This window comes from Equus przewalskii, chromosome 9, assembly GCF_037783145.1.
Source record: "Equus przewalskii isolate Varuska chromosome 9, EquPr2, whole genome shotgun sequence".
In the NCBI taxonomy this organism is placed as follows: Eukaryota; Metazoa; Chordata; class Mammalia; order Perissodactyla; family Equidae; genus Equus; species Equus przewalskii.
The window spans coordinates 17,135,279-17,272,805 of NC_091839.1; the positions used below are offsets into that span (position 1 = coordinate 17,135,279).

At 57.9% G+C, this 137,527-nt stretch overlaps 3 protein-coding genes, 1 long non-coding RNA gene and 1 other non-coding gene across 12 annotated transcripts; 4 read left to right on the forward strand and 1 right to left on the reverse strand.

Annotated features, from left to right (window-relative positions):
- Window positions 1–747: 747 nt before the first annotated feature.
- Window positions 748–13,312, reverse strand: LOC139085508 (uncharacterized). Its single transcript, XR_011543845.1, has 4 exons — window positions 13,181–13,312; window positions 11,887–12,044; window positions 2,861–3,454; window positions 748–957 (listed from the first exon to the last, which is right to left on the reverse strand). It is a non-coding gene; the product is annotated as an uncharacterized lncRNA (long non-coding RNA).
- A 4,830-nt stretch (window positions 13,313–18,142) lies between these two features.
- Window positions 18,143–95,902, forward strand: BICRA (BRD4 interacting chromatin remodeling complex associated protein). Of its 4 annotated transcripts, none has more exons than XM_070558065.1 (15): window positions 18,143–18,276; window positions 71,537–71,637; window positions 73,329–73,374; window positions 73,458–73,500; window positions 75,456–75,521; window positions 77,864–79,828; window positions 80,486–80,662; window positions 88,392–89,024; window positions 89,194–89,374; window positions 89,678–89,787; window positions 90,741–90,802; window positions 92,527–92,675; window positions 92,863–92,957; window positions 93,158–93,260; window positions 93,820–95,902. In XM_070558065.1, the coding sequence occupies exons 3-15, from the start codon at window positions 73,334–73,336 to the stop codon at window positions 94,950–94,952; spliced, it is 4,758 nt and encodes a 1,585-aa protein (XP_070414166.1). In that variant the 5' UTR covers window positions 18,143–18,276; window positions 71,537–71,637; window positions 73,329–73,333; the 3' UTR covers window positions 94,953–95,902. The 4 variants fall into 4 exon arrangements, with proteins under 4 accessions (XP_070414166.1, XP_070414165.1, XP_070414168.1 ...); XM_070558064.1 differs by lacking the exon at window positions 18,143–18,276 and adding an exon at window positions 19,051–19,190; XM_070558067.1 differs by lacking the exon at window positions 18,143–18,276 and adding an exon at window positions 19,051–19,190 and having other exon boundaries at window positions 88,962–89,024.
- A 6,078-nt stretch (window positions 95,903–101,980) lies between these two features.
- On the forward strand, window positions 101,981–121,340 carry EHD2 (EH domain containing 2). Of its 2 annotated transcripts, none has more exons than XM_070558071.1 (6): window positions 101,981–102,308; window positions 104,239–104,699; window positions 105,232–105,329; window positions 109,097–109,509; window positions 116,718–116,882; window positions 119,545–121,340. In XM_070558071.1, the coding sequence occupies exons 2-6, from the start codon at window positions 104,296–104,298 to the stop codon at window positions 120,094–120,096; spliced, it is 1,632 nt and encodes a 543-aa protein (XP_070414172.1). In that variant the 5' UTR covers window positions 101,981–102,308; window positions 104,239–104,295; the 3' UTR covers window positions 120,097–121,340. The 2 variants fall into 2 exon arrangements, with proteins under 2 accessions (XP_070414172.1, XP_070414173.1); XM_070558072.1 differs by having other exon boundaries at window positions 102,198–102,308; window positions 104,057–104,699.
- A 1,502-nt stretch (window positions 121,341–122,842) lies between these two features.
- On the forward strand, window positions 122,843–130,487 carry NOP53 (NOP53 ribosome biogenesis factor). 4 transcript variants are annotated; one of them, XM_070558073.1, is made up of 13 exons: window positions 122,843–123,125; window positions 123,553–123,617; window positions 125,078–125,186; window positions 125,851–126,050; window positions 126,460–126,530; window positions 127,402–127,497; window positions 128,212–128,316; window positions 128,391–128,594; window positions 128,977–129,152; window positions 129,256–129,322; window positions 129,949–130,025; window positions 130,122–130,178; window positions 130,428–130,487. In XM_070558073.1, the coding sequence occupies exons 1-13, from the start codon at window positions 122,848–122,850 to the stop codon at window positions 130,432–130,434; spliced, it is 1,512 nt and encodes a 503-aa protein (XP_070414174.1). In that variant the 5' UTR covers window positions 122,843–122,847; the 3' UTR covers window positions 130,435–130,487. The 4 variants fall into 4 exon arrangements, 3 of the variants coding, with proteins under 3 accessions (XP_070414174.1, XP_070414175.1, XP_070414177.1); XR_011522350.1 differs by lacking the exon at window positions 129,256–129,322 and having other exon boundaries at window positions 122,878–123,125; XM_070558074.1 differs by lacking the exon at window positions 130,428–130,487 and having other exon boundaries at window positions 122,878–123,125; window positions 130,122–130,295.
- Window positions 129,368–129,476, forward strand: LOC139073767 (small nucleolar RNA SNORD23). The gene has a single exon (XR_011522755.1). It is a non-coding gene; the product is annotated as a small nucleolar RNA SNORD23 (small nucleolar RNA).
- Window positions 130,488–137,527: the final 7,040 nt, after the last annotated feature.

Below are 137,527 nucleotides of genomic sequence, written 5' to 3' on the forward strand. Positions count from 1 at the left end.
GCACGAGCAGGAAACGCTCACTCTTATCCTCCACCAAGGTTCGGTGGTTGCGTCTTACACAGCATTCCTGTGGCAGGAGATAATTGACTGACTTTCTTCAGAAATCCTCCAAGCAGTCTTGGCTGGAGCAGGGACGTGGCGGGTGGGTGGGGGGTGTCACATAGCCAAACAAGCGTGTAACTGACAAGAGGGATGGGACAGATCAATTGGCTTGGGCAATTATGATCAGTGCCCCAGGATGGGCCATGTCACCACCCGAAACCAAACTGGGGATCTATTAGCCAAGGCAAGGTGAGGGGAGGGGAGGTGATGACCATTGGGTGGGCAGCCAGCAGTATCTGTCACCATGACGACTGAAGATGCTCTTCACGGTCTGGGCTGGGGGGTGGGGGCGGATGGGGGGGAAGGAGTTGGGGGGCAGGAGATGCATGCACATGGGGACCTGGATGATGGCAGTTCCTTCTGGGGAGGGGGCTGGCATGGGTGATGGCTCCAGGAGGCCTTCGGCGTCCTCAGGGAGGGTTTTAATTTTCTACAAAATTTAAAAATTTATATGAAAACATATTCATTAAAATTTAAACTTACTCACTAAAATGACATGGAAACACTAATTAAATGAAAACATTAAAATGTATTGATAAAAACTATAAAGTTACGAATTTAAATGTATTGATTAAAGTTAAATTAAAATGATTGATTAAAACGACATTAAAATTTGTTCTTTCAATTAAACTTCAAATTGAGTGATTCAGTTAAAAATCTCAAGAAATTTTAATTAGAATTTAGTAATTAAAAATTAAAATTAGGGCTTGGGTCCATGACCAAGTGGTTAAGTCCAGGCACTCCACTTCAGCGGCCCAGGGTTTCGCCGGTTCGGATCCTGGGCGCGGACACGGCACCGCTCATCAGGCCATGTTGAGGCGGTGTCCCACATGCCACAACTAGAAGGACCTGCAACTAAAAATACAACTATGTACCGGGGGGCTTTGGGGAGAAAACAAAAAAAAAGAGGAAGCCTGGAAACAGATGTTAGCTCAGGGCCAATCTTCCTCACCAAAAAAAAAAAAGATTTTAAATTAGGAAATTAAATAAGGTTTCCTATAGCTTGTGTTCTGCAGTTATAATTCCACAGTGAAAGGCGTTCATGGAACACGTATGTGAAGGTGCCGCATGCAGCTCCTGGGGCCCGGGAGGGACTCACACGGGTGAGTTCCGAGTGGGACTTGAGCTCAGGCCCGGAGGGTGGGGGAGGACGGCAGCAGCACAGAATCACCCCCACTGTGTGCTGGACGCTATGTGAAGCTCTTTACATATATGACCTCATTGAATCCACATGGACGCCCCGAGAGGCAGATACGATTATGAATCCCCATTTTCCAGATGAGTAAACTGAGGCAGAGAGAGACAAACCTGGTAAATGGAGGAATCAGAATCCAAAGACCTGGATTTGAACCCAGGTCCCCGAACCACAAGCTGTCTGACCTCGGTTTCTGCCCCACGGGTTGTGGACAGTGAACCACGGGACCGGGAGTCACAACAAGAACACGGGAAGACTTTCAAGAAAGGCCTGGCTGCGTCGTGACCTGCTGGGCTCGGGTTAACGGTTAAGCGGCCGGGAGGGAGGCCGGTGCGAGCAAAGGCCCTGGGGCCTCGCTGTGCGGGGTGTTGCTGGAGGAGACAGGAGGTGCCCCGCGTCTGCGCCCGGAGGCCCGGATGCCTCCCGGGACAGCCAGTGCCTTCTGGTGCTTCATGAATGGGCCACAACTGGGTGGCCCCAGGGCAGGGCTCTCCTCTGTGGCGCCGGCTCACCCGGGTGGGGACAGAGTGACTCTGGGGGGTCAGCCCCATGGGTCAGGGCTTCCCACCCTAAGGACACGTCCCGTTATCTCTAGTAGAGCCTCAGAATTCTCCCAAAGCCCCCAAAGAAAACTCACCTCAATTTAGGAAAGAATGGAACAGGATGTAGGACTGGAAAGGCCCAGAGACGTCCTCCAGTCCAATCCTCTCAATGTGCGTAGATCTGGAAATTGAGGCCCAGAGAGGGCCAGGGGCTTGCCCAAAGTCACACAGCAAGTCAGTGGCAGAAACAGGGCCAGATGCAGCTCTCCTGACTCCTGGGCCTGTGCTTTCTTCTCCCTCCCAGGGCTGGTACGGGGGGGTATCTGGGAGCTCGCATCAATTAGACAAATGGGGACAGAGGAGACGGGGCTGCCAGGCATATTGCACTAGAAGGAGATCACGTGCTGCTTGCCTTGACAAGGAACACCACCACCATGCTGTTAAAAATGTTTACAGGGGCCAGCTTGGTGGCAGAGTGGTTAAGTTTGCACGTTTTCCTTCGGCGGCCCAGGGTTTATGGGTTCAGATCCCAGTGTGGTCCTGCTCCCCTCATCAGCCATGCTTTGGCAGCGTCCCACATACAAAGTAGAGGAAGATGGGCACAGATGTTAGCTCAGCAACAATCTTCCTCGAGCAAAAAAAGAGGAGGATTGGCAACAGATGTTAGCTCAGGGCCAATCTTCCTCAGCAAAAAAAAAAAAAAAAGAGAGAGAGAGAGAGACCCTCCCCGTCCCCCTGCCATGTGAGATTATCTTGCAAAAACAACTGTCTGTGAGGAAGCAGGCCCTCACCAGACACCGAGCCTGCCCGCACCCTGATCTCGGACCTCCCGTCCTCCAGAACTGTGAGAAATATGTGTTTACTGTTTACAAGCCGCTCAGTTTATGGTATTTTTGCTGCAGCAGCTGGAACAGACTAAGAAGCCCTAAACTGACTTCACGATCGTTGGAGAGATTAAAAAAAGACATAAAATAACAGAGAACAAAGACTCAGGCTGAGACTGGCCTCCCTGGACACTCACACGTCTGGGTCGGCCTCGTCCTCCTGTTGCAGGACGGGCGCACCTCCCGCCAGCATCCTCCGGAAGGCCCGTCTCTTCCAACTCGGAGGCTCCTGCAGGCAGAGGGTTACCGCGGGCAGAATGCCTGCTCCGAGCCAGGATGCCTGCTGAGGGGCCTCGAGGAGGGGACGTCCTCGTGCGGGAGACGCACCAGAAAAGGAGGGAAATGTTCCAGAGGGAGGCAGGGCCGTGGAGGCCGAGGCCTGGAACGGGGACCCCAGGCCGAGGGCGCTGAAGTCCAAGGGCCAGGGTGCCCCGTGGAGGCCTGAGGAGCTCGAGGAGGAGCAGTGCAGCCGGGACGGGCGAGGGGGTCCTGGCTGAGGTCAGGGAGCAGACATCGCAGAGCCCGGTGCCCCAGGAGGGAGCTCGAGGCTCGTGAAGTCACTGGACCCCACTGAGGGCCACACGCGGGGCAGGGCCGCCATCTGATGGACAAAGACGTCCCTCTGCGCCCGCGATGGCTGCATCTTGTGACAACGTAGCTGAGGCAGGGCCTTGTGTCTCGGAGCGCCCTTCCATCCGTGGTTCCGGGTTAGGCTTGGCCAGAAGAGAAACCTGCACGACATTAAGATCCATCCCGTGATTTTGGGGGCCGGCCTGGTGGCATAGTGGTTAAGTTCCCAAGCTCTGCTTCCCGGCCCGGGGTTGGCAGATTTAGGACCCCAGGATGGACCCACACACTGCTCATCGGCCACCCTGTGCTGGCGTCCCTCATACAAAAGAGAGGAAGATGGGCACAGGTGTTAGCTTGGGGCCACTCTTCCTCAGCAAAGAAAAAGAAAAGAAAAGAAAAATTCATTCAGTGATTTTTATGTAATATACAGTTCATATTCAGATCTCCCCGATTGTCCCCCAAATGTCAATAATATTAATATTAACAATTATTTATATAATTATATAATAATTATTTCTTATATATTTCTTATATATTAATAACTATTTCTTTATATATTAATATATAATCAGTTAATTCTTTTTATATTTTATATTAACATATTTTAATTAATATATTATAACATATAATTATAATATAAATATAACTAATATATAATAATATAATGTATTAAACAATGTATTTTGATATATTATATATAATTAAATATTAAATATAATATAATAATACTATATTAATATAATATAATATGTTACACTGTTATATTAAAATGATATCTTAAGATAAGATTATCTTAATAATATCTTAATTATATTATTATATTATTATCATTACATTATTAATTATTTCACTATATATTATTATTATATTATATTATTATATTATATTATAATATATCATAATTATATATTAAATATATTTTATAATATAACATAACAATTAATATACTATTATATTATTAATATAATTAATTATATACATAATATTTTATAATAATTAATATGATAATTAATATATTAATGCAATGTAACTAATTATAAAATATCTTGTGTAATTAATTATATACCTGTTAATTGTATAATTAATATTATATATTAATTAATATATATCTTATTCTATATTAATATAGGTTAGGGCCAATCTTCCTCACCAAAATATGTAGTATACAGTTATTGTATTAACAGAATGATTAACGTAAATAAGTAATTAGTCGGTGGTATTGATGGGAGTCGTTCGTGTGGGTGCCCTCCGGGTGGCCGAGCCGTCCCGAGGTTGATGACACCTGACGGCGCAGAGGGAGACTCTCCCGGGGGTGGGAAACCTCGTCCTCCGGAAGCCGCCCCCTCGTGTGGCCGAACTTGTGCCGGGCGGGCGTGTGGCCCGGGCCGGTTTGATTGACAGCCCCCGGCCATCAGGGGCGCGGGCGGCTCGGGGAGCGCGTCTGTGGCCACAGGAAGGCCTGCCCGCTCAGGGGGCCCCAGGCCACGCGGCCGGCGAGGGCCGATCACCCCACCTGCCTGCAGACCACCCGGTCTTCTCAACAGAGGGGGACAGTGCTTCTCACACTGGGACCAAGGTTGTCTGTGGTCCCCGAACCCTTGGCCGGTGCGAGAGTGTTTGGGAAAACCCCGCAGAAAAGGAGAGGCCAACGGGACCCAAATCTGCCCCCGGAGAAGCACAGGCATTTGAGGAGAAGTCAATCAGTGGAGACACTGCGAAGGAGGAACCAGGGAAGTGGAAGGAAAACCCTGAAAAAGAGAAGCCCCAGGGAAGCGGAGGCAAAAGACGCCCTCCAGAGGGAGTCAGGGGTCCACCCTGACCCCCGGCTTCTCCTCTCCACCGCTCTTTCCTGTCGTCTTCGCTTCCTGAGTCATCTTTTGAGCCGCTTCCTCCAAGCACCCTCCAACTCCTTGCCCCGCTCGTCCTGCAGAGGCCGCACCAGGCCAGCCTCCAGCCATCTGTCCCCTCCATGCCCGCGGAACGCAGCGGGAGGGCAGCACCCAGCCAGCCCGACGGGTTTTACCTGAATCGGAGACATCACAGACCTCAGGCGGGCACAGGGCCTTCTCCCTGCATCTCTGGCGCTGGCTTTTCTGCTGGTTCACACGAGGGACATCTCCTTCCAGGCCTCCCCCCACCCCCGCCTGACCCCTGCCCGCCAGCGGATGACCTTGTCCCATGCTTCCCTGTGCAAACCAGCCACCAGATGGGCACCCCCTCATGGCCCATCCCCAGCGCACTGGCACCCTCACCACCTCCCCTTTCATCGCCCACTCCCCACTGACACCCTTTCGGTCCCCCAGCCCCTGGGCGCCATCCCGCTCTCCAGGACTGAAGTCGTCTCCTTGCTTTCCTTCCTTCCCTCCCCACTTCCTCCTCTGTTGCTGCTGCTTCTCCTCCCCTTTCTCCTTCCTCCTCCCCCTCCTTCCCCTCCTCCTCCCCCCTGTACCATCTGGCCCCACATCAGCTGCTGTTGTCCTTCCTGAAAGGCAGATGAGGGGTGCCGGCCCTGTGGCATAAGTTTGTGCCCTCCGCTTCAGCGCCCAGGGTTCATGGGTTCAGATCCCAGGCGTGCACCTACACCACTCGTCAGCCATGCTGAGGTGGCGACCCCCATATAAAGTGGAGGAAGATGGGCACAGATGTTAGCTCGGGGCTAATCTTCCTCAGCAAAAAAAAAAAAAAAAAAAAGGAGGAAGATTGGTAACAGATGTTAGCTCGGGGGCCAATCTTCCTCAGCAAAAAAAAAAAAAAAAAAAGGCAAATGAGAGCCCTCCAGCTCTTGCTCGGAAGAGGGATGGATTTCAGCAACCCCAGGGGTGACAGATCTCTCGTGATAAAGGAACCTCTTCCCCTCTGCGTCCAGCAGTCTGAGACGCGATGCTCTGAGATTGGTGAGGGTCCTGCTCCCCACCACCTGTCCCCAGTCACTCTGATGTCCCCTACTGACCCCTGCCTGGAATGACCTTTCACGGCAGTTGACCGCATCTGAGGTGACGGCGGCCTGGACTCCAGCGGTGGGACCAGAGGTGGTGAAAGGCGCTCGGGTTCTGGCTTCCGCTGTAATGAAATCACTTGCTCTGTGTAACGAATGTTGAACTACGTGTCTCCTCTGCTTGTTCCGTGAGGACAGGGGCCATGCTCGTCCTGGTCACTGTGTCCCCAGGACCCGACAGGGCCCTCCAGTAACAACAGAAAAGCACCAGGTACTGATGGGAGCCCTTCACATTACCCACCTCAGGGAGGGAGGCAGATCCTGCTATGCCCACTGTACCCATGAGGAAACTGAGGCATGGAGAGGTGCCCGGCCTGCCCAAGGCACACAGCCAGGAGGTGGCAGAGCCGGGATGCAGACTGGAGTCCCCATTCCAGGGCCTGCGCTCTTCAGCACGACACTCCCCTGGCCTCAGCAAGACGCTGCCATAAATATCTTTTGAATGAGTTAATGTCAGGGGTGGGAGTCGGGGAACGTGTTCCGGGTCATTTCAGCTCCATCTGCTTAAAATCCTTTTGGAGCCGGCCCAGTGGCGTAGTGGTTAAGTTCACTGCTGTGGTGGTATCCCACATAAAACAGAGGGAGATTGGCATGGATGTTAGCTTGGGGCCAGTTTTCCTCAGCAAAAAAAAAAAAAAAAGGAAGGTTGGCACAGATGTTAGCTCAGGGCCAGTCTTCCTCAGCCAAAAAAAAAAAAAAAAAGGAAGATGGGCACAGATGTTAGGTCAGGGCCAATCTCCTTCACATGCACACACACAAAAATCCTTTTGTGGGGGATTTTGTTTTGTTTAATGATGGTGAATGTCCAGCCCAAAAAAAACGGGTTTACTGAGCCCAAGCAGCACCAGCACGGGCCTGGCAGATGGCCTCCCGCCGTGCCACACAGGCCACATCGGTTTAGGACCCAGGCTCGGAGGTCACAAAGTACAGCTCCTTCCACGAAGAAAATGAAATCCTGTGTGTCCTGTGTCTGAGGACACCCAGGACGTTCATTTTCGACAGAAACATCCGGGTTCACGGACACCATCCCTTCCTGACCAAGATCCTGGTGGTGCCCTGCACACGGTCCAGAGAAGAAGCAAGGGTGCCACAAAGGTGATGTGGGTCAGAGCCGACTTTGGCGCCGGTGACGTGGGGGCTGAGGTCGGCGCTCCCCTCCTCCCACCAGAACCTGTCACCTCATTTCCTGAAATTCGCCAGATCACCAATTCCTCCAGAATTAAGACCACCGTTCCTTTATTTAAACGATAATAACAGCTATCAGCTAGCAAGTGGCACGAGCTCTGAAGCTCTTATTCTTTGACCATGCCCGACTCCCTTTTTTTTTTTTTTTTTTTTGGTGAGGAAGATTGGCCGTGAGCTAACACTTCTTGCCAATCTTCCTCTTTCTGCTTGAGGAAGATTGGCACTGAGCTAACATCTATGCTGATCTTCCTCTATTTTATGTGGGTCACCGCCACAGCGTGGCTTGACGAGTGGTGCTAGGTCCACGCCCAGGATCCGAACTGGCAAACCCCCAGCTGCCAAAGCAGAGTGTGCAAACCTAACCCCTCTGCTGCCAGGCTGGCCCCCGACCATTTATTTTTTTCTCATGTCTCTTTGGGTCCTCTGGACAGTTCTGCTAATCCGGGCCAGGCTCTGTGGACCCCGGCGGAGCTCGCTCATGAAGCTGCCGTCGTCTGGCGGGCCCTCGAGAGGCCGGCTGGTCGAGGATGACTCCAGCCGGGATGACTCAGTTCTTCTCGACCTTTCCCTCGCATCCCGCACCCCGCCGCGGGCCGGCCCGGGCATGTTCTTGCGGAGGAGGCAGAGAAGCCAGAGCGAGAAGAGAAACCCTCAGAGGCCCTGAAGGCGTCGTCTGGGAACCCGGACACGCTCGCCTGGCTGCGTTCGACCGGCCACCGCGAGCTGCGGGGTCCAGTTCGGGGGCTGGGGAAGCAGATTCCATCTCTCGACGGGAGGAGCTGCACGGTGACACGGCCCAGGGAGGGGCAGGGCCACCCGGAGGCAGGGGACGGGGATGCTCGCTGTTCCCGCCTCCCCGGGAGCCGCAGAGCCTGCGTCCCGTCACCCACGGCCGCCTCCCCGGCTCGACATTCCCGTCCCCTGACTTCAACCTTCGCTTCTGTCTGCGGGTCCCTTTGGTGCTCTGGGGGGAATCGATCACATCCCTCACTCTCCAGGCCCCCATCCCGTCCCCGCTCATCGTCAGGGGCCGGTCCCTCGGCCTCGCCTTGGTTCCCACCATTGCCTGCAAGAAAGTGCTGCTTCTTAAGCGCTCACGAGGGGTTCAGCCTGGGTGCCCCCCACTTTCTCAGCCCCCTTCCCAGTCGGTCACCGTTCTACCTCCCTGGGGGTCAGTGCCCTCGTCTCCCCCCTGGTCCAGGCCACCAGCATCTCTTGCCTAGACTGACAACAACCGTATGGACAGGCCAGCGACGGAGGACTGAGTTTTCATTTTGGTTCTGTTGTTTCCAGAGCTGGGTGGCCTCAGGGGAGAGACTCTACCTCTCTGTGCCTCAGTTTCCTCCTGCTATAGACTGAATGTTTGTCTGTCCCCCCCCCCCAAATTCATATGTTGAAAGCCAAGCCCCAAGGCGATGGTGTTAGGAGGTGGGGCCCTGGGAGGGGAGTAGGTCACGAGGGTGGAGCCCTCCGCATGGGATTTGTGCCCTGAGAAGAGACCCCAGAGAGCTCCCTCGCCCCTCCCACCCATGAGGACACTGAGAGGACGGCCGTCTAGGAACCAGGAAGGGAGCCTTCACCTGACGCCTGATGGGCCGGCCCCTTGATCTCGGACTCTCAGCCTGCACAACTGGGAGAAATAAATTTCTCTTGCTCATAAGCCGCTTACCCTAAGGCATTCTGTTATAACAACTCAAAGGGACCAAGACACCTCCTCTATAAAGTAGGGATGAGCCTGGCCGGGGGGCACAGTGGTTAAGGTCAGGCACTACGCTTCAGTGGCCCAGGGTTCACTGGTTCAGATCCTGGGTGCAGACGCACACACCACTCATCAAGCCATGCTGTGGTGGCGTCCCACATAGCAGAGCTAGAATGACCTACAACTAGAATATACAACTACGTACTGCGGCTTTGGGGAGGAAAGAAAAAAAAAAAGAGGAAGATTGGCAACAGATGTTAGCTCAGGGCCAATCTTCCTCACCAAAAAAAAAAAATAATAATAAAGTAAAAAATAAATAAATAAAGTGGGGATGATAGTATCTGCTGATAGGTGTTTTTTTTTTTGTTGGGAGGATCCAAAAAGCAACCCCACCTGAAGATCAGAGCACTTGGGGCTGTTCCAGCTCCTGGTGATTGACGGGAATAAACGGTGATGATGGGACGGTGTGGGGAATTGATTCCTTCCGACCTGCTGGGTCTGTGCTCAGCATGTCACTGGGCCTCACAGTGAGCCTGGGGGTGAATCCCATCTTTCTGATGGAACAACTGAGGCTCAGTGAGGTCCAGTCTCTCGCCTGCAGCCACAGTTATTGAATAATTGGACCACGATTTGAACAGGGGCCTGTCTGATTCCTAAGTTCCTTTTCTGACTATGGGCGCTAGCTTCTCACTGGTTGGTCCCCCTGCTCCAGTCTCTTCTCGTGTCAGCCAGAGGGAGGCCAGCAAGGGGTGCACCTGATCAGGGCCCCCTTTCCTAAGGTCCTGCAGCCACGTGACTCATTACGGCGTGTGATCCAGGATGGCACCCTGGCCTGGGGGAAACACTGCTATCAAGGACCTAAATTTGGGCGCTTCCCGCTTCAGTGGCCCGAGTTCAGTTCCCGGCCGTGGAACCCCATCACCCGTCTGTCAGTAGCCATGCTGTGGCAGCAGCTCGCATTGAACTAGAAGGACTTACAACGATGTCCTGGGGCTTTGGGGAGGAAAAAACAAAGACATTATTGAGATGAATGGAGAGATCTGAATTTGTGGATCAAACAGTATTATTGTATCCATGTTACATTTCCTGATTTTATGTTATTTAATTTTTAATTTTTTTTTTTTTTTGAGGAAGATTGGCCCTGAGCTAACATCCGTGCCCATCTTCCTCTACTTTATACATGGGACGCCTACCACAGCATGGCGTGCCAAGTGGTGCCATGTCCACACCCGGGATCCGAACCGGTGAACCCTGGGCTGCCGAGAAGCGGAACCTGAGCACTTAACCGCTGCGCCTCAAGTCTTAGCTGACAATTGACTTCCTTTGGGCAGATGTCCCCTCATCCTCAGAGTCTAGATCACAGGTTCCCAAAGTAGCATTTGAGCCGATTTCCAGGTGACCTCTTATAATTGTCATGCATTTATTTTAATGCATTTGGGGAGAAAAAGTTAACTAGCTCATTAGACCCGTGATTTCACGACTATTGTTGCTTAGGAGGAGCCCCGAGGTAGCCCCCTGGGGACCCATTAAAGGAGGACAAAGAACGTAGGCGGAAAGAGCAAATTTAAGGTACAAACAGGAGAAGGCTGCACTTTGCCAAAATTGTGAAAGGGTCCTTTAGGGAGAAGGGGAGTGGGGACGCCCCCAGGGGCCAGGATGACTCCGCGTGACCTCCCAGAGCGGCCACCAGGCTCATCTCTAGGATTCCGTGGAAATGGGTCGCGCTGTGTGTGTCGCCCCCGCTGGGGTGTGAGCCCCGTGCGGGCAGGGCTGGGCCTGTCTCCCTGCCGGCTGTGTCCCCTGCGTTGCCGGCCCAGGGCGGGGCCTGGAGCGGGTGCTCAGGGAGTGTGTGTGGACTGAACCGATGCCAAGCGATGGAATGTGGACTTTCCCCCTATGGTGCCAGGGAGTGTCAAGGTCGATGTGTGCTTTGAAACTATAGGCTCCCCAACTCCTCTGGGCCCAGAAAACCACCCCTCCTCCCTACCCAAGCTCTTCCTATCAAACTCCTCATGATCCTTCTCCTCCAGGAAGCCTTCCTGATTGCCAGGCTGGGTCAGGTGTCTGCTCTGGGCTCCCACAGTCCCCGGCCTCCCCAGTCCCAACCCTGTCTACCCTGGGGGGTGGCTCTGTATCCCCCTAGACCTGTGACAGCTCCACAAGCTCAGCGCCCTCGGGCTCCTCCATTCAGTGACGGGAACTCACTCCACTGCCACTCCCCAGACCTCCCCATTCTTTCCTCCACCATCCCTTCCCAGCTATTTTTGACTCCCTCCCTTGTATGCACGGCCCTATGTATTATTATTATTTTTTTTTTTTTTGAGGAAGATTAGACCTGAGCTAACATCTACTGCCAATCCTCCTCTTTTTGCTGAGGAAGACTGGCCCTGAGCTAACATCCATGCCCATCTTCCTCTACTTTATATGTGGGACGCCTACCTCAGCATGGTTTGCCAAAAGGTGCCATGTCAGCACCCGGGATCCGAACCGGTGAATCCTGGGCCGCCAAGCAGAACATGCGCACTTAACCGCTGCGCCGCCAGGCTGGCCCCATCCTGGTGGTTTTGATTTGCGTTTCCCTTGACTAATGATTGGAGCATCTTTTCACGAGCTGGTTGGCCATTTTCTCACCTCCTTCTGCGGGCTCACCACAGCCCCCACCCCGCCACCTCCCTGGAGCCGATTTCTCCATGCTCACCAGTCCAGCGGTTTACCTGAATCCCCATTCTCTTATCTCCGTCAGCAACTTCGGACCCCGTCTCCCTCTCCAGCCGTGACCTGCCCATGCTCCGTCTTCCTCTTCCTTTTCTGGAGAGAGATGTGGGGCACTGAGCCAATGATTTCACTCCTCTGTGCCTCAGTTTCTTCATCTCTGAAATGAGAAGGACAATTTTGATGTCAGGGTTGTTGGAGCGACCCAATGAGCTGATGTATACAAAAGGCTTAGAAATGTGCCTGGTGCACAGTAAGCATCAGATAAGCGTTTCATGGTGAGAGGGTAGGAGGGCCAAGGAGCCCCTCCAAAACTTTTCCTCTGTGGAAGGTGCTAGAAAAAAATGAAAAAGTTTGCTCTGGTATAGAATCTTAGGAAAAACCATCAGAAATTCTATTTAAAAAACCTCTCTACTGCATAAACTAGATACAAAAAATGATTCACCTTCATTAAGAATCTACATTGGGGGGGCTGGCTCCGTGGCCGAGTGATTAAGTTCGCGCGCTCCGCTGCGGTGGCCCAGGGTTTGGATTCTGGGCACGGACATGGCACCGCTCGTCAGGCCACGTTGAGGCGGCGTCCCACATCCCACAACTAGAAGGACGTGCAACTAAGATATACAACTGTGTACAGGGAGGGTTGGGGGAGATAAAGCAGAAAAAAAAAAAAAAAGATTGGCAACAGTTGGGGAAAAGAAAAAGAATCTACATTAGGGGCTGGACCGATGGCGCAGTGGTTAAGTTCGCACGTTCTGCCTCTCGGTGGCCCGGGGCTCGCCGGTTGGGATCCCGGGTGCGGACACGGCACCGCTTGGCAAGCCATGCTGTGGTAGGCGTCCCACATATAAAGTAGAGGAAGATGGGCACGGATGTGAGCTCAGGGCCAGTCTTCCTCAGCAAAAAGAGGAGGGTTGGCAGCAGATGTCAGTTCAGGGCTAATCTTCCTCAAAAAAAAAAAAAAAACCTACATTAAGCTTCTCATGGCTTTTAAAAGAATGCATCCAAAGAAACGTTTTTAGGGGCCCGTGGAATGTGGTTGAAAGGAGCAACTTTGGAGCAGGGCTGCCCGAGTCTGACCCCTGCGGCGCCTGCTCTGGCCACTTCTGTAACCTCTGTGCCTCGGTTTCCACATCTGTAAAGCGGGGACGATATGAGAACCTCCCCGGCCAGGATGGTTGGGCCGTTCACGGACCTCGTCCGTGGATCTGGGCCAGCAGTGCCAGCTCCCCGAAGCGCTCCCGGTACCCCCTCATCTCTAGCCCGGCTTCCCCAGCCATCTAAACAGAGTTCACACACCCTGCCCTGAATTTATGCAAACGAGGTCTTTACAAGGAAGATCCCTAACAGGCCCAAACGCAGCAGCTTCAGGAAGTCGTTCTCATCCTCCGCTCCGGATCCCGGAACAGAGAAGAATTGAAAAAAAAAAAAAAAAAAAAAAGTCAAAATCCGGACAACCCTCCCCTTCTGCCCATCAACTTCGTTTTCCCGCGGAGGCCGGCTTCCCTGCTTAAAGGGGCCTCTCCCAGTTTTGACTTTCTCTCCCCTTGCCTAAGAAGGACAGGCTGGTTCCTCCTCTTCCTCCTCCTCCATCGCCCAGGAAGCAGTGCTCCCACCCCCACGCCCCCGCGCAGCTGGGATGTTAAATCCGGCAGCGACGACAAAATCACTTAAAGCAGCAAATCAATAAAGCCACTCTTTGTTGGGTCTGGATGTGTGGTGGTGCAGGAGTGGGTGAAGAAGCGTGTCCCCACCCCCAATACCATTGCGGGGTGCAAGGGGCGCGGGTCAAAGGTCCAGGGCCTCTGTAGCCCAGTCAACAGTTTTCCCAGCGGCAGCTGCAGCGAGGAACGTGGACACAAAGAGAGACTTCTCACAACTTAATATTTTGATCTTGTATGTATTTTTTTGAATAGGGGATACAAGGTTCAGACTTGACAAAGGTACTAAAAGACCCACCCTCCACCCACACCCGTCTCCCTCCCACAGGCCACTGCTGTTACCAGTTTGTTTCTGCTTGGGAAGATATTCTGTGCATGGAACAAGCAGAAGCTTATATTCACACCCCCCCCCCCTTTTTAAATGATTATACACTCTTGTCCCTTCTTTGCTCTTTTGCACTGATCGGATACATAGCTCATTCCGTGTCGGGTCGTTCATTGCTTCCCCATATTGGGCGTACTTCGTGCCCCACGGTGGGTCGGACCACAACTATTTAATGCCTCCCCCATAGATGGACAGCTAGGTTGTTTCCGGGTTGGTTTCTCCTTAGGCATTTTTAGGAAAACAAGACCGGTGTTCCCCATCCCTTGGTTAGTATTTATCAAGAAACGGGCGGGAGCCTCCACCTGCCCGCTCCCTCTTTGCCCGCATCCGCCAAGGGCACCCCCTTGGACCTCTGGACCGGGGTCGCAGAGCTCCGCCCGGGCATCCTGCGCCGGCCCCGCCTCCCGGGAGCTGTCAGGCGCGGGCTGGGGGGCCCCCCGAAGCCCCGCCCCGCGGCTGGCCCGCGATTCAAATCCAGCCAATGGCAGCGTGTAAACAAACCCAGGCCCCGCCCCTCGATGAATAATTACCGGGGGGGCCGGCGCTCGGCCCATTAACCCGGCAGGGGCTGTGGGCGTGGCCAGGCCGTGGCCCCGCCCCTGAGCGTGAGCCAATGGGCGGCCAGGCCCCGCCCCTCGCACTTGCCGCGCTGAGGACCCGAGGCCGGGCTGGGCTTGCAGCTGCCTGATTTCCTCGGCGCTGGCGGCTCGGGCTCCGCGCGGGCGGGCAGGGCCGGGAGTTCGGGATGCGCACTCTCGCCGGACGAGCCATGTTTAAAAGGGCGCGGTCAGAGGGCGGAGGTCGCCGCGGCGTCCGTGCTTTCTGATTCCCCTTTCCTTCCCCTGCCTGGCGGCTAAACAGATCCTGGACGGGTCTTTTGATGGAAACTTGGAGGAGCCCAGGGCTGTTTTGGGATGGGGCAAGGCTCTTTCGTGTTATGTCCCGTCTTGTTCTCGAAGTGTCGCCTACACCCAGAAGAGTGCACGGATCGTAAGGGGGCTGCTTGGCGGCAGACCCGCGGCGCCGGCATCCCCCCAGAACGAGAAACAGAACTTGGGTTGGCGGAGTTTTAAGCTTTGCAGCCGCCAGGGCAAGAAAGGAGCCGCCATGGGTGTTGTTTTGATTTTCAGAGGCACAAACCACTTAGTAGAAAAAAGAAAGAAAGAGAAAAGGAAAACCCTCTCTCTGCAGAGAGATGGCAGTCAGGCCTGCCATTGATCAGGGTCCCTTTGGGTAGGAGAGGGGGGTTGCTGGGCGGGCCCGAGGTGCAGGGCTCAAGTTAGCGGTGGAGGGGGTTAGCATCCGGTTGGGAGAGCTGGGGAAGCATTAAAATGAGTGGGTGAGATAGAAAACGCCATGGTGCTTGGTGGAGAGGGGGCCTCTCCGGGCTGGAAGGTTGGGTGGGGAATGGGGGTCTTGGAGCCCACGTGCTGGATGTGGAGAGGGCATCCGGCCCCCTGGGACAGGGCAGGTCAGTTTTTCACCATCCAGATCGTTCCAGGGCAAATAGGGGCTTTCCTGCAGTTCCTTTTCCAGTTGCTTGGGTATAATTAAAACCATGGACTAAAGGTTGAGATGAGGGGCCCAGAAATCCAGGCTCGTGTCGAGGTCGCGGGGTTTTTATCACCCCAGGTCCCGTGTCTGGGGTTACGTTGGGTGTGGAGTGGCTGCGGGGGCCTTTAGGAGAAGCCATTTGTCTCACAAGGAAGCAAACTTTTTGGGGGGCCCTTTATTCATTCAGCAAACATTTGTGAGTTGTCTGGCACCTTCCCAGCCTTATGTTAGGAGAGGAAAGACTGTGACCCATAGGGGATTAAGTCCCAAATAATTGGCGGGCAAAGGACCCTGTGTCACGAGCCCAGCTGAACACAGGGGTGCAGCATATTTGCTGGTTGAGGAAGGTGGGTGCATTTTCCCTGGTCTGGCTTCTCACATCTGTATGCTGCTTTGTCCTTGTCCCCAGAGATCTTCCATGTCCATTGTCCCATTGCATGCTCTCCATAGTCCCCATAAAGTCTGGACTCTGCGGACAGACAGCTGGGTTTGGATTCTTGGCTGTGTGGCCTTGATCTGGTTTCTTACCCTCTCTGAACCTGTTTCTCCTTCACAAAAAAAGGCTAGTGTTGAGATTTAAATGAGAGGCGGCACCTTCCCCAGGGGGTTGTTATTATGGTTATCAGACTGGGGAGTTAGATAGGATTACCTTGAACAGATATCCACAATGCATCGAAAAATAAGATGGATTTGATGGATGGATAGATGCACAGATGTGTGATAAGCAAGGAGAGTGACCTGCTGATGGGCGAACCTAGGGGTTGGGGATTTAGGTGTTCCCTGTAATATTTCTTCTGCTTTTCCATGTTTGAAAATTTTCATAATAAAACGTTTGTGGGGGCAGATTTCAGTGCCTGACTATGCACCCCCATTGGACAGATGAGAAAACGCAGGAGCTGGAGAAGGGACGTGCCCCAGGTCCGTCTGGTGACTCAGAGACAAAATTGGTGACAGAAGACCTGGGTGTACTGAGTTAGTCCTCACCCTGGCTCAGGAGCCCCGGGCCAGTCGCTGAACCGATCCAGGTTTCACTGCCAGCTCGCTTCTTACCCTGGAACTCACCACTTGCATCAGATTCTCAAAAGGAAGGGGTGTGTCACCCCCAAAGGCCAGCAGGTCTCTTTCCACGTGGGTCCTAACTGACCCCTACACTGGCCTTGGACGTCGGGTCCTCCGGGGCTGTGCCAGCCGTGGCTGGGTTTGGGGCCGGCCTTTTGTTGGCTCCCTTCACACTCGGCGAGGCCGGTTCCCAGTGGCATGGCCTCATGACCACCTCTCCAGGTCAGGTGTGCCTATGGGAGGGTGGGTACGGCTCATCTCTGTTCAGCAGAACTTTCTGGAGCACTAAGTGCCAGGCACCATTCTCGAGGGGCAGCAGAGCAAGCTGGCACCTGCCAGGGAGGGCTGGTGGAGGGGGGAAACTGAGGCTCCGTGACTTATTCGCTTCCTTGCTTATTGTCTGTGTTCCCTAACAGAGCTGTGTGCGTGTGCCGGTGGGGAGGGGTCTGGTCACTACGAGACCCCTGGCACTCACCAGATCCGGGAACAGTATCTCCTGTATGAATGAATAAACGTGGACAGTCGCCCCCCCCCCCCCAAGTGCTTCAAGTCTGCTCACTTTGAGCCACTCAGTCCTCGGGGGCTGGCAGCTACGACAGAGACACCAGTGCCACCGGGCTCAGCTCAGGCCCCACTTCTTGGTTGCGTGACCTTGGGCCAAACCCTCCCCTCTCGGAGCCAGTTTGGTTTTCTACGTGGTAAGATGGGAGTAACTAAGAGTTTCTAGAGGGTTCTCTTCCTGGTGGGCAGGACTGAGGACCGGAAACACCGTGCTCAGCCCTCAGTTAATGCGCACTCCCTGCGTCTTGTCCAATGGGCTCAGATGTAGCAAACGGGACAAGCCACACAAAAATAAACCTGCATATTGCTGTTTCCTGAAGGGTCACATACCTCCAGCGGGCCTCAGAGGACCACCGTGTAGGTTACAGATGGGCCGCTGTCTTGCGTTCGTTCAGGGCAACCCATAATGTGTCCACTTCTGGCATTGATCACGTTTCCTTTGTATGGAACAGTCAATAATAACAGAGAGCGCTCATCTGGCACTTCCTGTCAGGCTCTGCTCTCCGTCATAGCTCATTTCCTCCTAATGACCCTATGAGGTGAGGCCTGTTATTTAGAGAGGAGGAAATGGAGGCCCGGAGAGGTGAAGTAACTTGCCCAAGGTCACACAGCACGGAAGTGGCCAAGGCAGGATGTGAACTAGGGGCTCACGGGTTTGAGTCAGACCTCTTCACCTCTGAGGTTTCTTAAATAATACGGGTAGCACCACCAAGATACCAGGATAAGTGTTAAAGCTTAAAACAGAGAAATGTCTCAATCACGCATTTATTGAATACACATTTATTGAGCGGCTTCTGTATGCACGAAGCCTTTCTAGGGCACTGGGGAGACACAGGATATTAAGACACCAGACTATAAGTCCCCCTGGCCTGTGCGCCCGGGGAGGGCAGGTCTGGGCTGTCTGGGTCCCCGCTAGGCCCCCAGCACGGCGCGGGGCACACAGTAGGCGCTCACCCAGCGTTCCCTGAATGAAAGCATGAATCTAAGCGTCCCCCCCGCCAGGCGTTCACGGCCTGGTGGGGCGGAAACGGACCCAACACCACCGAGACGTCCCGGGGCTTCTGGGAATCTCTTGGGCGCGGTCCGAGAGGCCTCGAGGAGCCTCAGAGGCAGGAGGGACCTGCGTCCCCGGCGCCCTCCCCGGGGCCGGGGCAGCTCGGCCACGATCGAGGCGGGTGAGTGATCCAGCCACGCCCGGGGGGCCTGGCCAGTCGCCCCAAAGCCTCCGCCACCTTCCACCCTTTTTGGCTCCGACTCCCAGGTCCTTCGCGGTTCCACCCGCGCGGCCTCCCCTCCTTCTCCATCCTCGACCCCCGCTACCTTTTCGAACCTTCGGCGCTCGCCCTGGGCGCGTCTCTCCCGCCCAGCGATCGTCCCCCTGCGCCGGGGGGGCGCGCCCAGGGCGCACGGCGCCCCCTCCCCAGCCGGGCCGGGCTCCGGGGATCTGGGTGCGCCCATCCCTTTCGCCTTCCCCCTCCAACCCGGAGCATCACTCGAGCCAGCCGGCCGCCTCCACCGGAGCCTGGGAAGGCGCGCCCCCGAACCCCGGGGACCTGCGCTGGGGAGGTGGGGGCGGCGCCGGCACGGAGGGCACCCTCCCGGAGGCCTCCGCAGCCTCCCATTCGCTCCAGTGCCCGCCGCTCGGCGCCGGCAGCCGGGGCTGGTTTGCGGAGCCTCGGGGCGGAGCCTCCCGCAAGCCCGTCCCCCGGCGAGGGCGGAGGGAGGGAGGGAGGGAGGGAGGAGGAGGAGGAGGAGGAGGCGGTGGAGGAAGGGGGGGGGCGGAACACAAAACCTGCAAGGGTTTTTTTTTTTTTGCTTTTGCATTTAATTAAAAAAAAAATTTTTTTTTTTTTTTTTTTTTTTTTTGCAAACCCGAGGGGTCCTCCCCGGAGCGCGCGCGCGGGGTCCGGGACGCCCGGGCCGCGGCGCGGGGCGGCGGCAGGGGCCCGGCGGAGGCTGCCGGGCGGCCGCCATGCGATCAGGCAGTGCGCTGACCGGCCCGGCCGGTCGGCCCCTTCTGGGTCCTCCCTTTGCAGCCCGTGCGGGGCCGTCTCGGAGACCCCGCGCCGACGGCTGCTCAAACATCAGGGTGAGTTTCTCACAATGTAGCAATTTCTCTTTAAATCTCTTAACTCTCTCTACCTGCGAGTCGGGGCTGTGACAGGGCGCAAAAGCGAGGGGGGGAGTGGGGGTTGGCGGCGAGGGTGTATGTGGGGGGAGCCGGAGCCGGGGCCGAACCCACCCCCCCGACACTCGCACACGCAGCCCCCCAACCGGGGCGCAGCGCCCGCTGCCTCCTTTTTTTCTTTCTTTTTTTTTTTTTCTGGGCTGCGCGCACCCCCCCCCACCCCCGGCCGCCCCCCCCCACCCCCTGCATCCTCTCCCACCATCACCGCCGCCCCGATCCTGCGGGGACCCCCCCCCCCACGGGGCTCCCTTGCCCAAACCCGGCGCCCGGTGCCTCCCCGGCCCTCCCGCCGGCTGCCGGGGATACAATGGAGCGTCGGAAAAACGAGACCGAACGTGCCACGGGGGGGAGGGGCGCGGAGACCCCCTCCCCCCGCCCGGGGCCCCCCCTCCCCTCTCGCCCGGCTCCCCGCCTTTCGGGGAAGCGGAGGGCCGTGGGGGGCAGCGGATGGCGGTTTCCCGGCCAGACGCCCCGAGCCTCCGTGTCCCCGGCCCGTGCGCCCCCTCCCCACATCCCTCTCGGGGGGCGCCGGGGAGAAACGGGGCCTCGGGCGAGCTGGGGAGGGGGGGATGCGGAAGGAGGCCCCTGGGTCTCCCCCCTCCTCGCCGCCCCGACACAATGAAAGGGGTTGCCTTGGTCCCCCACCCCCCAGCCGTGGAAGGAGGGGACCCCCCGCCCCCGCTGGCGGGCTGGTCCCGGAGGGGGGCCGTTCCGGGGTGGTGGTGGGGGGGTGGTGGTGGAGGTGGAGGGAGGGGAGCCTTACCCCTGTCACCTCCCGAGATTTGGGGCGGCCCCCGGTTCCACCCCCTCGGCTGGGAATGGGAGCAGCAGGCCCGGCCCCGGGCACCGCGCTCGGGTGGTGTGACCTTTAGACAAAGGCAGCCGTTCCCCGGGGTGCGCCCGGGCGAGCCGGGCCCCTGCGGAGCGCGGCCGGGCCGCGGGCACCGAGGCAGGGATGGAGGGGAGGGGGCAGGGATGCAGCCATCTGGCTCCCCCATCCCCGGCTGCCCCTCGCCTGCGTCCCCGGGGCTCCTGTCACGGGGCGGCCGCGGGGCGACAGGAGCCCGCCCGGGGGCAGCGGGCCTTGGTCGGCGGCCAGCGGCGAGCCGGGCGCGCGGGCGGGCGGGCGCGGCTGGGATTGGAGGACACCGAGGCCCCTTCCTCTCCGCGCCCCTTTGTTTTGCTTTGTGGTTGTGAGCAGCTGAACTGCCCGGGAGGTGGGGTCAGAGGCCGCCCTGTCAGCTCTCCCGGGGCGGCCGGGGTGACAGGTCGCAGCCCTCTTGGGGTCCCCCAGGCCCCGGGGGGGGGGGTGCTGCAGCCCGTGCCGCGCGCTCCTGTGCGCACAGTCAGCCCCTTTTGGCACCCAGCCCTCCCCTCCTTTCCCGGGGGCGCTTGGCGGGGACGCGTGGTGTACCCTGGGGTTTAGGATAAGTTGTCTGCACTTTTCAGTCTCTCCCTGGGGTGACGTTGGGGGGGGGCTCGGTCAACTCTGACCTCTGGAGGGAGGGGTGGGGAGAACAGGGGAGGTGGACAGCTCAGGAACCACCCCCTTCCCCTGGCCTGTGTCCCTGGGGACTTAAGGGCCTGTTTACCTACCCCACCCTCCCCCATAGCTCCCCCACTCCTCGATGCCGGAAATAACAACATCTCCCTACTCAGGGAGCCTTATGGATCGCCTCCTGCTGAGTGCTTTTCCGTCGGGCCACAACCCCCCACAACCCCCGGGGAGGAAGTGGGGACAGTTAGGATCCCCATTTTGCAGACAGGCTAATGGAGGCTCAGAGAGGTGAAGTGGTTTGCTCAAGGTCACACAGCCTGGACTGGTAACCGTCTCAAGTTTCTCCAGCTCAGCTCAAAGCTGTTAGGTTCTCCTGCACCCCTCTTTGGCGCTGTGTCCCTTTGACTTCGGTCACCCTGGATTTCAAATATAGATTATACCCTGGAAGGAGCCGTTGGGTTTTTTCCCCCCCGAGTACTGGTTGGCGGAAGGGGTGGGGGCGCCTGGAAGCTGGGCTGAGGGCAGGATTTCAGCTGTGGCTGGAGCAGGTGAGAGTGGGAGGTGTGTGAGTCAGGGGAAGGGGGGCCCCAGGCCTGGCTGGGTAGGGGTCGGGGGGGCACCTGCGAGCCGGCCCCGCTTTCATCCTCCTCCTGCTCCCCCTGAGCTGGGGCTCAGCCTGCTGCGCGCGAAGCTGAGCCCATGGGGACCTTCCTGGTCACTCTGCACCGTGACCTTCCTTGGCGCCCGCAGGCAGCTGGGCCTTCTCCCCTCGCCTGGGTGTCACACCCCGTGTCCCACCTTGGGCAGCTCATTGAACTCACTGGTCCTCAGTTTCCTCATCTGTAGAGGGGATGATTATAGTTCCCTTAGTGACCTCGAGGTGGGAGAAAGGGTTACCCGGCGTGTTATTTCTGTTTCTCATTCAGCGGACGGGGTCTCGTGTGCCCTGCAGGGGTGGGGAGGAATGTGGGGTGCTGGCTGGACATTTTGGGGTGAGTAGGAGCAGGTGTCCACCCCGGAGGAATCCTCTGGGGTGGGCGATGGGCGAGGGCTGGCTGTGAATAATCCTGCTTGGGGGGGGACAGTCCCCCTTCCAGCTCTCTGGACTGGGACCCTCCCCCTGCAGCACTTCCTGGTCCTGAACAAACATTTGGGGGGTGGGCTGAGGCAGAGGGGCTGTGGAGGACCCCGCTGACCTGGTGAGGGAGGTCATACAGCTGATCTTCCCCTTTTACAGATGGGGACAGTGGAGTTCAGGGCAAGCTTGTTCCAGGGGCTGAGAGAGGCCTCCAGCCCAGGCGGCTGAGGCTGCTGCTGGCTGGGAGAGGGGCTCCATATTTGTCAGGAGGACTGGGGAGACAGCATTTTGAGGGAGCCCCTGCCCCCGCCCCCCACTGTTGTCCTCTGCTTGATGTGCACATATCTTCCTTCCTAAGATGACAGGCGTAAGTCATAATTCCTGGTGGGCAGCGGGAGAGGGGCTGTGGGGAGACAGGTCTCTCGAGGCTGTTTCCGGAAAGTAGAAACTGATTTTTTTTTGGGGGGGGGGAGTATGAATAAGGCCCAAGAGGGTCAGGCCTGTGCCCTGCCCCCATTCCTGCTGACTTCCTTCCCAGAGGCCTCTGGGGCCTTCTCCAACCTTCCCTTAGGATGTGGGCTCTTCCCCCTACCACCTCCAAGAGGCTGTGAAAGGGCCGAGGGGTCAGTGCCGAGCCCTGGAGCTTGGCGGGTGGGGTCCTGGGGTCTCAGGGAGGGTCCCCCAGGTTCCTGGGGGCCACCTTTTAACTCCAGGGCCTGCCACCAGCGGAGTTCCCGCCAGGCCCCCCCCAGCCCTCCCCCGTGGCCGTCTTGACTCCTGGTCTCAAGAATGTGGAGGGCTGCTGGTGGGGGGAAGTTAATTGGAAACAGGAAGACATGGCATTCCTTTCCAGCCGGCCCAGGCCTGGAAAGCGGTGAGGGGGGCTGCCTTTCTCCCTCTGCCGCCCCGCAGGGGAGACGGCTGGGGGGCATGGCTGTGTGGCCCTCGTCCCCGGGGGGCCTTCCCCGCCCTGGGCACCCTCCCTGGACAGCAAGTTGCCTGAGCTGCTGGCCACCATGTAAACCACCCGCCCCGCCCCCCCATGAGAATGGGTTGCCTGCCACTGACTCCCGGTTCTCGGCTGAGCTCAGGGCACAGGGCCTGCCTGGCTTGGCTCCCCGGAGTAGGGTGTGTCACACCAGAGGCACATGGGAAAGAGTGGGTTGACTTGTCCCCAAGGACGCCCTCCTCATTCTTCCCCTAGAACTCCCCCTGCCCGGAATACCACCCTTAGACTTATGTCCCCATTCACTGGAGCCTTTGTGTCTCGGTGACATGCACGTTTACCCCACCAATGGAAGGAGAGAGTTTTCGAAGACATTACCAGGGTGGGGACAATTGTGTTTGTGTGTTCACGGTGCTGGGGATCTGTTGGCAGGAGAAGCGAGAGAGAGTGGCTTCGTTTCTTTAATTGTTCCCAGTGAAACTTCCTGCAGGCCTACTGTGTGCCGGGGCCCTGGGACCTGGTCCGGGAGGAGGCTCCAGAGAAGTGTTGTCTTCAGGGCTGGATTCGCTGCTCTGGGGTTTCCTGAATTCTGGGTGGTCTGGGAAGGATCCGGGGGAGAAGCAACTTCCTTCTCTCTGTCTCTTTGTTCCTAAGTGACACATGCAGGGGACAAATTGAAAATGCTGACCATAGTGCGTCTCCCCCTCCATCTTCTCCGGCATCACTGGTCCCCCAGCTCACCTTCCCAGAGGCAGCACCTTGTCCCATTGTTCTGTGCACACACGTTTATGTGCATGTGTATATCTTCCAGAATATTTCTTGTACACAGGTACGGAGGTAGCACGCTCTTCCCATTGTTCTGCATGTTGCTTCTGCCCTCCATTTCCCTGGGAGACCCTATGACACGGTCCTCGGAGGGTTGCCTCCATCTTTTTCTTGGCTGCGTGGTATTCCGCCGTGTGGGTGAATCCTCGTCAACTTAACACCAACGTGGGGGTGTTTCCAAACCCACACAGAGCCGGGAGGCATGCATCCACTTGTCCTACTGGGAAATGGGGATGCCAGTGGGATAAGCTGGAAGTGGGATTGCTGGGTCCAGGGCCTGCCACTTGGAAGGAAGGAAGGAAGGAAGGAAGGACGGAAGTCGTGCCCCCTGCTGTTCACTTCATCCATCTGTCTATCCCGGGGTCTTTGCTTGTTCCTCCTGCCCATAGCCTGCATCGTGTGCGTGCCACATGGTGTGGAGGTCAAGACCGTGGGTTCTGGAAGCTGCCTGTCTGTTGGTTCGAATCCTGGCTCTGCCACTTGCTGGCTGAATGACTACAGGCAAGGAACCCCCTCATTCTGGGCTGTGTACACCGTATTGGCAGGCGTGGGAGGGAATGCTGGCTTTTCCACTCACTTGCAGCCTCACCCTGGGCAACGGATCCCTTGTCTGGGTCTGGGTTTCCTCGTGTGTAAAATGGGCCCGTGGTGGCTCCCTCGTGAGGTCTGCTGTGAGGGCCAAGTGGACCGGCACCCTCCCAGGCCAGGCGTGGGGTCAGCTCTCAGGAACTGGCAAGTGACGTTGCTGTGATCTTCACTATGATTCCTGCTTTCTCGTGGGTCCCAGACTCCACTCTGAAAGGTCCCCGTTGTCTTCCCGAAGGACACATGGGGACAGCACTGGCCTAAAGCACACGGGAGCAACAGGCACAGAGCAGGTGCGGGGGCATCAGGCACGGTGGAGGTCCCTGCTCTGGGCCTCAGGTTCCTCAACTGGAACAGTGGGAATGGCAGGAGGCCCACCATCCATGTGCTCACGGATGTCCAATGTGTGACACAAGGCCTGGCTTAGAACAGGTGCCCAGACAGCGTTAGTGGCTGCGATGATGATGATGACGATGACGATGATGGAGAGAAGTGGCAGAGTCTCCCAGGGGGTCAGGCACCCAAGTCCTTATTACCTTCTCCTAAACCCTAGGCAATCGATGTTGGCACCTTTTTTTGTTTTTTGAGGAAGATTAGCCCTGAGCTAACTGCTACCAATCCTCCTCTTTTTGCTGAGGAAGACTGGCCCTGAGCTAACATCCGTGCCCATCTTCCTCTACTGTATATGTGTCACGCCTGCCACAGCATGGCGTCCCAAGCGGTGCTATGTCCGCACCCGGGATCCGAACCGGCGAACCCCAGGCCACCAAAGCGGAACGTGTGAACTTAACCGCTGAGCCACCGGGCCGGCCCCCAATGTTGGCATCTTAAACGGAAGCCAAGGTCCAAGTCAATCTTATCCCCTTTGAGCCTCAGTTTCCTCGTCTGTAACAGAACTCCCTCCTGGGGTCGTCGTGGGCTTCCATGAGCGAAGAGGCGGAAAGCTTTGGTGGCGGGTCCGGCTCGAAGGAGTGTCGGGGAAGTTCGCTTTGCTCGTTCTTGTTATTTTAACTTTTTCTCGTGGAAATGTTCAAGCGCCCGGGAGGACTTGGGAGGATGGCGTAAGCAGCCCCTGTGTCCCCCTCGCCAGCTTCAGCCATTTTCTGATCATCTTTTTTGATCTGGGACCCCACCCCCTTCCCCAAATTCCAGACCTCACATCCTTTCAGCTGTGTTGTTATTGTCACTGATGGTGTTGTTATCTCCGGGGTCCAGAATCTGTTTCACTACCTCCAGCATCCGGCCTGTTCTGTGAGGGGGGGTGGCATCAAGCCCATTTCCCAGATTGGGGAAACCAAGGCAACAGAGAGTGGGCTTTCTGTGCGCTCCCTTCTGTGGGACCTTGGTGAGGTCCCTGTCTTGGCCGCCCCAGGCCTCGCACCCTGGGGCCTGTTTCTCATCCCACGGGCTTGGGGATTTACGCCCGGATGTGTGCCGCGTCAGCACCAGTCCTGATGTTTTCCGCAGACATCATCCCTGGAAAGGGCGAGTCGGAGGAGTTGGGCCGGTGACAGGGGGATGTTTAGGATGACCCCGGAGCTGAGGGGTGATGGGGTCAGCCACCTGAGTTCAAGTCCTCTTTCTGCCTTTTCTAACCTTGTGATGTGGGGGCAGGTGACTTCCCTTCTCTAATCTCAGGTCAGAGAACCGGAAGGACGAGAATAATAGTCAGTGCTTCTTTCGAGAGCCTTTGCTCCAATTAAATAAGGTCCCACGTGGAAAAGTGTTTCGCAAGTGCCTGGCTCAGAGTAAGCGCTCAGCAGGAGGTCGCGGTCATTATTGTGGTCCCTGTTAGTTATTATTTCTGTGTGTACTCTGAGGGGGGCGTAACCAGCTGCTATTTTCAAGGTAAAGAGGGTCAGGGGAGGGGGCCAGCCTGGTGGCACAGCGGTTAAGTTCACGCACTCCACTTCAGCAGCCTGGGGTTCTCTGGTTGGGATCCCGGGTGCAGACATGGCACCGCTTGGCAAGCCATGCTGTGGTAGGCGTCCCACATATAAAGTAGAGGAAGATGGGCACGGATGTTAGCTCAGGGCCAGTCTTCCTCAGCAAAAAGAGGATGATTGGTGGCAGATGTTAGCTCAGGGCCAATCTTCCTCAAAAAGGAAAAAAAAAAAAAAGAGGGTCAGAGGAAGGGCTGATGTCCCTGGAGCTCCCCAGCCAGGCTTGGTGGCCTTCGTCCCCTCCTCTTGCCCAGTCCATCCCTCTGCACTTCCCCTTTGAGGTGCTTCTCATGCTTGGAGGGGCCGGAAGGGGCTGTTGACTTCTGGATGACGCCCCTCCCCCGTTGCACCAGCCTCCTATGTCCCCTGCGTCCCAGCCTGGCAGCCTTGAAGCAGAATGAGGAGGGACGTCTGTCTGTGGCTGTGGGACCCTCATTAATGACCTCGGGGCCCTGGAGGGAGTCCCTGGTGGGCTCCACAGCCTGGGGGTGAAGGGTGACCCCGTCCCCCGGGACACCCGCAGGTCGAAGCCCCCTGGAGCCCCCTTTGCAGAACCCGGGTGCTGCCACTTGTGCACCGTGTGGTGCTGGGGTGGCTGTGACCTCTTGCCCTTCCCTGGTGTGCACGATGCCGAGCCCCCCCGGCCAGGAGGGCGCCCTGGAGGAGCTCTCAGCTCTTAGCTCTCAGCCTCTCATGCCCGGCTCCCCTGGGCTTGGCCTCGCTTCTCTCTCCAGAATGTGCCCAGCGACCTCCCGCTCGTGTGTCCACGCATGTCTGTGTCCCCCCAGCCCTTGCTCACCAAAGTGTAATTTACAAGCAGCAAAATACGCAGTTTGAGTGCCCATCTTAGCAAACGTGGCCACCGTGTAACCCACATCCCTATCAAGATCCAGGACATACACATCGTGGCCACAGTGTCTCCTTCCTAGTTGACACCCCCTCCCAGAAGCGCCCCTGGCCCGCTCCGTCTTCTGGGTCCGCGTCACCTCTTTTCGCATTTCGCAGACTCGGGCTCCCACAGCGTGTGGTCCTTTGGGTTCACGTCTCTGGCCCAGCATTGTCGCTTGGAGTCCTGTTGCTGTGGCCGTCAGGAGGGCCTGCCTTTTTCCCCCTGAGCAGGATTCCAGGCAGGGTTTTACCTCTTTTCTCTCAGGAGAGAGAGGATCCCCCGCCGCCGCCTGGGCCACAAGGTCTTATCATCCAATGCCCGTCCGTCCCCTGGATGCCCATCCCAGCCCCCAGCCCCCTGGTCTAGGGACCCCCCCCCCCACTTTACTGTAGCCCCATTAGGATGTTGTAGGTCACCCCTGAGCTTTTCTTCAGGTCTGGCTTTCTCACTAGATGCTAAACAGCAGAAGGAGAGAAACGACATGCCCCATGTTCTCAGTAGGAGCCCCATAGGTGTTTGTTGACTGACTGATGGACCAAATGGAATGATGGATGCGTCACATGGGTGGAGAAAGAGGAGTAGGGAGCTCCGTGTTTGGAGTCCTTCTTCTGTTTCTCAGAAGGCGACCACCTGATTCCAAATCGCCAGAGATGTTTGTTAAAAATGCCAGTCCCAGGGCCCCACCCGGTCCGATCTCCTGGGAGGCCCCCAGCCACACTTGACCCTTGTTCCGAGGACGTCGCCCGACCTGCCCTCGCCTGCCCCCTGGTGCCCCGTGCGTGCTCCCTGGGAGCTCTCCAGAGAGGGGATGAATCGGAGCCCGTGGGGCAGCTCAGGACTGTGGCCCGCCCCCTGCTCAGCTGGGAAACTGAGGCTCGGTGGGGCTCAGGTGCTGCTGGGAGTGGAAGCCAGACGTATTATAATCCCGTCGAATCCGCACAGCCATCGGTTGTAAGAGTGCCTGCCTTTTCAGAGACGGTGAAGAGTTGAGAAAAATGCGGGAAGAGCCCTCATCCGTCCTGGCCTTCTGGTTTTGAGGCCCTTCCAGGCTGTGCCCCCGAGGTCTCAGGCGGTTTCGTGGGGGGCTTGTTCTCTGTCAGAGCTCTGTCTCCCAGCGGGATGAGCAGAGCCCCCTGCGTCTGCCAGCCCCTTGCCCTCCCTAAGCACGTCCCCCTTCCAGGGTCCCGGGTTTTCATTTAGACCTTTAAGAAGCTGGGCGCCGTATCTCCATTTATCACAGGGGCCACTGAGCCAAATTCTGGGCCTAACGAGCCCCTGGCCAGAGTCTGTAGCAGAATTGGGAGTTTATTTAACTGAGTTCCTAACATAAGTTTGCTTTAAACAAACATATACACACATGTGCACGTGTGCGTATATATATAATATATTATATGTTATATAATAGTTTAATATTACACTTAACAATATAATAAAAATATGATAAATCTATATGTTATAAATAAATAAATACAAGTATATGCTTTTATATATATAAAATCCCTTTATTCTCATTCATACCCCCCGCCCCCTCCTCGCGCATCTCACGCGCGTCTCTGTTCTCCTGAACATCCTTCTCTCTGTGTGGTGGATTTTTACCTTCTGTACCGGATCCTGCCGTTTTTCTCCTTCGGGGTCTTTTTCCGCCCAGCACCCACTTTCAGGCCCCCGTGTTGCTGCTCGTCCATCTGGTCTGTTGCTTCTCCCAGCTGGGGTGCACCCTGGGGTGCCGTCATCATGGTTTGCTTAAAATTCTCCCCGGGACCCCCCCCCTCCACTGCCCCCCTCCCCCCCCCCCCCCCCCCGTGGCCACCGTCTCCCTCTCACAGAGGCAGCAAAGGTGAAGAGACTCGCCCAAGGTCAGGCAGCTCACCCGAGGTCACGCAGCCGGCTGCCGGCAGAGCTGGGGTTGAATCCTGGAGCATCCTGCTGGTTCCTTCGGACCCGCACAGCAAACGCACCCCTCCTCCCTGAGAGGTGGGAGCGGCATTTCAGGAGTGCCGGCTGGGCTGGGAGGTTAGGAGGAGGCGTTGCTTCTGGGGTGGGTTGTGGTATCAGGGCAGGCTTCCCGGAGGAGGGGGTTTCTGGGGACAGGTTTTGGGCTCAGGGCCATTCTCAGCAGAGAGAAGAAGCCTGGGATGCTTTGCAGAAAGGCTAATTGAAGCTTCATGGGGAAGGGGGGCCCGGGACACTGGCGCTGGGACACGGGGTGCCTCGTTTTTGTTGATGGGAGGTAAGAGAAAGAGGGAGTCCAGGAGGACCCAAGGTCGTGGGCCCAAGCAGCTGGGTAAAGGCAGGTGCCCTTTCTTGAGATGACGGGGAAGTGTCTGCAGTTTGGGGAGCTCAAATCGAGGGAGGAAGCTCTGCCACCCCCTCGGCTGGTGGAGAGATGCAGAGAGGAGAGAGATGGAGAATGAATGAATGGGCTGTGGGGTCCTGAGGGAGGACGGTGACTCTGAGTGATAACTGAGGTCCCAGGGAGAGGACGGGAGAGGGTCAAGAATCAACTGGGGTGGCTGCCCACGAGTAGGGGCAGAAGCTTCTTTGGCTGAAACAGAGAAAGAGGGAGGAGTGTCAGGATCAGGCACGGTCAGCATCTCAGGAGCAAAGGAAGGGAGTTTCCAGAATGTCTTAGCTTGGGTGGACTTGAGGTCGGGCTCCCTGGGCTGGATGCAGCTGTTCTGGAAGCAAGGATTTCCTGGGTTGATGGGTAGGTGGGGGCCGGAGGAGGACTGGAGTGTGGTGAGGGGAAGGATGGCTGCACGGATGGATGGAAGGAAGGAAGGAAGGTGAGGTCTCACGGATGGGTGGAAGGAAGGAGAGATCTCGTGGATGAGTGGATGGATGGATGGAAGGAAGGAAGGAAGGAAGCTGAGGTCTCATGGATGGATGGACGGGAAGAAGGAAGACAGATGAGAGCTCTTGTGGTCCAGAGAGTAAATAAAAGCTTGCTGCCCTCTATGGCTCCCCACTCCCTCCTGCCACAAAGCTCCTCCGGTCTGGTGGCCTGGGCCCGTCTCCTGAGCTCACCTCTGACCTTCCCCTTGCCTTGGTCACGCACCAAGCTCGTCCTGCCCCCGCCTTTGCCCCTGCCGTGCCCTCTGCGGGCAGTGGTCTCCCAAAGTCCTTCCTTCCTCCGGGCTCCTCCTCTTACAGGCCTCTGCTTAAGTGCCTCCTCCTCCGGGAAGCCTTCCTTGACGACCCATCCGACTTCCTTCACGTCACTTGGTTTATTTCCGTGTTAGGATTCATCCCCAGGACCAGACTCCGAATAAGCCCATAATCGGTGTTTATTGAATGGATGCGGGACCAGGTGACCTTCACACAGATCGTGAGGGGAGAAGCACGTTGGATTGCTTTTTTTTAGGATCCGAGCGGGCTTAGAGGCTCAGGTGAGGAACCTAAAGGGAACGAAGGAAGGTTCTAGAAGAGGCAGGAGAGAGTGGTACCAGGTTGAGCTCAGGAGGCAAGGAGGAGAGGGGTGTGAAGGCAGAAGAAAGATGTTCGTGCGGTTGGGGAGTTCAGGAGGCGGCGTGCACCTGCTTGGAGACGGGGAGAGAGAGGGTGGGGGGCTTGGCAATCCTCTTCCTGCTGGGCGAGGGCCCTTTTATCTTTTTTGGGCATGTGCTGGTTCCTAATTTGGGGGAAGGAGGTCTCAGGTCCTTTTGGGGTCTGCTCACTGGCCACTGACCTTTCCCCTGGAGAAACGCATCCTTGGCTTTCCCACCATTTGGTGAAGAATTTTGATGGGGGGGCGTTGGGGGGGGGATCTAGTTAAAAGCTTTACACGGATCGTGACCGTAGCAACAATCATAATAGCCAGCACTGCCCCGGCCACCGGTCTAGACCATTTACAAGTACTGAGTTGCTGGCTCACAGACGGGCCTTAGGATGTAGGCACGCTGAGCATCTCTGTGTTACAGATGAGGAAACTGAGGCACAGAGCCGTTAAGTGACTTGCTCAGAGTCACCAGCTGCTCAGTGGCAGAGTGGGGATCCCCAGCGCCCGGGCTTTTGAGCCATAAAAGCTTCTCTTCTTCCTGGTTTCAGGGACCGAGACCGGGAAGCCCACAGTCCGTAGTCTGGAAGCTGCCCCACCCCCCTGCCCCCCCTTCTGCCTAGGGTCCAGCCTGGATCTCTCAGCTGAGCCATCCCAGGCCCGGGCTCAGCAGGGCGCCCTCCCTCCCTCCCTCCTCCGCTGTGTCTTCATTAACATAACCGTGCCCCCCCCCCAGCTTCCTCCAGACAGCGGATGTGTTTGTGAGCTCGTGAGAGGCCTGGGTGGGTGAGGAGCGGGTGTGAGTCAGCAAGACCCGGGGAGGCTGGAAGGTGGGGGCTCCGAGCCCGCTGTGGGACCTGGCACCAGGCCCCCCCCCCCAGCCTCAGTTTCCCCATCAGCCAGAGGGGCCTGCCTCTTGGAGGTTAAGTAGATGACGTCTCGTGACAACAGAAGGGCTGTGTTTATGGCAGTAACCTGCGTCGTAGGGGTTTCGAAATTCAGGATATTTTAGACCAGAGCTTACCCTGGATGGTGGAACGCCCCCAGCCAGGCGGGCCCCCCCACCCCCCGCCCGCCCCGTCCCCGTCCCCCAGTGTGCTAAGATTTCTGCAGCCAAAGATATTTCTGCTGCTAACATATCTGTGGCTGTGACGCTCAGAGGGACACATAAAGACAGTCATTGCAGTTGGCTCTGCCCCTGAGTGAGTCAGGAAGAAAAAGAGTGGTTTTTAGAGATTTGGGAGGTTGGCGTTGCAGATATGGGGTCGTAGATATCTACCTAAAGTATCCACCTGGTGGGGTTGTTGTGGTGCTTTATTGAGACAACATATTGTCAAGTGGGCGGCCCGTCATAAATGCCCCTTGGTGTTCCCATCACGGTTGTTGCTACTGTCATTGCTAACCAGCCTTTTCTGCACCTGCTGATGCAGGCAGACGGCGCTGGGCCCTAGATCAGCAGTTTCGCGAACTTGAATGTGCCCGTGAATTCCTTGGGAATCCTGTTAAAAGGCGGGTTCTGGTCCAGTGGGTCTGGGACCGGCCCGAGATGCTGCGTTTCTCACAAGCTTCCGGGCCACGCGTTTGAGTCTCCAGGTATAGAGTGGCTGTTGGATGGTTTCTGAGTTGCTTCAAGCATTCTGCAAATGCAGTGGAGACATCAGATGTCGAGGCTGAAACAAGATTCCTTAACTCTTGGCTTTGGGGTTGGCAATTTAAGGGCAAGTCTACATTAATTATTAAGGAATTATTATTAGTTGTTAAGGAAAAAAGTCACGTAACCGAGGAAAGTCTTTTCACCGTACTGCCTTCCTCCACTCCCCAGAGGGGACCCCTGTGAGAAGATTGGGGTTCATTCTTTCAATCCCCTCCCCCCCTTCTTTTTTTTTGGTAAGGAAGATTGGCCCTGAGTTAACATCTGTTGCCAATCTTCCTCTTTTTGCTTGAGGGGTGCTGCCTCAGCATGGCTTGGTGAGCCGTGTGTAGGTCTGTGTGCACGATCTGAACCTGCAAACCCTGGGCCACCAAAGCAGAGCACGTGAGCTTAACCACTGTGCCACCGGGCTGGCCCCTCAGGCCATTTTTCTATGCATATGTTTTTCCTGTGATCACACGTATTGTCTGAATTTTTCCACACCTAGTTTTGTAAATTGAGCAATTTAGCATTGTTTCCATGTCAGCAATATAGATCCCCATTCTTTTAGCAGCCTAGGAGTAGTCCATAAATTATTATTATTATTATTATTTTTTAAAGATTTTATTTTTTCTTTTTCTCCTCAAAGCCCCCCGGTACATAGTTGTGTATTTTTAGTTGTGGGTCCTTCTAGTTGTGGCATGTGGGACGCCGCCTCAGCGTGGCCTGATGAGCAGCGCCATGTCCGCGCTCAGGATTCGAACCGACGAAACCCTGGGCCGCTGAAGCAGAACGCGCGAACGTAACCACTGGGCCATGGGGCCGGCCCCGTCCATAAATTATTGGACCTCCACCCTATGGATGTTTTTTCAGTTTAGTTCCAGTTTTTTCTATAAGCTTCTATGCATCCGTATATTTAAAGTGTATCTCTTGCAGATAGCGTATAGTTAGATAATCATCTGATAATTGGAACATTAAGACCACTGCTGTCCAATGGAAATAAAATGCTAACCACTTACACATTATTTTAAATATTCTAGTCACCACGTAGAAAGAAACAAGGAAGATTAATGTGAATATATTTTATGTAACCTAATATATATCCAAAATACTATCATTTCGACACGTGATCAATATAGAAATCATTAATGAGATATTTTACAGTCTTTTGATTGTGGTAAAATACACATAATATAAAATTTACCATTTTAGCCATTGTTAAGTGTACAATTCAGTGATGAGAATATTTGCAATGTTGGGTAGCTGTCGCCACTATCCGTTTCCAGAACTTTTTCAACATTCCAAATGGAAACTCTGTGCCCATCAAGCATGCCCTCTCCCCACGTGCTAGAAACTTCTATTCTGCTTTCTCTCCCTCTGAATTTCCTTCTCTAGGTGCCACGTAAGTGGAATCACACAGAATTCATCCTTCTGTGTCTGGCCTATTTCACGTAGCGTGATGTCCTTGAGGCTCATCCACGTTGTAGCATGTGTCTGCTCTTTGCTCTTTTTCATGGCTGAATAATATTCCACTGTTTGGAGATACCACATTTTGTTTATCCATTCCTCTGCGGATGGACATTTGGGTTGTTTTCCCCTTTTGGCTATTCCGTTTCGGTCAACAATGATCCACCTACACGATGGTGGTCCCATAAGATCAGCACTGTAGAGCCGAGGTGTGGGGGAGGCTGTCCCATCTCGGTTCACGTAAGTAACTCTGTGATGTTCGCACAATAGTGAAGTTGCCTAACGACGCCATTCTCGGAACGTGCCCCTCATCGCGTGACTGTTTCACTGCTGTGAATGTTGGCGCGCAAGCCTCTGTGTGAGTCCGTGCTTTTTCACTTCTTGTGGATGCCTCCCTCTGAGTGGAATCGCTGGGTCGTGTCATTCTGAGTCACTTTTACCCCAGGCTTCCAACTTCTCCCCATACTTGCCATTGCTTGTTAGACGGTCTTTCTTACTTTTCCACGCTAAGTTTTCGAAATCCGGCATGTATTTCTCATTCATGGCACACCTCGCTCAGGATCAGCTGTATTTCCAAGGCTTGGTGGTTGAAACCTGCGGGGGCCGGCCCTCGGTGACACCGTGTGTGTTTACTGTCATTATCGAGGCAGCTGGATTTAACCCTCCCATCTTGCCATTTGTTTTCTGTTTATCTCCTGTGTTCTTTGTTCCTTTCTTTCCTCGTTTCTTGCGTCCTTTAGATTAATGAGTATTTTCGTGTTGCATCTTATCTCCACTGTTAGCTGATTCACGGTACCCGTGGTTGCCCTGGAATTTCCATTCTGCGTCTCTGCCTAGGACTTCAGCTTCCATTCTTAGTGAGATGGGAGCCGCAGGGGGCTTTAGAGCTGGGGGGAGGGGTGCCCCGACGTGACATTTTTGCATCCACGCCTTCAGCCCCTTGTGCAAGAGCATTTCTACTGGCCAGATCCCTTCAAGAGGACTTGCCTGGGCTAGAGGCAGCGTGTGTGTAGATTTGGGTCGGCCCTGCCCAATTGCTCCAGGCGGGCTCCACCATCCTTGCCTCTTGCAAACAGCAGCCTGGGTTTGTTGAGTGGCTGCTCGGTGCCAGGCTTGAGCTGGACCCTCGGGACACCGTCGAGAATCAGCCTGGGTCCTGATGCTTGAATGGCTCTCAGTCCTCGAGGCCTGGGGTGCCCTCTGGTGCTGTCTCTGAGCGCAGAGGAAGGCAAAGGTTCCAGAGGAACCGAAAAAGGAGAGGCAAGAGGATGTTCTAGATGGTGGCAGCAGGTTGGCACATCCCGGGTGGCGTGAGAGCCGGCCGGGTCGGGAGGTGGATGGCAGTGGTCTGGAGGCCGCATGTGTGGGCTCCCCATTGAGGCGGGACATGTCGGGGCGCACTTGGGGAGTGAAATAATGGCACCTCCCTCGTGGGGCTTGTTTAGGAGGCTTCGATGAGAAGACGGACAGCATGGGGCTGGCCTGGTGGTGCAGCGGTTAAGTGCCCACGTTCCGCTGCCGTGGCCTGGGGTTCACTGGTTCAGATCCCATGTGCGGACACGGCGCCGCTTGGCACGCCATGCTGTGGCAGGCGTCCCACATAGAAAGTAGAGGAAGATGGGCACGGATGTTAGCTCAGGGCCAGTCTTCCTCAAAAAAAACAAAAAAGAAGAAAAAGAAGAAGACAGACAGCACACCCCAGGGTTAGGGTTGATGTTTGACTAAATCCTCCCCGTGGTGGGAGGGGCTCAGCATCAGGGACGGGTCGACCTGACCTGGGGGCAGGCTGGACCCGAGTTGTGGACGCTGTTTCAGGCCTGTGTCAGATAAACTTGGGCTTGGTGCTCCGGCTCGCTCCTTCCCGAGGCCTCTGTTAAAAGAGCATCAGTAACAGCTGGGCTGCCTCCCGGGCGTGTGACAAGGGTTCCATCAACGAGACGACAGCCCTGCAGAGCTCAGTACCTTCCTGGACCCTAGAGGGCTCAACAAAGGTTAGTTCCTATTATTATTACTGCTGTCATCATTATTGTTCATTTAAGGCCTATAGGCAACAACCAGAGCCTTCCTTATCCCCCGGGACTGAGACCCGGAGAAACGAGGTCAGTTGCTCGAGGTCAGAAAATTGCCGAGCTGGGATGTGAAGCCGGATCAGAGGCACAGGCTTCCCCCTTCTGGGCCTTTGGGGAGCCTCCGGCTTCAGCACATAAAAACTTCCCCTCTTAGAACAGCCCGCCAGCAGGACGCTATCCAAATAACACTGCCGGCATCAGTAATAGTACCAGCCGTCACCCGCCGTGACTCGTTGGAGGGGGGCGCTCCAAGAGCTGACCTGAAGCCAGGCTATTTATAGGCGTCTTTATCGCGCTCCACGTGGATGTTCATACGTTTGGCAGCAGAAATGTTAGCGCTTGGTTCCAGGGCGCCGCCTGGGAGCCTGCGTGGATGTTCTGTGACAGACACGCACCTCCCAGCAGTCTTTTTAAAAACCTGCATTTCGGAGCCCATCACACTCCAGGGTTTTGAGTAAGGAATCGGGACGTCTGCGAATATGAATCCTGTCTTCCCCATTCATGCCCCCCAGGTTGCATGTCACGCACACCAGGGGACATCTCCCAGTGCCCCGTCGCATCGTCGCATTGCGGTTGCCTCTGCCCCCCCCTCCTTGCTGACGATTCCAAATGAGCAGCGGCATCGAGCCGTGATGGCCAGGGAGCAGGGCGGGTGGTGCGGGTGGGCAGAGGCTTCTGGAAACCTGTCCTCCGAAAGCTGGGGGCGTGCAGTCTGTGTTGGGCTGTGGCTGGTGGTGAGAGGGGAGGGGACAGTGTGAGGGTGGGCCGAGGCGGTCTCGTGGGAACCAAGAGAGAGGCCGGGCCCTGCATGTGGTCGGGTGGAGGAATTAAGGACGAGCTGGCTGGGGAGGAGCGTTTATTTGCTTTTGCCCCTGTGGTGGCTAGCACGCGGTCTCCAGCCTGTACCCTGTTGAACTCTCCACCAGGGTGTCTATGGGTCCCTCAAACTTAATGTGCCCGACACTGAGCTGCCCCCACCCTGGTCCAGCCGCTGTCACCTCCCGCCTGGACCACTGCAGTCTCCTCCTCCTGGGCGCCCTCTACCCTGTGCCCCCCAGTCTGTTCCTCCCACACAGCCAGAGGGACCCTAATGTGACCTGAGCCCGCTCGCGTCCGTCCTCTGCTTGGAGCCCTCGCGTGGCTCCCGTCACTCAGAGGAAAAGCCCGGGTCCTTATTCGGGGGCTATAACTTAAACACATGGAAATTAACTGTTTGTAAATACTCGGTAAGGTATGTTCTATCTTTGCTCTTTTTTTGTCTCCATTTTCCCCTCCTCAAAAATGTAGGCTCTGAGCGAGCAAGCCTCTTTGTTTTCCTCATGGCCGTCTCCCCAGTTTCTAGAACAGAGCCTGGCACACAGCACGTGTCTCAGTCCTCAGTTGCTGAGCGGGTGAATGTTTAGTGAATGAAGGACCCAGGAAACTGCGAATGAACCAAAAGCAACTGTGCTGGGATGGCGGTTGAGAGGAAGTTGGGAACAGCAGAACAAAGGCCCCGAGGCTTTGAGCCGATGTGATCAGGCCGTGGGTGGGAGTGAGGGGCACTGGGAACAGCCGGGAGAGTGGGCAAGGTGGTGCCTGGGGGTCCGATCTTGACCTGACCTTCCCTTCTTTGCTGGGTGACCTTGAGTCAGTGACGTGCCCTCTCTGAGCCTCATTGCCTCATCTGTAAAAAGGGAAAAGAGCAGCAGTTGGTTGATTTATTCAGCACATATCTCATGCCTGCCTGCCCTGTGCCAGGCACTGGGGTAGATGAGGAGGCAACGTCCCTGCCCTTGTTGACCTTCTGGTCCAGGCTCCCACCTCCTGGGCCCATGTGTGAATTAAGCACTTACACGCCACAGGCCTGTGGTGAACCCCGCTTCCTGTTGTCAGGTTAGCTGTAGGCTAACCTCATCTGTAAGGGGGAGCGGGTAAAGGTCCCTTCTGCACCTCATTTATGGCAATGGTGACTTATAAATGGGGCTCTTATTATTATTATTTTTTGCCGAGGAAGATTGGCCCTGAGCTAACATCTGTGCCAGTCTTCCTCTATTTTGTGTGTGGGATGCCACCACAGCGTGGCTTGATGAGCGTGTGTAGGCCCACCCCTGGGATCCAAACCTGTGAACCCCAGGCCACCGAAGCAGAGTGCGCAAACTTCACCACTGTGCCACCGGGCCAGCCTCATGGGGGCTCTTATTCTTGGTGTGGTTTTGGGCTGGCGATGCAGGCTGGGGCTTCATCACGGAGCTTGCTTTTTTTGCAAAATAGAATTTTCACGAGCTGGACTTGGCTTCCAGCACCTTCTGCGGACCCTGCGTCTCTGGCCTCGGCTGTGGCCCTGACCCTTTGCTGCGGGCTCTTCCGCGTGGGGCGCGCCCTCGGTCTCCGGGGCGTGCAGACTCAGTTTCCTCCCCTCGCTCCTCCTTCTGGAGCTCGAGCAGCAGGCTGTGTGTCCGGCCGGCTGCTGGCTGCCCGGCCTTCGTGGGGTGGGTGGTTGTGAGTCAGCACCGCCCCGCGAGCCGCTGTGACAAACAGCCCTTTGTTCTCCACGGCTTAACACGATGAAAGCAGTTTGCTGGCACAGGGCATAGACCAGCGAGGGTGTGTCCAGCTGGGTGGCCTGGTGTGAACTCCTTCCCTTGTGTGGCTCTGTCCTCCCCTAGCTCGGTGGGGCCCACCATGAGTGAGGAATGACTGCCAGGCCTGGGAGAAGCGTCGGTCATCTTCACTTGCATCCTATTGGCCAGAATCCAGTCACGTGGCCACACCCGGCCGCAGGGGATGCTGGGAAATGTAGTCCAGCAGTGTGGCTGGGAAGCCAAGAAAATAGGGATGGGGGACCACACAGTCGTCTTCACCGGCGTGGGCATGTATCCGTGGATGCCCGCTCGGCCGGTGGAGTGGGTGGGAAAGACTCAGTTCTATGGGAGGGGGCGTCTGGATTAGCTGTTTCCTTGACTTTTATTTGTAATCGCCACTGAGGCATATATTTTACACGTGACCCAGGATGATGGACACGCGTGTGCGCGCTCACACACACCTATCTGAAACAAAAGTTTGGTGAGCACGTGGCCTGACCACCTTGGAGCCGTTCAGCAGTACGTTTTTCAAATTTTATTCTGTTCTTCTTCCTTCCTCTGTTTGAGTGATGGTTGAGACCCACTGAATTGATTTCGTTACTCCTCAAATATTGCAGCCCACAATAGGAAAAGCTCTGAAGATGGAAATAGGAGAAAATTTGAACTGGACGGGAAGCTTCTGGGCTCCGGACAGTACCCCTTCAATTCCCCACATGTCCCAAACCCGGTTTGAGAAGGGTGTGGAGGCATCGGGGCAATACCGAGGGTTGGAACACTTGGAATAGAATCTGCTTGCCTTCCACGCCCCCTGCTGCCTCCCTCCACCTGCTCACAAGGATCTAGTTGTTCTTGGAGCCAGCCTGGTACCTTCCTGCCTCAGGGCCTTTGCACTTGCTGTTCCCTTGGCACAGGGTGCTTTTCTCCCACATATTTGCCTGATTCTTGCTTCACTTCATTCCAGTCTCTGCTTCGATGTCACTTCTATTGACCACTCTATTTTAAAATTGAAACTTCTCCTTCTCCATCACTCCCTTATTAGGCATTATGATCTCCTAGCCACTTACCCCTAGCCAAAATTGCTTTCTTTTTTGTTGTTGTTGCTGAGGAAGATTGGCCCTGAGCTAAAATCTGTGCCCATCTTCCTCTGTTTTATGTGGGTCGCTGCTGCAGCATGGCTTGATGAGTGATCCTAGGTCAGTGCCCGGGATCCACACCTGTGAACCCCGGGCCGCCGAAGCAGAGCACGTGAACTTAACCACTATGCCACTGGGCCAGCCCTCAAAATTACATTCTTTTAAAAAATTAATTTGTTTCTTCATTTATGGTCTGCTCCTTCTATGAGAATTTAGCTCCATGAGGGGTCTCCCAGGACCTGGGGCACATAGATGCTCACTGAGTGTTTGTTGAGTGAATGAATCAAAATTTGTCGGTTTTGTTTTCCTCCCTGCCTAGCGGGAAGGCAGTTTGCTTGGCTCGGCATTTTGGGCAGGTGAGTTGTGCACAGAGTGTTGAGGGGGTCGGGGGGAGGGAAAGAAACTGGAGCCGGGAAAGCCATTCCCAGGAATTCTATAGAATCAATAACTTGGTTGCATTATCACAGTCGTATGTCGCCTCACGACGGGGACACGTTCTGAGAATTGCGTCGTTAGGCGATCTCGCGGTCCTGCGAACGTCACAGACTGTGCTGACGCAAACCTGGATGGCAGAGCCCGCTACACGCCCAGGCTGCGTGGCGCTGATCCTAGGGGACCCCGCCGTATACGCCGTCCGTCATTGACTGAAATGTCGTTATGTGGCTGGTGCGTGACTGTGTTTCATAAGAGAATGGCTTAGAAATAACAAGGGTTTTCTCTCCTTCCTGCTTAAAAACGGTCCTAAGTGTCACCTCTTAATCATTTTACCCTCCCGAGACCCCGCAGGCACGGAGCGGGGGTCCCCTCTGGTCCTTCCCCTCGAGTCCCTCAGGTCTGATGCTCTGTGTGTGTGTGTGTGTGTGCGTGTTTGCTTTTTATTGAAGTATGAAGGCTTCTGTGGTTTGTTTTGTTTCGTTTTGTTGCAGTCTAAAGGTATTTATGCTTCTGAAATCAGCACTTCACACACTTAGGAAATTCTACAAACCCAGCACATTTCACATTCCTTTGTGGTTTCGGTGTTTTCTTGCCCATTTTTGGCTTTGGTGGGGGAGGGGCGGGGAGCCGTGGATGGAAAGTGAGGCCAAAGCTTCGCACCCACCCCTCGTGGCACCCCGGCCCCTGCCCAGCAGCGGGTCCAGAGGGGGGCAACCGGGATGACCTGGGGACCCCCTGGATCAGGTCGGGCCCCCAAAAAGGACCGCTAGGACCGGGGGCGGGCGGGGGGCCGTGTGCCCATCTTGGTGAGGCCTCTGTGTGTTTGGGGGGGCGCCGTGCTGAGGGGAGATGCTCTGAGCAAACGCGCGGCCTGGGGAGTGCAGGTTGAGTTAAGACTCATGGGCCGAGGGGCCAGTTTCTTTCTTTTCTTTATTTGCTTTGAATTGTCAGCAGCTTGATTGAGGTGTAATTGACATACCGTAAAATTCACCCACTTAAAGCGTCCCATTCCGTGGTTTTTAGTATCTGCCCAGAGTGGTACAACCGTCACCGCTGTCTAGTTCCAGGACATTTTCATCACCCCGAAAAGAAACCGCCATCCCCGCTCCCTCCAGCCCTGGACAACCGCTCCTCCGCTCTCTGTCTCTAGGGATCTGCCTATTCTGGACGTTTCCTATAGACGGAATCCTACAATATGTGTCCTCCTGTGACTGGCTTCTTCCGCTCAGCATCATGTTTTCAAGGTTCATCCACGTGGTTGCCTGGATCGGCACTTCATTCCTTTTTTTTTTTTTTTTTCCCTTTTTAAAAAACAGAGATAACCACCTACCATAAATTTCTCTCTTTCAAGTGTACAATTCACTGGTTTGTACTGTATTCACAGAGTTGTGCAACCATGACCACAATCCAGTTCTAGAACATTTTCATCACCCCGGGAGGAAACCCTGGACCCGTTTCCCCTCCAGCCCTTGGCAACCACTGGTCTGCTTTCTGTCAGGATTTCCCTCTTCCGGAAATTTTCTATAAATGGGATCCTACACTACGTGGTCTTTTATGTCTGGCTTTCGTCTGATATTTTCGAGGTTCATCCATGTTGTAGCCTGGATCCGTGCTTTGTTCTTTTTTATGGCTGCATAATATTCCGTTGTCTGGATGGGCCACATTTTATCTGTTCATCAGTGGATGGACATTTGGGTTGTTTCCACTTTTTGTCAATTATGAATAAAGCTACTGGGTGGCCATTTCTTCAGCTGAGGTGAGAGCTGGCATTTCCAGCCACCCCCTGCCCGGGACTGTCCTTCCACCCTGGTTCCAGAGGCGCGCAGGCCTCCTCCCCTCCTCCTTCCCCCCTCTCTCCTCCTCCTCCTCCCCCTTCCTCTTCTCCTTTCTCTTCCTCCCTCCTCCTGCTCTTTCTCTGTTGTGTCTCCCCCTCCCCCAACCTCAGCCAAGGGAGCCTGAGGCTGGCGGTGATCTCCAGGGAGCCCAGGGCAGGCCCGCGGGGCGTTTCCGCTCTGCCACAGGGGGAGGCCTCAGCCTGCGCCTGGCCGCCCACCCCCTGGGGGAGGGTGCAGAAGGGACAACCTGATCCTTCTAATCCAGCCTCGGGGGAGATGAGTGGGGACAGGGCCACACTTAGGAAATAGCTTTTCTTCTGGGCTTTTAAAAATGAGTTGTGTTTATTTTTTTGGAAGAGGGAACACATGCCAAGTACAAAGCTCAAAGGGTTTCAAAAATTTCTAGAGAAAAGTCTGTCTCCCTCTCTGATTCCCAGGCATCTATACCCATGTCCTCTTCCCGGAGGTCACACTGTTACAGTTTGGGGGCCTCTTTCCAAAGAGATGTGCTGTGCATGTGTAAGCCTCTCACACACACACACGCACACACATGCACACTTGTTTTTAAGGCGCTCATGACTGGAGACTCACACCGTTCTGCCCTTTTACTGATGTATCCAGAAGCTTCTAACTCACCAAGTTCGGTGTCTTTCACAGCTGCATCGTATTCCATCAGAGGGCCCTCTCTTATTGAACCAGTCCCCCTTCACTGGGATCTTAGGTTAGCTCCGTGCTATTGCAGACAAGGCTGCAAGGAGTAACCGTGTATAACTGTTGATTTTCATGAGTATAGCTGTTCAGTTAAAATCCAGAGGTGGAATTGCTGAGACAAAGAGCATGGGCATTAAAGAAAAAATTATGAAAATTTCCAAACGTGCACAGAAGGAGAGAGAACAATAGAATAAAATGACCACCCCCGCCCCTTGCTGATGCTCAGTTCCTCATTTATCCCGATTTGGCGGCACTTGCTTTATTGATGTTTGTTTTCTTGTCGTTGAAGTATTTGAATGCAAATCCTAGATCTGTCATTTGAATTCTGCCTGCTTAAGTGTGTATTTAAAAAACAAAAGGAAGCATTTTCTTACATCACCACAATGACTTTATCAAACCTACGGAAAGTCACAATTGTTTGGCATGATCAAGGGATGTGCTTTCTTTGTTACATTTTAAAAATTGAGATATAATTCACATACCGTAAAATCTACCCTTTTTTTTTTTAAGTATGCTTCTTGGTGAGGAAGATTGGCCCTCAGCTAACGTCTGTTGCCAATCTTCTTTTTTTTTTTCTCCCCAAAGCCCCAGTACCTAGTTGTATATCCTGGTTGTGTGTCCTTCTAGCTCTGCTGTGTGGGACGCCACCTCAGCGTGGCCTGATGAGCAGTGCTAGGTCTGCACCCAGGATCCGGACCATTGAACCCTGGGCTGTCGAAGTGGAGTGCGCAAACTTAACCACTCGGCCACAGGGCTGGCCCCCAGAATTTACCCTTTTAAAGTATACAATGTGGTGGTTTTTAGTATATTCACAGGGTTGTGCAACCATCAGAATATCTTTGCCACCCCACAAAGAACTCCCCTACCGTTCGCAGTCCCCTCATTTCCCAGCCCTCTTTCCCCACTGCAAGCCCCCGCCAGCTGTTCATCTCCTCTCTGTTCCTATAGCTTTGCCTATTCTGGACGTCGCGTGTCACTGGAATCGTATAGTATGTGGTCTGTCGCATGTGACATCTTTCACTCAGCACGATGTTTTCAAGGTTCGGCCCCGTGGTAGCGTGGGTCAGAACTTCATGCCTTTTCATGGCTGAATAATATTCCATTTCTGGCCGCACCACCTTCTGTTGATCCAGTCATCAGTCATCGAATTTTGGGTTCTTCCCACTTTTTGGCTGCTGTGGACATTCACGTCCCGGCTGTGGTGTAGACGTGCGTTTCATTTCTCTCGTGTGTCTACCCGGGATGGAGTCGCCGGGTCGCATGGTAACTCTGTTTGCTTGTCCAGGAGCCGCCTGACCGGTTTCCGCAGCAGCTGCGTCCTTGGACGTTCCCACCAGCCACGCGAGGTCTCGGGCGCCTGTCCTCACGGGTGTGAGGTGTCTCCTCGGGGTTCTGACCTGCGTTTCCCTGACGGCTGGTGACGGACGTTCAGCGTCTTTTCCTGGGGGACGAGCCTTTTGAATTCCGAGCTGTGTTTCCACATGGGGCTGGGACGCTGGTTCTGACTGCCTTCTCTTCCCTTTGTCCCCCGGACGTGCTCCTTCCCTGACCATCTTCTCTGGTCCCGGTTCCTCAGTCTCATGGTTCTCGGTCTCCTCTGAGCCCTTTGCCCCCTTACTCAGGGTTCCCTGGGGGTCCTTGGCTCACGCCCTTCCCTGGGGCAGCGCAAAGTGCAGTGCGAGCAGCTGAGGGTGTCAGACTGCCCAGTGGGAACCCCAGCTCTGCCCCTTACTTGCTGTGTGACCTCAGGCCAGTGCCTTCACCTCTCTGAGCCTCAGTTCCTTGACACGGTGGTTGTGAAGTCCTTTTCTTTCCATTTGCCCTCAGGCTTTCTCCTTCTTTCCTTGATTAGACACTTACTGAGCATCTTTGTCGTTTACATCCCAAATCTGCTGTCTCCAGGAAGTGTGTTCCCGACAGAGGGACCGGCAAGTGCAAAGGCCCTGAGGCAGGGGGGCGAAGACCCTTGCCCCAAGCCACAGCCAGTAAGTGGTGGAGCCGCAGTTTGAACTGGGCTGTCTGGAGTCAGAGTCTGCTTTTTTATTTTTTTGTCATGAACTTTATTGAGGTATAATTTATATACCAGGTGCTGTCTGCATCTAAGGAGTCCTGTTGGGTGCATTTTGAGAAATCTGAATTATTGTGTAGCCACCACCCAGTCAGGGCACAGAACATTTCCATCACCCCAGAAAGGGTCCCTCATGCCCTTTTTCCATCCATCCTCCCCAGCCCTGGCCTCAGGCTGTAGAGTCTGCTTTCTGTAACGATCGATTCGACTTGTCGTCTCCAGAGTTTGGTAGAAATAGAACTGCACGGCGTGTGTTTTTCTGCTCTGGCTTCTGCCGCTCAGCAGGACGATGTGGAGATTCCTCTCCGTCCCGTGTGTCGGTTTCTTTCGGCTGCTGAGCGATGGGAATGTGTCACCGTCCGTTTGTCCGTTCCCCTGTCGGTGGACCTGCGTGCTGTGTCTGGTGTGTGGCCGTTCCCGAGGACGCTGCTGTGGACGTCATTTGTGTGCTAATCTTTGTGTGCACACCTGCCGGCGCTTCTCTCGGGTAAATGCCTAGGAGCCGGACTGGCCGGGTCAGATAAGGCTGTGTTTAACTTTATTAGAAACTAGAAAACCATTTCTCGAAGTGGTTGTTAACATTTTACGTCACCCCCAGCTTGGGGTGAGTTCCAGTTGCTCTGTGTCCTCACCACCACTTGCTGTTCTTTGTCTTTTTTTTTTTTTTGCTGAGGAAGACTGGCCCTGAGCTAACATCCATGCCCATCTTCCTCTACTTCATATGTGGGATGCCTACCACAGCATGGCGTGCCAAGCAGTGCCATGTCCACACCCGGGATCCGAACTGGCAAAACCCGGGCCGCCAAAGCAGAACGTGCGCACTTAACCACTGTGCCACCGGGCCAGCCCCTATCGTCCGTCTTTTTAATTTTCCACGTTCTAACGGGTAGGTAGTTGTATCTCATGCTCTGAATTTTAATTTCCCTGATGGCTGAAAAGGTTGAATGTCTCCTTGGCTTCTGGGCCCTTTGTAGATCTTTTTGGTGCTTGTTTTTAATTGCCTTGTCATCTTGTTGTTGTTGAGTTGAAGGATTTCTTTATATATTGTGGATCCGCGTCCCTTTCTGATATTTGTGTTGTGAACATTTTCTCCCGGTGTGTGTTGGGCTATTTCCAGTCGGTTCTCGTTACTCCCAGAAGGTGTGCTGTATGGAGTTGGCAAAGACACCACCCCAGGGCCTTTGCAGCGATCCTGCTGGGTGTCCCGAGTGGCGGCAGCGACTGAGGCCCCACTGGAGGTGACGCTGTGGGGACGCCCCCCCCCACCAGCCTGCGTCCCAGCCCACAGTGTCTCCCCGTCTCTTCGGCAAGCACCCCGACTTCCCTGTTCCCATCTTACTCCTCTGACACTGTTCTTAAAATGGCTTTATGGGGTGTAATTCACACACCGTGCACTTCATCCATTTGCACCGTGTACGATTCAGGGGTTCACAGTATATTCACAGACTTGGACAACCATCCCCACAGTCGCTTCTAGAACATTTTTATCTCCCCCAAAAGAAACCCCGCACTTCTCAGCCATCGCCCCCCAGGCCTCGCCTGCAGCCCCCCGTGGCTGACACGCTCTGGTCTACTTTCTCTTCCTGTGGATTCGCCTGTTCTGGGGGTTTCGTAGAGGTGGGATCCTGCAGCACGTGGCCTTTTGTGTCTGTGTCTTTCACTCGGCCTGTTTTCTAGGTTCATCCGCGTGGTGGCCTCGATCAGAATCCCCCTCCTTTTTGTTGCCTACTAATATTCCCTTGCTTGGACGCGCCCTGTTTAGTGTGTCCATTCCCTTGGTCGCCCCTGTGCTCCTGGGCTCTGATCTTATCCACGGAGGTCAGAGCCTCGGCCCCTTTTCTCCTTCTGGAAATAACACTTGACCCCATACCCAGCGGGTGGGGACTAGGTTGACGGGGCCCCTCCGTGCCAGCTGCTTCCCACGACGGTCGGGGTTGATCCTCATACCAACCCCGCGAGGGAGCAAGTGTGAATGGCCCATTCTCCCAGTGAGGAAACTGAGGCCGTCAGATGGGAAACCGTCGGCTCCAGGGGCCACCGCTGAGCGGAAAGCTGGGCCGCCGACCCAGACACCCCTGGGGGGCCAAACACATGTTGCAGGCCGGGCGCAGGGTGAGCCCACAGGTTCCTCACGAGAGGGGCGGCCTGTGACCTCCGTGTCACAAGGGGTCAGTTGCTGTTCCGTTCTTGATGTGGATCACTTATTCCAGTTTTCAAAAAAAAGTTGCTTTTTTTTTTTAAAAAAACATGTTTTTCCCGGTTTCTGAAATTTGGCCCATGAACGTAATTGTGTGAGCCACCCCAAATAGGCCTGGGGCTCTGGGTTGCTGTCACAGTGACAGGTCTGAATGTGGCTCTTTCTGCACCAGGGGCTCCGTCCCCTGGAGGGGCACTCGCTCCACGGGCCGTAGGGCCTGCCTCGCTGTCCCTGGGGCCACTCATGGTGCTGTCGCCGGGGTCCCCAGCATCAGCCAGGCCGTGGGCCCGGACAGTCAGGCAGGGGAGAAGCCGAATTCTCTGGCTTTTCGGAGGCTGTGCGTTAGTGGGAACGGGAGGCCTGTGGACTCGTTAAATCCCCAAACGGCCCCGTAAGCAGAGCTGAGGCTAAGAATATTGGCGTCCCGTCAGATCCCAGACTGACTGCGAAACACTGGCATGCGTGTTCGGGCCGAGCGCTACTGGCCTGCAAGGTGCTGGTCCTTATTCTGGTGTCTGCTTTATAGACACAGAAACTGAGGCACAGAGAGGGGAAGGAACTCACTCCAGGTTGCACAGCCAGGAGGGTACAGGGCTGGGGGCAAATCCAGGCAGTGTGGCCCCAGAGCCAGCCGAACTTTATATTTTGAAAAAATTTCAAATTTCTAGGAAAGTGGCAAAAGTAACATAGGGAAATGTTCATCCAGATTTATCAATTTTTTTTGGCTGAGGAAGACTGGCCCTGAGCTAACATGCATGCCCATCTTCCTCTATTTTATATGTGGGACGCCAGCACAGCGTGGCTGACGAATGGTGTAGGTCCACACCCAGGATTCGAACCCCCAAACCCAGGCTGCCGAAGTGGACCGTGTGAACTTAACCACTATGCCACGGGGCTGGCCCCGTGATTCACCAACTTTTAACATTTTACCACATTTCTTTTTTTCGTTCTATCTCTTTTTCTCTTTCTATGGGCCAGTGGAGCAAAAGGTTTTCTGTCCGCCAGTCTCAGTTTCCTCATCTGGAAAGTGGGCCCGTTGCACCCGCACATACGCACACACTGTTCTGAACTTTTCCAAACCATCTGAGAGTAGGAACCGTACCTCCGGCTTCTGTGGCCCTTGGTTCTTGGGTGTGTCTTTCTGACGAACAAGGATATTCCCTTACGTCAGCCTGGGTCATTGTCAAATGCACGTCGTCGAACATTAACAGGTTTTGTTGTCGAGTCTGCCTTTCGTTTTCTAGTTCTGTCACTTTCCCGAATAATGTTCTTTCTGTTTGTTTGTTTTTTGTGGTTTTTCTTTGCTGAGGAAGATTGGCCCTGAGCTAACATCTGTGGTCAGTCTTCCTCTTTTTTGTTTTTTCCTCCCCAAAGCCCCAGTACATAGTTGTATATTTTAGTTGTGGGTCTTTCTAGTCGTGGCATGTGGGACGCCGCCTCAGCATGGCCTGACGAGCGGTGCCACATCCGCACCCCATATCTGAACCGGCGAAACCCTAGGCCCCTGAAGTGGAGCGCACGAGCTTAACCACTCGGCCGTGGGGCCGGCCCCCAGAATAAGGTTCTTTATAGACGCCCCTTCCCCGAGGACGGGACCCGACACTGCATTTGGTCATCTTGTCCCTTTCGTTTCCTTCGGCTGGAGTGTTTCCTCAGGGTTTCGTGACACCGGCCCTTTCGAAGGGTCCAGACCAGGGCTTGTGTCGATCGCCCCTTGATCGGGGTCGATTGCTCTTTCCCGCCCCCGTGATTCAGGTCTCCTGGCTCCGCGTCCCTGGCAGGAATTTTCAGGACCTGCGCCCTTGACCACCCTGAGGTTCTCCCGGTCAAAGGGACACTGGCGGGCGGGTGGTCATCTTGTTCCCGTCCTGGCGTCTTCCGTTTGTGACAATGCGTCGTAGGGGTTGGAATCCACCAAGGGCTGGAAAGGCTGGGGAGCACGGTGACTCGCGATCCCGTCGCCCACCTGGAGCAGCCTTGATGCTCCTCCCCGTCGACCTGCTTTCTCCCTTGTCCCCGGGACGGTCACTCATGCTCAGTTGACGAGAGGGACACGCTTGGGGAGCTGAAGCCGAGAGCAGAACTCAGGAGGTCACGCTCGGTCCAGGGGCATCTTGGGGGACTGGCCAGGCGGGCATGTCGTGGGTGAGAAATGCCACCGAGGGCCAGCGCCCCGACCTGGTGTTTCTGCCCTACTGTGCGCACCGGCATCTTCTGCTGTCCCTGGGGAGCTCAGCGGCCGAGTCCTTGTGGTCAGTGGGGCCGGGTCCCCAGAGCTGCTCGCGGATGGATGCTCTGAGCCCAACGCCGTGGGCGTCGGCTCAGCCCAGCGCATCCCAGCCCGAAAGGCATCGCTCTTAAAAAAACGTTTTTTCCCCCCCTGTGTTTTATTCTTTGAAGCCTGAGCTCCGGAAACTGAGGCACAGACAGGAGAAGTAACCTGCCCAGGCTCCCCCGGGTGCTTAGTGTCAGAGCGGGGTCTGAACGCAGGCAGCGCGGGTGCATCTGAAGAAACGATTTGCATCTTGATTTGACCATGGCCGCCACGAGCCCACGTGGCGCTTTTGTGGAACCATAAAAACGGAGGCCCCTTTCTCACGACCCTTTACCGCCACCTGCCAGAGAAGTGTGGTTGTGTCTGTCCACAGATCGGCAGCGTCGTAAGGTGGGAATGTCCCCACCCTGGTTGTGCAGTGGACAACCTGCACAGCTGTCTGCGGTTACCCAATGTTTAGCAAATATTTCTCAAGCGTCTACTTCAGAGACAGATGGTAAACAAGATAAGTCGGTAAAATATTTACTACATCCGATGTTGGTAAGTGTTCCCGACTGAGATAAAGCAGGATAAGGGGGATCAGGGTGCAGGTGGTTGGGGCTGCACGTTTAAACAGAGTGTTCAGGGAAGGGGAGGTCACGGAGGAGGTGACATTTGAATAGAGACCTGAAGGAGGCGCGGGGATGGGCCGTGTGCTTATTTGGGTAAGAGTGTCCCAGACAGAGGGAACAGCCAGTGCAAAGGCCCTGAGGCAGGGCCGTGCCTGGAACGTTTGAAGAATGTCAAGGAGGCCCCTGTAACCGGAGCCGAGTGAGCAGAGGGGATCGTGGCAGAGCTTATGGGGCCTCCGGGGGCCGCTGTGGGGTCTGGGCTGTACCTCTGGGGGAGACAGGAACCTGCATCGGGTTAGGAGCGGAGGAGGGACGTGAGCTGACTCACGTCGTCCCCGGATCCCTGTGGAGACGAGACTGGGGGTGGGGCTCTGAGACCTGCGAGGAGGCTGCCAAAGAAATTGGGGCGCGATGTGGACCGGGGAAATATTTATTAATGTTGAATGAATAAATGAATGGTTTCCGCCGAGCAGAGGGAGGTGTGGGCGGAGGCAGAGGCGTGGGGAGAGGGCCTGCGGGTCTACCCCAGCCACCCCCCTGCCGGGCCCTCCTGCTTCTGCCTCCCACAGTGCAGCGGGGTCTTGGGAGGACCCAGCCACAGTGCTGAGCCCCCGGCTCCTGGGCACACCTGCTTTGTGACCTGGCCGCTCAGGGCAGGGGGGTGTTGCCTCAGTTTACACTCTGTAAAGTGAGGATGATGAAGTGCCTTGGTGTGGTAAGTACGTATTTGCCACTTTTTTTTTTTTTTTTGGTGAGGAAGACTGGCCCTGAGCTAACACCTGTGCCAATCTTCCTCTATTTTGTCTATGGGACACTGCCACAGCGTGACTGATGAGTGGTGCAGGTCTGCACCCAGGATCTGAACCTGTGAACTCGGGCCACCAAAATGGAGTGTGTGGAACTTTAACCACTTGGCCACATGGCCGGCCCCAGCTTTTTTTTTTTTTTTTTCATTGTGAAGTAGAAGATTCATGCAGAAAAATGTAAAACAGGAATATTCCATCTAGCAATTGTAAGCTCTCATGCGTAGTTACTCTTTTTTAAATTATTATTTATTATTTTATTTTTAAACATTGCCACTTGAGCTAACAACTGATGCCAATCTTCTTCTTTTTTATTTTTCCTCCTTTTTCTCCTCAAATCCCCCCAGTACATAGTTGTATATTTTAGTCATGGGTCCTTCTGGCTCTATTATGGGGGACGCCGCCTCAGCGTGGCCTGATGAGTGGTGCCATGTCCACGCCCAGGATCCGAACCCGTGAAACCCTGGGCCGCCGAAGCGGAGCGCGCGAACTTAACCGCTCGGCCCTGGGGCGGCCCCTCTTTTTTCAAGTGGGTTTATTGAGCTTTGGTTCACGTGCCATACAGCTCGCCCATTTACGGTGCACAGTTCTGTGCTTTTTGTGCCTTCGCAGAGGTGTGTCCCCACGGTCACTAGAGCATTCTCATCTCCCCAAGATAAGCCCCGTGCCCCCTAGCCTGCACCCCCGTTCCCGCCTCCATCCCAGCCCCGGGCCCCACCGGTCTGCTGCCTTCTCTCTGTATGTGTCCTCCCCGGACGTTTCCTACAGACGGAATCAGATGCTATGTGGCCCCGCGTGTCTGGCGTCTTCCACTCAGCGTGACATTTTCTCGGTTCCTCCTTGTCGTAGCCGCACCAGAGCTTCCGTCCTTTTCAGGGGTGAGTAATATTCCACTGTGTGTGGCCCACGTTTCGTTCCTCCTCTCCTCCGCCGACGGGCCTCTGTTGTGCGTGATGCTGCTGTGGACTTTCATGTACAGATTCTTCCGTGGACGCGTGTTTTTGTTTCTCCCGGGCGTCTGCCCAGGGGTGGAACGCCCACGTTGTAGGGTAACTCTGCATTTACCGTTTGGAGGAGCTGCCAGCCTGTTCTGCACGCAGTCGCACCGTTTTCCGTGCTGCCGGTAGTAGATGAGGGTGACGGTTACTCTTTTTATTGCTTTCTTCCCCTTTGGGGGAACTTGGGTTGAATTGCGACATCGGGAAAAGTGCACACGTCGTCAGCGTCCAGCTGGATGGGTCATCAGATCGGACACACCCCTGGAACCAGCACCCAGAGGAAAACAGAAAGTGACCGCCCGATCCAAAGCTGCCTCACGCCCTCTCCAGTCCCCCGTGCCCACTCCCAGGGAACCGCCATCCCAACCCTAATGCCGTAGACGAGTGTGTCTGGGTTCCTACTTTACCCGTGAAACCCTACAGTGGGGTGCCCTTTCACTCAACATGGTGGAGTTGAGATTCTTCCATGTTGCGTGTGACACTTCCTTGTTCCTTTTTCCTTGCTGTGTAGTACTCCATTGTGTGCATGTACTGCTGCGTGTTCGTGCATTCTCCTGTTGATGGGCACCTGGGTTGTTTCCAGTTCAGGAGTGCTAGAACATTCCAGACCGTCTCCTTGGGTCCACGTCTGCCCTGTTAGTCATGAGAGAATTATAGGGAGAGGAGCCCGGGCTCTGTATGACGCCAGGCAGGATTATCTGTGGGCCCCCTCGATGTGTGTTCTAGAACCTTCTTCCTGGATGAGGATTGAAAGCCATTGTCGCAGTCCCTGCTACTGCTTTTTAGCTCTTTCACTCTGGCCCTGTGGACTCCAGAAATGTCCTCTGGCCTTTCTTCTTGGGGCTGGCCGGGTGGCATGCTGGTTAAGTTTACGCGCTCTGCTTCGTTGGCCCAGGGTTTGCAGGTTCATATCCCAGGTGTGGACGTACTCCACTCATTAGCCACATTGTGGCAGCATCCCACATACAAAGTAGAGGAAGATGGGCACAGATGTCAGCTCAGGGCCACTCTTCCTCAGCAAAAAAAGAAGAGAGAGAAAGAGAAAGAAAAAAAAAATGTTCTCCGGCTCATGGGCCCATGAACAAGGCATCCGTGTTGTCAGTGTGGCTGTGGAAGCACTGCCTGGGGGTCCTGTTCCCTGGGTCAGGGTGTCCTGTTGGGCTTGACAGGGTCCACTGGGGGGCGTTCTGCACACTTGCCGGAAGTTTTGGTCGTCTTCGTTATTGGGGTGGCTCCTGGCACTGAGAGGGCGGAAACCCCCGGTGTCGCCGGCCAGGATGACGGTGCCCCCTGGGTCACCTTGCAGAGAGGGTGGGGGTCCCTGCGCTGTCCCGTGGCCATGCACCCCCTTCCCGCCATCTCTTCCTCCTCCATCTCAGGCCGCACCCTCCCGCCCTGCGTCTGCCTGTGCTGCTCGGTTCCCCTTCTTTGGGCAGCTTCCTGTGTGAGGCCGTCACCCCTTCCCGCCAGGCCCTTCAGCTCCCGCCCCTCCTGGCGGCCGCTTCCCCCTGTGTCCCCGGGCCCCGCTGCCATCCGAGCGGCCGGCCCCCGTTCTTTAGTCAGTCAGCCTGTGGATGTGTGTCCCCACCGGGTCCCTCCCCAACCCTGGTCCGTCCTGGGTCCGGCGCCTACACGGCTCGGCATCGGCTGTGGACTGACCAGGGTCCCCCTCGGTCACTCGGTTGGGGTTTACACAAAGCGAACAGGACAGAGGGAGGCGGGTGCTGGCCTCCTGTGACTGATGGGCGGTAGATGAGATAAATCACAGCCATGGCAGGTCCAATGGTAGTCGGTGCATTGAAGAGAAGCTGAGTCAGAGAAGGAGGTGGGGGGGCAGGGGTTACAGTTGAGCCTCCCTGATGTGGCGTCGATAGAGAACAGGAGGTGAGGGCAGGAGCATGGTGAGCAGAGGGAGCAGCACATGCAAAGGTCCTGAGGCAGGCGTGTGCCGAGTGTGTGGGAGGAAAATCGAGGAGCCTGGGTGGCTGGAGAGTAGTGAATGAGGGGGAGGGTGGGAGATGAGGACCGAGATGGTGCAGGGCCTGGTGGGCTGTGGGGAGGACCTGGGCTTTGACCCTGCATGAGGCGGGAGCCATGGGAGGGCCCCAAGATGGGAGCTGCCTTGGGTCCTAACACGTTCCCTTTGCTGCCATGTGCAGATGGGTCTGTAGAACAAGGGGGACGGAGGGGACGGACCCTGGTAGGCCACGTAGGAAGCCGCGTGGCCTTGCTTCCGAGCCGTGGGGATGGCATGCCCCTGGGGTGTGCTGCTCCCTCGGCAGACCCTCAGGGCCAGCTTGGGCCTCGGGAGGCGGCCAGAGCTGCATCCCCAACACTTTTCTTTTTTTAGCCCATTGAAGACTGTTGAAGGTTTTTTTTAAATAAACTTCTTATTTTGGCATAATTTTTAATTTATAGAAAAGTCGCACAGATAGTGCTAAGTTCTCATACACTCGCACCCAGTTTTCCCTCATGTTCACCTCTGACGTCACTGGGGTGTATTTGTCACAACCAGGAAACCAACACGCACGTTCCTCTCCACCAAACTCCGGAATTTATTCAGCTTCCCTTCGTTTTGCCCTGATGTCCTTTTTCTGCTCCAGGATCCCATCCAGACACCACATCACATCGGGTCGTCATGTCTGTAACTAGGCCTTCCTTGGCTGTGACAGTTTCTCAGACATTCCTTACTTTTTTTTCTTTTTTTCTTTCTTTCTTTCTTTCTTTTTTTTTTTGCTGAGGAAGACTGGCCCTGAACTAACATCTGTGCCCATCTTCCTCTATTTTATGTGGGATGCTGCCACAGCATGGCTTGATGAGCGGTGTGTAGGTCCACACCTGGGATCCGAACTGGGGAACCCCGGGCTGCTGAAGCAGAGCCTTCAAACTTAACCGCTGTGCCCCCGGGCCGGCCCCCTGAGTTTCCTTACCTTCGACGACCTTGACAGTTTGAGGAGTCCTGGTCAGGGCTTTGGGAGAGTGTGCCGCACTCAGGACGTGTCTGATATTTCCTCGGGCTTAGGGTTTTGGGGAGGAAGACCACAGGGTGCCCTGCTCATCACGTCACGTCGAGAGGACAGACAGCATGACCTTACTGTCGATGTTGACCTTGATCGCCTGGCTGAGCACACAACGCCCTTGATTCTACCCTCCTGGTGGTGAAAATGGTCAGTGTGTCCTCGTGCGTCGCTGCTTCTGTGCCGCGGCTCGTTTTCACCGTCTCAACCCTGTGAGGTGGGCACCACTTTTAACCCCATTTTACAGACAAGGAAACTGAGGCATGAGGAGGTTGGAGTGACCCGCCCCTGGTCACACACCCATTGAGTGGTGGAGGTGGGATTTGGACCCAGGAGGTCGGGTCCCACAGTCCGGGGCCCTGACCCCCATCTGTTTGTCGTCAAGGTCACGCGTGCACGGCCGCACTCGGGCTCATGGGGGAAACGCTCATTTAATGTAAGTTTACAGCAGGCGAGGAAGATGAAAACTCAAGGTTTAAAGTCACATTCTGTTTATCAATGGTCGTCGTTCATAATAAGAGCTAAAGTCTATATTTTGAATAATTTTTTTTTTTAAAAAGATTGGCACCTGAGCTAACATCTGTTCCAATCTTTTTTTTTTTCTGCTTTTTCTCCCCAAATCCCCCCAGTACATAGCTGTATATATTTTTAGTTGCGGGTCCTTCTAGTTGTGGCATGTGGGACACCACCTCACCGTGGCCTGATGAGCGGTGCCATGTCTGTGCCCAGGATTTGATCCGGCGAGACCCTGGGCCACCGCTGTGGAGTGCACAAACTTGACCACTCGGCCACAGGGCCGGCCCCTGAATAATGTTCTTGATACTTAAAAGTTTCAGCCAACCTTTGGCCAGTTTTGCTGAAACCATCCCACATTTTGCTTTTTCATATGGTCTAGAAAGAGCTTATAATAGGAATGGAACCGTCAACTTTATATTTATTTTCTGCTTACCTTGACGTTATTTTCTGTTTTTGAAATTCACGTACATAAAATGAACCATTTTAAATCAAGCGTACGATTCAGTGGCTTTTTGTACACTGACGACGTGCAAGCATTGCCTCTTTCCAGCTTTCTACCTGACTGTCGAGAGACAGAGAGATGGACTGATGGACGGATGGACGGATGGATAGATGGATAGATAGATAGATGGATAGATGGATGGATGGATAGATGGATGGATGGACGGACGGATGGATGGACGGACGGGTGGATGGATGGATGGAGGGATGGATGGATAGATGGATGGAGGAATGGATGGATGGATGGGTGAAAGGATGGGTGGAAGGATGGGTGGATGGATAGATGGATGGATGGACGGATGGACGGATGGACAGGTGGATGGACGGACGGATGGACGGATGGATGGGTGGACGGATGGGTGGACGGATGGGTGGAAGGATGGGTGGAAGGATGAGTGGATGGATAGATGGATGGATGGATAGACGGATGGATGGACGGATGGATGGATGGATGGATGGACGGATGGATGGATGGACATGGACGGATGGATGGATGGATGGACGGATGGATGGATGGATGGATGGATGGATGGACATGGACGGATGGATGGATGTATGGATGGATGGATGGATGGACGGATGGACGAATGGACGGACAGATGGATGGACGGATGGATGGACATGGACGGATGGACGGATGGATGGATGGACGGATGGACGGACGGATGGATGGAGGGTGGGGGAGGATGGTGGACGGACGGATGGGTGGAAGGATGGGTGGACGGATAGATGGATGGATGGATGGACGGATGGACGGACGGACGGACGGACGGATGGACGGATGGGTGGACGGATGGGTGGAAGGATGAGTGGATGGATAGACGGATGGATGGATAGACGGATGGATGGACGGATGGATGGATGGACGGATGGACGGATGGATGGATGGATGGATGGATGGACATGGGCGGATGGATGGTTGGATGGATATATGGATGGATGGATGGACGGATGGACATGGACGGATGGATGGACGGATGGACATGGACGGATGGAGGGATGGATGGACGGATGGTTGGACATGGACGGATGGATAGATGGATGGATAGATGGATGGATAGATGGATGGATGGATGGATGGATGGATAGATGGATAAATGGATGGATAGATATCCAAAAGCTGGCCCTGGCAGTCTAGTGGTGAGCTGCTACAGCCCGGGTTCATTTCCCAGTCAGGGACCCTGAGCACCGTCTATCTGTCGGTTGTCACACTGTGGGGGCTGCGATGCTGAAAGCTGTGCCCCCGGTGTTTAACACACCAGCAGGGTCCCCCATGGTGACAGGTTTCAGTGGAGCTTCCAGACTAAGACTGACCAGGAAGAGGGACCTGGCCACCCACTTCCAAAAAAAACTGGCCATGAAAACCCTGTGAATAGAATGGAGCCCTGTCTGATGGAGGCCGGAAGGGGAGAGGATGGCGCAGAAAGACCGGGCAGGCTCCGCTCCGCTGTCCACGGGGTCCTAGGAGTCGGGATCGGCCCCGTGGCGCTCGCGACAACAGTCTATCTAGAACATTCTCATTCGCCCAAAAGGAACGCCATCCCCATTGGGCAGTCGCTCCTCCTTCCGCCGCCCGCCGGCCCCTGGCGCCCGCTCCCCTGCTCCTGTCTCTGCATTTACTTTTCTGGACGTTTTGTATAAATGGAATCGTGTCTGTAGTTGATTCTCTTTAATCTTTCTGTTTCTTGCCGAGCACTTTTTTATGTCCCGTTTCTTTTGTGAAGATGAGTCAAGTTAAATCGAGAACATGACCCCGAAGATGAGTCAAGTTAAATCGAGAACATGACCCCTTTTCCCCTCATCCCCTGGCCCCGTCGCCTCCCCCCTGGGTCCCTCCCTCCTGCGTCCATCCTCCTCTCCGATGGGGCAGAACCCCCGAGACCCCCCCGGTTCTGGACCCTCAGCAGCAACCCGGGCCCCTGCTGCCCTCGCTCCCTATCTGACCCGCCTCCCTGGCCCCCTTCCCCTCCGGTCCCCACTGCCCTGCCAGGAGGAAGCTCGGTGTCCCAGGGTCATCGAGGTCAGCCTGTTCTGGAAGGCGGCCACTCTGATGGGAGGTTGGGCAGAACTGAAAGGCGTGTGCTCAACCCGGGGCGAAGTATGTTTCTGCTGTGGAAGGTTGGGGAGGAAGGTTGACTCAACGCCAGCAGGTGCTCAGGTTTCTTTTTTTAGCTTTTTTTTTTTTTTGGTGAGGAAGATTGGCCCTGAGCTCACATCTGTGCCAATCCTCCTCTATTCTGTTTATGGGACGCCGCCACAGCATGGCTGCTGAGCGGTGCCGCGTCCACACCCAGGCCACCGAAGTGGAGTGCGAACTTAACCGCTGCGCCACTGGGCTGGCCCCAATAAATATATTTTTTTAATTTACTTTTCGGAATGGTTAATGTATTCACGTGGCTGAAAAAAACCAAAAAATATTTTGAAAAATCTACGACGAGAGGTCCCCTGCCATCCTTGTTCCCACCTGCCAGATCCCCCTAGTCGGTGTGTCTAATGCCGGATCCACCCTTCTCGAGGTCCTGTAGACGCAACAAAGGCATTTGCAGTGTGTGTTCCCATTTCTCCTCCACCCTCTTTGTAAGCCGACGGTAACATTTAGACACACTGTTGCGTCGCACTTCTCCACGGAGTCCTCAGCTGGGAGATCCTCCACATCAGCGTGTAAAGAGCACCTTTGTTCTTTTTTTAATAACATCTTTATTGACATATAATTCACACACCATAAAATCCACATACCATAAAATTTGTCTATCTGAAGTGTATAATTCAATGATCTTTCGTAGTCACAGAGTTGTGCAACCATCACCACTATCTAGTTGCAGAACATTTTCCTCACACAAAGAAGAAACTCTGTGCCCGTGAGTAGCCACTTTGAATTCCTTCCTCCCCCAGCCCCCCGCAACCACTCATCTGCTTTCTTTTTCTTTCTTTCTTTTTTTTTTTTGCTGAGGAAGACTGGCCCTGAGCTAACATCCGTGCCCATCTTCCTCTACTTTCTATGTGGGACGCCTACCACAGCATGGCTTGCCAAGCAGTGCCATGTCCACACCCGGGATCTGAACCGGTGAACCCTGGGCCGCCGAAGCAGAACGTGCGCACTTAACCACTGCGCCACCAGGCTGGTGCCAAATGTGTTCTAATCTTGATAGATGTTCTTCCTAGGCAGTCGGTTCTCATTATTCTGTCATGCCATATTTGTGAATTCATCTCCCTGCTAAAACTTCTTTGTCACCCCCAAATCAGGGCTCGCAGTGCCATCCCGGTCATTCGTGGATGCGTGCAGAGCGCGTGAAGAATCTGAGCTGCCCTCTGTGCTGCTGCCCGTGAGGTCAAACCAGGCGACCCTCTGCCTACTCATTTCATCCTGGGAATGAGTGTCTTTCCCCTGGTCTTAGTGCCACGTTGTTCACATTTTTGTGCTTTTTATGGGGGTTTTATCTGTTTAAAAGGCCCCCCAAGGGGCCGGCCTGGTGGCGCAGCAGTTAAGTGTGCACATTCGGCTTCTGCGGCCTGGGGTTTGCGGGTTCGGATCCTGGGTGTGGACATGGCACCACTTGGTAAGCCATGCTGTGGTAGGCGTACCACGTATAAAGTAGAGGAAGATGGGTGTGATGTTATCTGAGGGCCAGTCTTCCTCAGCAAAAAGAGGAGGATTGGCGGCAGATGTTTGCTCAGGACTAATCTTCCAAAAACAAAAAAGAAAATGTCGCGACCAGAGGCTCATAGGCAGCTCTAATCCCCCAGGAGCAGTGATTCGTTATTCCCTAATTCAGCGTTCGCGGCAGCTCTATAGAACGCAACTACTGCAAATAACAAGGATCAATCGATCATGTAGATTTTTGTTTTCCCCGCTCGCGCTGGGCTCTCCTGGGGTCTGTTCATGTCCCATAACGATGCTCGGGTCTTGGGCGCCCAGCCTGAGGAGTTTTGACAACATTACCGACGTCATCACCTCTCGGATCCAGACGCGGAACGTGTCCATCATCCCGGCAGAGTCCGTGTGCTCCCTCCTAGTCAGCGCTCAGCTCCCTCCCGCTTCCCTCCTCCCACCCCCTGAGGCAGCCACCCCTCTGGTTTTTTTCCATTGGTTTCACCGGAACTTTCCATACAGGCGATCGCACGGCGGGTGGTCTCTTGCGTGTTTTCCTTTGCTGGCCTGACGCCTTGGAGAGGAAATCCATGTTGCGTGGAGCAGCAGCTTATTCCCTTTCATGGTTGAGCTGAGTTCCATCATGTGGCTGTAACACAATTTCTTTGCCAATTTACTAGTTGCTGGACATCAGCGCTCTTTCCAATTTGGGGTTTTGGGAATAAAGCCGATGTGAAAGTTTTTGTACAAAAGGCTTACTTTTCACTTCTGTTAAGTCAATACCTTGGAGTGGAATTGCTGGCTCATGGAGTAGGTGCATGTTTAACCTTATTTATCCAGGTTTTTCATTCTCTTCTGGAACAAGGCATCTAGTAGAAGGCCATTCTAGGGGCGTTCAGCAGTACAGTGTTGCCGGGCCACTGGGTCTGTGTCTCTTGGATTCTCTTGACTTTCCCCCTCAGGAGTGCAAAATGGCTGCTGTGGCACCGGCCATTGTCACCATGCTTCACATCAGTCTTGCAAGCAGGAGCAACTAATCCTCCCAGTGTAAGACTCTGTCTTTTTATCCAAATGTAAAAATCTTTCCCATGTCCACATTTAGCTGCAAAAGGAGGCTGAGAAAGGAAGTTTCTGGCAAAGGGGTGAGAACGTACAGTCATTACGATTCATCCTCTTGGGTGATAACCTTGCCGAATGAAACCAAATCTGAGTTCTCTTGACCCGAAAGTCAGGCTGGGAGGAGCCCGTTGGACCCTGGGCGACTTCCTCAGCCCTCCTGAGCCCCCGAGAGGAGGACCCTGTGACGCTGGCTGGGGACGGGCGGCTTGTGTTTGACGAGAGAGCGAGAGCCCCAGAAGGAAAGCAGAGGAGCCGGAAGCTTCTAGAGCAGCGATTCTCCAAGTGTGGTGGGTGCACCGGCAGCCTCAGTGTCCCCTGCCCCCAGGACCTCGTTCCAGATGCAGATGCCTGGGCCTCCAGCCCTCGGAGTCTGAAATCCGGTCTCCGTCTGACGAGCCCGAGCCCTCGGGGGGATCCTGGCGCCGGCTCAGCCAGGGGCCCAGGGGTGAGTGTGGCTGTCGATCCCCTTGCTCTTTGCGCTGTGTTGTCCCGACCCAGAGCTTTCTGTGCCACCTGGTGCCCGGGAGGCCGTGTCCGGGCCGCGTCGTCACTGCTCTTGTTCCCTTCACCGCCATGGCTGTCTCACTCTTCTCCGAGTCTCCCTGTGGTTTACAAACCCGCGTTAAAAAAACCCCAAACCCTGAGGGACCCGATTTTCCCGCTTAGCCCGCAGCGTGACGGCTGCGTTGAGGACAGCGGGGAACCACAAAACGTGAGAGAATGCGCCAGACATTCCCAGGGTGGAGCCACCTGCACAACTGAGGCTCGTAGGAGCTGGACGCTGTCGCCTTATGAGCGATGCAAGTTTATAGGGCGCGTTTTTATGTCGCAAAGCTGATTCGGTGATTTTAGAACTCTGAAGGTCACTGGAAATAAAGATGGCATGGATTGGAATTCTCTTCAAATTGCACTTTATCTTCCCCAAAAGGGGTGGGAGTGGGTGGGGAGTCAACATTTTTTCCCTGTTTTCCTTTTCTTTGACATGGACATAGCATGCCAGTGGCCATATATTCAGGGTGCACCTAGCTCTTCCGGGCCTTTGCATGGAATCGAGAAAGCAGCCTCCTCTGAGGGCGCAGTCCCAGAGTGTCCTTTGTGTGAATTAGGAGAAGCGAGTCCTTTCTCCAAGTGGACGTTGCCCTTCTCTGGGGTCTCGCTCTTGGGAGCAGAGCCTGGGCTGGATTTGAGGCCCTGCTCGTCTGCATTATTGGATCGCTTTGTGCAGTGCACAACCTGTGCAACTGTACGTGGTGGTTGGTATATATATTACATACCCAGGACAGAGTCCACGTGTCTATCTTATAAATTTACGTGCTGTATTAGTTACCTGTGGCTGCCGTAACAAATACAACAAACGTGGTGGCTTAAAATAATAAAAATTTATTCTCTCACAATTCTGGAGGCCAGAAGTCCAAAATCGAGGTGTTGGCCAGGGCCTCCTGGGCACTTGGAGTCGTGCTGTCTCTGGAGGCCCTCGGGACGAATCCTCCTTTGCCTCTCCCAGCTTCTGGTGGCTCCAGGCGTCCCTTGGCCTGTGGCCGCATCGCTCCTGTCTCCGTCTGCGTTGTCACACGGCCCTCTCTCCTTTGCATCCTCTCTCCTGTCCCCTTAAAGGCCCCTGGTCATTGGATTTAGGGTCCCCCCCATCCCCCGGGTAATTCAGGCTGATCTCGCCCCGAGATCCTTAATGACATCCGCCAAGACCCTTTGTCTCCAGATCAGGAATGCCTCCCCGTTCCGGGTGGCGGACGTCCCTTTTCATCTGTGGCGGGGCCACCATTCGTCACCCTACAGACGCCTCGGTCATGCATCATGAGAGCGGGACTTCTAGCCCGCGGTGCGTCGCATCCGTGGTGGGAAGGCGTCGCCCGGTTGGCGGGTGGGAAATGAACTCACTTCTGCGTGGCGGGTCAGGGCGGCGTGAGGGGAGGGGACCCGCGTGGCTCCCGGAGGAAGGTGGGGATGCGCAGGAGGCAGCGCTGGGCTGGGGTCGGGGGCACGGCCGTGTGGTTCCCGGGAGCCGCTCAGCCTGGGTTCCGGTCCCGGCTCTGCCGTCCTGCTGACGGGGTGACCTCGGGCGAGTTCCCGAGCCGCTTGGTCTGCCTCAGTTTCCCCGGCTATGGGACGGTGTGGGGATGGTGCACCTGCCGCAGAGCGTGTGTGTGGGGATGAAGGGACGGGGGACGGGGCCCTCGGAGCCGCCCCGACCCCTAGTGAGGGCTCAGCAAACCTTGGCTGTCGGGACGAAGAGGACGAGGAAGCAGGAGGTGGTGGCAGCTGAGGGCGTCGGGGACAGAGCCGGGCCGCCTCAGACGGACGGCCTTCCAAACTCCAGCCGTCTGGGGATCGGTCTTGTGGTTGGGCCGGTCAGCCAGTGGCCAGCGAGGAAGGGGGTTGGTGTGGAGGAGCAGAGACCAAGGGAGCTTGGCCAGGAGGAGGCAGGCTTTATGTGGTCGCTTGTTTGAATTTTTTTTTTTTTTTTTTGCTGAGGAAGATTGGCCCTGAGCTAACATCTGTGCCCGTCTTCCTCTATTTTGTATGTGGGACGCTGCTGCTGCATGGCTTGATGAGCGCTGTGTAGGTCAGCACCTGGGATCCGAACCTGCAAACCCTGGGCCTCCGAAGCCGAGCATGCGAACTTAACTGCTCTGCCCCCAGGCTGGCCCCCTGGTTGATGTTTTTGCCGGTGGACCTGAGCTCCGTGGCGGTTGACATCCGTGCTGCTGTATCTCGGCGCCCGGCCTGGGACCAGGATGCAGGAGGTGCTGAGCGACCCTTGCCAGTCGGTGGCTGACGGGTGGATGTAGCGACGACATTCAAAATTCAGAGCGAGCCATAGAGCAGGGCCCCAGTCAGGTGGTGCCCGGCGTGGTGCAGACAGGTCCTGTGGGCCCCCCGTTGTGCCGGTCGCTGGGGCGTGGGGTGTCCCCTGAGGTTGAGAGCGGCAGGTGGGGCGCTGGGGGGCTTGGCGTGGCCTTGATCCCCCATCAGTGAGGGAGGGGGGCGTCAGCGGGGAGCAAGCTGGGTGTGGCCTGCGGGGTGGGGGTGGCGGGAAAGAGAAAGGGGCGCGGCCTGGGTTTGGGCAGGAATCCTGGGTGCGGAGACGAGGCGGGAGTCGGGACACTGGGGCGAGTCAGAGTATGAGGCCGAGGGGGCTCCGTTGTCTCGGGGGTGGCGCTGCGTCCGTCGGCTGCGGCCGCGTAACCGATGACCCCAAACTTAGAGGCTGTTGCTGGTTGACAAGTTGCCCCCAAGTGTCGCCGATTCAAGGAGCGATTGTGGGACGCTCGTGGGTTTGGTGGGTCGAGAATTGGGTCTCTGTTGCACAGAGTCTGGGGTCTCGGCGGGGCCAGCCCGGGGGCTGCAGGCTCGTCACACCCGTGCTGGGCCCCTGGGCCGGGATGACTCGGAGCCGGGGTACCCGCCAGAGCCCCTCTTGCCGTGTGGCCTGGAGTCGGCCCTGATTGGAGTCCTCACAGACTCCCCTCGACGCCAGGCGCGGAGCGAGACCGCATGCTGGAAGGTCACGGGGGCCGGGAGACGTTGTCACGGCCGGATTTGGGGAAGGCCGTGCGCCACAGTGCGTTGGAACAGACACATCGTCCTCGTGGTCGGAGTTTGGGTGCAGCCGGTGCGTCTGGTCCTGGCCGGGGGTCAGTGGTCGGCCGTCGGTCAGCCCCGTGGCTCTGCTCCGAGGGCTCGGCTGGCTGTGAGCGGGACGATGGAGGTGACGTGCACATGCCTCTCACCTTCCAATGGGCCGGCCCGGGGCTTCCTCACACGGCAGCCAGGCAGAGCGGAAGCGTAGCTCAGACACACACAACGTCACTTCCGCCACCTTCCGCTGGCCAGGGCAAGTCAGAAGGCCGGCCCGGGTTCAAGAGGTGGGGTGGCAGACCCCATGTCTGGATGGGAGGAGCTGCAAAGAGTGTGGGACCAGGGGGAGAATTTCTGTCCACTTTTGTGATCGACCGCAGTGGTCTTTTTTCCAGATCCCCTTCCCGTCAGCCGCCTCCCGTCTTGCTGGGCCTCTCTTCTCCTTCATGGACCCCTGGGAGGCTGTGAGGGTCCTTGCCATGGGTTGCAAAGGTATCTAGACACGCAAGCTCATTGTTGTCCAGTTGCGTTTGCCTGCAAAATAATAGAAAACCTAACAGTGGCTTAAACTGTAAGGATTAAGAAGTCGGGGGCAGGCAGCCCAGAATGAGTTGGTAAGAACCCAACCCTTTTTCTCTCCTTTCAACACTCGGCCTCTGCAAGTGGGCTTGTCTGCCTCGTGTTTGTTGCCTCATGGTTGCAAAATGGCTGTCACAGCCCCAGCCATCGCAACTGTATTCAAAGCTGGAAGTGGGCAGCAAAAGACTTTCTCCCAGAGAAGCTCCGTCCTGATATTCTGGAAGGAAAACTTTCTCAAAGTCCCCTACCATCTCCCCCGAAAATGTCCTTGAGCAGAACCCAAGTCTGTACCCTTTGGGTTTTGCTATATGCAGAACTGTGGCTCCCTCGCTGCAAGGAAGCCTGGGTATGTGAACTTCTGCTGAAGGGGACAGGAGAGCCGCTGGCTCAGTCCCATTGTTTCAAAGCCATCTTGACCACAACCCACAGCGGGAAATGAGGCTGTGTGCAGACCGCCCCCCCCCCGCCGTTGAGACCAGCTTCACGATCCGATGCTGACGCTCACCCTGCCCGATGCCTTGTACTGTCTTCCATCCGCTTTCGTTCCACGTTTCTATACTGTTTAATGTGGAAAATAACAATTCTGGTCACACCCCGCTAATTTGATTTCACAACCCTCCCAGGCGTGACCCGTGGCTGGAAAGAGCCTGACTCACACGGCCTGTGTTTACAACGCGGAGTCGGCCCGTCGGGCTCTGAGCGAGGCGGGAGGAGGCTGGGGCGAGGGGGGGGACCCGAAAAAGCCACAGCAGCCTTTCCGCCTCGTGTCCTCGTCCTGGCGTGTCCCCCTCCCCCAGGGACCCGGCTGCCCCGACGTTCGTTTTGATCGCTTGCGAGTCACCCGAGAGTCACTAAGATTCGCGCCGGGAGACGGAGGGGAGGCCGTCGGGGAGGCTCGAGGGGACCCGTGCTTCCCGGCCCGGCGGGCGGGCTGGCGTCCCCGCGGCTCCCGATGACAGCGCAGAACCGCGGCTGCATTACGAGCGCGGGAAGAATGCGCACGGGGTCCTGGAAGGACGCTGTGTCCTTGTGGCGTCAGGGCCGTTCTCTGAGCCGGCTCCGGGTTGCAGGCCTGGCGCTGCCGGCTTTTTATAGCATGGAGGCCGCGAAGGAGGACGAGGAGGAGGGGGCTTCAGGCTCGCGGGGTCTGAGGACGAAGGGTGGCACGGAGCCCCCTGAGGCCCTGTTCCCCAAGCTGGGAAACGGGGGGGCAGCGTTGTTCCTGTGTTCCTGGGAGCGGGAGGACCAATGGGGACAGCGTGGGCACCGGCCTGGGACCCAGGAAGGACCGGGGCGGTGTGAGCGCTTCCAGGTGCATCAGGGATGCGCGGTGACAAGGGACGCCGGATCTCAGTGGCTCACCGTACCCAGCGCTCGCTTCCTGCCACGTGTGTGCCCTTCGCGGGTCGGCTGTGGCCCTGTGCACACATCCCCTCTTTTTTTTTTGAGGAAGATTAGCCCTGAGCTAACTGCTGCCAATCCTCTTCTTCTTCTTCTTTTTTTTTTTGCTGAGGAAGACTGGCCCTGAGCTAACATCCGTGCCCATCTTCCAACGCTTTATATGTGGGACGCCTACCACAGCATGGCTTTTGCCAAGCAGTGCCGTGTCTGCACCCGGGATCTGAACTGGCGAACCCCAGACCGCCAAATCGGAACACGTGTACTTAACCACTGTGTCACCAGGCCGGCCCCTAAAGTATTTTTTTAAGTAAAAACTTTTTATTGTGGCAAATTCCAAATGTGCACCAAATAGCATAGTAAGACGGGGACCCCTCTGCCCACCGACTCCCCAGGCTCCAGCCATCTGTTGTTCTGCAGACCAGCCCCGCCCGCAGCCTCCGGCCCCCAGTGGCAGTCGAGCGCTTGGAATGTGGCCTGGGAACTGTGTGTTCCATTTTCTCTCCTTTTTTCGTGCATTTTTTATTGAAAGCTCTGCTGTCCCTGATTGTCTGTATATTCCATTATTTTATTGCGGTGAAACACACGTAACGTCAAGTCGGCCGCCTTAGCCGCTTTTCCGCTCACGGTCGAGCTGCATAAGTACCTTCACGTCCCCACCACCCGTCTCCAGAACCCCCTTCATCTTGCAGAACTGAAACTCGGCGCCCGTGAGCCCACAGCCCCGCGTCCCCGTGTCCCCCGGCGGCCAGCCGCCTGCCCTCCGTCCCTCTGTACCTCATAAGGGGACTCGTGCAGTGTGTATCTTTTTGGGGACTGGCTCGTTTCACTTAGCGTGATGTCGTCCAGGGTTACCCCTGCTGTAGCCTGTGTCAGAATTTCCTTCCTGGGGCCGGCCTGGTGGCACATTGGTTATGTGTGCATGTTCCACTTCCGTGGCCTGGGGTTCACAGGTTCGGATCCCGGGTGTGGACATGGCACCACTCGGCAAGCCATGCTGTGGTAGGCGTCCCACGTATAAAGTAGAGGAAGACGGGCACGGATGTTAACTCAGGGCCAGTCTTCCTCAGCAAAAAAAAGAAGAAGAATTTCCTTCCTGAGTAATCTTCCCTTGTGCGTAGATGTCTTTCTTACCCCCTCATCCCCCGACGGACCTTTGAATGGCTTCCACCTTTCGGCTCTTGTGAATGATGCCACTGCGAGCGTGAGTGTGCCAATATCTCTTTGAGATCCTGCTTTCAATTCTTTTGTGTCTATACCCGCAAGTGGAACGGCCGGATCCTACAGTCATCCTATTTTTAATTTTTTTGAGGAACTGCGAAACTGTCTTCCCCAGCAGCTGCAGCGTCTTGCGTTCCCACCGGCCGCGCGCGGGGCTCCCAGCTCCTCCACATCCTCAGCAACGCTTCTCTGGTGTTTTGACAGCAGCCGTGCCTGCGGCGGGGGCGGTGGTGTCAGGGGTTTCAGTTGTGTTTCCCTAATGACCAGCGAGGCCGAGCGTCTTGTCGGGCACTTAGGGCCACTCGTGTGTCCTCTCTGGAGAAACATCTATTCAAGTCCTTTGCTCTGATTTCGCTCGATTCACTTCAGCTTAAATGTGCAGACCCGCGTGCGGCTCGTGGCTGTCGTACAGGACAGCACAGATCTGTGTCCCCCCGAACGCCCACACTGGAGTATTTTGCGGTAAGATGCAGACGTTTTATCCTTTCAGCCCTGAAGATTTCAGGAGGCATTTGTAAAAAGTAAGAACTCTAAAGAAAAAAAAAAAAGAACATAATGCCATTATTACACCTTGATTTTTTTTTTTTTTTTGCTGAGGAAGACTGGCCCTGAGCTAACATCTGTGCCTATCTTCCTCTACTTTATATGTGGGACGCCTGCCACAGCATGGCTTGATGAGCGGTGTGTAGGTCCGTGCCTGGGATCTGAACTGGCAAACCCCAGGCCACTGAAGCAGAACGTGTGGACTTAACCACTGCCCCGCCAGGCCTGTCCCTACTCCCTGAATTTTAATCACAATTCTTAGCTTCAAGGAGCCTTTGGTGCCTGGCGGTGTGAAGCTGATGATTCATAAACCTTTCCAGACGTGCTCCAGGGCGACACGTGGCAAACAGCAGGCGGTGGAGGAGCTGGGGTCTGGGGGCTGCTCTCCCCCCCGGCTGTCCTGTGGCCAGAGGACTTTGGCAGTTGTCACCCAAGGTGACGTTCACAATGGCGGTTACCATGATTGCAGCAGCATCAATCACTTAGCAAGCACTTCACGACACGTGAGGATCCCAGGTGTTTGTGAATGACAGCCCTGTGGGGCGGGATGCAGTCTGTTATCCCCATCTTCCAGATGGGGAAACTGAGGCACAGAGGGATACGTAACTGGTCACAGGGCACAGAGCTCCGAAGCGGCAGCCCTAGGATGGGAACCCCGCCCCCGGGCTGCCAAGCCGGCCCTGACCCGTGCCCCACCCCAAGGCCCCAGTGCCTCCAGCAAAGGGCTCCGCTCGTCCAGCTGTGCCCGATGCCCACCCGGGGTGCTCACGGGCCGCCTTTTAATGGCAGCTTCATGGTGTCGCTGCTGCGACTCGGCCGCGTTGCTGCACACGCAGCAGCCCTGGCCCGTCTGCTGGCTGCCGCCCTGTCAGACCCGGGTCCTGAGAGTCAGTGTGAGGCCCGGGGGGCAGAGGCTGTGGCATCTCTGACCTTTTCTCCTCCGCCGGCAATGTGTCGCCGTCCTCGCTGCAGAATCATATCGGTACCAGCACCCATTGTGCGCAAACCACAGGCCAGATCCTTTTCCAAGGGCCTCTCGCCCGCATGGGAAGTTGGGGCTGTGATTATGCCCATTTTACAGGTCAGCACACTGCGGCCCAGAGAGGCAGAGTCAGTCGCCCAAGGTCACCCAGCCTGTGCGTGGCGGAGAAGGATTTGAACGCCTGGCTCCAACCCTAGGACTGTCACCTGGGCCTCCTGACACCAACCCGATGGGAGACATAGATGCCACCCCAGGTGCCCGAACAGGGGGACCCATCTTGGGGGAGCCCCAGGCCTGCCGATCATTGATGTATTCCTCTCTCTTGATTATGGAAACTTTCAAAAATCTACAAAGTACCTAGAACGCGGTGATGAAGCCCCCAGGTACCGATCACACAGCTTCGACAGTTGTCAACATTTAGCCTTTCTGTTTCAGAGTGTGACACCCCCTCTCCCCCACCGCTCGAAGATGAGGATTTAATTTTTAGGGTTTTTTTTTTTCCCCCTGAGGAAGATTAGCCCTGAGCTAACATCTGCCGCCAATCCTCCTCTTTTTGCTGAGGAAGACGGGCCCTGAGCTACATTTTAAATGCTCGTGTAACTGACAGCCCATCTCGATGTAGAACAGTTCCCTCTCCTGGCTTTATTTCTCTGCTGTCACCAGCGGAACGAAAACACACAAATCAAAGCTTCTCACGGAGGAGTCTGGAGCCACCCGCTGGACGTCCACTGCGGACCCCGTTGGAGAAGCCTGTCCAGGAAGCAGCCCCTCCCGGCTCTCGTTCTGCGGGTCCAGAGTTTGCAGGGCTGGGGCCACCACCCCGACACTGAAGGCAGGAGGAGCGGAGAACCAGCCGGAAGCTGGCTGCCCTCTCAGAGCCGCCCTCCAGGCCGGGAGCTCTGGGCACCTGGGTCCTGGATGGGACGGGAGACCACGTTCCCCGGTGTTGTGACAGAGGCTTTCGAGCTCTTTCCAGGGCCCGGGGCTCGAGAGGAAGAGGAAGCCGCTTGATGCTCCCAGTTCCTCCTCCCTGTTTCGTGCCGCTCTCTTCATCGCTTTTTGCAATCTGAACTATTCCAAGCATTTATAATATGATAACAAAGGCCTGCATGCCGTCACCCAGCTTCATCTGGACATTTTTACCATATTTGCTTCAGATTTTGAAAGAGGAACGATATAGGGTCTGGCCCCGTGGCCGAGCGGTTAAAGTTCTGTGTGCTCTGCTTTGGCGGCCCAGGTTCAAGGGTTCGGATCCCAGGTGTGGACCTACATACCGCTCACCAAGCCATGCTGTGGAGGCATCCTGCATAGAAAAAGCAGAGGAAGGTGGGCACAGGTGTTAGCTCAGGGCGAATCTTCCTCACCAAAAAAAAAAAAAAGAGGAACAATATAATGAGAGGACCTTGTGTGTGGGATGGTGGTTAAGGGTGGGGATTCTGGGGTTACCCTGCCTTGGCTCAGATCCCGGCCTGGCCACTCACCAGCTGAGGGAACTTGGGCATGTTGCTAGCCATTCTGAGCCTCAGTTTCCTCATCTGCAGAGTGGGGCTAATAAAAGTACCTGCCTTATGGGGATTTAGAGAAAGTGAGATGGGTTAACACGTGTAGAGTGGTTAAAACCAGTGGCCGGCACACAGTGGGCCTGCGGTCTGTGTGACGCATCGTTATCCTCATTGTGGTCCATCCTCGTCCTTTGCGGATTCCGTATTTGCGGGTTCGCGTACTCGCTAACATTCGTAACCCGGAAATCGGCAGCCCCAGTGCTGTCCTGGCCGCCCGCGGAAGCGAGCAGCGCGGAGGAAAGTCGGAGTCGTCCGGAGCTCACGCTCCCGCCGAGGTTGCCTGGGCGCCGCTCTGCCTTCTCGTCTCGGCTCTCGCGCTGTAAACAAGTGTCCTTTTTGTGGCTTCTTTAGGGCCACGTTTTTTGCAGTTTGTGCTTTTTGTTGGTGATTTCACTGTCGTGAATGACTCCCCGCGTGGCCCCCGAGGGCGGCCCGGCGTCCGTACTCGCGGGCAGGGCGTGGTGGTCGGTGGAGGAGATGCGAGGCTTGCGTGAGGCTCCGCTGTCGGCTGTGCGCTCCCCGCGAAAAGGCAACAGTGTCTGCCGGATGATGTCTTTGCGCAGAAAGGGTAACCAAGGGCTGATGGAAATGTCGCCAGAGGCTCTCTGGAGCCTAACGCGGGGTTTCGGTGGCGCGGTGCTCGTCCTGGGGGTTCACGGCGACTTCACAGAACATGGGGACCCGAACAAGGGACAGCGACCGTTATGTTAGATGGAAATGCCAGTAAGTGCTGTGGAATAACGCCATCTCCCACAGGACAGCGTGTGATGTGTGTGCATATCGTGTACGGGACAACGTCTCGTGGTGTTTATGTGGCTTTACACTTGTGTCTGACCTCTGCTTTCCCACTTCCCCGTGAACCTCGTCTCTTCAACCCTTCCCCCTCTCTCTGTCTCTGTCTCTCTCTGAGTCTCTGTCTCCCTTTGTCTCTGTATCTGTGTGTCTCTCTCATCTGTCTCTGTCTCTGTGTGTCTCTGTCTCTCTTGTTCTCTGTCTCTGAGTCTCTGTCTCCCTCTTCCTCTCTGTCTCTCTTTGTCTCTGTATCTATGTGTCTCTCTCCGTCTGTGTCTCTCTGTTCTGTCTCTTTGTCTCTGTCTCTCTCTGTCTCCATCTCTGTCTCTGTCTCTGTCTTTCCATCTCTGTCTCTCTCTGTCTCCATCTCCGTCTCTGTCTCTCTCTGTCTCTGTCTCTCCGTCTCTGTTTCTCTGTCTCTGTCTCTCTGTTTCTCTGCCCCTGTCTCTCTCTGTGTCTCTGTCTCTGTCTCTCTCCATCTCTGTCTCTGTCTCCATCTCTGTCTCTCTCCATCTCTGTCTCTGTCTGTCTCTTTGTCTCTGTCTCTCTGTCTCTCTCCATCTGTCTCTGACTCTGTGTTTCTCTGTCGCTCTGTCTCTCTCTGTCTCTCTGTCTCTCTGTCTCTGTCTCTGTCTCCGTCTCTGTCTCTCTCTGTCTCCGTCTCTGTCTCTCTCCGTCTGTCTCTGTCTCTCTCTGTCTCCGTCTCTGTCTCTCTCTGTGTCTCTGGCTCCGTCTCTCCCCCTCGCTCACAGCCTCTCTCACCCTCTCTCCGCAGCTGGCTCCCGAGAGGACGCTCCCCACGTCCCCGGCTGGGGGCCCCGCGTAGACCTGGAGTGGACGCCCCCTCCTTCCCTTCATGCTTCGTCGGTAGCGCAGGTAAGCGGCGAGCAGCCCCGTTCATGCCACGTGGGGGCCGTTGTCCCTGGCGGAGCCCGGCCACCTCCACCAGCCCCTCCTCTCCCGGGCGCCCGGGTCGCTGGCCATCGCCTCTCGCTCCCCGTCCCCTCCAGAGTGGGCAGCGCCCTGGCTGGCCTCGTCCCCGTGGGCTGGTGGGGAAGCGCAGGGCCCTGAGGGCTGCAGACCTGGCGACCCGAGAAGGAGGAATCGTAGGCGGGGCCGGGAGACGGAGGCAGAGAGAGCGCCGTCCCCACCGCCAAACGCAGCCAGGGCCTTGGGGACGGTCCCCACGGCCAGCTGGGGGAGGGGGCGTGATGCGCGTGTTTCTGTGTGTTGCACGCTCTCCTGTAGACCAGGGCTGTCGACCCCGGGCCCAAGCGTGTGCGTGTGTGCGCGTGTGTGTGTGTGTGTGCACGTGTGTGTGTGTCCCGTGCCTGTTTCTGGCCAGACCGTCTTTCGCTCTCATCACATTCTCCAAGGCCCCGTTCAGGGCAGACCCTTGCCCGACCACGAGAGGTCACCCGAGACCCTAACCCTTATGTCACAGAGTGGTCGCGGGCGGGGGGAGCTGGGTGGTGGTGAGGAGGTCACGGGCATTAAGAGGATGCTCTTCCAGACTGTGAACCAGCCGAGGGCGCGTGTGTGAGGTTATAGCAGTTTGGGGGCATCCGTGACAGTCACCACATTCTCAGTGAGGTTCAGGACCTCCCCCACCCCCCCCAAAAAAGAGGGTTGGAACTCCATGGCCCTGGGTCTAAGTTGGTGCCTCTGAGGGACCGCGTCCGCTTTCTCGTGGCGTCCTGCCCGCATCCTTGAGGTCAGATGGTGGGGGTGGGTGCGCAAGTATGAGCGCTTCAGTTTCCTCCTCTGAAAACGGGACTGATGACATCCCTTCCCCACGGGGGCCACGCGGACTCACATTTGGGACAGAGCTGGCACAGGGTGCCCCCGACAGGTGTGCGCCATCCTCGTCCTCGTCGTGCCGGCCGGCTCAGCCTGCCTCCTCGGCTCCTCTGACTTGGGGCGCCCGTCCTCCTGGTCCCTCGCCTCACTCCCCTTCCTCGAGAGCCACACTGTGTGCGTCTTCACGGGGGTCCCAGTGCCAGGCCGTGGGGCCCTTCCTGCCGCCTCCACTGCCCCTTCCCTCACCTGCCCATCTGCAGACGCCCCTGCCGCAGTCCACTCGGGGCCAGGCCCTGCGTGCAGCGAGGCAGGACGGCGTGGTGGCAGGAGCACGGGCTCCGGAGCCAGACTGCCTGGGTTCGAGGCCGCCCGGCAGCTGGGAGACGGAGAATGAGGGTCTCTATGCCTGCGTCTGCTCATCTGCAAAGTCGGGGTGGCGGGACCCACCTCTCGGGATACCCTGAGGATGAAATGAGTGACAGGCGTGTGGATCCCTGGCTACGGGGCCTGCGTGTGATCGGGGCTCACGAGGGCTCGGTTGATGTCATCGTCCTCGGAGGCCAGGGAAAGGCAGCCGTCCCTGGTCAGGAGGCTCCTGGTGGGGAGCTGCTCCCCACCCCCACCCCCGCCCACAGACTCGGGGGAACAGAAAGCTGACCCCTCCAGGGCCTTGGCCCCCAGGAATGGCCCTTGAGGGGGAGGGCCCTGGCCCACGGCCGACGTCTAACCTGGTCTCCCTTGCCCTCCCCCCGCCCGGCCCCGTCCAGTGGCGATGGATGATGAGGATGGGAGATGCTTACTGGACGTGATTTGGTGAGTAACGGGTTCCCCCCCTGACCCCCGCCCCCCACCCCCGCCCCGCACCTCCTCAGTGTCTCCCCTCTTCTCTCTTTCAGTGACCCTCAGGCCCTCAACGACTTCCTACATGGATCCGAGAAGGTGAGAGCCGAGGCCGGGCGTGGGGGTGTGGAGTTGGGAGCTGGGAGGCATGTCCCCCAATTCCGTAGGCATCTGCCCCCTGCCTTCTGTGAGCCGAACGTTGGGGTTACGGCGGGGGGCGGGGGCAGGGGGTGGCACAGAACTGATGGCAGATCCCTGCCCTCACACCACTCGCGGTTTCCCGGTAAATAATGCGGCCGGTAACTGATTCAGGTGACAGCGGAAAGCCCCGTGCAGAGTACAGTGAGCAATGATAACGTCACTCGCACAACAAAAACGGCTGAAAAGAAAAAGACTGGGTGGGGGCAGGGGCTCCTAAGACCCTCTCCTTGTGGTCTGAGTGGGTCACTCTAAGGAGGTGACATTGAAGGTGAACCTGACGGATCAAAGGGAGGTGCTCCGGGCAGGGCGAGAGCGTGGCACGTTCGAGGAACAGAAAGAAGGCCGATGGGCCGGACTGAAGGGGAAACGCGTAGGTGGGAGACTGGAGTGGACGCGGGTCACCAGGTCGTCCTGGGCCTAGAAGCCCCTGATGGAGGAGTTCAGGTTTTATCCTGAGCGCGACAGGTGGCTCTGCTGGGTTCTTAAGCAGGAGAAAGCAACATATGATTTGCACCCCAAAGAATGGGACAGAGCCGGGATGCGTGCAAGTCTGTAGAGTCGAGGGGTGCATCCGCCATCTACGGCCGTCTAACAAATTATCCCAACGCTGAGTGACTCCGGACCTTTGAGAGCGCTCTCACGGTTCCCAAGGGCCGGGTGGGTGTCGTGGCTCGGGGTTCCTCCTGGGGCCGCTGTCATCCTAGGGCTTGTCTGGGGCCGGAGGACGGGCCTCTGCGATGACTCATCCCCTTGGCTGTTGGCTGGCGGCTCGGCACGTGGGCCTCTGTGTGGGGCTGCGTGAGGGTCCCCAAGACACGGTGGCCAGCTTCCCCAGAGCAGGTGGCCCAGAGCTGGGAGGAAGCTCCGTGCTTTTTATGACCGGTCACTTCATCACGTGGTGTCCCCAGGAGCGGGTTGCTAAGCCGGGGTGCCCTCAGAGGCAGGGGACTGGAGCTCCTCTGGTTGGAAGGAGGAGTGTGGGGTGATCTGTGGAGGGGAGGCAAGTGGCGTGGGACGCTGATGGCCGGGGCCACGGGGCGGGCAGCAGAGGAGGTGCGAGGCGCGCGCAGTGGGACCACGCTCTGGGATGCAGAAGCAGCTAGACTCGCTGGCGGCTTCGATGTCGAGGCCGAGGGAGCGTCTGGAATGCCTCCCGGGTTCGGGCCTAAGCGGCTGAGCGGGTTGTGGTACCGTTTTCTGAGTCGAGGCATTTGGGGCGGATTCCAGAAGCCCGAGGGGTCCGTTGGCTGCAGCAGCTGGGGGTTCTGTACCAACAGCAGGAGGAGGGAAGTGGGGGGACCTTGGCCGTGGACACACATTCCGCGGGCACTGACGTGGATGCCAGGCCCTGTTCTAGGTTCTGAAGACGCCCCTGGGAGTCAGACAGGTCCCTGCCCCCCCGGAGACAGGTGCAGGTGCCCGCATGGTGGGGCCTGCTGGGTCTTGGGCTGCATAGAGAAAGGAGTGACTTAGTAAGAGGGGACGGGAGGTGGCTGGGAGGACGTGGCCTATGTGACAGGTCCTGAAGGACGTGTTGCTAAAGAGGACGGGCAAAAGGCAGGGGGCACGGCTTGGGCAGCGGCGTGGAGGTGGGATCCGAGAGGCAGGCATGGCGGGAGAGGCTCGGACTCAGTGTTGGGGCTGCCTAGGGTTTTAAACGGGCTGCCCAGCCCCTTTCTTTGGGCCTCTTTCTCTGGAAGCAGAGTTTCCTGTGCCCCTCGCCCCCTCCCCGCCCCCTACCTCCTCTGTCTTTTTGCTCCCATGTCACCCTGAGCTGGTTTTTGTTCTAAGGCGTGGGGCTGCCCGCTGCCCAGCTGACCTCTGACCTCGGGCTGGGGCGGGTCTCGTTGCAGCTCGACAGTGATGACCTCCTGGATAACCCTGGGGAGGCCCAAAGTGCCTTCTATGAAGGTCCTGGGGTAAGTGGCTCCCGTCATGGCCCAGCTTGCCCGAGGTGGGCGGGGTCCGAGGTAGGGGAGGGGTCCCACTCGTCCCCCACCCCCTGGGCACTTTGCTGGAGGAGGAGAGCAGGGGGCAGTCACTGAGAGCAGCGTGGTGTGGAGGGGGGCCCATGGCTGCTGGACCACCCGGGCTGGGCCCGCAGGCCCCTAGAGAGGGAGGTGAGGGTGCTGGGCCCCGGCCCTCCCAGGCTGGTGCAGAGCTGTTCTGGGAGCCGAGACAGACGCCGGCCCAGGGGTTCCAGGGGACACTTCTGGGGACCAGGGGCTATGTGACCTGGGGAATGGGGAGACCGTCCCCCACAGACCCCCGTCTCCACCTGGAAAATGAAGTCAAGGGTGATGAGCACAGCCCAGAGTGGGGAAGGCAGAAATTCACTGAGCTCCCACTGTGTGCCGGGCTGGGCCGGGCCCGTTCCTGAGTGCCACTTGTCCTCTCTCCTCCCCCTCTGTCATTGTCACTGTCGTTTACGGAACGCTTATGGTGTGCCAGGCTCTTTAGGGTAATTTTTATTCAGTTCTCACAAGGACTATACTCATATACTCCACACGATTTTTCTTGCATAATATAAATGGTTAAATGCAGAACCCAGCAAATAAACATCACGTCCGTGTTGCTACATTTATAGACCCAGGAGCAGCGAGGAGCCTGTAGTCTTAGTTTGTGGTCGTTATTCATCTCATTGCCATCATTTTTTAATTCCTGTAAAGTCTCTGTTCCGGTTCTAAGCACCTCCTCGTACGTGATATTGGTGAATGTCACCACCTGCCCAGGCGGCGAGTTTGGTTATGGCCAGTTAGCAGTTAAGAACTCGGAACTGGGCTGGCCCTGTGGCCAAGTGGTTAAGTTCGTGTGCTCCACCTCGGCTTCCCGGGGTTCACCGGTTCGGATTCTGGGTATGGACCTATACACCGCTCATCAAGCCATGGTGTGGTGGCATCCCACATATAAAGTAGAGGAAGATGGGCACAGATGTTCGCTCAGGGCCAATCTTCTTCAGCACAAAAAAAAAAAAAAGAACTCAGAACTGCCTGGTTGTCGGTAGGGGGCTGTGTGGGCCCCATCCTTCCAGACACTTCCCTCCACTCAGCAGCTGAGTGGCCAGGTAGTGTCCCCATCTGGGAAACGAGGCTGGGGGCAGTGCCCGTCTCACTGGGCTGTTATGAACAACAACAACGTGGACAGTAATAATAATGATGGATGATGTTTCTCATGCACCAGCTGGCCGCCAGGTCCTGCCATGAGCTCTCCACATGGATTAACTCAGAATCTGTCAAACTACACATTCTGGTCCATTATCTGGTCAGATATCAGCGGGTATTGCATGCCGTCAGCGTGATCGTTGCTGCGGGAGTATTTGCTCAAGTACGCACACGTATATCGATTTATAGGCTTGTCCTGGATCGCCATCCAGAACAGCGTGGGAAGCATTTAAGAAACAGCAAACTCACCACACAGCCGGCGCAAAGTGAGACTTGGGTCCGGCCGCCGCTGTGCCGCTATTTTTAACAAAACCACCATCTTTTACCCCAAACGTTTGGGGCCAGGTGTGTTTCGGAATTCAGGCCTTTTCAGGTTCTGGAAAGCTGATGCGGACGTGCGTGCGCTGCGTGCAACACGGCACACGCTCTCCCTCTCTGTGGCCAACTTAAGAAGAGTTGCGTGACGTGGATAAATCGTGTCTTTTCCCCCGAGAGTGCCACGTCGGTTCTGGTCAGGTTTTGCCGCCAAAAGAGTTAGAAAAATGTCGAGTTTTTGGAGCTTTTTGGGTTTCGTAATTGAAGATAAGTATTATGGGCCTGTAGGACTGTTTAAAAAAATGGGTTTTAGGGGCCAGCCTGGTGGCACAGCGGTTAAGTTCGCGTGTTCTGCTTCGGCGGCCCGGGGTTTGCCGGTTCGGATCCTGAGTGCCAATATGGCACCACTTCGCAAGCCATGCTGTGGCAGGCATCCCACATATAAAGCAGAGGAAGATGGGCATGGATGTTAGCTCAAGGCCAGTCTTCCTCAGCAAAAAGAGGAGGATTGGCAGCAGATGTTAGCCCAGGGCCAATCTTCCTCAAAAGAAAAAAAAAGGGTTTTATTACATTCTACTGATGTGTACACATGGGGAAACAGCCCAGATTCAGCAGGCACATGGCACAGCTAAGCCCTGGCAGAGCTGGGATTTGAATCCACGTCCAGCCACGTCCAGATGGATGTTCTTTCTGATCGTGCCACCTTGACACCCAGTGTCCTTTGCTTGTGCCACGCCGGCCCTTGCTAACCTCAGCTCTTTCCTTCCACCTTCCCCGGCCTCTAGCTCCATGTGCAAGAAGCCTCTGGCAACCACTTGAACCCTGAGCCCAGCCAGCCGGCCCCCAGCGTGGACCTAGACTTCCTGGAAGATGACATTCTGGGCTCGCCAGCAGCGGGGGGCGGTGGTGGGGCCGGCGGGGGCGCCGACCAGCCCTGCGACATCCTCCAGCAGAGCCTCCAGGAAGCCAATATCACCGAGCAGACGCTCGAGGCTGAGGCCGAGCTGGACCTGGGCCCCTTTCAGCTGCCCACCCTGCAGCCCGCGGATGGCGGAGCGGGCCCACCAGGGGCCGGAGGGGCTGCCACCGTGGCCGCGGGGCCCCAGGCCCTCTTCCCTGGTGGCCCTGACCTGCTGGGGCTGCAGGCCCCACCCACCGTGCTCACCCACCAGGCCCTGGTGCCGCCCCCCGACGTGGTCAACAAAGCCCTGAGCGTCCAGCCTTTCCTGCAGCCGGTGGGCTTGGGCAACGTGACCCTGCAGCCCATCCCCGGCCTCCAGGGATTGCCCAACGGCAGCCCCGGGGGCGCCACGGCCGCCACCCTGGGCCTGGCCCCCATCCAGGTGGTGGGCCAGCCAGTCATGGCGCTCAACCCGCCCACCTCCCAGCTCCTGGCCAAGCAGGTACCAGTCAGTGGCTATCTGGCTTCTGCGGCCGGCCCCTCGGAGCCAGTGACCCTGGCATCGGCTGGTGTCCCACCCCAGGGGGCCGGCCTGGTCATCCAGAAGAACCTGCCGGCCGCTGTGGCCACCACGCTCAATGGGAACTCGGTGTTCGGAGGCGCGGGAGCGGCCACCGCAGCAGCCAGCGGGGCGCCCTCAGGACAGCCGCTGGCGGTGGCCCCCGGCCTTGGCGCGTCACCACTGGTCCCTGCGCCCAACGTGATCCTGCATCGCACGCCCACGCCCATCCAGCCCAAGCCGGCGGGCGTGCTGCCCCCAAAGCTCTACCAGCTGACCCCCAAGCCGTTCGCCCCCGCGGGCGCCACGCTCACCATCCAGGGCGAGGCGGGGGGCCTCCCGCAGCAGCCCAAGCCCCCCCAGAACCTGACTTTCATGACAGCGGGCAAGGCTGGCCAGAATGTGGTGCTGTCCGGCTTCCCCGCGCCCGCCCTGCCGGCCAACGTCTTCAAGCAGCCTCCGGCCACCACCACCGGGGCGGCCCCACCCCAGCCGCCCGGGACCCTCAGCAAGCCCATGAGCGTCCACCTCCTGAACCAGGGCAGCAGCATCGTCATCCCCGCGCAGCACATGCTCCCGGGCCAGAACCAGTTCCTGCTGCCCGGCGCATCCGCGGTCCAGCTCCCTCAGCCGCTCTCCGCCCTGCCGGCCAACGTCGGGGGGCAGATCCTGGCGGCTGCGGCCCCCCATGCGGGCGGACAGCTCATTGCCAACCCCATCCTCACCAACCAGAACCTGGCGGGCCCGCTGAGTCTGGGCCCCGTGCTGGCGCCGCACTCGGGGGCGCACAGCGCGGCGCACATCCTCTCGGCCGCCCCCATCCAGGTGGGCCAGCCCGCGCTCTTCCAGATGCCCGTGTCGCTGGCCGCAGGCAGCCTGCCCACGCAGAGCCAGCCTGCGCCCGCCGGCCCCGCGGCCACCACCGTCCTCCAGGGGGTCACGCTGCCCCCCAACGCCGTGACCATGCTCAATGCCCCCGACGGTCTGGTGCAGGCGGCCACCCCTGCCGCCGCCTCCGGGGAGGCCACGCCGGTGCTCGCGGTGCAGACGGCCCCCCAGGGGCCCCCGGCCGTCAGCACGCCACTGTCTCTGGGCCTCCAGCAGCCGCAGGCGCAGCAGCCGCCCGCGCAGGCCCCCACCCCTCAGGCTGCCGCCCCGCCTCAGGCCACCACCCCCCAGCCCAGCCCGGGCCTGGCGTCCAGCCCAGAGAAGATCGTCCTGGGGCAGCCTCCCTCCGCCGCCACCACGGCCATCCTCACTCAGGACTCCCTGCAGATGTTCCTGCCCCAGGTAACCAGGGCCGGGGGGTGTGGGGTGGGGGGTATGGGGGAGGGACCAGGGGGAAACTGGATGTGGCTGGGCAGCAACTGGGGAGGGTCTCGTGGGTTAGGGAGAGCATCTTGGAGGTGGCACCCCTGCTCTGGGTATGGGCGTCCCCTAGGATGAGGCTGAGGGTGACAGGAAGCCAGACAGACGGGGGAGGGCCCCTCTGACAGACAGATTGTCAAAGAGAGGGATTGGTTGACTGACAGAAAGACAGACACAGAGACTGAACGGCTGGCTGGCTGGCTGACAGAAAGATTGACAAGGAGGGGGACTGACACATAGACAGACTGTCCTGTTGGACCATTGAAGAGGGATCACAGAGAGCGGGCAAGACGTGGACGGACAGATTGGGCAGAAGATGGAGAGGAGATGGCGCTGGGAGATGACCCACAGGGACCCCGTGGGACGAGCTGCCCAGTATGCAGCCCCCCTGGCACCTGGACCCCAGGATCCCAGCCCCCGCCCCCGACCGGGGGCCTCTGTGCCTGGCCTCTCGGTGCCCCTCCCGCCCGGTTCCCACCCCTGCTTCTCTGGAGCATCAGTTGGGGCGGGGGTCTCGGGGTGGGGGGCTGCGGGTCCGTGCCGGTGGCCTTCTGACCCTGTGCGGGCTGCCCATTTCAGGAGAGGAGCCAGCAGCCCCTCCCCACAGAGGGCCCCCACCTCTCCGTGCCCGCCTCCGTCATAGTCAGCGCCCCGCCTCCCGCCCAAGACCCAGCCCTGACGGCCCCTGTCGCCAAAGGAGCTGGCCTCGGCCCTCAGGCCCCCGACAGCCAGGCTTCCCCGGCGCCGGCCCCCCAGGTAGACGACCCCAGCAGCCGCTGCTGTCCTGGCGCAGCCCGGCCTCGCCCCCTCTCCCCGCTCCTCCTCCGCTCGCTGGCTGCCCTGCCTGCTCTCTGTCTCACCAGCTTGGGAAACGGTGCTCTCCTTCCCTCCCCAGATATTTCCTGAGGGTCCCCTGACAGTCGAGGACCCTTGAGACCAGGGCCAGCCCCGAGGGAGCCCACACCCTAGGCAGCCACACAAGAAACACACAGCAGGCAATGTGTTCTTTCCTAAAATTACCATTTTCCTATCCGGATGAGGAGTGCATCCAGATAGTTCACATTTCCAAACATTCGGAAAGATCTAAGCAAAGCCCCCTCTCCGGAACCACGGTCTCCTGCTTGTCCCTCCCTGGGCCGTTTCTTGCGTCCTTTTCCACGTGCCGACAAGCCAAGTGACGTCTGGATCCTTTTCCTCCCATTTTTACAAAAACGATCGCATACCCCGCATGCACGAAGTTTTGCATCTTGCTTGTATTGTTTGAAAATTTATCTCGGAGACTGCGCTCTGTTCTTTTATATGACTGCGTAGTATTCCGTGGTGTGGCTCTGCTGTTATTTTTTTAACCAGTCCTTGTTGGTGAGCATTTCGGTCACTTCCGGTCTTTAGCTATTATGAGCAAGGCTGCAGAGGACGACTCTGCACATATGTCACTTTGTAGGATAAGTTCTGAAAAACGGAGATGCTAGTTCTATTTAAGAACAGATGATTTGTAGTTTTGACAAAAGTCGCCAAGTTGCCCTCTTTGGAGTATCGATTGGTTTATCCTTTATCAGCAATATATGATCTGTGCCTGTTTCCCCATAACCTCAGCCATGTATTGAACTTGGTTGGTTTGGTTGGTGAAAAACAGTATCTTGTTTTGTTTGAATTTGCATTTCTTTTACTATGAATGAGGCTGTGCAGGTGTTTATAGATTTAGAGCTATTTGTGTTTTCTTTTCTATGGAGTTGTCTGTTCCTACCCTTTGCCATTTTAAAATTTGGGTTACTGGTCATTTTCTTGTTGATTTGTAGAAACTCTTTACATATTAGGAAAATTAGCTTTTGTCTCATGTGAGTCATAAACCCATGAGAGGTGAGGGAAGGCCACATTTTATTCTGGAGCGAAGGAGGTTGTCCTTGTTCGAGAAGGACCAGTGGATAGGTAGATTAGGTTGGGTAACAAGAGGAGGGACTAACATCAGCAAGGCAGATCAGGATGGCAGAAATCAGCCAGGCTTTGGTCCTAAATGGCCATGATTTCCCTCTGAGGCTCTGCTCCTTCCTTGTGACTTTAAGCCACCAGTTTCTTCCTTCCATCAACCGATGTTTGGGCAAGGAGGCGCTTACGATGTGCCCGGCCTCATGCTGACCCTGAGCAAGTGTCTGTAACTGCTGAGCCTCAGTTTCCTCATCTGGGAAATGGGAGCAACAGTTTCTTCAACGTCTATCAGGAGGAGTAAACGAGTTAATAGATGCTTTGCACAGAGTGAGCCTTTGAGAAATATTTGCTATTATTATTTTAGCTGTTGTTATGGGTAGAGAGTGGGTCTGGTCCAGAGGGACATGGGGCCAAGATGGCATCAGTTCCTGTCTGCAGAGGGAGGAGCAACTGGCAGCAGCAGGGGAGGGGCGAGGCCCCCTGGCCTGCGAGAGACACAAGTGGCAGCACTGTTTCTGGAGTGGGTCAGACACAGGCTTGGGTCCCTCCGGCCCGTGCCTTCCCCTCCCCGGGCCTCCCATCCACGGCTGTGACGTGGACCTGCCGGGATCCCGTGCTCCGAGCACTGGAGTTGAGAGCCGGCCCTGGGCGCACTGGTTCTCTGCCCTTTCACTCTTGCACGCTCTGCAGACACTTGTCAAGCACCTGGTGTGTGCCAGGGCTTGTCTAGACTCGCTCCTTGCTGTCCAGCCATCCCAGTTACCCAGCACTGAGGTTCTGGGGAAACAGGACTTTCAGTTTTAAAACAGAGACGGTTGGGGCTGGCCCGGTGGCACAGCGGTTAAGTGAGCACATTCCGCTTCGGTGGCCCGGGGTTCACCAGTTCAGATGCCAGGTGCACACATGGCACCGCTTGGCAAGCCATGCTGTGGTAGGCGTCCCACATATAAAGTAGAGGAAGATGGGCATGGATGTTAGCTCAGGGCCAGTCTTCCTCAGCAAAAAGAGGAGGATTGACAGCAGATGTTAGCTCAGGGCTAACCTTCCTCAAAAAAAACAAAAATCAGAGACAGTCCCCGGCAAACGGAACAGTTTGTCAGGCCACTGACTCCCTCCACCCCTCCCCAGCCACTTCCTCTCAAAGTGGAGCCCGCTCCCTCGCTCGGCCCGGGCCTCCCCTGCCGTCTTGTCTTCCCTGCCGTTTCTCCATAGCACTTACACCACCTGACCGGCTGTGTATTTTCCTTAATTACTGTCTTGCTGTCGCTGTAATATAAACACCATGAGGCAGAGAGTTGTCAGCAGTGTCCCTGCTGTGCGCCCAGAACAGCGCCTGGCACACGGCAGACACTCCGTGAGCATTTATTGAATGAATGGACGGAGGCGGGAACCCAAGCACGCGTACCGGCACCCACCCTGTCCCGCGTGCGCCACGGCGAGTTGAAGGGGAGGCTCGTTACTCACGGGCGTCAGGTGTGGTTTGAAAACCAGTCCGGGAGAGTGGTTGGGGGGTGGTAGCTAGGAACAGGGACTCTGGGACCCCAACTCTGCCACCTAGAGGCTGTGCGACCTTAGGCAAGTGGCTTACCTCTCTGTGCCTCAGTTTCCATATCTGCAAAATGAAGGTGACAATAATAGCATCTACTTCATAGGGTTGTTGCGAGGGATAGATAAATTAATGTACATACAGCGCTGGAATGGGGTCGGGCGTTTCGAAAGTTCTGCAAAGTGAAGGGTGCCAAGTGCACTTTCTATAAAGGGCCCGTACTTTCTATACTTTCTACGAAGGGCCAACAGTGAACTAAAAGTTTAGCCTTTGTGGGTCTCTGTGATTATAGCGCAGAAGTGGCCATAGACCACGCAGAAGTGAATGCGCACGGGCGAGTTCCGATAAAGCTTTATTTGTGGCCCCAGAGATTTGAATTTCCTGTCATTTTCACGAGTCACAAAATAGCATCCTTTTATTGATTTCTTTTCACCCGTTTAAGATTATAAAAACGAGTCTTAGCTTGAGGCCATACAAAACGGTGGGCCAAGGCGGGGGCGACAGGCAGAGTTTGGCCTGCGGGCCGAGATTTGCTGCATTTTGATCGTATTTCATTATATGAACACAGCGTGATTTATTTATTCGGTCCCCTCTTCATGAATCTCTAGAGTGCTTTCCCGTGTCGCTGTTAATAAACGACACTTCTATAAATATTTCTGGACCTGGGCTTTGCACATATGTGTGAAAACACCTGTAGGGTAAATTTCTAGAAATCGAATTGCTGAATCAGAGGCTCTATGCTCTTTCCAGACGTTCTATGCAAAGCGCTAAATCGGTTGCTCCTGTGCGGGGTCTGTGCCAGCGACGGCTTCTCCCGGCTTCTTCATCAACCCCAGATTGGCAACCGGCTTGCTCTCCGCCCAACCAAAAAAATGCCAGCCCTCCTGCCCTTTTCTCTATTTCCATGTGAAGCTGAGCGTCTTGCCATCTACCCCTGGGCAGTTGGAATCTCTTGGTAAACATTCCACTCATGTGGTAGTTTTAAAAAAGTGATTATAAAAATAATTTCATGCTCCTTTAGTGGATTTAAAAAAGACAGAAAAGAACAAAGAAGAGAAATAAATTACCCAGAATACCACTGTGCAGAAGCTGCTGGTAACATTTTTGGTGTAAAGGTTCCTTTCAGCCCTTTTTTTTTCCTTCCCGTCCATTTAAAACGTTTTCATTTTTTAAATTAGGTTTTACGTTCACAGGGTTCGATCATCAAAAAGCTTTTTGAAAAGGGGGAAGTGTCCCACCCACGCCTGATTCCCAGCCCACGCGCCCCTCCAGACATCCACGGTGACTTGTCTTGTGTTCATCCTTCTGGGTCTCTGTGCACACACAGCCTGGAGCAAACAGGGATTAACTTTTCTCTCCTTCCCTCTTAACCCGGAAGGCGACATGAGACGCTGACTCTGGCAGCACACGGACAGTGTCCCTAGTCCTTTGTTACGGTCACAAAGTCTTCCTCTGTACGATTAGGGGTGGACTGTCATTCGCACCCCAGTAAATGCTGTTTCGATGCACGCCTGACCAGGTCCTGGCCTCGGCCGTCCTTTCAGAGCTGTCGTAAAAACCTTGTGCACCTGTCATTTCCCACACGTGCGGGTGTATCTGTCTGGATCAAAGCAAACATGAGCTTATAATTTGGGTAGCTGCTGCTGAATGGCATTCCTCGAGTTGTAGCAAACTGTGCCAGTTTAGACCCCCACGGGCAATATACGACAGTGTGTTGATGAGACATATGGCTTATTCCGAATGTGATGAATGAAAATGGTTCCATCAGGTTCCTTTGATTTGCATTTCTGTTACAGGTAAGGTGGAGCATCTCTTGAAATACTTAAGCTTCTTGTGTTTCCTTTTCTGTACACTGTCTGATCGTATCCTTTGCCTCCCTCTTCTCACTAATTGTTATTCTTAGTGATTTCTAGAGGCTCTTTATATATGAGAGAGAGGAACTTTGTGCTATGGCTTGCAGCTGTTTCCACCAGTGTGTCATTTGGTTTTGACTTGGTTTGTGGTGTGTGTGAGTGTGTATGCATGTGTATGTATCTATTTGTCTCTGCATTTTTAATGAAAATAGATAAAAAAAAATTTTAAGTTTTGGGTATTTTTTTAACTTCCTTTTAAAATTATTTCAAACCTGTAGCAAAGTTGCAAGAATAGTACAGAGAACTCATGGGAGTTCTTTACTCTTTAACCAGATGTATTAGTCATCCACTGCTGTGTAACAAATTACCCCCAAGCTTACTAGCAGCTTCACACAACAAACACTGACTTACCTCACACAGTGTCTAAGGATCAGGAACCTGGAAGTGGTTTGGCTGGAGGGTTCTGGTTCACGTTCTCTCATGAGCTGATGGTCAAGATGTCAGCGAGGGCCGTGGTCATCAGAAGGCTTGACTGGGCTGGAGGATGCACTTTCAAGATGGCTCAGGCAGGTGGCTGTTGGCGGGGTGCCTCAGCTCCTCCCTACATGGGCCTCTTCAAAGGGGGGGCTCCTGACAGGCTCCACAGTTGGCTTCCCGCAGAGGCAACGATCCAACGGAAAAAGAACGGGAGAGTGCCCAGGCTGGAGGCCGCAGTCTGTTTCATAACCTAATCTCAAAATTAGCATATGATCACTTCCGCCAAATCCTATTGGTCAGCGAGACCAGCCCTGGTACCCCGTGGGAGGAGTCGGACCGTGAGGAGGTGGGGATTGCTGGGGTCCCATTTGGAAGCTGGCTGCCTTGCCAGATTTACCCCCTCTAAGTATTTTTCTACGTTTGCTTTATCTTTAGCTCTCTCAATATGCAGACTAGTTTTTCTGCATCATTTGAGAGTAAATTGCAGACATTACGCTCCTTTACTCCCTAACATTTCAGCCTTGGAGAACAAGAACATTCTCTTAACCACAGGAGAGTTATCAAATTCAGCAGATTCAGCTTGGAGACGATCCTGTCGTCCAGTTCGCTGTCCGTAACGCAGTTTAGCCAGTTGTCCAGCGATCACGTGGCGTCTCGTTCGGCTTGTTTCACGTAGCGTTCTGGCATGTGTGCGTCGGCCCCTTCGCTGGGCCCCGGGAGCTGAGTTGAGGGCCATGTGGACGGGCCAGCTCCCTCATCCTCACTCACCTAGCTGCTCACCTCCTGCTGACCATTTGGGTCGTTTTCCTATTTTCTCTATTGTCAACACCCCTCCAGTGGACGGCCCTGTGACCCAGTGCCTGAATGCCCCTCATCACAGATTCCTGGTGGTGGAAAGGCCAGGTCAAAGGTCATGGCCTTTTCAAAGTCACCAGATCAACCAGCTTCCGGAGGGTTGTCCAGGTGACAATGTCACCAGCCCCCTGAGTGTCGAGGGCTGGCCTTCTGATCTGTCCTTGGAGGTGGCACGCCTTCAAAGATGTATAGATTGATTGCCTGGCTGGTTTTTATTTGGAATTTCTGGAGTCACTCAGGGCTGAGCTCGGAGGCCTAAAGCGAGTCAGGACTCTGAAATCACGAGTCAGCCCACCAGGGAGGCCCGAAGCGGAGGGCCCCCGCTCGGGAGTGTGGCAGCATTAGGTGGCAAGTCCCCTGAGTCCGCTGAGCCTGGGTCCTCCTCCATCGGCTTTGAAGTCGCTGGGTGATGGGGAGGCAGGGAGGCGACCTGTCTGGAGACTCTGGACCAGGCATCTTGGCTCCCTTGCCTCAGTTTACCATCTGTGAAATGGGTCCGATGTTGTCACAGCTCTCAGGGCCGTGGAGAGACCACGTGAGTGGATAAAGGGGCCAGCCTGCGGTTGGGTACACAGCTGGCGCTCCTGGTTAAAGCGTGGCGGCCGAGGTCAGGATCCTGGGGAGGGGTCTCTGGTCGGGGGCGTGCAGAGGGCCAAGGCGCTCTGGCACAGGCTGTTCGAGGCGAGGGCACTGTGTACGTGTTACAGAACTAATGCCGGATCATGTGTGCAAGTCTGATGCCCGTGCACGCACGCACACACACACAGCACCCACACACTGATACACCAGCAACACGGCCACGCAGCACACGGAGGCAGAGGCCCTGGACACTCAGAGGGGGCCTGGCTCTGCCCCTCGGTTTCCATCCTGATGCTTGGCTTCCTGGGTCCCTGGGTGCCCCCCCATGCCCTCTGCACCCCTTGGCCCCGCACCCCGGCACGCAGCCGTGGCGTCTACGCTGGTATCTGTTCTCCTGGGTTAGCGGGACAGTCAGACCGGGCTGGCGGCTGGGACACTGCCCCCGCCAGGCGCCTCTTTCCCCTCGCTGCTGTGCTCGCGCTCCCTGGCCCCTCGCCTCCCCGCTGGGCAGCTGGTGTGGGGCCCCCGCCGCCACTGCCGCTTCCTCTGCTGCTGACCCCAAACCCTGCAGGGCTCGCCTTCAGCTGGGGGATTGGGGAGGGGGAGATCAGAGGGCAGAGGTATGGGGGGTGAGGTGGGAGACAGGTGGAGGGGTGAGGTGGGGGACAAGTGCAGGGGTGAGGCGAGGAATGAGTGGAGGGGTGAGGTGGGGGGCGGGGGGAGGGGTGAGGTAGGAGACGGGTGGAGAGGTGAGGTGGGGATGAGTGGAGGGGTGAGGTGGGGGATGAGTGGAGGGGTGAGGTGGGAGACAGATGGAGAGGTGAGGTGGGGATGAGTGGAGGGGTGAGGTGGGGGAGTGGAGGGATGCGATGGGGACAAGTGTAGGGGTGAGGTGTAGGGGATGGGTGGAGGGGTGAGGAGAGGGACATGCAGAGAAGTGAGATAGGAGACGGGTGGAGAGATGAGATGGGGACCACTGCAGGTTGAGGTGGAGGATGGGTGGAGAGGTTGGGGACTCATGGAGAGCTGAAGGGGGGGTGGGTGCCAGGGTGAGGTGGAGGGGTGAAGTGGGAGTGGAGAAGCGGGAGTGGGAAGGATGGCCATGGTGGGGCCCTTTCTGTCAGGACAAGGGATGGCTAAGAAGGGGAGTTTCTGGTGGGAGTGGCCGGGGTCCCCAGTGTCCTGGGGCCATGGGAGCCAAGGCTGGTTCTGACCCCCCGCCCCCTCCCCTCTACCTCCCTCCCCTGCCCAGATCCCGGCAGCAGCTCCGCTGAAGGGCCCCGGCCCCTCCTCGTCCCCGTCACTACCTCACCAGGCCCCTCTGGGGGACAGCCCCCACCTGCCCTCCCCACACCCCACCCGGCCCCCCTCCCGCCCCCCCTCCCGCCCCCATTCCCGCCCCCCCTCACAGCCCCAGAGCTTGTCTCGTCCACCCTCAGAGCCTGCCCTACACCCTTGCCCCCCGCCCCAGGCCCCCCCAACTCTGCCTGGCATCTTTGTCATCCAGAACCAGCTGGGCATCCCCCCACCTGCCAGCACCCCAGCCCCCACCGCCCCAGGCCCACCCCAGCCCCCTCTGCGTCCCCCGTCCCAGCCCCCGGAAGGGCCGCTGCCCCCAGCCCCCCACCTCCCTCCAGCCTCCACCTCCTCCGTGGTGGCCTCCTCCGAGACGTCCACCAGGCTGCCAGCCCCCACACCGCCCGACTTCCAGCTCCAGTTCCCACCCGGCCAGGGGCCCCACAAGTCCCCCACGCCCCCTCCAACCCTCCACCTGGTCCCCGAGCCCACAGCGCCCCCCCCACCGCCTCCTCGGACCTTCCAGATGGTGACCACCCCCTTCCCGGCGCTGCCCCAGCCGAAGGCTCTGCTCGAGAGATTTCACCAGGTAATCAAGGCAGGGCCTGGCCCCCCACTTCTCCGCAAGCCTTGCCCATCCCTACAGTCCCACCAGAGTCCCCCGCTTTACTGCTTTCTCTCCCCTCCCAGCCCTGGTGCCTGGCCGCCCCACTCCCAGCGTGTGCCCCCCACCCCTCAACCGCCTGTCCCCCCTTCAGGTGCCGTCCGGGATCATTCTCCAGAACAAGGCCGGGGGGGGCCCCGCTGCCCCGCAGACCTCCGCCAGCCTGGGGCCCCTCGCCAACCCCACGGCCTCTGTGCTGGTCAGCGGGCAGGCCCCATCGGGGACCCCCACCGCCCCCAGCCATCCCCCTGCCCCGGCACCCATGGCCACCACAGGTAGGGGAGCAGCAGGAGAGATGGGGGCCCAAAGGTGGGTGGGTGCGGGGCTGAGCAACAGGGAGGATGGGCTGGGGTAGAGCTGTGGGGGCTGTGAGCCCGGGGGGGGGCCTGACCTCAGGGGACGGGGCAGGTGGAGGAGGGGGCCTGTCTCCCCAGATCCAAGGGGCACTCACTGTGGGGCTGGCGTGGCCACCAAGGCCAGACAACTGGAGGAGAGCGGGATGCAGGCTTGGGGGTCACGTTTGTAGGGTGGCCTCTGTGCCACTGACCCCTGCGCCCTGTCTGCCCCGCCCGCCCCAGGCGTCTCTCCTCTGCTTCCCGCCGAGAGCAAAGCCTTTGCCAACAGCCTCCCGACCCTGAGTGTGGCCAAGGCCGCGTCATCCGGGCCGGGGAAGTCCTCCGGGCTGCAGGTAAGGGGCCCCCAGAGCGGAGGGCAGGGGCTGGAGTGACGCCGCCAGGGGCAGGAGGGGCAGATGAGGCGGACAGGCCGTCAGGGGCAGACGAGACAGACGCGGGCGGCGGCGGGTGGATCAGCAGGACGGTCCAGGCGGGGGGCACGCCAGAGCCCGAGCCAGTTGGACAGAGACCCGCAGACACTAAGACGACAGGGTGACGATAGGTGAAAGGGCCTGAGTGAGACGGTCACGGGGGTGGGAGTGGGGACCAGGTGAGACTGTTGGGTCAGCTCAGGACAGGTGGGCAGGATGGCTGGACCAGAGACACGGGAAAGGAGACGGGCAAGACCCCAGACAGAGGGGCAGGGGGTGGCGTGGGACACTGAGAGTCCACAGAGATGGTGGCAATGGGGAGGGTCGGGACAACTGGGACGGTCGAACAGGGAGGGGCAGGGCGCGTGTGGGGAGACTGAGGCAGAGCCGGCTGTCCGGGAATGCAGGACCCAGATGAGAGAGGCGGGTGGAGGGACCAGGACCCCAGAGGTAGGGAGGGACTGTGAGGGAAGTCAAGATGGAGAGGTTGGAGGCAAAAGGGGAGGGGTCAGGGGTGGGAGGAGAGAGGCTGGGCAGTGACCACGGAGATGGGCCATCTGACGGGCAGAGAGGGAGACACCAGAAGCTCGCCTGGTGTCCAGACCAGGAGTCGGGCGAGACCCACGGTGGAGAGGGGGCTGCGGGGGACCCAGGCAGAGGGCGCCGAGGGCTCATGCCTGCCTGTCACCCTCCTCTTGCCTGTCCCCTGCCTGGGCCCAGCCTTCCCGCAGGTTGAGTGTGACGGGCAGGGCCTCCATGGCGGGGGCCGGGGTCCCCTCTGGGAGATGGCGGCGCTCTCCTGTTCTGCCCCAGGCTGGGGGAGGAGGGATCTGGGCTTCTCCTTTACAACATCTCTCCCTTCCTCCCCCCTGCAGTATGACAGCAAGCTGAGCGGCCTGAAGAAGCCACCCCCGCTGCAGCCCAGCAAAGAGGCCTGGTGAGTGGCAGGCCCGGCTCTGGGTCTTCCCGGGATGGGTGGGGGACCACCCTTCAGAAGTGGGGTCGGGCAGGCCCGAGTCCAGATGCCCGCTCCACCTGTTGTCAGCCCTGTGGGCTGGGGCACTATGGGTCCCCTCAAAGACCCTCAGTTCCCCCTAGAAAATAGGGTGGCCGGAGTAGTAATAATGGGGTGAGGATTTGATGAGACTGCGTGCACCGCTGGGCTGCTGGCTTCCAGAGGGAGGGATGTGGTGTGGCTCGGTCAGTGCTGCGCCTCAGCATCTCAGACAGGGCTGGGGAGGTCCCGGTTGAGTGCCATGGGAGGGGCGGGCAGAGGGCTGGGTGCATGGGTGGATGGGTGGATGGATGGATGAATGGATGGAAGGGTGGATGGATGGATGGATGGGTGGGTGGAAAGATGGACAGGTGGGTGGATGGCTGTCTGGATGGGTGGATGGATGGATGGGTGGCAGGATGGGTGGGTGGGTGGAAGGATGGGTGATGGCTGTCTAGATGGGTGGATAGATGGATGTTTTGGTGGATGAATGGCTGTCTGGATGGGTGGCAGGATGGATGGGTGGGTGGAAGGGTGGGTGATGGCTGTCTAGATGGGTGGATGGGTGGGTGGGTGGATGGATGGGTGGGTGGGTGGATGGATGGATGTTTCGGTGGATGGGTGGCAGGATGGATGGGTAGGTGGAAGGATGGATAGATGGGTGGCAGGATGGGTGGGTGGGTGGAAGAGTGGGTGATGGCTGTCTAGATGGGTGGATGGGTGGGTGGGTGGATGGATGGGTGGGTGGGTGGATGGATGGATGTTTCGGTGGATGGGTGGCTGTCTGGATGGGTGGATGGGTGGGTGGGTGGGTGGATGGATGTTTCGGTGGATGGGTGGCAGGATGGATGGATGGGTGGAAGGATGGATAGGTGGGTGGCAGGATGGATGGAAGGATGGATGGGTGAGTGGAAGGATGGGTGATGGCTGTCTGGATGGGTGGGTGGAGGGACATCTGGGTGGGTGGAGGGGTAAATGTTGGATGCTTGCCTGTGTTCCCTCCCTCTCTTCCGCCCTCCTTTCTCCAACTATTGATCAAGTACTCACCCAGGGCCCAGTCCTGTGCTGGATTCTGGAAGCACAAGACAGACCTGCCCTGTGACATGTGGGGGCCACTGGTCTTCAGCACAGGGTGGAGACGAGCATGTCTGGTGGTAGAGACAATGACACAATAAAGAGACATAAGTCCCTGTAACATGCGCTATGGGCAGAAAACAGCCGGATGAGAGGGAACAGGATCTCACTAACGCACCAGTCGACCAGCCTCCCTTCCCTCTCCCCGAGGTTGCTGTTGGCCAAAGGCAGAGCAGGGACATGCTGACCCCAGGTGGCAGGAGACAGTATAGCATGGAGGATGCGTTTCAAGCCTTGGCGGCTGACTGCCGGCTCTGCCTCTTTGTCACTCTCTGCTTTGGGTGGAGGGCCCTCACCCCTCCCAGCCTCGGTTTCCTCATCTGTGAAATGGGCTAATGACAGCCCCGGCTTCTTCTAGTTGTCACCAGAGATTCAGTGACACAGAGCGAGCGCGTTGGGCACAGTTCACACACGTGCTTCCGGAGCGCTCGCTTTCCCGTGTGGTTGTCTGCGCTCGGGTGGGGGGATCTGGTTTCCCGAGCCTCACCCCCAGCTCTGTGTGTGTGCCGTCTCCCCCCGCCCCCCGCGCCCAGTTTCTTGGAGCATTTGCACAAACATCAGGGCTCCGTCCTGCACCCTGACTACAAGACAGCCTTCCCCTCCTTCGAGGACGCCCTGCATCGCCTCCTGCCCTACCACGTCTACCAGGGTGCCCTCCCCTCCCCCAACGACTACCACAAAGGTGAGGCCTCCCGAACTCTCCCCCGCCTGGTCCCTGGTGCGTGCGCGGAGGTGGGTGGCCAGGGCGCGGAGGGTGGGGAGGAGCAGGTGCGTGCGCGCTTGTCGGCGGTCAGGGCGCGTGCGCTCCGTGCGCATCCGTCCGCGGCCCCACCGGCTGTGTCCCTGGACCTCACCTCTTCCCCCTGCAGTGGACGAGGAGTTTGAGACAGTCTCCACGCAGCTGTTGAAACGCACCCAGGCCATGCTGAATAAATACCGCCTCCTGCTCCTGGAGGAGTCCAGGGTAGGCCGCCGTCACCTCCTCCCTGGGGACCCCGCCCTGCCCCCCTGCCCCCTCTGGGCAGGGTGAAGCCTCCTGCTGCTTGGGAGGGAGGGAGGGAGGGAGGCTGGTGTCCGATCCCAGTCGGCTCCGGTCCATCCTGGCTGCTCGGGTCCCCTCGCCCTCCTCCCTTCTTCACTTGCCTATCTTCCCTCTCACCCCAGAGGGTCAGCCCCTCCGCGGAGATGGTCATGATCGACCGAATGTTCATTCAGGAGGAGAAGACCACCCTTGCCTTGGACAAACAGCTGGCCAAGGAGAAGCCGGGTGAGAGGGGAGGGGAGGAAGAGGGGTCCCCCACTCCTGCCGTGAGGCGCAGACGCATTGGATTTGGGGCGAGGGAGAGGGGTGCGTGGCCTTCCCTCACTCCACCGTCAGGTGGCGGCCGAGCCCCGCTCGCGCACGGTGGCCGGGCCTCCCCGGACCCCTGGGCTTGCGGACCAGAGAAAACGGGGTTCATCTCCCTCCATCGCTGTGGGTCCCTTTCGCCCCCTTGGTCCTGGCGTGGAGGGAACACTTGGTGCCCCCCGTTCCCCACCCAGGGGGATGGAACAGCGGAAAAGCGGGAGAGCAGAGCCAGGACTAGGGTGAAGCCCCCAAGGTGCCTGGGGTGCAAAATATAGGGTGGCGTCCACTCTGCGATGGCAACCCCCCTTGGCACGTTGGGGGGGCTTGGGAATTGCTGAGAAGGGTCATCCCGGACCGTGTGTCCTGAGGATCTGATGAGTCAAGGGCTTAGCCCGGCGGAGAGAAGGTGCCCCGGGGCCCCCTGCCCCTCACCTCTGCTCTGCGCGAGACCTCATGCTTTTCCCCGCTCTGTTCGCAGACGAGTACGTGTCTTCCTCGCGCTCCCTCGGCCTCCCCATCGCCGCCTCTTCCGACGTCGGACACCGGCTCCCGGGCCACGGCCCCCCACCGTCCTCAGCATCCGGGGCCCCGGCCCCGCCCCCTCTGCACCTGCCCACCAAGCTGGTGATCCGGCACGGCGGCGCGGGCGGCTCCCCTTCGGTGACCTGGGCCCGCGCGTCCTCGTCCTCCCTGTCGTCCTCGTCGTCCTCGTCCTCCGCCGCCTCCTCCCTGGACGCTGACGAGGACGGCCCGATGCCCTCCCGCAATCGGCCGCCCATCAAGACCTACGAGGCCCGCAGCCGCATCGGCCTCAAGCTCAAGATCAAGCAGGAGGCCGGGCTCAGCAAGGTCGTGCACAACACGGCCCTGGACCCCGTGCACCAGCCGCCGCCGCCCGCCGCCCTCAAGGCGCCCGAGCCCCCGCCCCGGCCCCCGCCGCCGCCGCCACCACCGCCGCCGCCGCCCCCCGCGCCCGGCCAGATGAACGGCACGGTGGACCACCCGCCGCCCGCCCCCGCCGACCGCAAGCCTCCAGCCCCGGCCCCCCACTGCCCCCGCCTCCCGCTGCGCAAGACGTATCGCGAGAACGTGGAGGCGCTGGGTGGCGGCGGGGGGGGCCCCGACGGGGCGGGCGGTGGTCGCGCCCGGGCAGGCAGCCCCGCGCCCATGCCCACCAAGGTGGACGAGGCCACCAGCGGGCTCATCCGCGAGCTGGCGGCGGTGGAGGACGAGCTGTACCAGCGCATGATGAAGGGCGGCCCCCCGGAGCCCGCGGCCGGCGCCGGGCAGGGCAGTGGCAGCCGCGAGCCGGGCTGGGACGCGCCCCCGCTGCCCCCCGCCAAGCGGCGCAAGTCCGAGTCCCCCGACGTGGACCAGGCCAGCTTCTCCAGCGACAGCCCGCAGGACGACACGCTCACCGAGCACCTCCAGAGCGCCATCGACAGCATCCTCAACCTGCAGCAGGCCCCCGGCCGGACGACCGCGCCCCCGTACCCCCATGTCGCCCCCGCGGCCGGCACGCCCGCCTCCCCGGCCCCCCTGCACAGGCCGGAGACCTACCCGCCCTCCAGTCACAACGGCGGCCTGGGCGCCAGGACGTTGAACAGATAACACCGGGCCGGTCCTCCCTCCCCTGTCCCCTCGCGCTGCGGACGCCGGGGTGGGGGGCAGCGGGGCCTCCGACCTCAGCCTCCTGGGGGACGCAAGCCGGGGATCCCCTGAGTTTTTCTTGCCTAAGTTATTTGAGTCACAAAGGCCTCCTGCCCCGCCTCCTGCTTCAGCCTGGTTGTTGGGTGGGGGTCGTGGGTTTAGGGGAGGGGGCTGTCATGGAAAACGCCCCCCTGCCAAAGGAGGGGGTCATCCTGGTGTGTCCTTTCCTGTTGCTTCCTACTTCTTGCTGCACCGCCCCCTGCGTCCCGGGGACACGTGCGTGTGTGTGTGTGTGTGTTTGCCAGGGATGGGGGGGGCCCTGGTCGCTCCCACCACTCCCGCGTGTCGGGGGACCGGGCTTGTGTGTGTGTGTGTGTGGCTTTGCGGATCCGGGGGGTCAGGGGCGCTCAGAGCTGGGAGGGTCCCCGGGAAGCCGCGTTAGGCCTCTCCCCCGCCGCCCCCTATAGGTTGTCTGCAGAAGCGCAAGGGGTGGGCGGCGCGAGCCAGCGTCCCAGGACCCCCGCCTCGGCGCAGGCCCGAGGGCACCTGTCACGTCCGTGTGTGTGCGTCCGGCACCGCGTCCTGTGTCCCTGTGTGTGTGCTCGAGTGAGCAAGAGAGCGAGAAAGAGAGAGATTTGGCACCCTCCTGTCCCGCGGCCGAAATGCGAGCACCTCCCAAACGGGAAACCGGGGTCTTCCTCCCCCCGCGCCCCCTCCCCCAGCCAGTCTTCCCTCTGTTCTTCCTGCCGCCAGCCGCCCGCGCCAGATTTTGAAATCTCGGAGACAAAACTAGTACTGTAAGATAAATTTTTTTGTACTGTATTTATTGTGTATAACGATTTTTTTAAAGGAGAATTCTGTACATTTAGAACTCTTGTAAATTAAAAACCGATCCTTTTTTTAAAACTGTACTGACGCCCCCTCGCCCCCGTTCCTTTTGGGTCTTTGGGGATTTGTTTGGAGTCGGGGGTGGGGGGTGGGGGTAGTGAGGGCTTGTTGCACAGATATTTGTTGCGCACCTACTGGGTGCCAGCCCTGTTCTAGGCACACGGCTGCCGCGGAACAAGGCAGACAGAAGTCCCGGCCCTGGGCTGGGGCTGGGGGGAAGGCGGACTTGTTAGTGGAGGAGGCAGATAGTGAACGTCTCAACCAAACGTGGGCGATTCTTACCGTTCCTGGTAAGTTCTACAGTCTCCGCGAACACGGAGTTAGCGAATACTGAACCACCACTCCTTACCGTGAGCCTCTGCTCACGACATTTTTGTCAACCCATCAGTGCATCAGCTTGTTTTATGTGCGTTCCTGCTTAAACACACCTTATTTAATATATAGGGTTGGTTCTTTCACATTGAACTCACAGCCAACAGCGGTATATAACTTGGGTCTGAACGAAGATGAACTAAGGCAGTATTTTCTCCCTATGGCACGTCACAGCCTCCCTGCGCTTAGTAACATGAGATGCCGTTAAGCACTATGCCTGGGGCCCGTTTTAAACTGAAATCGATAACAAGAAGCACAACAATGTGAAAAACGTGGCCCTAAGTAGACCTGGGAAGGCTCCTTGCCTACAGTCTGAGAGCTGAAACAGTGTGGAGCGTCACCTTGTCCCACCTCAGCTGGAAACGTGCATGGTGGGTGACTCAAATTTTTGCGGCTCTGTGCAGGTCGATGAAAGCGCTGCACGTTTTGGCGTTACAGATACATTTTAGCAAGTAGATGAGTTCACAAATGCGGCCTCCGCGAATGAGGAGGATCCACGGTCCGTGTGTACAGCGTCAGATGGAGACATGTAGAAAAACCAAGCAGGGCGTGTTAGTTCCCTATGGCTGCGGTAACAAAGGGCCACAAGTTGGGGGCTTATAAGAACAGAAATTTAGGGGCCTGCCCGGTGGCATAGTGGATAAGTTCGCAGCTCTGTTTCAGATGCCTACGTTGGCCGGTTTGGATAAGCCCTGCTCATCAAGCCGTGCTGTGGTAGGCGTCCCACATAGAAAGTAGAGGAAGATTGGCATGGATGTTAGCTCAGGGCCAATCTTCCTCAAAAAAAAGAAAAGAAAAAGAAAAGAACAGAAATTTATTCTTTGACAGTTCTGGAGGCCAGAAGTCCCAAATCAAAGTGTGCCTGGGGGCTACGCTCCCTCGAGAGACCCTAGGGGAGGACACTTCTTGGCCTCTTCCATCTCTGGAGTCCCAGGTGTTCCTGGGCTTGTGGCCACATCACTCCGGTCTTCTGGCTATTTTCCTTTTGCCTTGGTGGGTCTTTTTCTCTTATAAGGATACCAGCCATGTTGGGTCATGGCCCACCCTACTCCAGTATGGCCTCGTCGTCACTTGCTTAGATCTGCAAAGACCCTATTTCTGAGTAAGATGCCATTCGCGGGTCCTGGGGGTTCGGACAACAGCATATCTCATGGGAGGACACAGCTCGATTCCCAGCGCAGGGTGAAGGAGTGGACAAGGCGGCTGCTTGTCCCCAGGACACCTCTATGCTAACTAGAAAACAGCCCCCCTTTCTCCTGGAGTTTGGGGAGCAGAGTGTGCGCTGGATTCCAGCCCAGCCCCTCTGACCCATTCCATGAGTGCTTTGTGCAGTGGACAACCTCCCCAACTGCACAATGAAGGCCCTCAGGACCAGGTGGGAAGGGAAGACTTCTTTGGGGAGGTGACATTTGAGCAGAGACACGCATGAAATGAGAAAGAGCCACAGGGAGATGGGAGGTGGAGGGGGATGGGTGGGAAGAGCACCCCAGGCAGAGAACAGCCAGTGCAAAGGCCCTGAGGAAGGAGCATGCCTGAGTATTGGGGAACAACAAGGAGGCCAGTATGATTGGAGCCCAGTGAGGGGGAGGGGGAGGCCGGAGGTGAGGTCGGAGGGGGAACAATGGGGGCCTAGCGTGTAGGACCGTGTGCTCCACGGTGATGACTTGGCTCTTACTCCGAGCGAGGCGGGGAGCTGGGAGCCGACTCAGGTCCCCCGGGAGCCCTCTGACGGCCACGCGGGGAACAGACAGGGCGAGGAGGCGACTGCCAGAGTCCAGGTGGGCGGTGGCCGCGGCGGGACCAGAGTGATGCGCCCGGTTGCCCTGTTTCTAAGGCCTTGGGGTGGGGGGCTGATTTATGGGGTCTCCAAGAGAGGGACTGCCCCCCGTCCCAGCTGGAGCCCTACTTCCCGCCCCGCCCCGCGCCCGCGCGAAATAAAGCCCCGAAGGAGGGAGGCCGTTCCTAACATCCTCGCAGCGCGGCGCGCTCCCGGAAGGCCCCACGTGGCCGCGCCCAAGTTCGCCGGGATGACCACCCGCCCGGGCCTCGCCCTGGAAGGCTGGCGGCAGGCGACCCGAGCAGAGGATCTCGACGGCCATCGTTTACGGATCCCTTCCCCCGGCTCGCTTCTTCCGTCCTCGCGGAGGCTCCCATCTCGCAGCTGAGGACCCCGAGGCGCAAAGGATGCAGCCAGGGGTCGGGTGGGCTGCAGGCCGGGCGGTCTGGCCGAGCCCACAGTCCTCTCCTCTGCTCATGCAGCTTCCGGGGAGCCTGGGGACGAGAGCCAGGCCTTTCCAAGCGGCCCCCACCCCGCCCTGGACCCTGGGAGGAGACCCGGACTCAGCTCCTCTCCGATGAAGTTAGCGCTCTGGACCTAACTTCTTAGACACCCGCTCCAGGATGCTGCAAACAGCTCTGGGGGTGGGGGACGGTGGGGGGGGGGTCCCCTTTTCTGCAGCTGAGCCGTCTGGAAAGGGAAGGAGGCCCAGATGGGTTACTCCACAGCCCAAGTGACCTGGGCGCAGAGCAGGATGGAAACCCAAGACTGACAGCTCCCAAGTCCGTCTGGTAACTACAGGCCTCGCTGGCAGCCTTCTCCATGTCTCTCTCTTTTTTCATTAGGGTAAAATATACATAACATGAAATTTACCATTTGCACCATTTTTAAGGGTACGGTTCGGGGCACGAACGCATTCACATTGCGCAGCTACGGCTGCATTGTCAGAACTTGTTTCAAGTTGCAGAACGGTGTCCCCAGTGAACACTGAGGCCCCAGCCCCCTCGGCAGGCCCAGCCGCCGCTGTGCTTTCTATCTGATGCATCTGACGACTCGGAGCGCCTCACAGGAGGGGGGTCACACAGTGTGTGTCCTTTCGTGCCAGGCTTGTTTCACTTGGCGTCGTGTCTCCAAGGTTTGTCCCTGCTGTCGGATATGCCAGGATCTCTCCATTCCGTTTTGGGACATGGGGAAGACGGGAGCTAGAAAAAGAAGAAAGGGAGCTTGTGCCCTGCAGAGGGGGCTCCGGAGGCCCAGGGGGCATCAGGGAGGTTGGACGACGTGGGGCACAGATCTGAGAGACCGCCTGGTTCAGAGAGCAGGGGGACAGCGAGGTGAGACCGCAGCCCCATCCTCAGGGGCTCAGAGCATGTTTAATGAGGCGGACACTGTCCGCGAGGGGCCCCTTCACCTCCCTGACCCCTTCCTTGATTAATGTCTTTAAATACATTAAAGAAAACCCACAAGGTTACAAGGGAACCAACTACACTGAAATAGAGTATTAAAAAACCACAAATCTGTGACGCGGTAACCTGAGCTGTATGAACGCACTGATTAGAAGGAGCCAGCGGGGGTCCAGTCAGTAACAAGTCAACCACCCCTGGAACTTTCTGGAACAACTGCAATGTGATGAAAACATGGGGGATTCCTCTCCGGGACAGTGACCCCGGTCCTGCCCGTGCTGCTGTGTTTCGTTGCTCACATTTGTGGGTGAAGGAAACCCTGAGTTTCAGGGAAAACTCCAGACGCCATTGCTTTTCCCGTCCAAGCTCACGGACCCTCGAGGAGACTGCGGGCTGGGAAGCCCTGGATGGAGGTGAGAGCCGGCTGACCGCTGGTCCTTCCACTCCGGGGGCCGCGGGGACTCGACTCCCCTGCGCCTCGACCTCCCCATCTGAGCAGCGGGACTCGACTCACAGCAGGAACAGGAATAGTAAGGATCCCGCCTCCTACGGGGACGGCGATGCTCCGGGTCAGGCTTGCAGAGCAGCGCGCCAAGCTCCAGGGCTCTCAGTGTATGTATGTTGTATGGGTTATATTACACACGCGTGAACTGCTGTATATGATATATGACCGTACATTATAATTAGGTATATTATATGTTACATACCACTTACACATGATATATGATTATATAATTATGGACATATATCATATACCACTTTACATATCATTATACGTTATAATTATGTATATTATATACCACTTTAATATACATTATATATGATCATATATTATAATTATGTATATTATATATCACCTTATATACATTATATGTGATTATATATTATAATTATGTATGTTATATATTATACATACCACTTTATTTTTTTGAGGAAGATTAGCCCTGGGCTAACATCTGCTGCCAATCCTCCCCTTTTTGCTGAGGAAGACTGGCCCTGAGCTAACATCCGTGCCCATCTTCCTCTACTTTATATGTGGGACACCTACCACAGCATGGCGTGCCAAGCGGGGCCATGTCCACACCGGGATCCGAACCAGCAAACCCCGGGCTGCTGAAGTGGAACGTGCGCACTAAACCGCTGCGCCACCGGGCCAGCCCTATACATACCACTTTGTATATTACATATGATTATATATTATAATTATGTATATTATATATTATATATACACCATATACATATCAGCTTTATTGAGATATTTCACAGGCCACACCATCACCCGTTTCAAGGGGACAGAGCAGTGGCTTTAGCATATTTGCAGAGGTGCGCGGCCATCCCCAAGATCCGTTTTAGAGCGTCTCTTCAGCCGCATCCCCGACTTTGCTGCACGCAACCCGTCGGCCGTTTCCCGCGCGCCCCCTGGCGGCCCGGGGCGGTATACCCCGGCGGGGCCGGAGGAGCAGGAGCGAGGCGGCGCCGGCGGCGCCCGGAGCCAGCGGGGCCTTGCGAGCAAAGAGCCGAGGGGAGCCGTCCTGTGAAGCCAGACAGACGGGGAAACTGAGGCTCGGAGGGGCAGCGGCGCTTCCCCGGGGTTCTCCGGCGAGCAAGCAGCAGGGCTGGGAGTTGCCCCAAGGCCCCGTGTGTTGTGAGCCCCGGCCGGGAGGCGATCCCGGCCCCGGACCCAGATTGGAAAGCCGCTGTTTTCAGGCCCCTGCTGGGGGCCGGGGCGGGGCTGAATTCTGAACAACCTCTCTGGGTTCTCGGAATTCCCTGCCCCGGGACTCCGCTGCCTCGTCTGTAAAATGGGGACCCCCATCGCGGCTTCTCAGGCGTGTGCTGAGGATTCAGTGACGTAACACAGGGGAAGGGCTTGGAGCCGCGCCCGCACCCAGGAGGCGCTCGGTGAACCTTAGCGACCAATGCGACCCACAATTCCTGGGCCCCTGAGGTGCGTCAGGTGCTGTGCTGGGGGCGAGGGGGGCACAGCAGCAAACCACGCAGTCGGGAGCCCCTGCTCTCGTGGGGCGCGTGTTCCTGTGAGCGGACAGTCACTGGAACAGAGAAATGTGCCCTATGCGGAGCATTGATAAGAACAGTGGCCAAAAATAAAGCAGCGATGACGGGTAGACGGTGGGTGATGCCTCTAACAGGGAAATCAGGGAGGGCTTCTCTGAGGAGGCGACGTTTTCGGAGACACCTGAAGGAGGGGAAACAGCGAGCCATTAGGATTCCTAGGGGGAGAGCATTCCAGGCGGAGGGAACAGCAAGTGCAAAGGCCCTGAGGTTGGAGGGTGGTTGGCGTGTTTAAGGAACAGCAAGGAGGCCAGTGTGGCTGGAGCGGGCTGGGGACAGGGAGGGAGGCGAGGGCAGAGGGAACGGACAGATCGCGCGGGGCTGGTGAGGGCTTTGACCTTGACTTTGAGCGAGCGAGGAGCCAGGATGGGTTGTGAGCAGAGGAGTTTCACGAACTCGCTCAAGTTTTAAAATTATTATTAGCGCGGCTGCTGTTATTGTTATTATTATTATTGTTATTGTTATTCTCATGTTAGCAAGGGAGACACATCCGGGAGTGGCCCCATGCCCGAGGGGGAGGCGGAGTTTGAACCCAGGGAGGGGGAGCCCGCGCTCTCACCGTCTCGGGACGGCGCCCTGGCACTCCCCACCAGGGGGCACCAGAGGCCGGGCGCCCGGTTTGGGGAGGTTGGGGGGGGGGCTCCTCGGCCCGCCCCCCCCACCCCGTTCCCTCCTCCCGGCTCCGGCCCCACCCGGCTCAGACGGCTCCGGACGGGACCGCGAGCACAGGCCGCTCCGGGCGCCTCGGATCCCGCGGGACCCCACCGCCCTGCCGCGCGCTCCGGCCGCCCGCGCGCCCCACCGGTGAGTGGCCCCCCGGCAGCAGCTGTCGCCCCCCCCGCGGAGCCCCGAGCCTGGCCCGGCTCCAGATTACTCCCCTGCGCGCCGCAGACCCTCCATCCCCACCCCCGCGGGGTGTGATGGTCTCCCCTTGTCTCCCCAACTCCCCCCACCCCGGCCCCTTCCAGTCTGTCACAGTGTCCCCCACCCTCGTCCTCCCTCCAGGACCCTCCCAGTCTCTCGCGCTCCCCCATCCTCCCTGCCAGCGGAGATCCCCTCCTTGGGGGTGGTCTCCCGGACACCGCCCTCATCCATCTCTGCCCTGCTTGGCCCCTCCTCCCACCCAGGGGGGCCTCTCCCACCTCCCCGACCCCATCGCCTGTCCAGCCACGTCTGTGCAGCCACCCCAAGCGTCCTCCCCTGGAACCCTCCCTGCCTGGACACCGCCCAGGGCCAACATCTCCGTCCCAGCTGCTGCCTCTCCTTGCCTTCAGGGACTCCTTTCCCCCTCGGCTCCCTTTCCTTTCCTTTCCTCTCTTTCTTGGTATTACTTATCGTTATGATTTTATGGATTTTAGCATACTGATTTGCAGTGATTTCGGATGCTCAAATGGTCCCATCTTTGGCCAGGGGGCAGCCCCTTCGAGCCGGGTCCTGTGTCCCCATGACGCGCCCCATGCATTTTGAGCCCTTCCCCACTCTCCGGTCCAGCCTCGCTTGTCCTTTCCCTGCCCCAGCCCTGGAAGCAGCCATTTCTCCAGGAAGCCCCAGTTTCTTGCAGTGGAAAAGAGTATTTGCAGACTCCAAGCTGACCAAAAGCTGGTTCTGTGGAAAGATCAGTAAAATTATAAGCATTGAGTTAGACCGATGAAGGAAGGAAAAAAAAAAAAAAAGAGCAGACATAAGTGACTGATTTCAGGACTGAAAAAGGGGCCATCACTACAGATCCTATAGAGAAGGAAAGGAGAGGAAGGGGTGGTAGGGTTTGGGTGCGGGGGGTGCTCCTTGCTGCCGGGCTGGTCACTGTTTCTCTCCCTAACTCCTTAGACCCAGGAGCACAGGCTCTGAGGTCAGGTTGCCTGGCGTCCCATCGTAAGCACTTACTAGCTGAGTGATCTTGGGCAAGTCATTGCCATCTTCCTGAGTCTCGATTTCCTGGTCAGGAAAGTGCGGACGATAATAGTCCGACCTTCCAAGGTTGTCACAGAGATTAAATGAGTTAGAGCCAGGTCTGGCACGCAGTGGTCCCACATGTTGACTTATTGCTCTTGTGAATGCCCAAGGCCCCTCGTGTCTCGGGTGCCTCCCTTCCCACCCCTCTCCTCACGCCCCTGTGTCCAGCCACGCCATCCTCTCTGCCTCAGTGCCCTTGTCGTGCCCAGTCTTCAGGGGCCAGCTCGAAAGAAAGCCCAGCCAGAGCTTTGCGGATCCCGTGGCGGGTTCATCGTGTCCCCTTCTGGTGCCTACAGGTCCACTGCCTGGAGTTTCCCGGGCACCTCTGACTGCCTGGTACCCAGGTCCTCTCCTCACTGGGGGCTCAGAGTGGACAGGGCTGGTCCCTGGCCGGTTTTTGGGGCCCACAGCTCCTGACACATGGAGTGATTTTAGTGAAAAATGTGTGAAATGATGGAAAAGGGGAAAAAAGTGCAGGAACTGAGAAATCTATTTTTTCCAGGCAGCTTCCACCTCCTTCCCTTTGTCCATTCCCAGGTTTGCACCAGCAGTCCCGTTTCTTCGATCATTGCACCGTTAATCTCTTTCTCTTCCTCCAGCTGGAATAATGACCTTCTTCCTCCGTGAACAATCAGCGTCTGGTGTCCCCATCAGTGCTCTCTGCTCCTCCCCCTCTACCCATTCCACCATCCTCCACCCACGCCACCTCCCGGCTCCCTTCCGTCTCCTCCTCCTCCTCCATCAGGCAGTCCCCCATCAACACTCTGTCCCCCGTTTGCAGGCAGCTCCCCACTGTGTGCATCTTCCTCGGTGAGCCCAGTGGGCACGCGCCGCCACCATGTTCAGCTGGCTGAAGCGGGGCGGGGCGCGGGGCCAGCAGCCCGAGGCCATCCGCACGGTGACCTCGGCTCTCAAGGAGCTGTACCGCACCAAGCTGCTGCCTCTCGAGGAGCACTACCGCTTTGGGGCCTTCCACTCGCCGGCCCTGGAGGACGCCGACTTCGACGGCAAACCCATGGTGCTGGTGGCCGGCCAGTACAGCACGGGCAAGACCAGCTTCATCCAGTACCTGCTGGAGCAGGAGGTGCCCGGCTCCCGCGTGGGGCCCGAGCCCACCACCGACTGCTTCGTGGCTGTCATGCATGGCGACACCGAGGGCACCGTGCCGGGCAACGCCCTCGTTGTGGACCCGGACAAGCCCTTCCGAAAACTCAACCCCTTCGGGAACACCTTCCTCAACAGGTGTGCAGCCGAGAGCCCAAGGGCACATCTTCCTGTCCCTGGCCCCCATCTCTGGCCCTCTTTCTCTCCTTTTCAGCCCCTTTCTCTTCTCTCTGCCTGATGCTCCCCCTTCCTGCCTCTGCTCTCCTGCTGCCTTCTCTAGGGGAGCCGTCAAGCCGGTGGGACCAGCCTGCCTGGGTTCAACTCCTGTCTAGCTGGGTGGCCTTGAGCAAATGACTTAACCTCTCTGTGCCTTTCTTATTTTCATCTGGAAAATGGGGATAACCATAGTCCCCACTCCATAGCGTTGTTATGAGGACTAAATGAATACACATAAAGTGCTTAGAAGAGGACCGGGCGCAAAGTGAGTGTTCTGTGCAGGGCAGATCTAAGTTTTTATGGTTATCATTCTCTGTCGCCATCTTCCTTTTCTCTTGCAAGGTCCTTCCCTTCTGCGGACCTCCTTTGCCTCTCTGCAGTCCTGGTTTCCTTTCTGGTGTGTCCTCTCCTCCTGCCCCACCCTGCACTGACCCCTGACCTTCTTCCACCCCAGGTTCATGTGCGCCCACCTCCCCAATCAGGTCCTGGAGAGCATCAGTATCATTGACACCCCGGGCATCCTGTCAGGCGCTAAACAGAGAGTGAGCCGTGGTGAGTCTCCAAGGGAGGAGGAGCTGGGGCTGGACTCCCGGGTCTGAGGGAGGAGGGGCTGGGGCCTGGACTCCCGGGTCTGAGGGAGGAGGGGCTGGGGCTGGACTCCCGGGTCTGAGGGAGGAGGGGCTGGGGCTGGACTCCCGGGTCTGAGGGAGGAGGGGCTGGGGCTGGACTCCCGGGTCTGAGGGAGGAGGGGCTGGGGCTGGACTCCCGGGTCTGAGGGAGGAGGGGCTGGGGGCCTGGACTCCCGGGTCTGAGGGAGGAGGGGCTGGGGCCAGGACTCCTGGGTCTGAGGGAGGAGGGGCTGGGGCCAGGACTCCCGGTCTGAGGGAGGAGGGCTCAGGGTTTCCATAGGCCTTGGGCCCTGTCCTCGGCCCCGAGCTGGCCGGGCAGCAGGAGGGAGCTGGCGGGAGGCTGGGATTCCTCCACGCTGGGCCCTGGAGGGGGGGGGTGGTGGTGAACACGTGTGAGCCGGCCGCAGCTGCATGTCCGGGCGGGTGCAAGGATGCAGGAAGAAAGACCAAGAAAGACACAGAATCAGAGACACAGAGGGCCTGGGGGGCGAGGCCGCGCTCCGGAGGGACGGGAGCCCTAGGGCGGAGGCAGCGAGGCTGGGCCGTGGGAGCGCCTCTCCCCGGCTGGGCCACCGATGCGGCTGGGAGGGGGGCCTGGGCGCGCGCCAAGGCCGGGCCTGGAATTTATAAACAGCTGTGCAGGGGGAGCGGCGGGGGGCGGATTCCAGCGGGGCCTCCGGGGAGCCGGCCCCACCCCTGCCCCGCGGGCTGCGCATCTGCGCCCCCCCCCCCCCCAGCCTCGTCCCCGCGTCTCTGGCCCCCGCCCCGCACGGCCTCCGGGAACCGGGGCAAAGGAGGCTGCCGAGTGGAGCAGAGGGGACCGGGAGGCAGGGCGAGGGCGCCGGGGGTTACGGTGTCCCTGGCCGCGGCCCAGCGGGCGCGCGTCCCCGTCCCCGGGGAGGCGGGAGGAGGCAGCGCAGAAGCGATGGGGGGGCGGGGAGATCCTGGGGGGCTGGGCCGGGACGGCGGAGGGGGTAGAGGCAGAGGAGGGATGTGTGGATTTGTGTGTGTGCGCGCGCGTGTGCCTCTGACTGTGGCTGGGTGTGACTCTGTGTGACTATGGGATTGCGTGTGACCGACTGCGGGTCTGCATGTGGTTGTATTGTGAAATGGGTGCCCCAGGGAGCCTGGTGGAACTGTGTGCACAGCTCTGTGTGTGGGGCCGGCCTGGTGGCGCAGCAGTTAAGTCCGCACGTTCAGCTTTGGCGGCCTGGAGCTCTGTTGGTTCGGATCCCGGGTGTGGACATGGCATACTCAGCAAGCCACGCTGTGGCAGGCATCCCACATAGAAAGTAGAGGGAGATGGGCACGGATGTTAGCGCAGGGCCAGTCTTCCTCAGCAAAAAGAGGAGGATTGGCGGGAGATGTTAGCTGAGGGCTAATCTTCCTCAAAAAAAAAAAAAAGTGTACCTTTTGTGGAACTGTGTGCCATTGTGTCTGTGTGGGTGCCTTCGGATCTAGACGGGTGTGAAGCTTGTGTGTGTGTGTGTGTGATGGTGGGTGTGCAAGCATGCTCTGCGCTTGTGTGTTCACGCTGGTGTCTGCTACTTTGTGCGGGTCTCGCCGTGTCCTTGTAATTGCATCACCACGACTGTCTGTGTAGCTCCCAGATTGTGAGCAAGAGCGTATCGAGGAGGGTGCATCCTGGAGCATGGGGCTATGATTGTGTCCAGGTGTGTGCTGCAGCCTGCATACCTGGGGGCGCGCACGCGTGTGTGCGTGCACGCGTGGATGCGTGTCCGCCTCTGCGTGGGAGATCTACAAAGACACGCGTGTGTGACGGCAGCAGAGTGAAGCCCGCTGGCGGGGTCAAATCTGGGCTCTGCCACGTTTAAACTGTGGGACCCTGGCAAGCCACTTGACCCCCCCCCGTGCCTCAGTTTCCCCATCTGTAAAATGGGAATAAGAACGGTGTCGGCTTCCTGGGCTGCCCTGAGGGTTAAAATTGAGCGTCACAAGGGGCCAAGTACCCCGTCGCAGTGCGCGGCACCCAGGAGACGCTGCAGATGCGCTCACATGACTGTGGGTCCTGCATGAGGGCCGCTGTGCCCGGCCCCTCCCCGCCACGTCTCCCATTCCCACGCTGACTCAGCCTGCGTCTCTCCTGCCCTGCCTGCGTGAGACACACTTTCCAGATCCCGGCCGGTGTGTGTGTTTGTGCAGACACTGGGCAGGGAGGGGGCCCCAGCTGCCGTCCCTCTGGTGACCGGTCCTTCCTCCCCCTGGACAGTGTCACCCACCCCCGCCCTGCCCAGTCTCCAGCGGCTGCGAGGAGCCGGCTTCCTTCTTGGCAGGATAGGCCGGGCAGCGGCTCCCCAGCTCCTGCTCCGTCGCCTCCTGCCTGTGTGTCTTGAGTCGATCCCTTCACCTCTCTGTGCCTCAGTTTCCTCTTTTGGAAAAGGAGGGTCATAAAAAGCGCCTGTCCCCTGGGATGGTTTTGGAGATGCAATGAGCTCAGTCAGGAAAAACATGAAGCGACAACAAAGGAATCAGCAGTGGCTCTGTGTTCTGCCAGTGAACGCATCCCCCAGGTGGCCACTCTGCGTCCCCTCCTCCGGGAAGCCCTCCTTGGCCCCCAGCGTCCCCTCTGGGCTCCCCCATCTCAGCCCGGCCACTCTGGGGATGGGTCTGTGTCCCCTGTGGACTGCGAGCCCAGGAAGGACAGGACTGGGACTGCCTGAGCCACACGGTGTCCCCGGGACAGAGCAGGCAGCTGTGGATGGCCCCCGAAGGACTCCCCCTGCGGTGTCCGGCGGCCATCGTGACTCATGCTTGTCGAGCTCTCGCCGCTGCATTTTTTTTGTCTTCAACACTTTTATTGAGGTATAATTTATGTGCCTAAAGCTCGCCCATTTTAAGGGTACCGTTCCGTGCCAGGCCCTGTTGCAAGCTTTTGTTATCTATTCGCTCATTTATATTCTTTGAATCTTCACAATAGTCCTTTGAGGTAGGTCCTATTATGAAAGAAGAAACAGAGGTTCAGAGAGGTTCCCTACTTGCTTAAGGTCACACAGCAGATGGGGGCAGAGCGGGATTCAAACCTGGGTCTTCCTGACGGCCAAGTCGGGGGTCGCAACCACTCCCCTCTGCTCTCCCAAGCATCGCTTGTAGTTAAATGAAGGAGTGAAGGAGCCGTGGGGGTGCATGAATGAATGAACCCAGGGGCCAGGTTTTGGGACGGGTGCTCCACAAAGACGAGGACCTTGCCTCTGTGTGCCCTGTGGTGTCCCCAGTGCCCAGGACAGGGCCTGGGGCGATCTGACAGTTCCTGGGGAGGGGCTGGGAAGATGGAGGCGCTTGGGGAAAGGGGGGTCCAGAGAAGCACAGGGAGTCTGTTGGGAAACACTTCAGTGTTTTAACAACCTGTACATCGGGACCACTGCGGGCCACTAGTATCTGCCGAATGAATGAATGAAAATGGGGGTGGGGTTGGGGGGTGGTGATTGCCCCCTGTAGCCACATGTTTTGAGGGACTGGGGCCAGATTGATGGGGGAAATACTGGGGGCGTGGCCAGAGCAATGGGATACATTTGTGGCCTCAGTTATTTCACATAGACAAAGATTTGTGTAGTTAACAACCTGAACACCCGTACAGTCCTATATCGGTGCAAAGAAATGGATGCCTCCGCATGGTCGGAGCGTGGGGGACTGACCTCTGCCCCTGGTGGTCCGGTGTCCCCCCTCCTCCAGGCTACGACTTCCCGGCCGTGCTGCGGTGGTTCGCGGAGCGCGTGGACCTCATCATCCTGCTCTTTGACGCCCACAAGCTGGAGATCTCGGACGAGTTCTCGGAGGCCATCGGCGCGCTGCGCGGCCACGAGGACAAGATCCGCGTGGTGCTCAACAAGGCCGACATGGTGGAGACGCAGCAGCTGATGCGCGTCTACGGGGCGCTCATGTGGGCGCTGGGCAAGGTGGTGGGCACGCCCGAGGTGCTGCGCGTCTACATCGGCTCCTTCTGGTCCCAGCCCCTCCTCGTGCCCGACAACCGGCGCCTCTTCGAGCTGGAGGAGCAGGACCTCTTCCGCGACATCCAGGGTCTGCCGCGCCACGCCGCCCTGCGCAAGCTCAACGACCTGGTCAAGAGGGCGCGGCTGGTGCGGGTGAGCGGGGCTGGGGGCGGGCGAGCGGGGCTGGGGGCGGGCGAGCAGTGATGGGGGATGGGCGAGCAGTGGGGGGGTATGGGTGAGCAGTGGGGGGGATGGGCGAGCAGTGGGGGGGATGGGCGAGCAGTGGGGGGGATGGGTGAGCAGTGATGGGGGATGGTGAACAGTGGGGGGGGATGGGTGAGCAACGGCTGGGGATGGGCGAGCAGTGGGGGGGGATGAGCGAGCAGTGGGGGGGATGAGCGAGCAGTGATGGGGGATGGGTGAGCAGTGGGGGGGATGGGCGAGCAGTGATGGGGGATGGGTGAGTGGGGGGGGATGAGCGAGCAGGGATGGGGGATGGGTGAGCAGTGATGGGGGATGGGTGAGCAGTGGAGGGGATGGGTGAGCAGTGGAGGGGATGGGCGAGCAGTGGGGGGGATGAGCGAGCAGTGGAGGGGGATGGGTGAGCAGTGATGGGGGATGGGTGAGCAGTGGAGGGGATGGGTGAGCAGTGGAGGGGATGGGTGAGCAGTGGGGGGGATGGGTGAGCAGTGGAGGGGATGGGTGAGCAGTGGGGGGGATGGGTGAGCAGTGGGGGGGATGGGTGAGCAGTGGGGGGGATGGGTGAGCAGTGGAGGGGATGGGTGAGCAGTGGGGGGGATGGGTGAGCAGTGGGGGGGATGGGTGAGCAGTGGGGGGGATGGGTGAGCAGTGGGGGGGATGGGTGAGCAGTGGGGGGGATGGGTGAGCAGTGGAGGGGATGGGTGAGCAGTGGGGGGGATGGGTGAGCAGTGGGGGGGATGGGTGAGCAGTGGAGGGGATGGGTGAGCAGTGGGGGGGGATGGGTGAGCAGTGGAGGGGATGGGTGAGCAGTGGGGGGGATGGGTGAGCAGTGGGGGGGATGGGTGAGCAGTGGAGGGGATGGGCGAGCAGTGATGGGGGATGGGCGAGCAGTGGAGGGGATGGGCGAGCAGTGGGGGGGATGGCTGAGCAGTGGGGGGGATGGGTGAGCAGTGGAGGGGATGGGTGAGCAGTGGGGGGGATGGGTGAGCAGTGGAGGGGATGGGTGAGCAGTGGGGGGGGATGGGTGAGCAGTGGAGGGGATGGGTGAGCAGTGGGGGGGATGGGTGAGCAGTGGGGGGGATGGATGAGCAGTGGAGGGGATGGGTGAGCAGTGGGGGGGGATGGGTGAGCAGTGGAGGGGATGGGCGAGCAGTGGAGGGGATGGGCGAGCAGTGATGGGGGGTGGGCGAGCTGTGGGGGGGATGAGTGTGAGCAGTGCGGGCATGGGCGAGCAGTGGGGGGATCAGGCGAGCAGTAAGCGGGCCACACCTCCCGCCTCTCCTCCACCCCTGCTCTCCTGGCCGCCAGCCGCCGCCTTATCAGCTCTCCGAGAGTTCGCTCTCCAAGCTAAGAGCCTCTCCAGGCTGGGTCGTTCTGGAGCCGCGTGGAGAGGGGGCCCCCACCGTGGCTTTCTGTCTCTCTCCCTGCCTCTGTTTCCACGTCTCCCTGTCTCTTCTCTGTCCTGTTCTTCCTTCCTTCACCTCCTACCACCCACCACATTGTGTCAGGTCCCGCCTCTGCTCACAACCTGCCCCGGGACTCCATCTCACTCAGCGAAAACCAAGTCCTTCTGGAGGTCCACAGTCGGCCCCTTCCACCCTCACCCTCAGACGGTCCCCATCTGTCACTCCCTTCCCATCATGCATTGCACATCACACTTGCCTCCTCCTTCCTACCTCAGGGCCTTTGCACTTGCTGTTTCGTTTTCCTGGAAACCTCCCCCTCCTCGCCCCCTTCCCACCTGGCTATCCACATGGCTTGCTTGTTGCCTCCTTCAGGTCTTTACTCCACTGTCACCTTTCAGAAAAGCTTCCTTGCCCTCCCTTTGTCTAAATATAACTCCCCATGTGAGTCCTCCTTCATCCTGTGTAGTTTTCTCCATGGCGGTCATTACCGCCTGGCCTTATGTCACCCGTTCATTGGGTTTCTGTGTTCACTGCCTGTCTCCCTGGAGTTTAAGCTCCGCAGAATCAGGGATCCTTGAATTTGTTCACCACTGTGTCCCCAGCGCCTGGCACAGACTCGGTGCTCAGTAAATATTTATCGAATGAATGACATGGAACAAACACTCGCATTCAACAAAATCTCTGTGCCTGGCTCTGTGCCGCGTGTCCTGGGGACACAGCAGTGACCAGGGCAGCCCAGGGGAGGGGAGAGACGCATCCCCACACAGTGACAACCCAGCACGGGCAGGGCTGGGACTGGGAGCCCAGGGGGAATCAGGGAGGGCTTCCTGGAGGAGAAGGCATCTGGGCTGCCAACTGGAGGATGCGCCGGAGAGGAAGGGAATGGATTCTAGACAGCGGGACCAGCCAGTTTGTGGACTGGAGATGAGAACCTGGCCAGTTCAAGGAAGAGGACAGACGTCAGTGTCGAACCCAGTGTAGACAGTGCAAGTAACTGACTCTTGAGGCTGGGGAGGTGGGTGGGAGTCAGACTTCCCGGGGCTGTGGCCAGGAACCTGTGCTTCATCCTGAGGGCACTGGGGAGCCATGCCAGGGTTCAGAGCAGGGGAGGGACAGGGTCAGACTCTGGCTGCCTCTGGAGGGTGGATTCAAGGGCGGTGAGTGACTGGGGCCGGAGACCAGGGAGGACGCTGGGGACCGAGGAACAAGGAGGAGCCTGGATCAGGACGGGGCCTTGGGGAGCGGGAGGAGAGCACTGGGTTAAGAGCCATTTTGGAGGCCAAATGGAACATTGGTGGGGGAAGCTGCCAGGGTGGAGGTGGGGCAGGAAGCCCGGCAGGCGGCGAGGCGCAGAGGGCCACAGGGGGTGGGGGAGCCTGAGGTGTTGGTTTAAGGAGCAGCGAGAGGGGGTGAGTCAGAGCCCCCACTCCCACCCCAGGAATCCTCCCTGGGAGGGAGCGGCCCAGGACGGCCTGCTCCTGAAGGCTGGGCATCGGCCGCTCTCCCGCTCTGCCCGGCTCGGCACTGTCTGTCTGTCTCCTCATTTCCGCCTTTTTCTTGTTCTCTATTTATTTCTCTTTCCGTCTCTCCTTTCCTCATTCTCTCTCTCACGCTCTCTCTCTGTCTCTTTTCATCTCTCTCTGTGTCTGTCTCTCTCTGTCTCTCCCCACTCTCTCTCTCTCTCCCTCTGTCTCTCTCCATCTCTCCCTGTCTCTCTCTGTCTCTCTCTGTCTCTCCCTCTGTCTCTCTCCATCTCTCCCTCCATCTCTCCATCCCTCTCTCCCTCTCCATCTCTCCCTGTCTCTCCCTCTGTCTCTCTCCATCTCTCCCTGTCTCTCCCTCTGTCTCTCTCCATCTCTCCCTGTCTCTCCCTTTCTCTGTCTCTCCCTCTGTCTTCCCGTCTCTCTCAGTCTCCCCCCGGCTCGCGCTCGTCCCCCACGGTCCCCTGTCCCCCAGGTCCTCCCCAGCTCTCTACCCCGAAGGCGGCGGCGGGGGCTGGAGCCCAGGCCGCAGGCGCGAGGGGCGGGGTCGGCCCGGACACCTGGTGCCCCCGCCGGGTGGGGGGCGGCTCCGGAAACGCGGACACACCCCGGAGCCCCGGCCCCCGCGCCCCGGCCGGCCCGCCCTCCCACCTTATCTCTTCCTGGCACCTTCCCCCGCTTCCTCTCTGGAAAAGCCATCAGCGCCCTCCCGCCTCCCACCTTCTGGTACCCGGGGAGCCGCCAGGCCCCGCCCCCTCGCCTCATTGGTCCGCTCCCGCAGGCCCCGCCCACCCGCCTGGCCACGCCCCCGCCCCATGGCCCCTCGGACCCACAGACCCCCCCCTCCCTCCCCTCCTTCGGGCAGATCCCTTCTTGGCTCCCCGGTGCCCTCAGGACACGGGGTGCGCTGTGACCAGGCCACACCGCCCCCACCCTGCCCCGCGTCCCTCCCTCATCCGCTACACTTGGTCCAACCATCAAACAACAGCCACACCCTTTCCGTCCCCCGCTCCCCCCTGCCCCGTGCTCTCCCATCACCATACAAGGCCTTTCTGGACTCTTGGTGACCGCCCCTCTGTGCCTCAGTTTCCCCATCTGTGCGACGTAGGGTGTGGAAGAGGCCTCTGGCTCTGCCCTTTGGTTGAAATGATAGCTGCTAGAAGGGGCGATTTCGCTGTGCTCGGATGCTTGAGGCCAAGGTCTCGCCGGGGTCTGATTCTAAAGTGGCCAGGATGCCCTGAACCTTCATACCGAGCTTCTCTGACGTGGCTTGGTGACAGTCAGCCAACAGCTCCTGAGCGCCTACAGCGTGCTCCCGCCCTGTTCTAGGCCCTGGGGATACAGCAAGGGACAAACCAGATAACGTTTTTTTCTTGTGGAATTACTTGTTAATGGAAAAGGAGAGGTTAAACAAATTAATCTATAATAGTATATTGTATGTGATCAGCATTATGAAGAAAAATGAAGCAGAAGAGAGACTGGGGAGGGACTATGTTAGGGACATCAGGGAGGGCCTCCCAGAGGAGGCAATATTTGAGCAGAGACCTGAAGGAGAGGAAGGTCTGAGGTGTGGAGATCTGGGGGAAGACCATACCAAGCAGAGGGAACAGCACGTGCAAAGGCCCTGAGGCAGGAAGAGGCCTGATGTGTTTGAACAAGGAGCCCAGGGTGGCTGGAGGATGCAGGATGGTGGAGGGTGGGAGGATTCAGAACTGGCAGGGGACCGCCAAAATTTTTAGCATTCTAAACTTATGATTCACTAAACAAGTGTTTTTAACTGAACGTTTAAGACCGTCTCATGGCAAAGCATTCATGCTCTATCGCACGTGCTCCGGCCCTCCTGTGACCCGACCAGCTCTCAGGTTCTCTTCCCTCGAGGCCTCCCCCAGGAGTGGTTTCTTGTGTTTTTTTCCCCAGATTTATTCTATTTTTATTAAAGCATATACATTTCAGTATTGAGTTTCTTGTTTAAAAATAGGATGTACAAATGCTCGTTATTCTGCCCTGTTTGTTTGTTTTTTGATGACTTGTGAGATTGTGGCTCAAAGGCTCCCAAGCTCATTGGTTTATTCTGCAAATACTTCTTGAGCGCTGTCTGGGCACGTCGTGCGGGCGCTGGGGACAGAGGGGAGAGATCCAGCCCCAGCTCTCGTGCAGCTCACTTTCCGGTGGAAGGACACAGAATGGGGAAGGCAAGAGATAGAGGAGATAACGATGGATGGTGATAAATGTTGTGAAGGAAACAATAAAAGTAAAGAAAGAAAGTAAGCGGATGGTGGGGGCGGGGGGCGCCTGCTTCCCATGGGCCAGCCTCTGTGAGGAGGCGGCACCAGGAGGAAGCTGAGGGAGCCTGCGGTGGGGAGCCCAGGGCAGGGCTCCAGGCAGCGAGGGGTTGTGCAAAGGCCCTGAGGTGAGAAGGAGGTTGGCATACTGGTAAAACAAGGAAGGGAGGTGAAGAGGCCGAAGGGGAGATAAGGTCAAACGAAGCAGTAGGAGCCGAGTCAGGTGCTTCTCAAACCATTCAGTCTTGGGACCTCGTCACACTCTTCCAAATTATGGAGGACCCTAAAGGGTTTGTGTGTACACGGATGACATCTGCCGATGGTGACCATGTTAGGACTTATAACTGAGAAAATGTTTAATATTTATCTCATAATATTAATTAGCCCACAACAAATATAGAATTATTTAGTAGCTGTTTGTGATAAATGTTATCAATGAGTTATTGATAACTTCTATTAATTAACAAATATGGATAATAATGAATATTAAAAGATCATTTAAAATAATAAACCTATTACATGTTAACCTAAGTCACAGATGTTTTATCAAAATTAACTATTTTCCAAACAATGAACAAATTAGGGGGGCCAGCCCCGTGGCCTAGGGGTTAAGTTCAATGTGCTCCGCTTTGGTGGCCTGGATTTGGATCCTGGGCATCGACCTCCACCACTCGTTGGCAGCCATACTGTGGCAGTGACCCACATACAAAATAGAGGAAGACTGGCACAAATGGCAGCTCAGGGCAAATATTTGTCAGCAAAAAAAAAAAAAAATTAGGGAGGATAGTGGCCCTGTTTTGCTTTTTTTTTTTTTGTTAAGGAAGATTCACCATGAGCTAATACTACTGTGCCAATCTTCCTCTATTTTTTTTTTTTTTTTAGTATGTGGGCCACCAGCACAGCATGGCCGCTAACAGAGCAGTATAGGTCCACGCCCCAGAACTGAACCAGGCCACCAAAGCAGAGCGTGCTGAACTTAACCACTAGGCCACTGGGGCTGGCCCCCCCCGTTTTCCATTTTTGCAAATCTCTTCGATGTCTGGCTTCCGAGGATCCTCATATCTGCTCCTTCATTCAGTGGGTTGCTGTATCACGTGTCTTGTGGCCTTTGAAAACTCCACCGTCCGCTCTGGAGGAAATGAGAGTAAAAAAGCCAGACAGCGCCTCATCATTATGATTAAAATGGTTCTGACTGTGCACGTGTCTGAACCCCTCCGGGGTTCCCCGGACCACACTTTGAGAATTGCTGGGGGGCCTCGCGGGCTGTGGCGGGAGTTTTGAACTTGAAAAGAGGCAATTTGAGACTTTGGACCAGCGTCTCGTGGTGTCTGGTGTTTGTTCCTAGAAACAAAGAAAAGGGCAAGAGGGGAAGCCAGGAGGCCAGTGGGGTGACGGGTGTGTCCCCCGGCCCTGAGGCAAGAGAGGGTGAGGGCTGGGACAGGGATGGCCACGGAGATGCAGTGAAATGAAAAACGTCGGGGAGACACCTGGGAGGCAGAAAGCAAAGGAGTCTCGGATGGACAGGATGTGGCTGCCGAGGAGAAAGGGGGATCCGTCCAGGAATGACTTCTGGCCTTCCGGCCTCTCCTGGGGGGCAGGGGGTGCCATTTGCTTGCGGCGATGGGCACAGCTGGGGGACGTGGCGGGGGGCCAGGCCCAGAGTCCACCGAGGGCGTCAGAAGAGCTGTCTAGGGGTGCTGATGGGGCGGGGGGCTCAGCAGCTTGAGCTCCGGGAGCCGCCTGGGCTGGTCTGTAGATGTGGAAGCGGCTGGCGTGCAGGGGTGTTCGAGCCCCAGGAGGGGCCGAGGTTGCCCTTCCACCCACGGCAGCAGCGGCAGGAGCAGCTCACCTGTGACTCTTAGAAATGCAGACTCTCAGGCCCCAGCCTGGACCTCTGGGTGGGGAACCACCGGCACCCTGTGTTTTCAGTGAGCTCCCCCCGACCCCGGGGGATGGTGACATGGGCTCAGGCCAGGACTCCCCTCCCGCAGGTGCACACCTATATCATCAGCTACCTGAAGAAGGAGATGCCCTCCGTGTTTGGGAAGGAGAACAAGAAGAAGCAGCTGATTCTCAAGCTGCCTGTCATCTTTGCCAAGATTCAGCTGGAACATCACATATCCCCCGGCGACTTTCCTGACTGCCAGAAGATGCAGGTGGGAGGCCTCCCAGAGGAGAGGGGGGAGGTGGGGGACGGGAAAGTCGGCTTCTGTGGGCTTGGGATGGGGCCTCCAAAACTGCAGAGATGGATGGCAGGTTCCGGAAAGCACCTCCTGCGAATAGTTCCGTGGAAGTTTAGTTTTGTGAGTTAGGATGAGGGAGTGAAGAGAAAGCCCCAAATAACTGTGGCTTAGTTAACAGAGAGATTCATTTCTCTCCTTTGTGAAGTCCCGGAAGGTGGCCCAGGGCTGGTTTGATGCTCTGCAGAGCCAGGGACCCTTCTGTCTTATTTCGCCTCCAGTCCCAAGACCCCCCTCATGGTACAGAATGGCTGTGGGAGCTCCAGCCATTGTGTCTGCATTCCAGCCAGGAAGAAGGGCAGGGGAGAGGGGCGGGGAAGCTGATGGGACGGTCTCTCTAAAGGCACTTTCTAGAACAGTGCTGCCCGATAGTCCTTTCTACAATGATGAAAATGCCCTGTGTTGTGCTGTCCAATATGGAAGCCCTCTAGCCACATTAAAACTGAAATTTTAAAACTAATTGACGTTTAAATACCCACCTGTGGCAACTGTCTTGAACGGGATGGTTCTGGAGTTGCACCAGCAACTTGTGCTGACATCCGATTGGCCAGAACTCAGTCTCATGGCCACGGGAGTTGCACCTGCAACTTGTGCTGACATCCGATTGGCTGCAAGGGAAGCTGGGAAATGTAGTCTTCCCTCTAGGCGGCCAGATGCTCAGGTAATGGTCAGGGTTTGCAGAGCTGAAGAAGGAACAGACAGATATCGGGGGACCCCTGGGGGGCTCCTCGAAGGTCCAGGCCTCGGATTAACCAGTGGCGGGGAACGCACTGGGTCTGGGGGTGGTGGCAAAGGACAAATGAAGACCTGCTGGAGGAGGGCAGGGCAGGAGTGACCGAATGACCGTGGGGACAGGTCCAGGCTCAGGTGTGGAGGTGGGACGGGCCCCCGGCCCCCGCGGAGCCTCTGCTCTGAGATTGCATTAGGCTGGCACTCAAAGCCGGTGGCCTTCGGGTCTGAGATGTCTCCAGCCCAGGAATTATAGGGTGAATTTCCCCTTGGCGTCTACGAGCCCCATGATCCTGGGCCGGTCCCCTGACTTTTCTGAGCCTCAGTTTCTTCAGCTGGAAATGGGCATCTTGAGAGTCCCTGCTGCCAGCATTTGCAAGCCTGGGGCCTGGCACCGCGTCTGGTCTAGATCAAGGTCTCAGCATGACTGACATTTGGGGCCAGATCCTTCATCGTGGGGGGCTATCCTATGTCCCGCGGGATGTTTGGCGGCATCCCTGGCCTCTACCCCCTCGATGCCAGTAGCACCCCCCAGTTGCGACAATTCAGAAATGTCTCTAGAGCTCGCCACCCGTCTGCCGGGGGTGCAGCATCACGCCTGGTGGAGAACCGCTGGGCTGGATAAATGGCAGCTGTTGACATCACGTGGACGCTCCTTGAGCACTTGATCCGGATGAATTCATTTAGCCCTTCCCACCCCCTCAAGTCGGGGGAGTGCTCATGCTATCGACCCATTTCATAAGCAAATGTGGAAACAGGCCCAGAGAGGTGAAGTCACTTCCCCGAGGACACACAGCTCCTACGTGGCAGAACTGGGTCAGAACCCCAGCAGCCTGGCCCTGGAGTCCTCCGGCTCTTCACCATCACGCCCCTGCCCCTATCTGTCCCCATCAGCGGACCCCTCCGTCTCGGCTCTGGAATTTAATGGGGTGCCACGAAATGGGTCGGTCTTTGCTGCAACTCTCCCGGTGCAGGTGACTCAGAGCTGCCCGTGCGAGATGCAGCGAGACCACAAACCCGGCCCCACAGCTGCTCTAGCACAAGACGACTTCTTGGGGTGGGGTGGATCCCAGGGTCTCCTAACGGTCTGGCCATCCCAAACCTAAGCTGCACATTTGGCAGCCGGCCCCTTAGCTGTTTCTGTGTGGTGGGGTGACAGAGCTAACGCCACAGCAGGAACTAAAATTTCTCTAAGTTGCATAATAGTCGGGGTGCTGGCTGGGCGGCTGGGGTGCCTTAGAGGACGGGCAGGGCTGAGGGTCGCCGGGTGTGCTCTGGTAAAGCTGTGGCTGATGTCAAAATACTGAAATCCATGGGGCTGGCCGGGTGGCCTAGTGGTTAAGTTTGTGCACTCCACTTTGGTGGCCCAGGGTTCACAGGTTTGGATCCTGGGTGTGGACCTACTGCACTCATCAGCCATGCTGTGGTGGCGTCCTACATACAAAATAGAGGAAGATGGGCACAGCTGTTAGTTAGCTCAGGGCCAATCTTCCTCAGCAAAAAAAAAAAAAAAAAAAGAAAAAAAATCAAAATCACTGAAATCCTTTCAGCTGGGAAACAACTGTGGCTCTGAGTCATCAGAGGGCCCCTGACCTCACCACCGTCGTGTGATTCTGGGGGCACGCCCAGCCTGGTGGGAGGGCCGCAGGACCCTATTGCCCAAGTCCGTTCTGAGTGGTGGGTGCCCAAGCAGAATGGGTCGTGCATATATTCAAATACTTCCACCCCCTCGGGAAAGAGCTGACACCAGAGCTGGCCAAGTGTCCCCGGGGGTGCCAGGGGGCCGGAGGGCCTCAGGGACGGTGCCCCCTGACCTCTGGGTGCCCCCGTCTCCTGCCTGCCCCCGTAGGAGCTGCTGATGGCTCACGACTTCACCAAGTTCCACTCGCTGAAGCCGAAGCTGCTGGAGGCGCTGGACGAGATGCTGACTCACGACATTGCCAAGCTGATGCCCCTGCTGCGGCAGGAGGAGCTGGAGAGCACCGAGGCGGGCGTGCAGGGCGGCGCGTTCGAGGGCACCCACATGGGCCCGTTCGTGGAGCGGGGGCCCGACGAGGCCCTGGAGGATGGCGAAGAGGGCTCGGACGACGAGGCCGAGTGGGTGGTGACCAAGGACAAGTCCAAATACGACGAGATCTTCTACAACCTGGCGCCGGCCGACGGCAAGCTGAGCGGCACCAAGGCCAAGACCTGGATGGTGGGGACCAAGCTCCCCAACTCGGTGCTCGGGCGCATCTGGAAGCTGAGCGACGTTGACCGGGACGGCATGCTGGACGACGAGGAGTTCGCCCTGGCCAGCCACCTCATCGAGGCCAAGCTGGAGGGCCACGGGCTGCCCACCAACCTGCCCCGCCGCCTCGTGCCCCCCTCCAAACGCCGCCACAAGGGCTCGGCCGAGTGAGCCGGCCCCTGCCCGCCGGCCCTCTCTCCTCGCCCTGCTGTGGCTCCCCAGCGCCGGTCTGCTGCACGCACACCCCACCCCGGCCCACATGCACCCTCCCTGCCCTCCTTCCTAGCTGTGGGGACCGGGGTCTCTCCGCCCCCCACTGCCTGACAGTGGGGACCAGTGGAGGGGCCAGGCTTCTCTGCCCGCCAGTCACACCTCTACCCGCACCGACGCTTAGGCACGTCACACCGACACTAACACCCACACACCGAGGCAGCCATTCAAGTATTTATTGAGCACTGACTGTGTTCCGATGTCCGGGGGTTCATTCTGGGCACTGGGATTACAGCAGAGAGCAAGAGAGACACCGACGTCTGCCCTCATGAGCTGACATCCTCAGGACAGAACAGCCACACAGCCACACAGACACACACACACACACACTGGGCCCTAACCAGTCTGCTCCCCGATTCTGGGCAGGACCCCTCGCCTGTCCCCATAAGTGAGCGGCCACTGGGCTGACATGACTGACAGGCAGGCCCCCTTGTCCCACCCCATCACCCCACCCCCATCACATCCTCAGGTCTCGGGACCACCAGGGGCTCAGAGGGGAGACACAACTTGCTACTTCCGCACAGGGAACCCCCCCCCACCCATGGGACCCTCCCCCTAGCTCTGGCCACACCCCTTTCTTTGATAAGGATCCTTCGCAGACGGAACAGCCCCTTCGCTCCTGGCTCCTCCCGCACGGTGCCCACGCGGAGGTCTTTCTGTCCTCGCCCCACTGCCCGGGATTGCGAGCCCGGCCTGCCCCCCGCCCCCCGGCTGGTGGTCTGAGTTTTACACGGCTGCACACGGCCTCTGCCCGCCGTCCGGCCCCATCGCAGCGGAGCCCGTCCCGGATTCAGAGGCCCCCGGGGCTTCATTTCAGTGTCCTTTTCAGGGCTGTCGTGGGGGGGGGAGGAGGGTCTCTTGGTGCTACAGCCCCACCCCCACCCGCCAGGGACCTCTCACCCCCGCCCCGCCCCCCACTCTCTCCTGCCTTCCCCACACGTGAGTGCTTGACCCTGGTGGAGCACCCCATGAGAAAGATGGGGAGGAGGGCAGGAGGTGCGGAACGACTCCCCCTCCAGGGTGCTCACCGGGGTTCCCACGCTCGCCGTCCCCCCCCCCGCCCCCCATGCCAGGGTGGGGGACCCCGTGAAAAGCAGAGCGTCCCCACGGAGCGAATAAAGGCCAAGGCTGCTTTCTTGGTGGGAGTCGGCTGTCTCGGGCTGGGCTGTGGGGGATGGGATCGCTGCCCCCCCTGGGGCCGGAGAATCCTGGCCAGGACTTCAGTGTCGGGGTGGGGGGGTCCCCTCCCAGCTCCCAGGGGCGGGGGTGGAGGCCGTGACTCAGTGCAGCGGGGCCCGATGACTCAAGCCTGGGCTGGGGGCCAGACAGACATATTTTCCGAAGAGGAGTGACTCCGGGGCCCCCCCTCCGGGACATCCCTCCCTCGCGCCGCCCGCCGCGGGGGCCTGGGAACCAAGCCCTGGGGGCGCGCGGGGTCGTGCGCGCGCCCTCCTGCGCCCACCCAGCCGGGCACCCCAAGCGGAGACGCTCCCCCGGGGCCGACTCCCGGGGAGGCGGGGACGGGCGCCGAGGATCAGCCCGTGTGCGCACGCGCGCGCCCGCCGCCCCGCGCCCAGCCCCACACCCCCGGCGCCTCCCGGCCCGCGGCTCCCGGCGCCTCCTGGCGGCCACTCGGGGACCCCGGCCGCTGGTCGCCGAGTCCCCGGTCCCAGGTGTTCGGTGCCCGGGTCTCCAGGGCGTCAGTTTCCGATGCTCTGCGCGAGGTGCGCTGTGGGACCCCCCGCGGGGCGCCTTCCCTCTCTGTGCCTTTCCCCTTTCTGAGCGGAGCACGTCATTTATGAGGCCCTGGGTCCCCGCGGATGGGTCCCCGGGCTGCTGGCTCGGAGTTTCCATCCTTATTTGTAAACGGGGACCACCGAGTCGATGGGGGGCGAAGACAACAGCGAAGCGTTGGATGCCAAGCGCCGTCTGAAGCGCTTAACGTCCATCCCCTCGTTGAACCTTCTCAATCATCTACGAGGCGGGGGTACCCCATCCCTATTGACAGAGGAGGAAACTGAGGCACAGCCAAGGAGCTCGCCCGAGACGCGCCCTCCCACGCCTGCGCTTCCAGGGTCCTAACCAGTGCGGGTTCCTAACACCCTCGCACGTCACGTTCTGTGCTTCCACCCTCGACGTCCCCAAAGCCCTCGGATTTCCCAGATCCTGGGATCGGGGACACGGCGGGGCTCCCAACGTCGTGAGATGGGAACGCGCTTCGTGCCGAATCTGCCACTGACGGCTCAGGCTGCCTTTTTTTTTAGGAAACCTGGATTCAAAAATAATCATGAGCAGGAGGCGCGTGTGCATGGTGACGGAGGTCAGCCTGACTTCGGTGGTGAACGCGATGCAGCCCAAACCGAGGTCAAAATAGGATGCTGTACACGTGGAATTTATGCAACGTTATAAGCCAATGGACCGCGATAAAAAAAAATAGGCAAATAATAAATAAATAATAATGTTCAGATTAAACAAATATTCCTGGGCGGCCGGGAATTGCTTTGCCGAAAACCTGCAACCCGCGGCCGCCACGAATCTGCAACGGAGGGAGGCGCCATTTACCCTCTATCAGGATGGCCACCTCCCCGCCCTTTACCAAGATGGCGGTCACCGGAAATACGTCACGGGAAGGGGCGGGAGATGTGCGCGCGCATGCCCCGAAACGGCTTCCGGGACGCCTGCGGCCGGATTTCTTCCTTTAACAAGATGGCGGCAGGAAGCAGCGGCGGTAGCGGGAGGCGCGCCTCGAAAAGCGAGGCCGATTCGGGCTTCTTGGGGCTGCGGCCCACGTCGGTGGACCCGGCGCTGAGGCGGCGGCGGCGAGGCCCCCAAAATAAGAAGCGGGGCTGGCGGAGGCTCGCTCAGGAGCCGCTGGGGCTAGAGGTGGACCAGTTCCTGGAGGACGTGCGGCTGCAGGAGCGCACGAGCGGGTGCGTGGGGCGGGACTTCCGGCGGCTGGGCCGCGTTCTGTGCGGCCAGCGGCGGGGCCGAGCGTGCTGAGGGAGGACTTCCGGGAGGCTGGGAGCATCTCTTACCGGGCACGCGGGGAGCAGCCGGGAGGATGCGTTGGGGGCTCTGGGTGGGAGGCTGGGGGCTTGGTGGGGTCTCCAGATCCAAGATGTTTGGATAAGTTAGAATTCAATTAAACAACGAATGTGTTCAGTATCAGTCCGTTCCATGCACGCCCTCTAGCTTAGTGCGTTTTCAGTCCCGTAGACTGGAGGGAGGGGCCTTAGCCTGCAGGAGACCATGGCGGGAAGAGGGTGCTCGAATGAGCATCAGATGAAAGCCGGCTCTGAAAGCTTAACCCGCCCTTCCCAACATCCCTGGCTGACGTTCTTCATCTCCGTATCCCAGTGGCTTGGTATCAGAGGCCCCGGATGAAGAACTCTTCTTCGTGGACACCGGTCCCAAGAGAAAAGGTGAGGCAGGGCCTTTGGCGGGAGGGCGCCTGGCGGTGATCGGTCCTTATCTAGCTTTCCTCAGTCTCTGAGGGGATCTGTGTTAATGGCACCGCTTGAGTAGCGAACATTTGCTAAAAAGGGTCTTTGAACAAGAGGACCGGGAAGGAACAGAAAGCAAGCTGGAGACTAACTGAAAGACGTCACATTTCCTTTTGAGGTGTCAGAGATCTGGATGCACAGAAAAGCCAGCAGTAGTCTACCTTGATGAGTAGGTTAGACATAAATTAGAGAGTTTCCCGGTAATTTGCAGAAAAGCAAGTCAAGGACCCGCTGTGAGGAGTCAGGTGTGTTTTGGTTAATAAGAACAACAGATTCCAGTTTCACGAGTAGGTGAAACTCGTCTTTGTCTCTTTGTCTTAATTTGCCTAGATGCAGGGTTGGCACCTGAAATGAACAGAGGAGGAGTGAGTGAGGGAGGGCTTTAGTGAGTAATAGGGCTTCCGTCAACGTAGGAAAAACAGACTAAGAGGAGGCGATTTGCTGGGACAGGAAGGCAAGCTGAGGGGTCCGCTTTGATCTCAAGACGGCAGGACACCCTTCCTGAGCAAGTGTGTCGTCTTTCAAGGGGTCTGTTGTAATCAAAACAGGAGGACCCGTTTCAGTGAGCAGAAGAAGTAGAAAGGACCCGCTTTGAGGTGTAGGAGACTGAGGGAGCGGGTAAGACAGGGTTCTTGAGGAAGGTGGTTTTCACAGAAGCGAGTGGATCTGGGGTGGGAACAGAAGGGTGAGTCGGGGACCCGCCCTGAACAGGTGAGGATGCCGTGGAGGCCGGCTCTGGCTGGGAGGAAGTCTCTTTGGGGCAGGAGAGGCAGTTTATAGGTCCTACTTAAGTAAAGAAAGCAGAGTAGAAAAATCGTCGTGATTGTGCCATTTTACGGCTCATCACTGTGCTTTGCGTTCTTGGAAGACGTACGTCTGTCTGCACAACCTCATGAGAGAGGCATTAACCTTTTTATCTTGGAAGCACGGAGGGGCGAAGTCACTTTCTCGAGGCCCCGCAGTAAACGCAGGGATGTCGCTTCTGTCCCGGTGCGTCTTGTCCTAGAGCGCCTTTTGCTGTTTTGCTTTAGGAGTAACAGGCAGCAAACCCCCTTGTGCTGAGACTCGGTCGTCCTGGGCCCCGAGTCCGGCTCCCTGGCCTCCCGCTTGCTTGTTGGCGTTACTGGTGCTGTGGCCGTCACCCTGCCTCGTCTGGAAGGCCCCTGGGTGCAGGGCTGTGGGCCTGACGCCCTCTGTGTCCCCGGCTGGCCCAGGAAATGGCTGTGGTGGTGGGTGGTCAGAGCTTGGGGGCCTCTTTCAGGACCTCCAGGTCGGCCGCTGGGATGCGAGTCTGAGGGCTCCAGTGGAGCGGAAATGAGGAGAGTGGGAAGTGAGGCGGCCTGAGACCTTGATTTCTCTCCTCCTCTCTTCCGCTCCAGAGCTGAACAAGAAGAGGACCAAAGGCCAGAGGAGGTCACTGCTTCTCAAGAAGCCCCTTCGCGTGGACCTCCTCCTGGAGAACACCTCCAAGGTCCCTGCCCCCAAAGAGTGAGTGTCCCGCCCCGGCCGCCGCTTTCCCGCTGGGTCTGGCCTCTGCCCTTCTCTGCAGCCGCCCCCACCCTCTTCCTGGCCCTAAGGTAGTTCCTGGGGATGGAGGGAGATAGGTGAGGGTGCCCGGAGGCCAGGGATGGGTAAGATTTGGGCTTTGGAGAGCGGGTTGCAGGGAGTGGGGCGGGGGCCAGTGCTGAGCCGGCGGGGGTGGGGCCTGGATCCGATGGGGGTGGAGAGGAGCGATGATGGGAGCCACAGGCGGGAGGCGGATCCAGCCGGCTCGGTGACTGAGTCCTGAACGAGGAGGAGGGTGCGTGACGGGGTGCACAGCAGGGTCACCCCGAGATGGGGATGAGGAGGAGGCGTGGCTTTGGGAGCGATGCTCAGGTCGGCTTGCAGGGGGTCTGTGCAGTGCCTGGGAGACATCCAGGGCGAGGGCCCCAGAGGCCGTCGTGTTGTTGAGTCTGGGGCTCAGGAGGGGTCCAGGCTGGAGACAGACCTGGGGAGCTGGTCTTGAGCACTGGACAGAGGGAGGAGGAGAAGCCCTAGAAAGTTTGTCTTGTGGAGGGCGCCTGGGCGAGGAGATGCTGCGGGAGGAGCCGGGCCCCTTCTCGGGCCTCTGCCTCACCCGCGTCACCTGTGCCCCTTCTCCCCGACCCAGCATCCTTGCCCACCAGGTCCCCAACGCCAAGAAGCTCAAGCGGAAGGAGCAGCTATGGGAGAAGCTGGCGAAGCAGGGCGAGCTGCCCCGGGAGGTGCGCAGGGCCCAGGCGCGGCTCCGCAACCCTCCAGCGGCCAGGGTCAAGCCAGGGCCTCAGGACACCATTGAGCGGCCCTTCTACGATCTCTGGGCCAAAGACAGTGAGTACCCATGTTATCGCTTCTTGAGTGGGGACTGGGCTGCCATGCACTCTTGTGCAGGTTGTGCATTGCACCAGAGCACCGTGTCTAAGTGAGGAGCCCTGTGGATGTTGCTTTGACCGTCTTCAGCACCTTGGGCGTCTTGAGGTGGTGTCCTCTTCTCATTCGTCCTCCCTTTCCTGAGGGCTGATTCCTGCCCCCAGCCTTGGGTCTCTTCGGCTTTCTGGACCCGTCCAGGTGCTCTTGTGTCCACCATTTAAAGTCCCCTGGGGTCTGAGATTCAGTCCTTCCCTCGCCTATGCTTCAGTGCCGTGTTTACGAAGGAAGGAGGGATCGAGGGACCCCTCAGGGCCCCGGCGTTTTCCCACGCTGGAAAGCCCCCAGCAGCCGCCCCTTGCTGCCCCTACAGATCCTCTGGAGCGGCCCTTGGCTGGCCAGGACCCCTTTTTCCTGGAGCAGACCAAGAAGAAAGGCGTGAAGGTGAGAGCGCGGCAGGAGGGTGTCCTGGGGTGGTGGTCAGAGGAGGAGGGGCTGGGGGCAGCGGGGACGCCTCTGCCTTCAGGCCGTGGGGCCTTGGTCGCAGAGCCCGGCTGTCCCGTGACCAAGGACGCGAGTGGGAGCCGGGCAGCGAGTGCTCGTTCCGCCGTCCTGTCCTGAGCCGTTTTGCCCAGGAGAGCGGAGGGAGGTGGAGGCAGCTCTGAGGAGCTGGGGTTGACCGGGTGGGCGCACCGGCCTGGGAGGGGATAGCCCAAGAGACAAGCCTCGGCCAGAAGCTCCAGGGCTGGGGGGCACTTGGGTGGGGGAAGGGGATGGGGCGGGGGGCGTCCTCTTGCCCCCAGGCTTCTGCTGGAGTCTGGGGGCCTCTGCTGGGCTGGAGACTGGCCGGGCGGTGCTGTCGGCCCGCGTGCCCTCACGTCCCTGTGGTCTGTTCAGACGCAGGTGGGCCTGGGGTGCTGTGTTGCTCACAGACACCCCCGGGGATCGGGGGCTGCGCCTTCAGGGTCTCTCGGCCGTGCGCTGCACTGACAGACCGAGGGAACCTTGTTCCTCTGCACAGCACCATAGGTTTCAGTGACAGACGGACGTGACTAAGTTCAAGGCCTGCTGTCCCATTTGTTTTTGCAAATGTCGCCCCTTCCAGCTGTGGGGTCCCAGGGCCTCCTCTCAAGAAAGGCGGGCAGAGCCCCTACATCGGGGGGGCTTGCTCATCCTGGGGTGCGGCTCCCGGGGTACCACAAGTCTGTGGCCCCAGACGCCGGATCCCCAGGCGCCTCCCAGCTCGAAGGCTGTGGGCCGTGTGGAGCCCTCTCACTTCCTGGGCCTCACGCTGCCCTGTCCTGTCCTCCCCCAGCGGCCGCCGCATCTCCACGCCAAGCCCTCCCAGGTGCCTGCTGTCGAGGTGACCCCGGCCGGAGCCTCCTACAACCCATCCTTCGAGGACCACCAGGTGCGCAGCCCTGCACAGGCTTCTCCTCGGTTGTCCCCTGACTGCTTGGTTGGCACGTCCTCGCCAGGCCTTCCTCCGTGCCTGCCTGGTGCTGGGGACTCGGCTGTGACCAAGACAGCCCTGGGCCTGCCCTCCTGGTGCCTGTGGTTTGGTGGGGAGACACACTTGTTTTTAGACAGTGATGACCCAGAGAGAGCAGGACAGGGATGGGGGACCTCGAGGGGATCATCAAACCCAGGCTTGAGGATCAGGGATGACTTCCTGTAGGAGGGGATATCAGAGCTGAGACTGAAGGCTGGGGAGGAGGTTACTGGGGGAAGAGGGGAACCAGTGTTCCAGGCAGAGCTAGAGGATGTGCAAAGGCCCGGGGGGTAGGCAAGACTGTGTCACCTTTGGGAAGTCCACAGGACAGAAATGCAAAAGGCCTTAACGGACTGTTAGCAGGTAAACCCTGGGACTCCGTGGGATTTATCCGAGAGCTAGGATAGTTTAGTAACAGGAAAAGCTGGCTGTGAGAATTGCTGTTCGTTTCACAGACATCTTTTGAGTACAGGTGTTGTGAACAGAAGGGACAAAGGCCCTGCTTTTTGGGGGCACAGGTTCCCAGAGAGGTGGAGCAGACGTGAGGTTAAGGATGAGAACGCTCCCTGTGGCTGCTGCCAGGAGGTGTGGGGGAGGGGTGCCCGGGCCTCACCGCACCCCTGCCTCCTCCAGACCCTGCTCTGGGCGGCCCACGAGGTGGAGCTGCAGCGGCAGAAGGAGGCGGAGAAGCTGGAGCGGCAGCTGGCCCTGCCCCCCGCCGAGCAGGCCGCCACCCCGGTGAGCCCCTGCCCACCCTCCTGCTCCCCCCTGCCCTGCCCTGCCCCCCGGCCCTGACTCCCCCTGGCCCGCAGGAGTCGGCCTTCCAGGAGCTGTGCCAGGGGCTGCTGGAGGAGTCGGATGGGGAGGAGGAGCCGGGCGAAGGCCAGGAGGAGGGAGCGGGGGCCGGAGGAGCCGAGCCGGGAGGAGCCGAGGCCTCGCCTGTCCCCAGCCGCCCAGCCGCCTCGGAGAAGAAGACGGAGCAGCAGCGGCGGCGGGAGAAGGCTGCACGGACCCTGGTGAGCACCGCGGGGTCTGGTGTGCTCTGCCGGCCCCCGCAGCCTGATTTCTCGTGCCGTTTGGGGTTCTTGCAGCTGCCTCGTCAGCCGACACCTGTTCCCTGAGCTCTGGGCTCCGAGGACGTGTCAGGGAACCTGCTAAATCAAGTCTCCGCTGCCCCGTGTTTGGGGGGGTGGGTGAGGGGAGTGGTGGGGGCGGGGGGTGGATGGACCTCAGCCCCCGGAGGTGTGGGTGGGGAAGGTCATTTCCGAGAACAGCTGTGCAGATGCTTCAGCAGTCGGCGGGTTGTGACCTGGGATCTGGTGGCCGGGAAGGGTCTCCAGGTGGAGGTGGCTGTGGAGGGGCCCCTGGGGCTGGCCCCTGACCCCACCTGTCTCCCAGCGGGTGCAGCAAGCCGCGGTACGGGCTGCCCGGCTGCGACACCAGGAGCTCTTCAGGCTGCGTGGGATCAAGGTGCAGGTGGCGCGGCGGCTGGCCGAGCTGGCGCGGCGGCGGGAGCAGCGGAGGGCCCGGCGGCTGGCTGAGGCGGACCGGCCCCGCAGGCTGGGGCGGCTCAAGTGAGGCGTGGGCCGGGGCTCTGGGCAGGCTGGGTGGGCCCACTCCCCGTCCCGGTGCTCCCCACCTTTGCTGACCCTGGCCCGCCTGGCCCCGTGTCTCCAGGTACCAGGCCCCCGACATCGATGTGCAGCTCAGCTCGGAGCTGTCAGGGTCGCTCAGGACCCTGAAGGTACTCTTCCATTTGGGGCGCTGGGTGCTGTCGGGGAGACCCCCGTGCTCGAGGATGACACTCATCCTTGCTCCCCGTGCCCCCAGGGGCTGTGGGCGACATCGTGGCTGCCCCGGGCTGGGCCAGTTGGGCTGATGCCCGGGGACTGAGGGCACGGGGGTCCCCAGAGGTGGGGCCGGGTGACAGTTTGAGCCTGTGGCTCTCAGAAGGCCTGTCCTCCCAGCTAGGTTCCGTTGTAGTCCCTGGGGTCTCCCTGAAGCTCAGAGTGGACTCTCTCCCTCTCTTGCTCAGTCAGACCTGCCATGGCTCCCCAGTGCCCCAGGAGGAAGCCCTGCTTCTGACCCAGCCCGGGCCCTGTGTGCTCTGGTTTCCTGTGCGTCATCAGTGGGCCGACCGATTGCCCTTCCTCCTCTGACCCCTGGCCTTTGCCCCCGCCACTCCCACTGCCTAGTTGGCCTTTTCCACTTGTTCACCAGCCTTCCTCTTGATTGTTCCAAATCCAGGTCAGGGGCAGCTTGTGGGTCAGTGCCCATCACCCCATGAGCTCAGGGCCAGGCCGAGCCTTGGCTGCCCACCGGGTTTCTGCACGGCCTCCGCTGAGGCCTCCCCGTCTCTCTGTCCCACAGCCCGAGGGCAACATTCTCCGTGACCGGTTCAAGAGCTTCCAGAAGAGGAACATGATCGAGCCTCGGGAGCGAGCCAAGTGAGGGCCGGGCTGCCGGGGGTGGGGGTCGGGGGAGCCAGCGCCCTCCCTGCGCCTGGCGTCCTGCTCACCGGCCGCGCTCTCTTCCTGCTCCAGGTTCAAGCGCAAGTACAAGGTGAAGCTCGTGGAGAAGCGGGCCTTCCGCGAGATCCAGTGAGTGGCGCTCCCCTTCTTCTCCGTGGTGGTGGCCGCCGGGGCCTGGGGTCCATCCCCAACCTGGTAACTGGCCAGTGGTTGAGTGACGCGCCCCTGGCCAGGCCCGGGAGACAGTCAGCTCACCAGCAGCACCTGCGCCCAGAGTGGAAACGGAAGGGCCGGAACCAGAGGGCGGGGTCCAGCGGGCGAGGACGCGGGGCTCCCTCCACCCTCGTGCGTTCTCAGCCCCTTCTTCTCTGTCCCCAGGTTATAACCGCTGTGCCATGCTGGAGCCCGCACCCCTCAATAAAGCCCCCCTGACCCCCACCTCGAGCCTGCGTGTGCCTCGTCTGCCTCTGCGGGCAGCTTCTCTCTGTCTGTCCCCCTCTAGCGCAGGAGGACATGGGTACTGGGACATTCCAACAAGGGCTGTGAGAACCGGGGGGTTGCGGGGCCGTCCAGCATCCCAGGAGTGAGCAGGGTCTGGAAGAGTGTGGAGCGATGGCCTGCGGGCTGACCGGGGTCAGGGGAGCGAGGCCAGGGTCCTCGCCTGCGTGTCTGGCAGGGGGAGGAGCCTGCTCCTGGCCCCCGGGAGTGGGAGGCACATCTTGGGTCCAGCTGTGTCCCGTGGGTGTGGCCGCAGCTCAGGTTGGCCGAGTGCCTGCTGGGCCTTTAGGCTGATGGAGGCCCTCACGACAGCTGGGCGAGGGGGTGGGCGTACCCCATCGCAAGGCAGGAGACGGAAGGCGACACAGAGGGCTGACTTTCCTCTCCTCCGCTCCTGTGACTCCATTAAAAACGTTTAAATCTGGTTCTACAAGTTATACAGAAGTCTGTTGTCACCGTAAGCCACTGATATGGTGCGTAAAGATACCAAAAAAGGGGTGCGTGTCACCCGTGACCTTTGCCCTACATTCAGACACACTCCTACTGGGCGGAGTGGGGGCTGTGCGTGTTGGCGTGAGCGAGTCTGCTCTGTTCCACGTGTGATTCTGTTAAGTTACAAACACATACATGTGAAAGTGGAATTGTGATTTTTCTCTTTTCTGGATAGAATCATTCCATTCGTGGTTCTCTAACCTGTTTCTCAGGGCATCTTGGAGAACTTTCTGTGGAGGTGCAGAGTTCTCCCTCTTTTTCGCAGCTGCATAGACTTCCACGTGAGCAGGCCATAATCCACTCCCCTGGGCCCTGCAGCTCCTCCCAGTGAGGCGGGAAGGGAGGGGTATCTGTCCACGTGCTGGGTCACATGTGTCTGTGGGACAAATACCTGCAAGTGAATCCTCTGGGCTAAAGGAGAAGTATGTCTACAAGGTTATTTGATGAATTCAGCAAAATTGCTCCCGTAGGTTGTGCTGATTTCTGCCTTCTGCAGCCTAGGAGCCCACTAGTTTGCTCGTAGCTTTGCTCCTGCGTGATCTCGCTGTCTTTATTTTATTGTGCCTGGTTACTGCTGAGGTTGAGCGTCTCTTCATATCACTGCCTGTTTCCTCTTTGGTGCTGTTTCAAACCTTTTCACCATTTTCCTCCTGGGCTGTCATTTTCTTGTTTACTTGCAGGAGCTCTTTATTTATTGTGGCTCCAGAGTCTGCCGTACATGTTGGAAACATTCCTTTAGACCTTGTTTGTGGTATTTTTTCTCAGACAGAAATGTTCAGCGTTTTTAGTTTTCTGTTAGTCTTTGTGCGTTTTCTCATTATGGCCTTGGGGAAGGTTTCTTCAGGACAAGACTTTATCAAAGGAGAGCAAGCAGTTTATAGAAGAAATGGATGAAGGGAGAGACTAACGTCAGCCCTTTCCCCCACCACATCCCGTGAAACATCATGACTTGAAGGAACTGCTCCTTCCCCTCTCATCTTAGAAATAAAAAGGAACGTTGTGCAGACGAGAAAGCAGCTTTGTGTGTGTGTGTGGGATGGAGGGGACAGAGGACAGGAGCCAGCAGGGTGAGGGGAAAATCGGGGCCACTCAGTGTCTGCCAAGGAGCCTTGAGACCCGGCCTCGGCTCCGGTAGGCCCACTCTGGGGAGAGAGTCTGAAGGAACCTGCTGGGAGAGGGGAGAAGATTCTTCATGCCCAGAGATGGCATCCAATGTGTCGGTACCTGGGGCGGGGTCGTCACAGCTGCTCAAGGGCACGTCCCGCACCTGGGCGGGAGGCAGAGTCCTCAGCAAGTTCTCGCAGCTTCGTTGCCTGGGGACGTGTGCCCGTTCCCACGTGTGTAAAAAACAGGGTGGGAGCAGACACATTTGTGCGTTTATTGCACATAAATTACATTTCATGTTTAGATTTTACAGTGGAATAAAAAAACCGCCCAAGTCTAGTTAAACGGTTTGCAAGCTGAAGTGGCGCCCTGCTGGCGGCAGCTTCCCGGGGAGGCGCCACCCTGAGGCGGGTTCCTGGACGGAGGGGAGATGGCCCGGGTCCCGGATGCGTCATGGGACGAGCCCAGTGACCTGCGAAGGGTGGAATCTCTGGGGGCGGGTGTAAGGTGTTCACAAGAAAACCCTCGACTTTCCTGTTGGAAAATTTTCCTAATTATTATGGGGAAAAAGGTGCCTTGGGCTCCAGTGTGGTGCTACTGGGGCTTAAGTTTCACCGCCACATATTTGCTCTGGTCCCTTCCAAGGCCCTAGGCCTCCTTTCGAATTTGTAACTTCCTGTTTTTCCTAAAGCAGGTTCCCCCAGTTGTCAAGGCTTCAGGCCTTTCTGGATCTGCCTCCGATGGCGATGTAAAAAAAAAAGTCGGAAGAACCACCCACCACTTGGGTAAAGGCTGAGGAAATGACGGTACATCTGACTGCAGAATGAGCCTGACAGGCCTGTTGAAAAGGTCAGGGGCCATGTGTAGGCAGCAGCCTAGAATTGCTAAGAGCAGCAACCCGATTTCAAATCCCACTTCTGTTACTTGCTAGCTGTGTGACCTTGTGAAGGTTACTCAACCTCTCTGTGCCTCAGATTCCCCATCTGCAAAAGGGATGTAGTGATGGTGCTGACCTCGCTGTGGGTTGTTACAAGGATTAAATGAGTCTCACAGGAAAGCTCTTGGAACAGGGCCTAGCACGGAACACGCCCTAGGTGAGTGTTGGCTATTGTAACGTTGGGGAAAAAAAGGTAGAAAAAACGTGGAAACTTGCAGTCTGTGCCAAAGACTGCTCACAAATACTCTCACCTTTTGACCCCATTGTGCTCTTGGGAACGTGTCCTAAGGAAGCGGCCGGAAGTCTGGGGACAAGCATATGGCAGAGGCAGGCCAGCTGGCAGAGCGCTGGGGAGGAGGGTGCCGCCCTGAGGAAAGCCGCAGGGTCTCCCCGTCCGCACTGTGCTCAGCCCACGCCCCCCGTACAGAGCCCCTCGGGGGGACTCCAGGACACTCCTTTTCCTTACGACTTTCTCCAGCTTTCCCGAGTTTCCTATAACGGAGAAAACTTTAGAAAATGGGAATTGAAAATGCGGACAAAGGCTCCTCAGTGTAGGCAGCAGGGGTCTGCCGGGAACCCTTCGGAGGATTAGAACCAGAAACGGTCCCAGCTCAGAACGAGGCGGGGGATGCTTGCAGGCTGGCTGTGTACATAGTGGGCTGTCCCACCACCGTTGAAGGAGAAATCAGCTTTTGGAAGACTTTAATGACCTGGGGAAATACAGCGTGTCTCAGAGAACTTTGAAATGGGCAACAAGACCCAGTATGACCTGGATGCGTTAAAAGGGGTGCAGACACGCGGGCAGAGGCCTGGGTGACACCTGAGCCCCGAGGGTGAGCAGTGGGCAGGCGTCTCCTCCCTTGGCTGCTGTGTCTTCTCATTTCTCCCCGTCCCTCACTGGGGACATGGCTGGGCCGGGCAGCCTCCCCAACTGTCCTCGTAGCAGAGGCCAGAGGCGGCAGCCGTGTCACCCAGACGCCCTCGAGCTGGACTCGGACGTGGCACAGGCTTCGGTGGTTAGGGTCCCTCCAGAGCTGGGACCCTGGGTCACGGCCAGGCTGGGTGCTGCTGAGCCCCGCGGTTCAGAGGCAGCAGGGCCCCGGCGCGTGGCTCTGTGCTGTCGTCCTGGGTCCTTCCCAAGGGCCCGGCCCAGAGCCGCTGCCCCAGCCTCCCGCCATCTTGTGAGCACCCAATTCCCCGTGTTAAACCCCTTCCTGTTTGAAGCACCTGCAGTGGCTTCTGTTTAGGCTCCAATCCCACCTGAGGCCGCGACGAGTTGCTTTTATATGCAGGAAAATCAAACATCGTGTGTTCTTCCCTTTGCTTTAGTGATGATAATGTCATTAAAAAAATTAATGCTTGGTCTGTATGTCCCAGGTCCTTGTTCTGGTCCCAGTGAGACGGGCGACTGTGACTCCCATTTTACAGCTGAGGAACCTGAAGCACAGACAAGGGAAGTGTCTTGCCCAGATCTGAGATTCCAGCCCGAGTCATGACCATTCACCCTTTGAAATAACGGCCCTTCCATTTGTCCTCACCCCCTCTCACCCCCCCAGGCACTAAGGATAAATACTGAGTCTTCTCCTAGTACCTGACGTTTGAACAGAGACTAGAGTAAAACGAGGGAGACAGCCATGTGGCTATCACAGGGTAAAGCTTTCCAGGTAGCGAGAACAGCCAGTGCAAAGGCCCTGGGGGTTGGGAACCTCAGGAAGGGGAAGGGAGACCTGGATGCCTGCAGCCAAGAGAACCAAGGAGAGAGCGTGGGAGGTGATGCAACCTGGGACCAGGTAGTGCAGGGCCGTGCGGACCACAGGAGGAGAGAGTCAACAGATTGTAGGGGATGTGCAATGAAACAGAAACCCAGCAAGAAAGCTACTGTAGCAGTCCAGGCAAGAGATGACAGTGCTGGACCAAGTGGTCTCAGGGGAGGTGAGAAGTGGGCAGATTCTGGATACATTTTGAAGTTGAAATGCCCAGATTGACTAAGAGGCTGCAAGCGGGTGTGAGAGGGCTGGAGGGAGATCAAGGGTGACACCAAGGAAATTCTGGGCAGAACATTGGGATGGATGGAGGTGCCACATTCCAGAAAGGAAACTCTGAACACCTTCCTGGCTGGTGGAGAGATGCAGAGGGAGACAGGGAGTGAATGAAAATGGAATGAATGAATGGAGCGGGTCAACAGAGTCCGGGACAACTCAACTGAGAGTGCGTTTGGGCAGAGAAATCCAGATTGGACTCTGGCGGATTAAACCTGAGCTGCCTATTAGGCTTGTAAATGGTGATGTGGTGGGAGTGACTGGACACGGGTCGGAGCTCAGGGAACAGGGTGGGGTGAGCCTGGGGTGGTCAGCGTGTGGGCGTGGGTGGCATTTGAGGCAGTGGTTACTAGGAGCCGAGTGTAGACAAAGTGGGGAAGGAGGAGAGAGGAGGGGGGATGGAGGAGAGAGGAGAGGGGGATGGAGGAGAGAGGAGGGGGGATGGAGGAGAGAGGAGGGGGGATGGAGGAGAGAGGAGGGGGGATGGAGGAGAGAGGGGGGGATGGAGGAGAGAGGAGGGGGGATGGAGGAGAGAGGAGGGGGGATGGAGGAGAGAGGAGGGGGGATGGAGGAGAGAGGAGGGGGGATGGAGGAGAGAGGAGAGGGGATGGAGGAGAGAGGAGGGGGGATGGAGGAGAGAGGAGGGGGGATGGAGGAGAGGAGGGGGGATGGAGGAGAGAGGAGGGGGGATGGAGGAGAGAGGAGAGGGGATGGAGGAGAGAGGAGGGGGGATGGAGGAGAGAGGAGGGGGGATGGAGGAGAGAGGAGAGGGGATGGAGGAGAGAGGAGGGGGGATGGAGGAGAGAGGAGGGGGGATGGAGGAGAGAGGAGAGGGGATGGAGGAGAGAGGAGGGGGGATGGAGGAGAGAGGAGGGGGGATGGAGGAGAGAGGAGGGGGGATGGAGGAGAGAGGAGGGGGGATGGAGGAGAGAGGAGGGGGGATGGAGGAGAGAGGAGGGGGGATGGAGGAGAGAGGAGGGGGGATGGAGGAGAGAGGAGGGGGGATGGAGGAGAGAGGAGGGGGGATGGAGGAGAGAGGAGGGGGGATGGAGGAGAGAGGAGAGGGGATGGAGGAGAGAGGAGGGGGGATGGAGGAGAGAGGAGGGGGGATGGAGGAGAGAGGAGGGGGGATGGAGGAGAGAGGAGGGAGGGATGGAGGAGAGGAGGGGGGATGGAGGAGAGAGGAGAGGGGATGGAGGAGAGAGGAGGGGGGATGGAGGAGAGAGGAGGGAGGGATGGAGGAGAGGAGGGGGGATGGAGGAGAGAGGAGGGAGGGATGGAGGAGAGAGGAGGGAGGGATGGAGGAGAGGAGGGCGGGCAGCAAAGGAGATTCAGAGAGTTGGGGGGATGCAGGGCGGGGACGCCCCCGGTGACCGTTCCCGGAGCGGCCTCGTGGTGCCGCCCGTGGTCCTGCGTGCACATCAAGTCCCTCTCTGCGTATCCCGTTTGGACGGTCAAATTTACGGCGTCCCGAGTTCAGGGGGAGCGAGCAGAGATGCAGGAGAGACGGTGGCCGCCAGGGGGCGCCGAGAGCCCGCACCCGGGACCAGCTTTCCTTGGGCTGCGGGGCGTGGGGGGGGGGGGCACGAGGGGGGGTCCCCGCGCGATGCTAGCTCCCCGTCACCCCTGCTCAGGACCCCTCGAAGGGCCACCCTACAGCAGGCGGGACAAAGGCTAGACCCCGGGGGCGCCAAAGCAGTAGCTGCTGCTTTCTGAATGGGCGGGGGCAGATCTGAGGAGACGTCTCTCCAGGCCTGCCGCGAGGGGCTTCCGCGGGTCTGGGGGCTGCGGTCCGCGTCGGTCGAGGAGACTTGATGGATATATCCACACTGGTTACAAAACCCCTCCACTCGGGCATGGACCAAGACCTCGGCCTGGGGGAGTGGGGGAGTGGGGGACTGGGGGTGGGCGGGGGTCCGGGAGCTGGAGAGGTTGGGGAGTGGGCAGTGAAAGGTGAGGACCAGCGGGAGGGCAGGACGGCAGGGTCCTTGCCTGTGAGGGGCGTGTGTAGGTCATGGTGGGGCGAGGCCAGGAAGTGCAGAGACGGCTGCTCTACGGGCTCTTGTCACTTTGCTGTGGCCACCGGGCATCAGGCCTCACCCCTGACCACCCCCTGGCCCCTCCCCTGCCCTGTGCCTTCCCCACTTGCCAGGCTGAGACCTTATCCAGGACCCCTAGAGGCTGGTAGGCCTCATGCCACTCCATTCATCCATCAATGGATCCATCCATCCATCGGTCCATCCATCCATCCATCAATCCATCCACCCACCCATCCATCGATCCATCGATCCATCCACCTGTCCATCCATCGATCCATCCACCCACCCACCCATCCATCCATCCATCCATTGGTCCATCCATCTGTCTGCTTATCCATCCATTGATCCATCCATCTATCCACTTATCCA

What these genes read in the sequence shown, in the direction of transcription:
- BICRA (XM_070558065.1), top strand. Translation starts at nt 73,334, where the DNA reads ATGGATGATGAGGATGGGAGATGCTTACTGGACGTGATTTG. An exon ending in CCTTCTATGAAGGTCCTGGG is followed by an intron (nt 75,522 to 77,863) that starts GTAAGTGGCTCC and finishes CCCGGCCTCTAG; the next exon opens with CTCCATGTGCAAGAAGCCTC. An exon ending in GGCACCCATGGCCACCACAG is followed by an intron (nt 89,375 to 89,677) that starts GTAGGGGAGCAG and finishes CGCCCGCCCCAG; the next exon opens with GCGTCTCTCCTCTGCTTCCC.
- EHD2 (XM_070558071.1), top strand. Translation starts at nt 104,296, where the DNA reads ATGTTCAGCTGGCTGAAGCGGGGCGGGGCGCGGGGCCAGCAGCCCGAG. An exon ending in TAAACAGAGAGTGAGCCGTG is followed by an intron (nt 105,330 to 109,096) that starts GTGAGTCTCCAA and finishes CCCCTCCTCCAG; the next exon opens with GCTACGACTTCCCGGCCGTG. An exon ending in AGAGGGCGCGGCTGGTGCGG is followed by an intron (nt 109,510 to 116,717) that starts GTGAGCGGGGCT and finishes CCCCTCCCGCAG; the next exon opens with GTGCACACCTATATCATCAG.
- NOP53 (XM_070558073.1), top strand. Translation starts at nt 122,848, where the DNA reads ATGCCCCGAAACGGCTTCCGGGACGCCTGCGGCCGGATTTCTTCCTTT. An exon ending in AAGGTCCCTGCCCCCAAAGA is followed by an intron (nt 125,187 to 125,850) that starts GTGAGTGTCCCG and finishes TCCCCGACCCAG; the next exon opens with CATCCTTGCCCACCAGGTCC. An exon ending in CGATCTCTGGGCCAAAGACA is followed by an intron (nt 126,051 to 126,459) that starts GTGAGTACCCAT and finishes CTGCCCCTACAG; the next exon opens with ATCCTCTGGAGCGGCCCTTG.